This window comes from Pleurodeles waltl, chromosome 7 (assembly GCF_031143425.1).
Source record: "Pleurodeles waltl isolate 20211129_DDA chromosome 7, aPleWal1.hap1.20221129, whole genome shotgun sequence".
NCBI classification, from domain to species: Eukaryota; Metazoa; Chordata; class Amphibia; order Caudata; family Salamandridae; genus Pleurodeles; species Pleurodeles waltl.
The window spans coordinates 1,512,293,647-1,512,437,825 of NC_090446.1; the positions used below are offsets into that span (position 1 = coordinate 1,512,293,647).

Genomic DNA, 144,179 nt, shown 5'->3' on the forward strand with positions numbered 1-144,179 from the left:
AAAAAACACATGTTCCTCACATTTCTGTGGCAGAAAGTTCTGGAATCTGAGAGGAGCCACAAATTTCCTTCCACCCAGTGTTCCCCCAAGTCTCCCGATAAAAATGATACCTCACTTGTGTGGGTAGGCCTAGCGCCCGCGACAGGAAACGCCTTTTGGCCTCTAGCTCAGCCGGCACTTAGGGAAACCTACCAAACCTTTGCATTTCTGAAAACTAGAGACCTAGGGGAATCCAAGGAGGGGTGACTTGCGGGGCTCGGACCAGGTTCTGTTACCCAGAATCCTTTGCAAACCTCAAAATTTGGCTAAAAAAACACATGTTCCTCACATTTCTGTGGCAGAAAGTTCTGGAATCTGAGAGGAGCCACAAATTTCCTTCCACCCAGTGTTCCCCCAAGTCTCCCGATAAAAATGATACCTCACCTGTGTGGGTAGGCCTAGCGCCCGCGACAGGAAACGCCCCAAAGCGCAACGTGGACACATCCAAAATTTTGGAAGAAAACAGAGGTGTTTTTTGCGAAGTGCCTACCTGTAGATTTTGGCCGCTAGCTCAGCCGGCACCTAGGGAAACCTACCAAACCTGTGCATTTCTGAAAACTAGAGACCTAGGGGAATCCAACGAATGGTGACTTGCGGGGCTCGGACCAGGTTCTGTTACCCAGAGTCCTTTGCAAACCTCAAAATTTGGCTAAAAAAACACATGTTCCTCACATTTCTGTGGCAGAAAGTTCTGGAATCTGAGAGGAGCCACAAATTTCCTTCCACCCAGCGTTCCCCCAAGTCTCCCGATAAAAATGATACCTCACTTGTGTGGGTAGGCCTAGCGCCCGCGACAAGAAACACCCCAAAGCGCAACGTGGACACATCCAAAATTTTGGAAGAAAACAGAGGTGTTTTTTGCGAAGTGCCTACCTGTAGATTTTGGCCTCTAGCTCAGCCGGCACCTAGGGAAACCTACCAAACCTGTGCATTTCTGAAAACTAGAGACCTAGGGGAATCCAAGGAGGGGTGACTTGCAGGGCTCGGACCAGGTTCTGTTACCCAGAGTCCTTTGCAAACCTCAAAATTTGGCTAAAAAAACACATGTTCCTCACATTTCTGTGGCAGAAAGTTCTGGAATCTGAGAGGAGCCACAAATTTCCTTCCACCCAGCGTTCCCCCAAGTCTCCCGATAAAAATGATGCCTCACTTGTGTGGGTAGGCCTAGGCCCGCGACAGGAAATGCCCCAATACGCACCGTGGACACATCCCATTTTTCGAAAGAAAACTGTGCCGACCTGTGGATTTTGGCCTGTAGCTCAGCCGGCACCTAGGGAAACCTACCAACCCTGTGCATTTTTTAAAACTAAAGACCTTGGGAAATCCAAGATGGGGTGACTTGTGGGGCTCGGACCAGGTTCTGTTACCCAGAATCCTTTGCAAACCTCAAACTTTGGCTAAAAAAACACATTTTCCTCACATTTCTGTGGCAGAAAGTTCTGGAATCTGAGAGGAGCCACAAATTTCCTTCCACCCAGCATTCCCCCAAGTCTCCCGATAAAAATGATACCTCACTTGTGTGGGTGGGCAAGGTGCCTGCAACAGAATAAGGCCCAAAACTTGAAGAGATAGAAGGGATAGCACAGCGAGTTTATAAGGGCATATTCTTTTATACATCTTTAGACGGACTCTGCTTTGGGGACCCACATAAGTGAGGTGTCATTTTACTTGGGAGACTGAGGGGAAAACTGGGGAGTAGGAATTTTCTGCTGGAGCGGTGATCCTACTAAGAAAAGTCAGGAAAATATGCTTTTTTATGCAAATTTTGAGGTTTACAGAGGAGTCTGGGTAAGAAAATGTTGGGGGAGCCACGCAAGCCACACCTCCCTGGACTCCTTGGGGTGTCTAGTTTTAAAAAAAATCTGGGTTTTGTAGGTTTCCCTAGATGAAGGCCGCACCCAGGACCAAAAACATAGGTGGGCCCTCCCCCCCAAAAACAGGTATTTTTGTAATATATCATATTGATGTGTGCACATACGTCCGTGATGTGCCAAACACTAAAATTGTGAAAAGAAACACACTTAGGTTATGTGAAGAAGACCCCTCACCCACCAACCAAGTTGGTGGCATGCTTCATCATCGGGGTCCCACCCGAGGCACCTAGCGTGTCACAGGTGTGCTGCGACGCCTGATTACAGCGGAGCAGGTTTTGTCATTTTTACCACACATACTGGTTGGATTTGGCACGAGGGTGAGTGATGGTTCAGTGGATCAAATTTTATTAACAAAAGATTTCACAAAAATGAAATGCACTGCTAATAACTGAAAGGCAAAAAACTGAACAAATGACTCACAGTTCGTGAGCTGTAAAGCCGCGACAAGGCAGTCCATTCACACACCTTTCATACATGACACGCACAAGACCATTCACACCGCCAGCCACGGGCCCAGCACATTACAACACTCACATCGACAGACCGCGCCACTCAAGGGCCCATCACTTACATACGCCCACATGCCTGATATAAGAATCACACCAGCTGATGGGAGTGTGGACTGGCGTTTGGCTGGCACAGCCAGCCAAGCGCCACCCCACGCACACCGCCAGCCAAGCGCCACCCCACGCACACCGCCAGCCAAGCGCCACCCCACGCACACCGCCAGCCAAGCGTCACCCCAAGCACACCGCCAGCCAAGCGCCACCCCAAGCACACCGCCAGCCAAGCGCCACCCCACGCACACCGCCAACCAAGCGCCACCCCACGCACACCGCCAGCCAAGCGCCACCCCAAGCACACCACCATCACTTTTTTTGTTTATAAACAACAAAGAAACCACTAATTATAAAATAAGCACAAAACTACAAACACAAAAGCTCTAACTAAATACATGACAGAGATGCCAACCGTGAAACATATGAAAATATAAAACAGACAGCTTACGCTCAAGGTATTTCCCAGAATTTTTTTTGGGTATGGTAACTTCTGTAACACCCGGGAACACACAGCCCAGGCTTTGAAGGGCATTCGGGGCAGTACATCCGGCTCTCCCTCCGGATTAATCTCCGGGCACATACTCTACATTTCTTTGTGGGCATGTCTTTTTTGGCAGTGGGAGGAATGTGATCTGGAAAGTGCCGATCTTTCAATCTAGCCACATCCTCCACCACTTCTACTCTAAGAACTCTTGCCGGTTCCACCACAATAAGGCTTTCTATCACCGACTCCTGAAATTTAACAAATGTCATCCTTGACTCAGGTGAACAATCCTTGTATACAATAAAGGCATTAAAAGTTGCCAAATTAAATAAATGTAGGGCCAACTTTTTATACCACACATAAGACTTACGAAGAGCAGTGTAAGGTTCTAACCTCTGATCTACTCTATGAACACCACCCATGTGCCTATTGTAGTCCAAAATGCACGCAGGTTTGCGCACTTCCGCAACCTGACCCCAAACAGCCACAGGGGAAGTACTCTCATCATGGATGGTCGATAGCATGTACACATCCCTCCTGTCTGAAAATTTCAGAGCTAGCAGCTCATTATTCCGCAAGGCACTGCACTGTCCCCTCTCAAGTTTTTTACAGACAAGCTCCCTTGGATAGCCTTTCCGGTTAGAACGGATTGTGCCACAAGCAACAGTGTCCACCCTAAACAACTCCTTGAACAACTGCACTCCAGTGTAGAAATTATCTACTTACAAATGGTGACCTTTGTTAAACAGCCGTCTAGCAAGTTCCCACACAATTTTTTCGCTAACTCCAAAAGTGGCCGGACAACCAGGAGGGTCAATACTGGAATCCCTACCAGTGTAGACCCGGAAATTATACACATATCCTGTACTGCTTTCTGACAGCAGATACAATTTAATCCCATACCGTGCCCTCTTACTAGGAATGTACTGCTTAAAAACTAAACGCCCCTTGAAAAGGACCAAAGACTCGTCCACACTTATCTCTTTGCCTGGAACATAGACCTCTGAAAACCGATCCACAAAATGATCAAGGACAGGCCTAATCTTAAAAAGGCGGTCACAAGCAGGGTGATCTCGTGGCAAGGCTAAAGCATTGTCTACAAAATGCAGCATACGAAGAAGAAGCAAATACCGATTACGTGTCATAGTTGCAGGAAATATAGCAGTTGCCATCAAGGGACTAGTAGACCAATAAGAAGCCAGTGACGGCTTCCTGATCAACCCCATCAAAAAAGACAAACCTAAAAACCTTTTAATCTCTTCCAGATATGTGGGAACCCAATGAGTAGCTCTAGACTGAGGCTTAAGTCTGGCAGCGTTGTCCCGCAAATATTGCTCTGCATACACATTTGTCTGCTCCACAATCTCTTCCAAAAATACATCGTCCATAAACAAGTGAAAGAATTGGACAGGCAGAAAGTTTTCCGTATTAACTCTACACCCTGGGAGACCAGTAAATGCAGGTAACTGTGGCTGCTCCATGTTTGGGGCAATCCAGGTGTTAGGTCTTCCAATGGGAAACCCTTCAGCCCCAGGCTGCTGCACTCTCGGCACATCAATGTCCTCCTCTAACACAGGCCCTTCATCTGCACTGAGAGTAGCTTCCTCATCAGAAGAATACTCTCGGACAGAAAACTCACTTCCAGAATCTCCTGCTTCCTCCTCTGCCTCAGATGCAGAGTCAGTGTCGTAATCATGGTCTGAAGACGACTCAAAGAGCATGCGAACAACCTGCTGAGCGGTCACTTTGCGGCTAGCCATGATCCTAACAACAAATGGATTGCCATCAACAACTAGCACTAAAATAAGTAATAAACAAAGTGTAGCTTTATCACAAAGAGTTATGTACTACAAAAAACTATACCACTCAGTTGCCTGAAAGAGCTACTCACCAAGCAACTACTCTGCACAGACACAGCAATCACCAATGATATCCCACTAAAAAGAAAAAAGAAAAAAGCAAATTAGCCATATGACAACACAAACATCACTGTGCTCAAATCTAAGGACAATGTCAAACACACAATACTGCATTTAGTACACCACCTACAAACATGTGATTCATGCATGTCAACAATACTCCTTTTGAGTAAATTGCTTTCACTTACCTAAAACATGCAACTATGCAAACCACAGGACAACTACTGCCAAAACCGCAAAGATCCACAGCAAAGGAAGCAAAAGCGTTGAACTAGAAGAAAAAGAAGAAATAAATTGTTATAATCACAAATACAAATACTTTGCCAGTTGACAAACACCCCACCACCAAGAACTTAGAAGTTGTCCCTGGTACCTAAGTGGATCCTGCCCCCCTCGGGAGTAGATGGGCGTAAATAAATTGGTCAATCTGCCCCCAAGGGGGGCAGAAATGGGCAACACCTCTGTGCCCCCTTTCAGGGGGCGACCCTTCCCAAAGGGGGCACCCCCAGCACAACACAAAACAAAACCAAAAAATCCCTGCCGTATTGGTGGTTTCTGCCCTCCTTGGGGGCAGATGGGCCTACAAAATTAGGGGCAGAGATGGCCAATACAAATTTTCCCCACCTTAGGGGGGCGACCGTTGCCCAAGGGGTGCCCCCAAACACACACCACACACACACACACACAACACAATCCCTGGCGCCTAGTGTGCTTCCACCCCCCCCCCGGGCCACATCGAGCGACGCTTGCCCAAGGAGTTGCCCCCAAAATAAACAATAAAAACAAAATCCCTGGTGTCTAGTGGATTTCGCCCCCTCCCCCCCCCACTGGCGGCAGATCAGCCCAAAAATTGGCAATCTGCCCCCGGGGGGGGGGCGAAATACTAAAAAAAATAGCCCCCCAGTGGGGCGCCCCTTGCCCAAGGGGTCACCCCCAAAATACACATAAAACATAACATCCCTGGTGTCTAGTGGTTTTCGCCCCCCCCTAGGGGCAGATCCGCCGAAAAATTGGCGGATCTGCCCCCAGGGGGAGGCGAAATACAAAAGAAAATTGCCCCCGGGGGGGGCGACCCTTTCCCAAGGGGTCGCCCCCAAAATACACATAAATAAAAATATCCCTGGTGTCTAGTGGTTTTCGCCCCCCCCTGGGGGCAGATCCGCCGAAAAATCGGCGGATCTGCCCCCAGTGGGGGGCGAAATACAAAATAAAATGGCCCCCGTGGGGGGGGGCGACCCTTTCCCAAGGGGTCGCCCCCAAAATACACATAAATAACAATATCCCTGGTGTCTAGTGGTTTTCGCCCCCCCCTGGGGGCAGATCCGCCGAAAAATCGGGGGGCAGAAATACAAATAAAAATTGCCCCTGGGGGGGGCGACCCTTGCCCAAGGGGTCGCCCCCAAAATAACCAACAAAGAAAATCCCTGGTGGCTAGTGGAGATTCCTGCTCCACGATCGCGGGCCCTGCCCGCGATCGTGGAGCAGGAATCTTGTGAAAACAGGCACAGGGGGAAAGGAAAAACCCTTTCCTTTCCCCCCGTGTCTGTTTTCACCACCCCCCGCCCCCCAAAAACGGAGAGGACTCACCTTTGATGTCCTCCTCCGAAGACGCGCTGGAAGCAAATGGCTTCCAGCGCGCCCGGCAACACTAGATGGTTGCGCGCGCTGACGTCATCGGATTCCCGTGGGGGGGGGGCGGGGGTGGAAGGGGAAGGTCTTCCCCTTCCATCCCCGCATGGGGGGGGGAGGGGGGTGCTCGGGGGGCACGCTATCGCTCCCCCAAGTTCCCCTGTGTATAGGACGAGATGATCTCGTCCAAGGCACAGGGGAACTGTAGCCTTGGACGAGATCATCTCGTCCAAGGCACAGAACCGGTTAAGGCTTTCTTTCAAACGTAGGTTTAATTCATCATTATCACATGCATATAGGTAACAGCTTCAGAAACCATTAAGTTACAGTTTTTCAAATTTCCCATTATTGCTCCCATGTTTATGATCATTTTTCCTAACCTTTTTCAACTTTCGCCATGAATTGTTTAACACCTCTGAATGCGTCAGATTGGTTGATTTCAATAGTGAGCCTATGTCACAAAAATAAATATCAAGCTAAGAAAATGTGTTCATTATACAGTGTCAATCTGAAAAAGTCCCTTTAACTAATCTCTTTTTCCTCAATATTGATTCATTCTCTGGACATAAAAAAGGACTTTTTTTTTTTTTTTTGGTACGTGTTTCTCTATCACCCATGTCTATATGTTCCTGTCTGTTGTTTTAAAAAATGTATGCCTATCAAATTAACTTTTCAAAAACAGACTGGCATACCTGCACATTTGTGAAGGAGCAGGTCAGCATGAAAATCTTTCACTTTGTAAATAAAATAAATACATTTGTTAGTAAAAGCATATTTGTAACAAATTTATAATATGTCTTTTGCTAAAAAAAATCTTACCATTTATTCTTATGTTTCTATTCTTTTCGCTCACATGCTCATTTGGCACCTGTAATAGAGCCAACATAACCTCCTTCACAATTGTGATGGAGCGTCACACCCGACACAATTATACATTGTGGCCTGTTTGGTACAACTGTCCCTTATAACATCAAACAAACTCATATGTATTTTATTTGAAGTGAGGCAAGTGTCTGCTCAAAACAATTCTTTGAAAGTGATCAGAAATATAGTGGCGTCATTTTCCAAAAATAAATATATGAAAAACATCACTGTACACCTTGTTCAAAATTTACACCCAAAGAACTCTTCTTGTGCATTGGAAATGTGTCAAACTATTTTTTCTTTTTTTTTGTCCTCATTCGCCACCCTCGCTTTGCTAAGAGAAAAAAAAGCAAAGGCCGAGGCCTTTAAAGTATGTTTCCAAGTGCACGGTCCACAGCACTGCTGGGCCACCCCACCTGTTCTACATACTGCAATTTTCCCCACCGATTGCCATCAACCACGTCTTACTATTTTCTTCAAGACATGATCATAACCTAAGCGATACCCGATTAGGTGAGGGGAGTTTTAATCATTGGACTTAATTTTCGGGAGGAGGAAACCAAAAAAGAAAACAGCAAAACAAAAATTACACATCTAAACATACTCCAAACTTATATTCTACTGGTAAGCATTTTCCCAATCCACCCAAAAATTGTCTCTTCTAGTATGAGGACCACATTGTTCCATTTTACACAATCGATTTACTGATAATTGACAGTCCTGAACAAGGGGGGGAGATGGATCCACCCATTTACAACATATTTCCCGTCTAGCCAAAAGTATTAGTACAAACAACAAATGCTCTTGCTGCACAGACATTTTCTGACACTTTATATCCGGTTCGCAAACCCCAAACACCACCATAAGAAGATTTATTCTTAAATTATCGGCAAAAATTACCCTAAGAATACTTCCTGTATCTTCCCAGTACTTACTCAAAATTGAGCATTGCCAAAACATATGAACATCATCTGCATTGGTTTCCCCACACCGTGGACAGCTTTTATTGAATTTCCCAATAGCCGTTAATCTAGCTGGTGACCAATATACCCTGTGTAGTGTAAACAAATGATTTTTCTTCAACCCCGCAGGTTTAATAGTAAACCACAACTCTGAACATGACTTTTGCCACAAAGATGTGACTTCTAGGGTTGGAAAAATCCTCCCCCATTTCAACAAAGGGAGGGAAGAAACGTCTTCTGTTGCTTCCAACTGTACATGATACCAAAAGGCAATCTCTTTTTTAATACATGTCTGATTTAATTTCCCCTCCCATGAGCTCCTCCCTATTTCTCCTACTTGACGAGACTTAACCCAACTAGATAACTGAAGATACTTAAACCTAGAAATTGTCCCACTTGTACACTCCTGCAATGCAGACCAAGATATTAATTCAGAACCTTCCATAGTCTGCCCCCATCTTACCATCCCGCTGATTCTCAAAGGAGTTGATAATTTATCCATAAGACAATCAGGAGTACCAGGTGAATCCCAGATGGGAGCAGAACTACAATAATAAGCTATACCTAGCACCTTCCGAAATTGTATCCAAACCTTACAGGCATGTCTGGGGATCCTCAAGCGCACCTTCTTAAAGTACTTTGGATGTCCAAATTTATATAAAAAATTATCAGCTCCTTCCTCAAGATGCGACGTCAAAGCTTTCCAGACCAATGAGTACTCTGACTTCTTATTCAATAACATTCTAATATTATTTAGTTGAAAAGCCAGGTAGGACCTATAAAAATCTGGAGATGCTATGGCCCCCCACTCCTTCTTTCTACTCAACTTTTTCCTTGATATCCTTACTCCCTTGAAGGCCCAAACAAATGAGGATAGTTCACCCTGTAGTTTTTGAAACCAACCCTCCTTAAACTCTAAAGGAATAGTATTAAATAAGAAAGTAAACTTTGGAAGAATACACATCTTTAATATATTGGATCTTCCAATTATGGAAAGTGGAAGAGCAGCCCACGCCTTTAACAACTTTTTAGTTTCCATATAAGCTCTATCAAAATTTACCTTAGCTACATCATTAAGATCAGTTGTAAACTGAATCCCCAAATATTTAGGCCCTCATTCTGACCTTGGCGGGCGGCGGAGGCCGCCCGCCAAAGTCCCGCCGTCAGGTTACCGTTCCGCGGTCGAAAGACCGCGGCGGTAATTCTGACTTTCCCGCTGGGCTGGCGGGCGGTCTCCTTCAGACCGCCAGCCAGCCCAGCGGGAAAGAGGCTTCCACGATGAAGCCGGCTCGGAATCGAGCCGGCGGAGTGGAAGCTGTGCGACGGGTGCAGTTGCACCCGTCGCGTATTTCACTGTCTGCGCAGCAGACAGTGAAATACATTTAGGGGCCCTCTTACGGGGGCCCCTGCAATGCCCATGCCAGTGGCATGGGCACTGCAGGGGCCCCCAGGGGCCCCGCGACCCCCCCCTACCGCCATCCGGATCTCGGCGGTCCGACCGCCGGGATCCGGATGGCGGTAGGGGGGGTCAGAATCCCCGCGGCGGTGCAGCAAGCTGCGCCGCCGCGGAGGATTCAATGGGGCCGCGGTACACTGGCGGGACCCCGCCAGTGGTGCCGGTCCGACCGCGGCTTTACCGCCGTGGTCGGAATCCCCATTGAAGCACCGCCGGCTTGTCGCCGGTGCTCCCGCGGTCCTCCGCCCTGGCGGTCAAAGACCGCCAGGGTCAGAATGAGGGCCTTAATCTCCTGTTTAACTAAGGGATAAACATAGGCCATATTCCAACACATAATTTCCGTCTTTTCTGTATTTATGCTGTAACCTGAAAATCCACCAAATTGCTCCATCAATGTATTAATAATGGGTAAAGTAGTCGCCACATCACTAGTATATAGTATAAGGTCATCCGCTTATAATGCTACTTTCTTTTCCCAACCCCCACTCCGAAACGGGGGAATGTCCCTGCAATCCCGTAATGAGATTGCCAAAGGTTCGATATATAAATTAAAGCGCAAGGGAGACAAAGGACAACCCTGTCGAGTACCCCGACTAATCCTAAATTCCTGAGATAGCAGACCATTAACCAAAATTCTCGCAGATGGGCATCTATACAGTTCCCTAACAGCCCTAATAAAAGGTATTCCCAAACCACCTATTTCCATCACAACCTCCAAAAAAGACCAGTTGACACGATCAAAAGCTTTGGCTGCATCGAAAGTCAAAACCGCTAATGGAGCCTTTTCTTGTACCGCTAAATCTACTGCAGCAAATAACTCTTGAGTTAACTCATAAAGTTGTCTACCCTTCATAAAGTCCTTCTGATCTGAATGAACCAAATTACCTATAACTTTCCCCAATCTCCTAGATAAAATCCATGTATACAATTTATAATCCGAATTCATCAATGAAATAGGTACGATGAGCAAGACATTGAATCCTTGCCTGGTTTTAACAATAAACAAATTATGGCTTCATTCCATGATTTAGGTACCTGTGCCCCTTCTAAAAGCATACAATTGAATAATTCCAATAAAATCGGAGTGAGTTCCTCCCCCAGTACCTTATATAACTTATTTGGTAGACTATCTGGCCCAACTGCCTTCCCTTTCTTCAAGGCTTTTATAACTTCAGCAAGCTCTCCCCCACTTATCTCACAACCCAGTGACTGCCTTGCTAATTCATCCAAAACTGGGAGATGCGCTTTTTTCAAAAATGCTCTAATTGACTCCTCTGAATTTACCAGGTTCTCTGAATATATTTCTTGAAAAAAAGATACAAATGCTCCCTCAATCTCAGATTGCTCAACACAAGTCTGATTCGTAGAGTCTAATATAACCGATAAAATATACCTTTTAGAAAAATCTGACTTAACCTTCCAAGCTAACAGTTTGCTACAACCTTCTCCGTATTCGTAATGCGCATATCGACTGCTTTCCCACTTTAACCTATTACGATTCTCCAAAAAGAATTCTAAGTCCATCCGAACCTTTTTCTCTTGACGTGGCAATTCCTCTAGTTGCTCTTCCTTCCCTTCTCTTCGTGCATTATGCATTAAAACCTGAAAGGTATTTAAAGATGATTCCATACCCCCAAACTTCTCCTTTTCTTCGCGACGCCTATAGATTGCCAGGCTCACAAGCCTCCTTCTAATATAGGCCTTATAGGCATCCCAAACACACCATAAACTTGCTGTTCCTCGATTCAAGTCAAAATAATCTCTTGTATCTTTCTTTAACATCTCTACTATTGAGTCATCTAAAAGTAAAGAGCGATTTATTGTGCTCCTAGTACCCTGATTCTCCACTTTAATACCCAGATGTAGTTTTACAGCTGAGTGATCCGAAAGGTGTGCTGGGTTGTGGGCTGCCTTTATCACATCTGGACACAAACTCTTATGTATTAAAAAGAAATCTATTCTAGATTTATGTCCACATTTTTTATTGTGGAATGTATATCTATCTACTTCACCCCCTTTCCAGTGCCAAATATCTATCAGACCTAAATCTCGCATGGCTTGCTTCACCTGTGCCCTAGTTTTAGGTGAGTTAACCGTACCCCGGGGGGTCGATTTATCAAGAAAAGGATCCAACAATATATTAACGTCCCCTCCTAACACCACTGGATACCTAGCTAGAAGTAAAATATTAAATAATTCTTGAAATGGCGTCGGGTCATCTAAATTTGGACCGTAATAACCTTCCACTGTAACCTAGTAGCCATATACACACACTTCCACCACTACCCATCTACCCCTGGAGTCTACTTGCACCTCTCCTACCTTAAACCTTATAGGGTTTTTAATCAAAATTGCCACACCTTTGATCGCACCAGATTGAGTAGAGCATGCACTAAATAATACCCATTTCATTCGTTTAAGCCAATTTTCCCACTCTTCTCGTTGTAGATGAGTTTCCTGCAGTATAATGATCTCCTCCTCAACCAATCATAAGTACTCAAAAATTTTCCTCCTCCTATGTATCACCCTTAGGCCATTAACATTCCATGAGAGAAACTTTAATCGTAAACTACCATGCTTAGTCATTTAAAAAAAAAAAAAAAGTCTTGGTCACAATCTTCCCCCCTCCTATCTAAGCAAGTTATGAGGACTCTCCTATTTTTATCTTTTTGTACCCACCTACCCCTACACCCAGTGCCAAACCACCCCTCCACCCACCAAACCAACACACAACCGAAACACCCCCCCCCCCAGGGAAACCCTCCCTGTTTCTTTTAGGATAACCATCCTGCTATAAAAGCGCTAACCTCCCCCGGATCTCTCATATTGTACATTTTATTTTTCCACATAATACGTAGAGCAGCCGGAAACCTTAACTGTACCGTGGCCCCAAGAGAGCGGAGCTCCTGCATAAAATTCCCCAATTCCCACTGCCTATCTAACGTTGCTTTAGACACATCCGATCTCACACGAAAAGACCAATCTCCTTTGGAAAAAGCTCCAACTTTAAGGGCTTCGGATAGAATTCTCTCCTCAATTGTATATGTGGTGAAGTTTATCAAAATCCTCCTGGGACTTTTCCTTCCGGGGTTCTTCATGAACAGATCCCGATGAACTCTTTGGATATCCTCCTCTAAGTTCAACGACGCTAAGCTCGGAATAGCTTCCTTGATTAAAGAGATCACATAACCTTTAATATCCTCCCCTTCCAATCCCTCAGGAACTCCCAACAGCCTAATATTGTTTTTCCTCATATTGTTTTCCAACGACTCCAGCTTATCCTGCAACATCTTTTCTCCCAGTTTTAGCTGTGAAATATCCTTAGAATGTACCATCAACCGCTCCTCCTGAGCCTCCACCACAGCCTCCAGCTTACCCAACCGATCCGATAACAGATTAATTTTGCTCTCCAAAACTTCACAGGCTTCCCGGATTCTAGCTTGATTATTTTTTGAAATCTCAAATTTATCCCTAATCTCTTTAGTAAGAGAAATTAACAAATCCTGCACATCTGTGCTGTGAGTCGCTGAAACGGCTGGGGGGGTACCCTCTACTTCCGGCAAGGTTAATGTAACGGGAGAGGCCTCCATTTGCCCTACTAGATCCTTTGCTAACTGATCTGACATATTATTATCCAAGCTCGCAGATTGTTTTGATGACCCCAAACCACCTAAAGGAGGTTGAACGTTTACCATACTCTGCGGGGGAAGGGTTGTATTCCGAAAATACCTTGTAATCAAAGACTCACTTTTCCCCGCAGGCTCAGCCCGACCTTCCTCAGGGGAAAGTTGGGGCACTTCCAAGTGTGATACTGTGTGCTCAATCCCCCTCCTCACTGGGCCTTTACTGCAAGCCTCTAAACCCCTATTTCTTACTATAGCCGTTGCTATAGTTACTGGTAAATGGGGATTAATACTCGCCCCCAGGGGGCCAGGCTTACCTTCCTTCGCACCCTCCAACTCACCGACCTCTGCCCGGACACCCCTGGGGCGACGCTTGACTGGCAACATACACTGTGATGCTCCTACGCCGTCCCCTACTCCTCTTCTCAAACTTCCACTTAGGTTTCTCCTAATTGAAAACCCCGGAGTCTCTGGTAGTCCTCCACGAAGAGAGCAGCGAGAGGTGTAGCGTCTCCCGCGGCGCACACCCCTCACCGCCTCTGCCCAAATGCTGGAGTCTGATGTGCTCTTCCAGCACAACACCTCACCACCTTTCGCCGGAGCGCGTGTCTCCCCTCTCCTATCTGCCGTTTTTCTTAGTGACCCGTCCAGAGCCGAAAAAACAATGTGGCAGGGGAAAAATAAATAAATAAATACGTGGCCGCAAAACAACATGCGATTTTGGAGCTCCCCGTCTGCCGTTATACTCCCCAGCCCATCTGGGCGGCAAAACAAAAAAGGAAAAAAAAAATCCACAAAAAAAAACAGCCTGAGACCTACAAACGCTCCGCTCCACTCCGCTTCCTTGATCCAGGTAGATCGTACCGTTCTGACGGAGAAGAAAAACACTAAGAGCCCCAAAAGCACAGACGTGCACGGCTTGGGAGCTCCAACGCTCTGCTTCCGTACTCCGGGCGCAGCGTAACTCTCTGACGCCTTCCTTCCTCACCGACGGAGAGCTCGCGGTCCAGCTCTCTAACTGGCCGCCATGTTCCCCACCGAGCGCTCAATTCGTGTCAGACTTTATATTGATGCCATTATGTGTTGCTTTAACTATAAATAGTTATTTAACAAGAAAAAAAAGAACTTGCCCTCTGCATGCTGCTTTTGGGCTCCCAACTGATCATCGATAGGCCACCACAAGTGTGCAGGACATTGAGGGGTGAGTATGTGGCGCACATGAGTCCTATGTTGCTAGGGCTGGCCGACCTGGAATTTAGCTGACATTTTGGTCCAGTGTCATAGGCTTCTCCTATGTTTTGCTGCAATAAATGCTACGCCGATTATAGACCTCCAGGGTGCACACCTTCTTCACAATGGCCTCCCAGATGGTTTTCTTCTAATGGGCGTTGACCTGTATGGATTTGAAAAAAAAAAGAAAAAATATTGAGATTTTGTTTGTTTGTATTGATGTAAAACAAATTTGAGAAATCAATCACAAGCTTTTCTAAAAGGTTGGAAAAGTATTTTTTTTTTTTACATGCAACTAAAAAATGTGTAGTGACATGTTAAGTATCCTTATCCTTTTTCATGTCCTTATTTTACTAATCCAGGCCAGTAACATCATCTAGGCCAGGGACTTCAACATTTTCAGTAGCAAGAGCTACTTCTGATCAGTGTAAATCATTGTGAGCTACTTGTGCAATGTTACCAGACACCCCCATGCCCAGCTTCATTGGATTCATGCCTAATGTCCATAGAAGCAGATATTATGGCTTGAACCATATACTTTTACTAAGGGCACTATGAAAGGGCTGCCATGTCAGTCAGTGAGAGTGTGATCTTTGGTGAAGTATAAATATGTGTGCATAGGAATGGGATACATTTGTATGGGTGACTAAGAGCCTGTTTAGAATGTATTTGCAGTCCAGGACATACCTTTCACCATATGCAGCCCTGTTACATGTATAACACAAACATACATTCATTATTTTTAAAATGTGACAAAATTAAAGTGCAGAAAAAAGGTCTGCAGACATGTTTGTAAGACAAGTCATTTTTTTGCACTTTTCATTTCTCTCATTTGAAAAAATTGTTGTATTCTTCACCAATACTTATGACACAGGGCCTGATTCCGAGGCCGGCGGGCGGCGGTCGCTGCCCGCCTGGCGGGAACCGCCATATGGCCGCTCCGCGGTCGAAAGACCGCGGAGGCCATTCAGGCTTTCCCGCTGGGCTGGCGGGCGACCGCCAGGAGGCCGCCCGCCAGCCCAGCGGGAAACCCCTCCCCACGAGGAAGCCGGCTCCGAATGGAGCCGGCGGAGTGGGTATGTGCGACGGGTGCAGTTTGCACCCGTCGCGTATTTCAGTGTCTGCATTGCAGACACTGAAATACTTTGTGGGGCCCTCTTACAGGGGCCACTGCAGTGCCCATGCCATGGGCATGGGCACTGCAGGGGCCCCCAGGGGCCCCGCGGCACCCCCTACCACCATCCTGTTCCTGGCGGGAGACCCGCCAGGAACAGGATGGCGGTAGGGGGTGTCAGAATCCCCATGGCGGCGGAGCGCGGGAGGATTCTGTAGGGCAGTGGTAAACCGGCGGGAGACCGCCGGTTTACCCTTTCTGGCCACGGCTGAACCGCCGCGGTCAGAATGCCCTTGGGAGCACCGCCAGCCTGTTGGCGGTGCTCCCGTGGTCGGTGACCCTGGCGGTCACCGGCCGCCAGGGTCAGAATCACCCCCACAGTGTCTACTGACCACTGGGAGTAAGGGATCTGCATTTTTTAATGCAACACTTTGAAATGTGAGTAAACTGAAATGAAGAGGTAACTTACGGGCTGAATGTGATCTTGGCGGTTCACTCACTCTATTCACTCTGCTGGCAGCTCAATGGACAAAAGAACGTCGTAGTGCAGCCGACTTCATCAGGTATTCTCACCCACGCCGATGGCACCATAGGCTCACCATTTTTCACTTTCCCACTTCCTTTTCTGCCATGGACCCGACCTTCCAGTACTGTCTCTGCTGCTACTGCTTGATGACAAACATAATCAACAACGTTTGGGCCGGAATCAACAGTAAGCTCCACTTTTTACCTGTTACCTCTTGACTTGTCTGTTAAAAATTGCAATGGACTTGTGCATTTTAACAGCTTTCTCACAGGCAATAGCATAACAATGTGCAATTCATATGTGTGTTATTTAATGAAACACACCTGTGTGATTACTTTGAATTTCCAAATTTGGTGCAATCTACCTTAAAAAATGTATGCTCAAAAAACCATATCAATCAAAAAAATCAAAAAGTCACTATACAGCTATGTTTAAATACATTTGAAAAATTGTCAAATTAAAAAAATATGCATTACACATCATTAGGATAAGTGCAAGTAAAATGATGAAGAAATTGCTCTAGACAACGTGTGATATTTACCTCATGAATTACCTGTTAAATAAATGTCAGTCCAAAATTTGAAACATTCAACACATTCAAATCCATTGTCTGGTGCAAGTACTGTATTGTATCCAAATGCAATAGTCTCATTATTTTTGAAGGTTTAATGGATATTTGCTTATTCTAATCAGTTATCAAGGTGAAATAAATACACCTGAAGTAAAACTTCAAAAATAATTTCAAACATATATTTTCTGCCGAAAGTACCCATTATCATGATGAATGGCTGCACCTGAATACAAATGACCATTACATACTATTTTAACTCGTGTATGCACTTAACAAAGTAAACATTAAAAAAATACCATAATGGTAAATAGAAATATGTTCTACACATTTTAGTCAGACACATTTGTTAGGAATCAAAAAATTGCCAATGAAAATGAATGTCAGGACAAACTTGGTGAAATCAAACTAGTGGTTTATTTAACCAATGGGATATGTCTCTGAAATTAAGAATATAAATAAATTGCACTCAAGTTGGAATTAATGTTCAGTGCACTGTTGTGCATTAGCACTAAGCTTGCCTCCTAAACAACTGCCAAGGGGATCATCCTCAGTAAGGGGCATCTAGTGGGTACAGAGCAGACACCTCAATGATCTTTCTTGGGGGAGTTCAGCTTGAGAGGCGTGGTCTTGGTTTTGGGAGGGCTGGTTTCTGGCTTGGGAGGGGACATTTTGGCTTTTGGAGGGGAGGCATGGGGGTTGGAAACAGGGACTTTGCATTTAGGAGGGGTGTTTGGGATTTGGAAGGTTTCAAGGAAAGGGCAAATAAAACAAGCTTTGTCTGAGAGTAGCAGAAGCTCTGAACCTTATTTGAGACATACTAGCCAAGGTCATGCTCCCAGGCTGACCGCCCACCATTCCGGCCCATCAGCTTCGGTGTGAGGCAGGAATAAGCCAACTCGATCAGCTGGGTCGGGGGGGAAAAGTTGCCTGGCTCCTTAGGGTATGAGGGCAGTCGGTCCCACAGTGTGCCCTTGAGGTGTCTTAGGATGAACTGGTCCATTCGGGTGGGAGCTGCTGTTTGTGTAAGGATATAATGAGTAATAAACTGCCCATCAGGAAAAAAAGGTTTCCTAGTGTGTCTAGGTGGTATGTCTTGAGTGTGCGCTGTGCAAGCCATTCCTGCATTAAAGGTAACCATAGGTTATTCTTAAGTGGCATGGCAGTGGAATACAATATGTCTGCTCCCAGAAATCTCTGCAGTCTTGACCACGCCCAGCTAGTGGTGGCTAACGTGTTAATGTCCTTGGCACAATCTAGATGGGTAGTGTGGCTCTGAATATGCTCTCCCAGCCAATCAAGGTGGCTGGTCAGTGTGTCCAAATCGGGTGTCGATGAACTTGAAACCTGCCCGCAGCTCGGCCATTATGGCAGCTGTGACCCAGAAGGAGTTGGTGGTACACTATCCTCTGTATCAGACAGAGAATGTTGTTGCTGCCTTCCTCCTCTGGGTGGGTCAAAGGTAAGTTTCTCCTTTGAGGATGATCTCCCCACCCCATGTTGGTGGTAGTCACAGCAAGGCCTCAGTGGTGTATAAGTAGAAGGAGGTAATCACAAGTCAGCGAGTGGCCAGGTCCAGGGACTTCAGCAATAGCAAGGAGTTCCCACAATGTGTAAGGCCTCAACATGACCATGATCCAGGGGGAAGCACACCCAACTATGCACTTTTGAGGATACTATGTGGAGGCCTGTTGAGAAGGTGAGCCCTAAGACACAGTGGACTCCAAAAGTCCAGACTGTAGGAGAGGATTAATTAGGGGGAAGTAATATTGAGATAGGGGCACCCAAGCCGGCCTTGAGCAGGACAAGATAGTTGTATGCTGTGTCAGCAAGGGCGACCCAGGTGTAGCTTCACATTCAGTGCTGCAGCTGCGGCTTTCCAGAATCAGCAGGGAAGAATAGCCTGAGGGTGCTGCTGGCGATACCAGGCAAGGATGGCCCCAGGGGGAGCATGTGTAGGAGCGCTGGCCAGCAGCAAGAGTCTGATGGCCTCAACACATGCTGTTGTACCTAAACAGTCAGGCACACTGCTCCAAGCCTCAAGCTCAATGACCTGCCTCACAGCTCGGCGCTTCGCAGGAAAGTAGGTCTGATTCCAGACAGTAAGTCACTGCAGGAAGCCCCTCGCCTCAGCATCGGCAGTGTCAATGGGCACTCTACACAGCAGTAGGGAAATGCACCTCAGGCCAGCCTCTCAGATTGAGGCATGCCGTCAACCCACATGGCTCAGCAGTGATAGCAGCAGTAAAGGCTACATTGGAGTGCTTAGCCTGCCCAGCTCCACTCACATTGCGCGGCATGTATGGGAGTTGAGGAGTGCCGACCCAGATCAGAATCATTTAGGGCACAGTCGACCCCAGCCTCAGGCTAACCCACAGCTCCTGTCATCGCAGGGCCTTGTAGGATGGTGTCAGGTTGCAAGTACCACGCTCAGTTAATCTGCCTCATCCAGGTTACAGCTGTACAGGAGAGAGGATCTCCTCACACGGGAGGCCTTGGTGCATTACATCTCAGCAGGACCCATACTGAAGTGTCAGAGAAATATGTGGTGTGACTGTTTTTGGAGCTGTCAGCGTTGGAGCTTCACTGTTGTGTTCTCATCTTAGTCAATGACTTAGCCTCACCCGCTAAGACATTAAAAAAATTGGTAAACATCATTATGCTCCTGCCAAATTATTGAGTTGGCTACAGTCCATTCACAACAATTCAGTCAGGAACTAAAAGGGACAAATTAGCCTGTGTATTTAAAATGATAGTGTTACTTAAAAATGCATTTTCCATTCAAATATGTACCTGTTCCTGCGGATTCCCATTCAGCTGGCTGTATAAGGACAGGACCTCAGTGGTGAGGTCCATCTCCTCAGGTAAGAATTTAGAGGCCCCGTTGCTTCCAATGTCCGCATCCTGCCTTCCAGAGGTTTATACCAGCAGCAAAAGTGAGGAGATGTTGTCGACTGCAGTCTTGGGAGGCAACTGAGCTTTTTTCCTAATGCCGCACACATGTACACAATATATGCAATCCTCAATGCAGACGGACGCAGCCATTGGCTTTTGTACGTTGCTGTTACACACATTAGCCTCTGTTGTCGGATTGATAATGTTGCGATGGCAAGGTAAGTCTGCCACCATTTTAGGATGTGAACTAGTGTATTTTTAAATGTGAAGGGCGTTACTACAATTCAAAATGGTGGCTAGTTTGTTTGCCAATGTAAAATACATAAAACACTGGTTTTAAAAAATCTAACACATTAAATGTAATGCATTACTGTTGTTAAAATCAATAGTGACACATTGTATGCTATACTTTCATTGACGGAAGTTCCGTTTTTTTTTTTTTTTAAGTGTACATAATAAATTTCAAATCTATTATTTACACATCATTTGTTTTAAATATCAGACATGTAAAAATGTGTAATTCTAATTTGCAACATCAATAAAACAATTATGGGTAAAGGCCGTGATGTGTGTTTTGATTATCAACAATTGTCTGACCATTTAAAGTGATAATTTATTTTCTTATATGCAGATATACAAACTCAGGGAAAGGTGGAAGATGACAGCCTGAAGTTTCCAGAGGTTTCCAGACCTTGCCACCTTGGAAGAATGGGACATTATAAAAAAAATCTGATTGAATAGGCAAACAATCCTGGATTTATTTCATCAACAGGAGCTAGATTTCCTTCCTCACAATAGGAATCCTACAGTAATAACACCAATTGTGAAACTCATAGCAGTACTCCCTCTTACGGCTACACAATCCTTCCAATACACTGTGGCAGTATCTGCAGGCATTTCAGTACCGTCTTTCAGTGGTGTATAACAAGAAGTCCATTATTCAATGATAAGACACATCAACAGCTGCATACAGTTTCCACGAAATGAGGATTTTGCCAAAGTAGAGGAAGAGTTTCATGCTTTGGGTTGCCTACCACACGTGATTGCAGCAATTGATGGCACACATATTGCCTTGCTGCCACCACACTGCAAGCAATAGGTCAACCACAATCGAAAGAACGTCCATTCAATCAAAGAACAAATTGATTTATATATCACAAGAGTGTGCGCACACATGATTCCTTTGTACTACGGAACAGCAACATACCCCAGTTTTCCTAAAGGAGGAGCCTACCGGCTTCTCAAGTGGTTAGACTCCATTACACAACTGGAATTAGAATTTACTTTACTATCATCAAACTCAATGAGATACAACCAAAGTTCTAACCTATGACATACCTTTCTTGAATACAGTGCTGCCAATGTTAATAAATGTTGCAGCTACACTTAAACCTTAGACTTATGTATTGTTACAGCATATGCTAGAGATAGTGCTTTCTACGGACATACAAGACTTTTAGTAGCAAGAAAGACACAACAGACCTTGCTGTCTGTTTTACACCTTCAAGATCATCACATTCAATTGCTAAGTATTCAACCTCACTTCTCTTGGATACAAAAAGAAATACATTATTTTACCCATGGCTCCAATTAACGAATCCTTCCTCAACATTTAAATTATGCCGCAAAATAACCCTACAGTTCTTACAAACAAGTAAACACTTTTCTAGTCCTGCAGTTTGGGAAGCAATCTTCTCCAAAGAATTCAGTTTTGATTGTAGTTTTTCAGTCAATGGTATTTTAACTCCTTGGACTTCCATTTTATCAATTGATATAATTTGCAATATTTGTTCTTTCTTTAGTTGTAGTTATTGTTCTTTGAAAGAGGTACATTCTTGAAAGTAAGCATTAGACACACAATGGATTTTTGATGTTGAATGAATTCAAACATTAGCTGAGCTGCAGAATTATGTTTCTTTATAGGTTTGGTTGGAAAGCAATGCTTTCCTTGTTTTTACAGTATTCCTACTCTAATATCCTTCGAAATATTTCCATATTGCATATCAGATACTTGACAGATGTTTCTAATTATTTCTTTATATTGGAAATTCAACCACATATTTACATTTCTAATGCCCCCTAACGAATTATGAGTTTGTTCATGTACGGGTGCCTTAAACACAGGTTGTCCTTTCACAAGGGTAAATTGCAAAAACCCACCAAAAACAATTACATGCTTTCCCACAAAATATCTGTTGGATTCTTAAATGCACAAAAGCGAGCATTACGTTTGAGACCATGACCACCGCATTGATGCTTAAAAGTTTTATTTTCTTCAAGACTCTTGAAACTTCATGACAAGCTTTACCAGATAACTTTTGGTATTCCTGTTTATTATTGTGTTCCACAGGTAGCATAAATAGATGATGAAAGATAATTCCTTTGATGCTGCGTGCAGTTACTTCAGTAGGGGCTTTTACTACACACAACAAAATGGGGTCTGTAGTCATCTGTCGATGAGTAGTTAGAACTTGTATTAAAAAGCTTTTTCAGAGCCAGCTTGGCCACTGACTTACAAAAGAAATGGCTTAAAACTTGAACATTTACATTGATTGTTTTCATGAAGGAATCCATGCTCCATTTTGTTCATTCTGCTCACCATTTCTACTGACTGTTGCAAGTCAACATTTTCTTCTCTTGCTTGTTACATTGCTGTCTCTACCTCATTCATCACTATGGTGGCTTAATTTTCGATTATTGGCTGTCCAAGAGGATCTTGACTGGAACTCTGGCTGCTTTGTGTGCTATCCTTTGCTATCTCAGTAGCAAATGTTTCCTCTTGTTCAATTTCTTCATTTAACATTTTCAGGTAGTTGGGAAATTTTAGACAGTTAATGCTGTTTTTACAGCATTGAAAGAGTCTTCGCAACAGTCGTATTATCTAAGTATCTCTGTTTCAGAACACCAAGGTCTGAGTAGCTGAAGAAGTGATAAGTAGATTTTTTTTTCTCAGTCGTTTGACAAGTACGTTTTCTATGGTTTATTAGGTTACCTTTTGCATGCCAAACCAAACACCTGTCACAACCAATTACAGCACATTTGTCTTCATTAATGTTTCCTGACACATTGTTTCTGTACCTATAGTGTTTCAGAATTTTGTAAAGATACATATTTCTGAGGTGTGGACTTCTCCTTGGCTAGTAGGTGTCCAACATATTTGTTTTCACATTATCTATACTCTCTGGACTAAACTTAGCTAGGTATTGAATTTCTAGGAAAAACTTCAAGACTCTGTTGTTTTATGTGTCGGCAAGGCCTAGACTAACCCAAACAATTCCTCTAGACTTTGAGTACAAGCTAGCTGAACTCAACCTGTCACAGTACTCAAAGGAACTGATCTCCCTATGTGAAACCATTTTCAAACTGAAACTATATAATTTATTATAAAGAGAGTTTTCTGCAGGAATCTCTTCCCACATTTCCTTTATCTCTGCTTCTTCTGGTTTTGTGATGTATGAAGTGACATAGCGAGCAATAGCAATTGAATTGTTTGCAACAAACTGTATGTCCATATTTGCATTTCATAATTTCAGAATGACAATTATAATCATTAATATATTTGGAGGCCTCTGATTTTTTCAGACTTTATATATTTTTGGTGATTTACTTGTCAGTGTATGCCTCCCTGCAGATAAAAAGCTGTTCATTCTCCCATTGGAAATGATAGGCCTTGGGAATCCAAAATGACAACTTATATAAAACTTTCCTTTAAATCTGTATCTTTAACAGCAATGCTTGCTATATCTATGTTTTTCGAAGCCTAGAACCGTTGTAGGGTTTTGTTGATATTCTCATCTGGGATAGAGCATGTAACATATTGTTATATGAAAGAAAGTACACATTCATCAGTTTCAGTTCTAAATATTGATGGATCCTTTATCCATAAGAGCATGAGTATATGAGGAGCACTTCTTTCCTGCTATTCTTTTTACTAAAACAAATCTGTAACTTCTCCAAGAGGAGGATTTGATTTATTGCATATACAACCTAGAATCGCTTGAAACTTGTGACTGAAATGCCTACATACATTAGCAGGATCCAAAGAGCAACATTCTCCTGCTGTCTTCAAATGGACTTCCTTAATGTTTGAGTTTGCTTATCTTAGAAATTCTAGTAAATCATCCAATGGATACTTTATGCTACTAAGTGTTACAAACCAAGCAAACTAAGTAAACTATGTTTTGGAGCATACAGTGAAGTTCTTCATGACAACGGTACCAATATTTATTAGTCCCACGCTGGTATGCCATCAAATTAATTAAGTTGCACTCCAGATTTTAATCCTTACCTTGTATTTTAACAACAAACTCCCTTGCAGAAAGATTTTTCAGATTAACTCCTGTCGTAGTTTGACTCTTGCTCTAAGCAAGACTGCTAGTATAAGAATGACAGTACTTATGTTTATAGGCAACTATGCCAGTCCTACAACAACTCGCAACTGTTGTCCCAGCCCTCCCGGCACACAAGAAACACCTCACCAAAAACCTGAAACAGTAAAAGGTGATTTTGGCAGTCTTTATGCTTGGACTCAAGAGTGTGACATCTCAAGGAGTGTTGTGGCTAAAAGGAGATAACCCCTTTCTCACATTAACAACATGTCTCAATCAAACACAGGCAATGAAGTTTTCAATAGGTTTAATTAACAAAACTGCAATCTACGATAAGTTGCATGGGCTGCAATGATTAGGATAATGAATAATGCAAGAAACAGGATTGTGAATGCGAGAGTCATTAGTGCAAAGACCCCAACCATCTTGCAATGGCATAAGATGACATGAGATATTAAACATGTCCTAATACCCTAGCATGATGAACCTAATCTCTAACCTAAAGAGAGCTAAATGTGTGAAACCTAATCTACCAATGCCATGTGCATGAGAGGAGCCCCCCCACCCCTTGTTACCTTGGAATTGGGTATCTAGCTCAGACTCCGTAGGGACAGGAAGACTGGGTCAGCTTCAAGGGGACGTGCAGCATTGATAGCAGCAATGTCATCTGGTCGGAATCCCTCTGATTATCTATCTAAGTGAGGTGCATTTATACAGATCTGCTCGGACCCCTGATGTAGGTCTGTTCCCAAACAATAGATAACAAGACATGCTTGGGGCGGCAATTTATGTAAACAATTCCCTTGAAGACGTGAAGAGGGAGAGTATCTAATGTGAATACCTACAGTTTGTTTATCTTTGTCACTTGATGTTGATGCCTTAGCGCAGTGGCACTGATAACGTGAAACTAAAACAATGGCCTAACTAGAAACAATGCAGCCATCTTGGAAACATATAATTAAATTATTGCGCTAAAACAGAGTAATCTAAGTAGGGTAAAAGTCACAAGGAGGCGGGACACAGGTCCACAAGCCAGAAGGCTAAGCTAACTCCTGTGCCCCATTAAAACAAGCTACACCCTCCCCATTGCCATAACAAGTATGACACATGAATCCAAGCTAAAAATGCTCTGGACTAAAAAGGCTAAAATCATAAAAACTAGCTAAAATAGTATCTTAAAAACATGTTAAAAACCAATTAAAAACAGACATAGCGATATAATATCGACCATGACAAGCACAGCAGGCCAAATTAAGGGCAATAAATGCAAACTTTGAATTTGGTAAGATAAACCAATCATCAAACCCATTTAACAGAAGCTATGATCTTGAAGAGCATCTTCAAAGCCATTTAATGGAAAGAACCTCAGGAAAGAGGACACATCGTCAGATGTTAGATTGATGACAGGATAGGCAGACAGATCCATGGAGCAGTAGTGCAGAGTAGTCTCTTGTGCAGGTCCACCTGCTGGAGTGGCACTCTCCACAGTACCAAAAAGAGCCATATCATTCACCAAGGGTGGCTTATAAGTGGCCTCACGAATCAGCCTTTTTCTGAAGGGGCATGACCGTGAATGAACCCTCATTGGGGACATCAGCAGTGCTTGGTCCACAGGAGGCACTGGCGTAACAGCAAGACTCACTGTAGGCAAATGTTCAAAGTGACACCATACGCAGCGAAAGACTGACTGCACACACCATAGGAGTGGTCAGAATGACAATGACCAATCACGGTCCAATTCTTCCAGCAGCAGAAAATTAAAGACCTGAACCATGCGTTCACAGCACAGTTGAGCTGATGGCAGTTGCTCCATTGCTTCGCGTAGCTGGAAAGACACAACCACTGCAAATCAGAAGTAGTAGCAGTAGTACTCCACCTATTAATGCCAATATTATAGGAAATCTACCAAACACACTTGAAAAGAGTGAATGGATGCCGGATGGAATGACTCAGAAGACAGTCTGGAAGATGGACACAAATCCAGACCCAACAGCCTTTAAGAAATGGACAATCCCTGTAGTGCTCGAAATGTTTAAAATTCTGGATATCAGCTCTCCAAAATGCTTGGGGAAGTTGGTATTTAATAGGGATTGTATCTCAGCTGATGATCTTGCTTTCTGGAGAGCATACGTCTCTCTAGCTGATGTTATCGGAACTTGTTTTTGGAACAGTAGCGCCTTTAGTCTGTTCAGCTTGTCAGAATTTACATTAGCAGTATCAATGTGAGGTCACATTTCTGATACTTTTATCTCTTGTGTGGGTGGAATAAAACTTGTCCACAACATGTAACGACTTTAGAGAGTGAAATTGCGTAGGCAATTCCTGGTCGCATACCGCTACAGCTTTGGTTGCTCATTCGAAAGTACATGAAATGCTGGTTGAATCAAAGGGACAGGAGTACCCTTCAGAAAACAGGCCAAGTTCGCAACCCCTGCCTTGCAAAGGCCGTGAAGGGACACCTGCTTCCAGATCATTGAATGACTAACAGTAGTCTCACACGCGCTTCTGCTGACATAGACCTCTGTCTTGCCATTCAAACATTTGTATTCAAAGGGCAACTCCCACTCTTCTTAGATATAGCTATCGCCTATCAGCTCGTACCTGCCCACAGCAAGATGTTTCAGGCATTTCGAAAAACGAAAAACAAAAAGTGGAAATGACCAGATTAATAATGCCATGTAAGAGTCATACTGTTGATGGACTTTCTGCAACTGTGAAAGGCAACTTTTCTGACTTTTCTATATGAAGCATGGTGAAACTTGCTTCCCTTTTGGCCATTGTCTGTTGTTCCTTGGATAAATTAAAAACAGCAAACAAGTCACTACCGTTAATGTACTTCCATGGAACGTGGCCATTTTTCTAAGTCTGTAATGTCCAACCTAACTGCATGATGGAACGCAGCTGACTTTGCCCATGATATAAAAGGGACATGTCTGTCTGAATGATATCTACCGCAGGCGATACTATGTTTGCCAGAGAATACGTCCTGTTGAACAGAGTGTTCATGCCATTGTCGACAACAGCTAAATCCTTTTCTAAATTTCCCTTATCTATCTTCCTTAAACGTGCAGCAGCTTATATCTGAGAAAGCTTCCAGAACTCATTATATATGGCATAGATGAATCTTTTAGAGCGTGGCTTTCTAGGACCTAACAGGAAGTCCTGCAAGTCTATGTCTTCAGAAAGAGTGTCAAGATGTTCCTTAACTGTGGCTAACATGTTAGTCTGTACCCATTGTTGGCACAAGTTACCCACACTGTATGTTGTAACTACACCCGTGTGTTAGCCCGAGACAAAGGAGGGTCTAGCCGGCTAACCTTGAAACCCCCTGAGGATTTCACAAAACATGCCTGATACCCATTTTTGTCTATTGGCCAAATCAACAACCCGCCGGGACTGGAAAATGAATAGTTATAGGTACCAGCCTTAACCTGCATCTATTTCTTCCTCAGTGACATTCAGGAAGGATTGCCAATTATTAAACTTTGCCGGTGTGGGGATACTGGACGTGTTCATTTCCTTTATTTTCACTTACCCCAGATGCAATGTCTATTGAATGGTATAATTTAAAAAGATCATTTGCACAGGAATCAGGCACACTCTAAATAAAGCTTCCCAACTCTGTATTTGCCAATCCTGTGTTCCCCATACACTCTTTAAATCAATAGTGTTCCTCCAGTATTCGTAACCTTCAACTACAAGACGGGAAACAAAGGAATCTGAATAAATCAGTTTTGTGTCAGTTAGCAAAATGTTCCTAATTTTTGAAGGAGGTAACTTGAAGTAATGTGACTCAGGATGATTTGTGTCATGCCCAGAAAAATAAGGAAATGTATCTGAATAACGTTTTGGGCTCCCCACAGGTGATGTTTATCAGTGTTCCCACTGTGTTTAGTTAAGTACTGGTATATGTCTAGTTGCACAGTGCAGGTAGTAATGTCCCCAGTTGTTATAGCAGAAGATTTACCCATAATTATTTTTACTTGTGTATACATCATCACTTTCAAATACTGAATAGACCTTCAATTTAGTTAATATAGAATCAACTGTCTGAACATCCCAATCATCAAATACAACACCAGGTGTAATTACCTCAGACAAAGACATTCTGAAGACATATGGAATTTAAATTACCTCAGTAGGCCCGTATATATCGTGGAACATTGTCCCACGCAATCCCATCAGGAATAGGTACAGCTGAAATGTTCACTGAGGACAAGTCTCTTCGGACCTTATGCGAGGAATGATATGGAGTTAAGACTCAACAGAGTTGCTTCATTAAAACCTTATTGAAACAGTGGTATACTGATAACCCAAGTGGTAATGACGTTTGGTTTGTTTATGCACTGCAAGAAAAACTGGTTACTTTCTGCTGTCTCAAATTTTAAAACTTCACTTTTCCCCCTACTTTTCCTCCTAACTTTTTAATGAAGCAATGCGCATCTTAGATAATACAGCATGTACTGCAATAACCAGAGCGATAAAGCTTAACAGGATTAAAATTGTGACAAGGAGAGTAAAGCAAAGAAGGATGTCTGTGGTGGGCATTTGATATTGGAGCCCTTAATCTGCTGGCAAATGTCACAACAAAGGACGTATTGTTTTGTCTGTTTGTATAGACCTGGCCACCAGAAGCGTTTCCGTAAGAGTGCTACTGTGGCAGAAATACCAGCATAATTAGAAGTGATACCCTCATGTGCTGCTTTGATGAGTTCTAATCTCTGGTCTTGGTTTTGGATCACTCGATCCCCAACCCCAGGAAGTGCTGTGTAGGCAACATTCTGTGCACTAATGTGGTAAGAGTATTTTGTAGGGTATGCTTTTGGAAGAGGCATGCCTTCAGCTGAAGCTTTCGCGGCAGTCAGACTTTCATTGTCCAATCTCGTCTGAGAACGAGTCACTGCAGCCACAGACGCCGTAGCTCTGCAGAATTGGTTGCTTCGATAGCCAAAGTGTTGCCAATAATGTGTACACCTACACATTGGTGGCCAAATGTATGTACTACATGGACACAAGGTAGCTTATCCCTAAGATTCCCTAAGATTCGCCACCCTCCCACACAGACTTCTGTGTTTCATGGTGTTCCCTTTGGAATCTCTAAACCCGTTCAATCGCCAAAGATTAAGATAATCATTGTAGAACTGGACGCAGTAGTATGAGTCACAAACAATCAAAGTTGGCTCTGTGTGTTCTAGCACTAAAATAAGGGCTTTAAGTTCAGCCAGCTGAGCTGTGCAGTCCCCTAAGGTCTGCGTGTAGGTATTGTGAGGGTGGAAGACTCCATCCTTAATTACTCCGCTCACAGCTGCGCAAGTGGCTGAGTACTGGTGCTTAGCACCTATGGCTGGTTGTGCTCAATAGTCAGTGTAAATGACAGCAGGGTATCTCTCAAGTGGCAAAATTTCTAGAGGAGCAGGATACTTCTGTTCGTATTGGAGAAATTCTTGTGTCTGAAGTTTTGGATCAAAGATGTAATCTACAATGATGGCAGTCAGGGACGTTGACCACATAATCCAGCGTGGATGTAATGCTTTAGCGGTAGGAACGCTTGCTTTGGTGTCAGCCTCTAAGGCTGGCACCGGGGTAGTGACAATAATGGGTTTCTCTTGGGCAAGTGGTTTCTCCTTGATGACAGCCATTTGAACTGCACTTAGAATTTTTTCTGTGGGTGCAAAACGTTGTTCTAGGTGGAGTATCAAAGTGATTTAAATGCTAGGGCACCGTGTCGCCTTCGTTAAAGGTGACATAAGTAAACCCAATGGCACCAGCAATTATTTTGATGACCAAATTTGTTTTGTTGTCACATTTGGGCAAGTGTTTTGCTTCTAGCATGTCCTGTTGCAATTCCCTAAAGATGCGTGTGTGTTCAATTGTCCAGTGTCTGCTTGAAAAATCAGGGTGTATTAAATCAAAACGTGGCTTGATACATTGTGCATAGTCAGGAATGTAAGTTCTGCTGAAGTTACAGAAACCAAGTAAAGACTAGTTTCTTGATTGTATTTGGTGGTTGGAGTTGAGCACATTTTTCTAGAAAGTGCTGGGCCAGGCTCTTGACCTTGTTTATTAGCTCGTATCCCAGGAACAATACGCTGAAAAAGGCTATTTTCATTTTCCTAAAATTAAATTTGTAAACAAGGCCTGCGAATCCTAAAACGATCCCATCGACCCTGGCAAGATGAATGCTGAAGTCGTCATCTGTGAGATAGATATCATCCACTTAAGACAATGCCTCGGAATCAGTATCATGTAATATTAATGTCACACAAGCTGAAAACAGCCCTGGGCTGTTCTTGTAGCCTTGGGGCAAACGACAAAAGCAGTTTTGTTTGCCAAATGAGAATGCACTCAGATCCTGACTATTGTGTGCTAAGTTTTGGCAGAAAAAACCATTGGAGATATCCAAGGTTGTTTTGTATATTTTTGCGCACCATATTATTAATTAGTGCCATGCTATGTGGATTTTGTATAGCATATGTTTGTGTATGACTGTTTAAGGGTCGGTAATCTACGACTATCCTGTAAGAATGGTCTGGTTTTGCAACAGAGAATAACGGGTTATTCTTTGCAGAGAAACAGGGCTCATTACTCCCTGGTATTCGAGCTGAGTGAGGACCTCCCTTGCTGGAGCTTTTGCTTTATGTTTAACAGGATATTGTGGCTGGGGTGGAGATCTGATAGGTATTACATAAAAAGGCGAATCCCTGCCCCAGCCTACATGATTGCGGTACAACACAGGCGCCTGCGCTACAGCCCAATTGACAGCGTAGGCTTGTTTTACCTCTTGGGGAACAAGATCAGAGAAAGAAGGCAAAATGACATCTTCCGCATGTGGCAGCTTATGGACGTGCTCAAGTGGCCAGTCCCTTTCGGCCAGTAGGATATCACAACTAAGTTCATCCCAGAATATCACATCAATGGTGCGCTCCACGTCTCCCTCTGTTTGAATATTTAAATCATAAACCCTATCGGATGGGAGAACGTGCCTGTTCGCAGTCTCAACTGCAATGCAATTGCTAGTTGCTGTTGAATCCAGATGATCGTTCAGACTCTGGCGACATATTGTGACCTCTGCTTCACTGTCTAACAGTCTCAATGTCCACATCTTGTTCTTCAGCTTTGTTCTCAAGTGTACTTCCATTTTTAATAGACAGTGCTGCCACCTTTTTCTTTTTAAAGTGTGGCTTTTGTTGTTGAGACGTATCTTCTTTTTTGTCTGAAGACTGTGGTGAGTCTTTCTTCTGTTTCACATATTCAGGACGTCGATCAGGATGGCCCCCTTTCTCTCTACTTCTATCCAGTGCATCCTAAATGAGAGGGACGTGAATCAGTATGTCTGTCAGGAGCTTTTATATTTTCCCTATTTCTGAGAGTATATCTGCTGTCGGAGTTTTCCAGGTTTGGAGAATCTGCTCTCTGACTTAATTTATTTTTAAATTGTTTTTGTTTATCCCAGCGCTTCTTAGAACCCTCCTGTGCTTGTTAAGTACCTTTCTTAGGGGTGGTACTGTGTATTTCAAGCTTCTTCGGCTTGGCTCCCAAACTATCCCGTCCTATATTTATATAGGTATCGAAATAATTTTCAGTAGCTGTTTCTCCTGGTCCAAGTGTGGAATCTCTCAGAGGCTTTGACGTATAGCTAGTGCTACCGCCTCCCCTTTAATGTTACTAAGTATTTTTGAGGAGACTACGTTGAACTTGTGCATTCATTTCATCCCCAAATCTAGGGCTGGTGCCGCCCCATGCTCATTCTGAATCTGTTTTAACACTTCCGGTAAATTGGCAAGTGTCGGGGTACCATGTGTGGAAGTATAAATTGCAGCGAAGACTGTACCCCATGTGGCGTAGTCATCCACAGAGGGAACCTTCCCGAAAGGCTAGCACATTGTGAGAATTATATGGTTCTCCTGTGGTCCCGTATGGGGAAACACAGCTTCCAGCTGATTTGTTTTCTGGGCTATCCAGAAATGAATTTTCTCTTGTTCTGTGGGTGTTTTACCCATGATAGTATGTACTGTTTGTGGATTAATCTTAGCAGTAGCCAATTGGTATCCATCAGGTGCTGGTGGTGCTGGACGCGCTAGTGTAGTGCTCAGAGTTCGCATTACGAGCTGAACAAGTCATCTATATAGTGTTACAATCTCAGTGTATAAATTGTGCAGATCAGCTGCCTGCATATTTTGGATACCTGGGTGCGGTGTATATGTGACAAACATAGGCCACGTTGGTCCATCATTACCTAAGGGACCTAGTCTAATGGGTTGTATTACATGTGGTAGGGCGCCATTAAACCAGTTGTGATGCTTCTTATAAGTGAGCGGTATTTCATGATACTGGTATGCTTGGTACCATTGAGGTACGTTTGCACTTCTGTATGTGTGGAATGTGAATGATTTTTGCTCTTCCTCAGGAAAGGTGACCCAGAGTAGAATGTTTCTGTTTGGTAAGCTTCACTAGCTTCTAGTATGAATGTGACATCCCCGCCCTCGTCTGTTAAGCCATGCGCTACTAGAGGATATGTTAATGCTTGTCTAGTATTCTCAGGAATGTCCATGGCGTTAGCCATATTATGAATTGAGTAAAGAGATGGAAGACCAAGTGGGGAGAAAAGTCCATCTAAAGTTTCGAGCTCGAACAGCCTACCTCCTAATTAGGTGCTCCCTGTTCAGCTGAGGAGGATCTTCCCCAAGACCACGGACATCTCCGTATTATAGTATTTAGGATACCTGTTGTATGTGAGACAGTAATAATCAGGGTATTCGTAAATTAGTGCCTAAAGCCCCATGTTAGGTGCCATGTCGTAGTTTGATTCTTGCTCTAGACAAGACTGCTAGTTTAAGGATGACAGTATTTATGTTTGTAGGCGACTATGCCAGTCCTACAACAAGTCACAACTGTTGTCCCAACCCTACTGGCTCACAAGCAGCTACTCACCAAAAACCCCAAACAGTAAAAGGTGATTTGTGGCAGCCTTTACGCATGTGACATCTCAGGGTGTGTTGTGGTTAAACAGAGTTTACCCCTTTCTCACATTAACAACATGTCTCAGTCAAACACAGGTAATGAAGGAGAAGCAGTAAAGTTTTCAATAGTTTTTTTTAACAAAACTGCAATCTACGATAAGTTGCATGGGCTGCAAATATTAGGATAATGAATAATGCAAGAAACTGAATTGTGAAAACAAGAGTCATTAGTACAAAGACCCCCACCATCTTGCAATTACATAAGATGATATAAGAAATGAAATGTGTCCTAATACCCTAGCATGATGAACCCAATATCTAACCTAAAGAGAGCTAGGTGTGCAAAACCTAAGCTGCCAATGCCATGTCCATGAGAGAAGCCTCCCCAACCCTCATTATCTTGGAATGAGGTCTCCAGCTCAGACTCCGTAGGGGCAAAAAGACTGGGTCAGCGTCAAGGCGACGTGCAGGATCAATAGCAGCTGTCGGAATCCCTCTGACTATCTGTCTAAGTGAGGTGCATTGAAACAGATCTGCTCGGACCCCTGATGTAGGTTTGTTTGCAAACAATAGATAACAAGACATGCTTGGGATGCCAAATTATGTACACAATTCCCTTGAAGGCGTGAAGAGGGAAAGTACCTAATGTGAATACCTACAGTTTGTTTTGTTGCTTGAAATTGACGCCTTAGAGCAGTGGCACTGATAATGTGAAACTGACACATTGGCCTAACTAGAAAGAATGCCGCCATCTTGTTAACATATAATTAAATAATTGCGCTAAAACAGAGCAAGCTAAGTGGGGTAAAAGTCAATAGGTGACGGGGGCACAGGTCCGCAAGCCAGAAGGCTAAGCTAACTCCTGTGTCCCATTAAAACAAGAGAGGATTTGCTACACTCCTGCCTTAAGAATATAGTTCACAGCATAAGAGAGTAATTCTCAAATTACAGATGGGAAATATAAGGATTACATTGTCAACCTAGGGTCCTATGAATATAGTCTTTTTGACCTGAATTCAGCTGCTGGTATGCTAATCATAGTGGCCCCCTACACCTATGGAAAATAACTATGGAAAGCAGTAAGACTCTGAAGTTTTTTTTCCCCACACACTCATTGGAGCTGCTCTAGCTTGTTTAATTTGAAACAGATCAATAGTGTTAGAAATCGTTTCTTTGGTTGGCAGTCAGGTTACCCCCTGTCCAAGCAAGGACCCTCACTCTAGTCAGGGTAAAGGAGAATCACCCTCAGTTAACCCCCACTCACCCTCTTGGTAGCTTGGCACGAGCAGGCAGGCTTAACTTCCGAAGCAAGGTGTAAAGTATTTGTACCAACACACACAGTAACTGAGTGAAAACACTACAAAATGACACAACACAGGTTTAGAAAAATAGATAATATTTATCTAAACAAAACAATACCAAAACGACAAAACATCCAACATACACAAGTCAAGATATGAATTTTAAAAATAATATGAGTCTTAATTCTTAGAAAACAGTGAGAATGTTGTTAGCGCCCATAAGTTCCTGGATAGCATCAAAATAAAGCTGCACGGGCAAGGGTGCATCGGAAAAGGCCAGCGATGCGTTGAATTCTCACTCGCAAGTGAGAACGTGCGTCGTTCCTCCTCTGGTCGGGTCAGCGTGCATCATTTCTTCTCTCCCGCAAGAGAGTGATGTGTCGATCTGGACGTGGCACCTCAGGTCTGGGCAGGCTTTGTGTTGATTTTCCACAACCAACGATTTTGCGTTCAAATCCGGTTGCACGGTGTCAAGAAACCCTGCTGCATGGGGGCTTGTGTCGTTACCAGCAGCTGCAGGTGTCGCACTTTTTTTCTCCAGCCGCATTGTATTGATCTCCTAGCAGCGATGCAGGTGGAGCGTCAGTTTTAACCACGAGGCCGGCTGCGTGTCGTTTTTCAGCCACAAGGTGGGTGGTCTGTTGAAAGTTTCCCCGCACGGTGGTCTTTTCATGGAGTTCTGTCCTTTTCCACTAGATGCACTTTTCATGGTCCCAGAGACAGGTTAGGGCACCACTTAGCAGACAGGACTCTCAGCAGAAAGCCCAATTGCTGTCAGAAAGAAGTTTTTGTTGTCCCTGAGACTTCAACAATAGGCAAGCTCAGTTCAAGCCCTTGGAGATTTTTTACCAGTGGGAAGTCACACAAAAGTCAGTCTTTGTCCTCTCTCAGGCAAAAGCAGCTATTGCCGGCCAACACAGCAATGCACAGTCACAGGCAGAGTGGAAGTACTCCTCCTCCAGCTTCTCCAGCTCTTCTCCTTGGCAGAGGTTCCTCTTGGTTCCATTAGTAATCTGATTTACAGGGGTCTAGGGTGCTCTTCTCATGCTCCTTTCTGCCTTTGAAGTAGGCCTACTTCAAAGAGAAGTCTCTGTTGTTTTCAAGATCCTACCTTGCCCAGGCCCGGCCCCAGAAACATACCAGGGGGTTGGAGAATGCATTGTGTGAGGGCAGGCACAGCCCCTTTAGGTATAAGTGATACTCCTCCCCTCCCCTCAGATGGCCCATCAGGATATGCAGGCTACACCCAAGCTCCTTTGTGTCACTGTCTAAAGGGGATTCACAAACAGCCCAACTGTCAGTCTGACCCAGACAGGGAATAGACAAGCAGGCAGAGTCACAGAATAGTTTAAGCAAGAAAATGCCCACTTTCTAAAAGTGGCATTTTCAAACTGACAATCTAAAAACCAATGTTACCCAAAGATGTATTTTTACATTTGTTCAGAGACCCTGAACTTCACATCTCGATCTGCTCCCAAAGGGAAACTGCACTTAGGAGTTATTAAAAGGCAACCTCCATGTGAACCTATGAGAGAGAACAGTGAAAATCAAATTTGGCAGTATTTCACTGTTGGGACATGTAAAACACATCAGTACATGCCCCACCTTCAACATACACTGCACCCTGCCAATGGAGCTATCTAGGGCCTACCTAAGGAGTGCCTTACATGTATAAAAGGGAAGGTTTGGGTCTGGCAAGGGGGTACACTTGCAAGGTCGAATTGGCAGTTTAAAACTGCACACACAGACACTGCAGTGGCAGGTCTGAGCCATGTTTACAGGGCTACTCACTTCAGTGGCACAATCAGTGCTGCAGGCCCAATAGTAACATTTGATTTACAGGCCCTGGGCACCTCTAGTGCACTTTACTAGGACCTTATTGGTAAATCAAATTTGTCAATTGGGGATAAACCAATCACCAATACAATTTACACAGAGAGCATATGCGCTTTAGCACTGGTTACTAAAGCCAGCAAAAACTGTTCAGAAAAAATAGTAGGAAGGAGGCAAAAAGTTTGGGGATGACCCTGCAAAAAGGGCCAGGCCCAACAGTTGGTCTCTGCGTGTTTGTTATTTTTTAGTAAACTACTCTTAGCCGTTCATATACCTCAATTCATTATTCCTCAGTTTGATTTTGATCTCTCTTTAACTCCCTCTTTGTTTTTCATTAATCTCTTATGAGCTCATATTTCCTGTTCACACATTTCCTCCAAGTTCATTCATGCATTGGTTTTCATGCCATCATCCTAAGCTCTTCTTTTCACTGAAAACATATCACTGCTGTGCTCAACTTTATTTTAATATATTTTTTAAATATATTGCTCATGATCCTTCTCCTTTGATTTTTAACTGTCTCTTCGGTGTGTTTCTCTTTGATTTTAATGTATGTAATGTATTTTAATGTATCTATCCTGAAGTATTCTCATTTTTGCACAGATAATAAATCCTATAATTTCCTCTCTATGCATAGATCTCACAAGCTGTTATCTGTTCATTTTCAATATCCCAGTGTACATGTAATTCAACTTAGATCCCCTCCATGCATTTCAATCATGATATATCACCTATACAGATCCACTAAGATTCCCTTGTTACATTCAAATTTACTAATATCCCTTCTGTACATATAGCTCCAACCAAGAGAAAGGTTCTAATTGATCAATAAATGCCAGCTAAAAAAGCAGCAAAGGAAACTTCACTATTATCAAGCCTTTCGCCACACACTTACAACTGCCACAACATCTGTTCATTATAAGATCTGTGAAATAACCTCTCAAATTTCTTTTGCAGCCATATACAACAACTGTGCTCCACAATGGTACCCCGTGACTCTCTTTAGAATGAAGAAAACACAATCACCTAATGAGACACTATCAGCATGGAGGAAACCACAACAACCATGGAAACCATGTACTCTGGTGGATCTCTACCCCTTCATGCCTTTGACAAACAAGTGATCACTATCAGTGTGGCTTCATCCCCATCATCAACACCTCCATCAGTACAGCCAAATTTCAAGAACCATGGTGTAGAAAAATTGGCTTTTTGCAGGTCCCCCCCACATTTCTGCCCATATTTGGACTTCTAGCTGCAGATTGCGACTCTGGCAGGGCACTGAAGCCTACTACCCAGACCCCAGTGCCAGTGCTCTCTCAAAAACTGATGTGTATGTATTGGTATCCCCAATTGGCAAGGACTTCAACTCCCTTATAAGTCCCTTTGTTGATGGTACTGAGTGACCCAAGTAAACAGCTGACGTCAAGCCTACCATTGCAAACTGCAGGAGCAGTGCAAGTTGCTCCAACTCAACTTTGCCCTCACCATGTGTGGCAAGGTCAAAGCACTACTTTTAATATATGCCAGTCACCAATATGATAAGCTTTATAAGCCCAGGAGGCTGCTCACATTATATAAGAGGTGTGGGCTGCAAACTTATATGTCCCTATAGTAGCCTCTTCCATTCGGGGCTACTACAAGTGCCCAGGGTGCCATGTATGTCATGTTTGGTGTCAAACAACTTATCTCATTAGACATGACTTTATTACAAAGTCAGACTTAATGTGACATGCACCCAGGTGGCTACATTAGAGGTTGCCCACAGGGTTGCACCAGCCTTTTCCGTGCCTGGGCTGACAGTCTATGAGCTGCTGCCACTGAGATAGGAATCTGACCCCCTGGCAGGAGTTACAAACACTACCAGGAGTCAGAAACTAAGGCCTGCCTGGACGAGAGATGTCACCTAACTCCCTGACAGGATGACTAGTGAAGTGGCACATCAAGGCTTTGAACTTCAAAGCCCACACCACCTTTAATATGCATGCATGCTGACTCCCAAAGGAGGGCAAAGTCATTTCCCTGCCCCCAGGCCATTTTGCACCCAAGCAGGTAGGAAAATTAGGTAGTGAGGAGGCATATACCCTCTGTAGGCATGCTTCGTCCTTGGGGTAGGCTACCTTGTCAGTACAGCAGAAAATGGGGTCTAATGTATAAAAAGTGGCAAAATAGAGGGTTCTATGTTGAAAAGGTGACACACACTGCCAGATTTGGTCCCCTTAGGGGCAGTTTAGCAGCTGGGACTAGAAGCACATTGGTCATTTGCACCAACATCCCTAATGCCCCTAAGTTTAGGATTTAAGGGACAACCCTGGCACCAGAACCTCAGCTCTGATTTGACTTGCAAGAAGGACAAAGAAGAGACCATAGTCTGTGACTTTAGGACCTGCTCAAAGAAAAGGCACAATACCCTGCACCTGTGGCAACCACGCTGCTACTGCTTGACTGTGACTCATCCTGGACCAGAGGCCAGTTCCACAGTCAAGAGGAACTTCTCTGAGCACCAAAGGCAACTCCAGAAGTCTCTTGGACTAAAGACAGTAGTCACTAGTCTCCTGTAGTCCGCTACTGTTTTCGCCCAGTCTCCATGACGGCTGAGTAACCACAAACTGTGTTTGCCGACACCAAGGCTTGTTGATGGCCAACCAGGTAATCACTACCTTTGCTCAATGCTAGACCTTGAGGGAACCCTGCAGCACAGTCAACCACCAATCTCAGTGGCTCTGTTGTCGAGTTATTGCATCCGTTTCCATATTGGAAAGTCTAAGTTGTAAAACTAGCACCTGCAGCTTCTGCTTAACCACCAGTGAGTTCCCCTGAACTCGACTTCCAAGTGAACGAGTGTTACAAGGGTGTTTTTTCAGCAACCCTGGCTCCCTCTTTCAGCACAGGTACTGCCAGGGCAACTCTGCACCCGGGGCCCATGAGCCAGGTTAAGTTGTACTGTCTGCTGAACTGTAGTCCTGGGAGTCACATTACCTTAACTCTCAGTGGTTTCCACTGGACTTGACCTGCAAGTGACCGATTGCACTAGCTGATTTCTCCTTTAACTGCAATATTAAAGTTTGACAGTATGGAACTTTACTCATTTGAGTTTCCTTCTGAAAATTCATAACTTTGGTTATACGTATCTGTTTGTGTTCATGTTGGTGTCTAAATTTATATAGAAAAATCTGCTCTAGTTTTATAAATTGGTGTCGGATTTCTTTTGAGTCATGTCATTTACTTATCGTCTATGTTGGTACTCTGAAATGCTTAACATGCTCCTCTAGCAAGGCCTGACTACTCGTTTTCACACTAATGTGACTGAGCTACAGGTTTAGAATCCAGAGGACCCAGTGTGGTGTATTGCATAGTGAGACCTCACCAGCTATGCAAAATACTTCACTTTCCTACACATTGGAAACACACACCAGTTCTTGTCCTTCTTAAGAAACCCTTGGCTGACCCAATCAAACTTGCAAACTACTGAAATGATATCTCTCCTCCCATACCCAGTCAAGGTCTTGGAAACAGCCAGGATCAAAGAGCTCACCAATCACCAGCTTCAAGATGCCACATAATCAGGACTTACACCCAACAACACAGCACAAAAACCATTGTCATTGCAAACTGCAACTCTCATCCTCCTAGACTTATCAGCTGTATACATCACTGTCTCCCATTGTATTCTAATCAGAAGTCTTCAGGAAGCATGTGTCCAGAGACATGCCCTTGGATGGATCTGCTCCTCCGTCACCCAAAGAACCCACACCGTTAACATGTCCCTTCACTCCTCTGAAGAACAAGAAATTATCTGTGGAGTCCTGCAGGGCTCCTTGCTCAGCTAGATGCTCTTCAACATCTAAATTTCTGCACTGGCTGATGCCATGCAAACATACAACATGAACACCATCACATATGCAGATAACACACAACTGATACTCATGCTTTCAGACAAAAGACCCGAAACCTGGTACAAGTTCTTCACATGCATGATGGAAGTGGCCAACTGGATACAATCAATCTGCCTCAAACTGACTTCGAACAAGACCAAAATGGTGGTCTTCAGGAAAAGCGCCTCACCCTAGGACCCCACATGGTGGCCCACAGACCTCAGGCTTATCCCCATGCCTGATTCACAAGTAAGAAACCTCAGAATCATCATAGGCAACAAACTGGATATGATCTCACAAGTCAACACAGTAGCATCGTCCTGCTTGAACACCCTAAGGTAACTGAAGAACATCTTAAATGTCTACCAAACAACACCAGGAAAATGATTACCCACGCCCTGATCACCAGCAGACTAGGCTATGGAACACCCTGTACAATGGGATAACCATCCAGCTCACAAGAAGGTTGCAAACTATCTAAAAAGGCAGCAGCAGCCAAACTAGTCCTCAACCTCCCACACCAGGCCCACTTCAACACAACCTAGGGAAGTTCCCTGGCTCTTAATACACGTAGGTGCACACTTCAAGGTCCTCATCCACCTTTATAAAGCACTAGATAACACAGTCTCTGCCTACCTGAATAGCCACCTTCACTTCCATCAACCTTCCAGACACCTTCGCTCTGCTGTTCTCTTAACAGCACACGCTACAGGCATTTGCGAATGCAGAGCAGGGGGCAGTGCCTTCTAGTGCCTGGAACAACATCCCACAACACATCTGAGCCTTCGCCTCTCTTCTCCACTTTTGCAAGAGGCTGGAGATCCGGCTATTTGAGTAAACCCTTCAGGGTTGACCATACAAACTAGCTACAGAACACCTGCATCATAAGGGTTAATAAGCACTCTATTAAATTCAAAATAATAGCATAACACAATATCCATTCAGATCACCCCAGTACATTTAGATTCACTGAGATCCTGAGGAACATGAAGATCCCCTGATATCACTCTATACATGTAGATCAACTAAGATCCGCCAGTACATCAAGATCTCCTTATGTACCCTGTGCACATGTCCATCCCCTACAATCTCCTTGCACTGAGATGCTTCTGTTTAGGTATATCAGAAAATATCTAAACTGTATATGTAGATCCACTAGAAACCCCTTACCAGATCTCTCAAAATTAATCTGCACATATAGATTACATTACATGCTTGTGTACCATGTAAATGCTCTGCCACCACATAGTTCTAAGGCAAATTAATGCTCAGTGCACCTTTCTGAAGTGAATAACTGGCTCACAACATTTGTTCACAAATATTTGTCCAATATATAACAGAAAACCATGGTCAACACTTGTGTAATTGTTTCAAATAAATTCTTGAATGCCTTTTTTATTAGCTGCAAAAAGTAAAGAGCATATAGAACCACCACTATCTCCCATAGCGAGACATTTTCTACTTTTATGAGGACTAGTTTTGATATGTTTCAAGGAGTAACGCCATAGAAGGTCCAACTTCAGTGGTGTGGCTGTCATCCTTTGGTGCAGGACACGTCTTCAATTTCCATGATTAGACCTCCTGGAAGCTCTGGGAATGGATCACAGTCCTTTAAATTAACACAATCAAGAGATAGCTTTTTAAGAGGCTGATCTGGGGAAAGACAAAAAAGGGGTATACATGTTTAGATAATTGGGCAAATGGTCAGACTGTAGTGTAAGATGTGGTGCAAATCTATATGTCATCCACCTCTAACAAGCAAATCACTATAACACTACATGAGTGTACGTTAACCTCTGTGCTCTACGTACTTCCAAAGGGATCCATTATTCCCTTAAAAGAAATACAGCTGGTCTCTGAGTCAGTGCACTGCAGCATCTTCACAGGTTCACACTCATAGCTGCCCACGTGGAAGCAGGATGGGCATGACACACTGTTGGGTTTGTCCTTTCTGGCTGGAACTGTAAAGTCAAAAAGAAACAATTAGCTTAGACAGCAGGTGAAACCATGAGTAGCTAGAGGACAGGGCAAAATGAGGGAGCTTTGAAAAAGTGGGTGACCTTACTTGGCTGGAGGAATTTGGACAGAGTGCTTCACTTTTCAAGCAGATATGCATGGACCTCACAGGGGGGTCAGCCGAGTTCGCACCTGAGACCCTGGTCTTGTCTCTTGTGACCCATAGAACTACCTTTGTGACCCCTGGGTTCAGTGGTTCTAAATGCAATGCTGAAAGCAGAAAGTAAACAATGCCTTGATGAGTACTGTTAACTTCCTGCAGCTCTCACTGTGATCTGGGATATTAAACTTTTAGGGCCATACTTATGGCAAAGTGGCACAGAGCTTGCACTGAGTAACTGAAAAAGGGCAGGAATGTATTGTATTTATAGCATACTGCACACTCTTGTACTTTTCCCCTGTGCTAGTGCACAATGGGCTGCCTAGCGCCAACGCATGTTCAGCAGTCCAAGCGTCACCGCAAGACAGGCAGTCCTTGGACCCCCGACTCATAATGAGGTCCTAAGTCTGAATGAAGAAAACTTCACTGCAGCTTCATGCAGCAGCTTCCCATGATGACACTCACTTCTCGGACACTGCCTGCAGCCTTGCCCCCCTGAATTTTACCTTCAGAGAACATTTGTTTCTAAATTTATTCTCAGGCCAAAGATAAGCGTCAATCGAGTTAAATCCACCTTCTTCAATCCAACCCACTTTTTTTTGCAGTCAGCTATATTTGTTTACTTTGACCCGGTCTCGACTAGATGTCCACAGTTGTAGCTTTGATATTTTAGGCACTAGTTTTTACCTAACTCTTTAAAATGTATAACTCTGGCTCTAATAATTGGATTTTTGTCAAATAATCTATTGAACTTTACTCTATTTGTCTAAATGAATGTAATATTTTTCTTGGTGTTCTATTTTCACTTCATTTCTGCTTGTGTGCTGCATAAATACTTTACACATTGCTTCAGCCTTACTGCTTTTGTGCCACAATACCAGAGGGTTAAGAACAGGTTAATTTAGGGACTTTTGTGGTTCTCCCTGACAGAGATTGTGGCCCCACTCATACAGCAACCCAATGTCTTACATGTGATATTTGACTTTTCCCCACCTTTTGGTCCCCCAGCACTCTCCTGGGTCACACACCTCTCATGGTGCTCCCCACTGCTGTTGAAATCTATTCTGATTTGTGATTTTCAAGATGGCAGAAAAAAAATCTATATAGTCCCTCTCCAACTAATCTAATTCAGCATGATTGTCAGGAGTTGCAAATCATTGAATTGGAATTTTAAGGGTGAGAGATATAGAAAGTGTTAACCCATCAAGCTCACCCAGCTCTTTCTTTAGATGCTCATATTTTAAAAACTACTACATGTATTTACAACAGACCAATGAAAGCATGCTTTCTGAGTAAGGTTTTACCGTCATGGCAAGTGTAATGTGTATCCATCCAGCTTACTTTGGCTGTAGGTGTGAGTGAAGTTTTCCATGGGAGCTAAAATAGCAAATCATATTTCTTCAGCTTTTTCTTTCCCCTTAACACTCTTTCACTGTCCAGAGCTGCATGAAACTTGGCATGCTTACAATTCAAAATGGAAGCTGGACTTGGTTTGCCAATGTCTGTTTTATTTGAATACCATGGCGGTCATTCTGACGGCGGCGGGCCTTGTTCCCTACAATTTCCAATGTCCTAGCGGGTTCCACCACCGCCTTAACATATATTATTGCCCCTTGTTCTCTATTTTTGTGCATTCCAGAGTACCTCTCCATCTATGTACAAATAAGGTAAAGCTCAGCAGCCCCTTTCTATGCTCTGAGATTCTCCACCTTTTCCTTCAAATATGTTTTGCTGCCTATATCAAATGACTTCTACTCCTACCTCTACCCTAGCTCCTTTCTATGCTCTGTTACCTATACTACTGCCTATAACCTACTACTCGTCTCCGAAGCATACCAGTTACCCTATCCCTGCCTTTAACATGGTACGTCTAGCCATATATATAGCACCTCTAACACCACTCTAAATTTACAGTTACCTATACCCTAGTACATCTTCCTCTTTCTATACCATCTTAACTCTACTACCACTTTTTCCATAATACATTCCTGGAACTACCAAACTATCACTATCCCATCTACAAAATTGAAACTCTATCCTTATCTATACCCAACACATCTACTTATATCTAAACCCTTGTACCTTTAGCCCTACCTACAAATTAAATCAGCTTTCCTATCTGTACCCTTAAAACGTGTATCATCATAGCAATACCTCTCCATCTTCATCTGTCTCTGTAACATAGAACCTCGATGCCTTTTTATGTACTACTATCACCTGCTTATGCTCCAGAGCTTCAACATGTAAAGTATAGCCTAGTACCTCTACCCATACCTAGAGTTTAGTATCTTTATACTACCTAGTTCTCATCTCTATACCCTGATAAAAAAGACAGCCCCTCTAATTTTTTTTAAAATTAATATGTGTTCTTTCCTCATTCAGTGATAATCCAGCCAATTTGTTTACTTATTTCCTTATACTATTTACTTGTTCTATTTTTTCTGTTGCTTTGATTTAATATTACTGTGTTGTTATTTTTCAGTGTCCTCAAGATATAGAAGGAGTTTGAACCCTCCTTTAAAATTTCTGTAAAACTTGAGGGCTTATTTACAAAGAGGTCACACAGTGTAGGAAGTAAACATACTGCGCTGCATTGTGTGAACGGGAGACAGCAAAACTGGGCTGTGTCTACTCAGAAGGGGGTGCAGTTCTGCTCTCTTCCTGCGCTGGTGGACTTGTGGCTGCCATGTGCCAACACAGACACTCTTGCTCCATACTGAAAGCAGAGAATTTGTGCAGAAACACGCTCCTTCCTGCAAAACAACTATTCTTTAGGGCATGTTCCTCTCTGTATGTGTGCTGCAGCACATATGCGTGAGGTGCAGCAATTTGATGCAAATCCTTGTCTACAATTCTTTGTAGATAGCGATTTAGATCAAGACACATGGGTGGTTGCATTGTGAATGCCCAGGCACCATTCATGAAATGCCTCCTTAATGCAAAGTAACGCATAGTGGAGCATAGCGCTGCCTTATGTTACTATAGCGTACACACCAATGAAAATTGTGACTTGCAGTGGTTTTTAAATCCAAGCTGACGACTTTGCATCTGGTTTCTTTAAAAAAGTAACTCAATCCTAATGCAAACTCATTGTAAATCATGACCTAAGTTTCTCAGCCTGGGGTCTTCAGTTTGGTTCACATCATTTTTTTTTTTTTTTGAGTTAACCAAGAGGTTCTGGCCATATCGGAGGCGTACTTTCTGATGGTATGTCAGTACTACCTCATTCACTGCTCATAACCTCTCCTCCATCCTCTTACAGGACTGTACTCTGGACTGAATTCTTGCAATCTAACCTCCCCCCTTGTCCATTGCTTTTTAGCTAGACTTGCTCTGAGGAAATCCTACACATATAGGCATACATGCAGTGGATTAGAACAGCTCACTCTACTGTCATATCCTTTTGTCCATCATACAAATCTGCCTTTCACCATCAGTATTATGAAAGCCCTGGCAATTTAATAGTTGTCCAATAATTAAGTTGTAACTTCCCCATGCACATTTTTGGTTTATGGTTTCAGTGTCAAAACAGTGTGAAGGCAGGTAAGCTCTTAAAAACACACTTAGAGTATTGTAGGCTTCGGTAGCTGACCATGAGTCATTGATTGGAAAATTGATAACTTGGTGCCAGATGTAGGAAGCCTTTTGCGCCTCGCAAACGGCGAAAAACGCAGTTTGCTAGGCGCAAAAGGCCTTACTCGATGCAGAGTCACATTTTGCGAGTCGGCACTGACACGCAAAATGTGATTCCGCATCGCGATGTAGAGTTGCTTTGTGACCGCTTGAAGTGGATGGTAACTCATTCCCAAAAGGGAAGGGGTCCCCATGAATGCCCACAAAAATATTTTTTCAGAGCAGGCAGTGGTCCTATGGACCACTGCCTTCTCTGAAAAAACCGAAACCAAAAGGTTTCAGGATTTTTTCTTTTTGCAGCTCGTTTTCCTTTAAGGAAAACGGGCTGCAAAGAGAAAAAAAAAACTGCTTTAGTAAAAAAGCAGTCACGGACATGGTGGTCTGCTGTCTCGAGCAGGCCACCATCCCCGTGAGTGCCCAGACTCGCTATGGGGTCGCAAACTGCAACCCACCTCATGAATATTCATGAGGTGGGTCTTTGCGACCCCATAGCGAGTCGCAGAAGGTGTCTGAGACACCTTTCTGCATCTCGGATTGCGAGTTGCAATTTGCGAGTCGCTATGACTCGCAAATTGCAAGTCGCAATCGGATACCTACCTACATCTGACCCTTGGATCCATACCTGCACTCAGTGCAAAAGTGCATTTTTCTGGATGGCTGAAGAGAACTCATTAATGCTCTAGTCCTTAGGAGGGAAACACAATTTCACCTTCATGAGGTAGGAACTGGGGTGATATCTCTTTGAGACTCCCTCAGATATGCAATGTCCAACCTACGTCTCAGGGGTGTGGCTGTTGGACTCTATTGAGCCCTTACAGCCGAAGCACAGAGCAAAGAGGTTTTGTTGCTAGGAGAAAACCTGAAAGTGTCTTATTGAAGAAATAGTGACATATTTAATAAGCTTCTGGGACAGAGACATTTTAAGTCATGGGCAAAGTGGGATCTGCCCCAGGGCCCCAGCCTTTCATGGGGCAACATGATAGAGCCAGCTCTGCTCTGCAGAGTGTCTTACCTTGATGACCATAAGTATTTCTTAAAGAGATTGTTTTAAATACTGTTTTCCTTCAATTTATTTTTTAACGAGGGTGATGTGAGAGAGTCTGTTCTCTTCCTGCGCTTGAGGACTTGTGGCTGCCATGCGCCAACACAGACACTCTTGCTCCATACTGCAAGGGTGTCTGCCCTCCCACCACAAATATTTTTTTTTGCCCAGGGACCCCAAAATCCACAACTGTCTTGGGAGTAGTTATTTTAGTACAAATCCCCAGATTGTGTAGTTCACTGGCTCACACCGTTAGGATCTTAACAAGGTGGCAACTTTCCCTTGGATTTGGGAGACAATGAAAAATCTGAAGGAAATACTAAGGCCCATCTTTATACTTTTTTAGCGCCGCATTTGCGTATTTTTTTGGTGCAAACTTACAAAATACACGGGCATATTTATACTTGTTTTGCCCCAAATTTGCATCATTGTTTTTTAACGCAAATTCTGTGCAAACTCCATATTTATACTTTGGCGCTACACCCATCTAGCACCATATTTATGGAGTTAAAGTCATTTTTTGGAAGTGGAAACCTACTTTGCGTCAATGAGATGCAAAGTATGTGTTCCCGTGCAAAAAATAACTCTATGGTCTTAACGACATATTTATCCCCCCTGCTAAAATCACGCATGGTGGAGGAGGGGTCAAATAATGGTACAAAGCATGCTTTGCACCATTATTTAACGCCTATGTCAGGGCAGGCATTAGGGGACCTGTGGGCTTATTTCCATGGTGGAACACCATGGAAAAAGCCCACAGGTGCCCTCCCCATGCCCTAGGAACACCCCTACCCACACCAGAGGGATAGTAGAGGATGGGGGATCCCATCCTAGGGAAGTATAGGTAAGTACAGGTAAGTATTTTTTTTTTTTTAACAGTGCCATTGGGGGCCCTGAAAAGGGCACCCCTACATGGCACTGGTTGCAATGGCCATGCCCAGGGGACCCCCGTCCCCTGTGCTGGCCATTGGGGTGGTGGGAATGACTCCTCTCTTTTCTAAGACAGGGGTCATGTGGTATGGATGGTTTTGTGTCAGAAAATGACTCTAGGCAGGTTGGAGTAATTTTTTTTACTCTAACCTGCCTAGCGTCATTTTTTGGTGCAAAACCCCCTTCTTCCATACTGCCAGCACCACCCGACTAACGTATTTTTTTTTACGCTAGCCTACCCTTTGCACCGGCTTGCACATTCCATAAATATGGTGCCTGGCTGGTGCACAAAAATGGTGCAATCCGGTGCAAAAATGTTTGGTGCAAAACTGCATTAGTGCAGTTTTACACCAACAAGTATAAATCAGGGCCATAATTGTATTTTGTAAGTTTGCGCCGCTTGTCCGTCAAATATTTACGCAAATGCAGAGCTAAAAAAGTTGAAATATGGGCCTAAATTCCAAGGAGTGATGGGATGGCGATGAGATGACAGATGAGAGATGGTGAAAGGAGCATAAAATGGGGGAGGGGGTAATACACATTGAGAAGAAAAAAATAAGAAAAAAGGGAGACATGCGAGATGAGGAATAAGTGAGCAAATGGGTAACATGATGTTGGAGGCTGCAGATTAGGAACAGCGAGAGACTGTAAAACAGGAGGTAATGGGAAAAGGAAAAGCTAAAAACAGGTGAGTGGGGAGAGAGAAAGAAAGCAGAGGAGAATGGATCGATAGCCACTCAGTCTCCATCTCGCCATCGTTGCAATAATCTGAATTGCAGCAGACTCGTTTGATCGTGTTTCGGCCAGTTGTGAAGCTCTCAGTAAAGTAAAGGTCCTTGCAGGCCTTGGCACAGCCCTTGAAGACCATGAACATTTGGCCATCTGCAAGAAATCACATAACATATAGTTAATAAGAATGATATTTAGTGGTAATAATATGGTATTTTTAATGTGTAGCTTCCCTTATGGGACAGAGGCAGAGTTATCCGCCTGTAATTCATATAAATAAAAATAACAAAGAATAGGGCATCAGGCAACAGCGGAGCACACCTAAGCACAGCCCATTCTTCCTGATCTCTCTTCCTTCTGATGTGTGATGTTGTGAGTCCAGAGGCCTTCAGCAGCCTCTAAGGTGCAAACTCACCTGGAAGAGGAACTTCACTGATGAAAAGACAGACACTGGAGAAACTTTGGCCCATATTTATGGGGAATTGGTGTAAGTTGCAAGTCTTCTTGCTGCGCTGCCCTACCCCAATGTGAAAAGGCAGGAATGCACAGTGTTTAAGAAATCCGTGCATGCCTGTCCTTTCCCCCTGCGCTGGCTCACAATTGGCTGCCTAGCACCAACACAGTTACCCTTGCACCATGGAGTTAGCGGACCTGCGATGCATGCAGGATTGTGTTTGTGCAGGAAGGGGCACCTTCCTGCACAAAAACATTCTTGAGAGGCATTTTTCTCTTTATATATGTGCCGCAGAATGCACCACACATCGAAAAGGGGAAAAAGTGAAGAGAAAGAAATAGTTTATGCGTGTTAGGCCTGCTCTGGAGAGGCGTAAGGTTTTGACACTGCCCCAGGCTTATGTGATGAAGTAAATCTGGGGCAGCATCAAAATCCATGGGTGGGAAAACCCACCACAATGCCCATGGTACACCTTCCTGGTGCAGAGTAAGGTAATGCATTTACTTGCTCTGCCTTGCCCTACTCTGTATCTCAGAGGCCATTTAAAGCCACGCAAAGTGGCTTGATTGGCCTCATAGATATGGTTGAAAGGCTAGCGCCACCGGAGTATCAAACAAAGTGATGCTCCCATGGCACAAACCTCTCATAATCATGGCGCTTTGTTCCTGTCCACTACAAGAAACAACTTCTCTGTTTCTGCACACCCTCAGTTTAATGGAAAGGTGGCCACGTGGTATTTGGTGTCCAAAAATGTGAATTATTTGGGGGGGCAGGAATGCAACCTGGGAGCATCACAAACAAATGGTAAGAAGAGAGGAGGCAGGTAAAATGAAGGATAATTTACCAATATTGAAGTGTCAATGGATCTACCTGGTGATGAACTCAAATCTCACTTTTGTCCACCCTTCACCCCTCCCTCTGACAACAGTATTTCCTCCACCATGTTCTCTGACTTGTTGCATGTCTTCAGTTCACGCACAAAAAATCCAATGTTAAGCATTTACCAGCAACCAATGGTTGTGTATTGAGTGCAAGGCATAGCACATTAACAAAAAGTAGTGTCCAAGATCCCTAGGTTGAACAGACACATGTATGTAGGAATTCCAAAATATCATTTCAAACATGTTTGCATGGCAGCATTGAAAGTAGCACCTGTATGTTATCTTTGGATTGCCACACCATACTAATCCTTGTTAGAAGATGATCTGCAATGACATTTGTGATTAGTGAGTATATGTATTTATCTGCTGCCACCCACAAATGGCATCCATGACCCATTGTTTGAAATCAGTAAGTGATATCCCTTATGTCACTGTACCTGCTACTGCCTCCAGTCAGATGGAACTGTGCCTCATGCTGCCCCATTGGCCCAGAAGCTGTCGCTCCATTGCTTGCAGAATTAATGTATGAAACCCTTCCTACTAATGTGTCCTGTGAACTGTGTATGTGACCCCATCATAGCTACAAAAATTCAACGCCCGCGTTTGTCATTTGTTCCATCTGTATGCTTAACTGTGATATTATCTGTGTGTTAGGTTAAACAAATGCCTTCCCCTTCACACTTATTGTCATCAATACAATCACAGTTGCCCGCAAGCATCGTTCTGTAGTACAGCAGATGCCCCTTAATTTTGAAGAGCTACCTGCAGGCAACATTGGACAACTTCTTGGTTGACAAGGTTAGTGTTAAACTCCATTTCTGCTGAACAACCTGTGCTGCATAAGCATAAAAACTTGCAGTATGAAGGAGGGCAAAGGGGACAGGACTCATCACTAAAAGGTCTCATGCCCAATTCGGATATACTTTTTGTCAGCATTGTCAGTCTTAGAGTGGTCTTTCCGCAGAATTATTGCCTTAAACCTCCTATTTTTCTGAATTTGTTTTCGTAAACTTTAGGACTCTGCACTTTACCACGTCTAACCAGTTCTGAAGGGCCTATGCTCACTCCTTAAAACATGGTAAAATTGGCTTACACCTGATTGTCATATTTGATTTACCAATAAGTCCCTAGTAAAGTGGTATACCGTAACCCAGAGCCTGTAAATTAAATGTTACTAGTGGGCCTGCAAAGTAAAACAATGGTCCCTAGACATATGAATGCAACAATGCTACCAACCAAAAGGCTATGTAGTCCATACAATAATCAAGAAAATGTTTCTTTCTTAAAGTATTGTATAATGGCACAATGGGTATGAGAGAAAAAACATGCTTGGTACTCTCTCATCGGTGATACACATGCAACAATAGTGATCAAAAGTATATATCTGAAAGCAAGAATAGCATTGCCAATTCTTGGCTAAATAACAATATAGATAAGGGTCTGCAATTTCAGTTAGCTTTTCGATCACTAAGGAGATAACAGGATCATCATCTGGACTGGAAATACAACCAAAGCTAAAGAATCATGGAGTAATTCATTAATTTCAAGTTCCTAGGGCATGATACCGGAGGATAATGGTCCACTCCCTGTTCACTTTGACGTCAGGACGTTGCTTTAATCGCACCATGCCCAAATATGTTTGTGTTCACTCCCTATTTGGCACCAATTTTGAATGGTAAAGCTCACTCTACACACCAGGCAGTTGGGCATAGACTCCCTTGACATGAGAATGTCTTCATTTGGTTCTGGAGTCCTCCTCCAGGATATTTGGACCATTACCTTCAGCTACCAACAATATTTTGTGATTAGGTGCACAGTGGTTGATACAGAAGCACAATTGGGAGTACGGGGTTCTTGTATCGGGGGCAGGTCAGTATTGTATCATTTGTAGCACTAGGCCCCTCGTGAGCGTCAACTAGAGGCGAGAAAAGGGTGGACTAAGGTGTATGTGGTGGGAGGGGAATTTCCTTTACGGACTAGGTGGTCTCACACACTCAATGGTGTCATGCTTCATCATATGACCACCTAGCCCCACCCAGGTAGGACAATGCCACCTGGGCGGACTCAACCTCACTGTTAAAGGAACAGGAGGGAGAGCGTAAATCAATTCTGGTTCTGGAACGGGATCCAGCTAGACTAAGAAATAAAAACACCTAAACAGATACCTATGTAAGTATTTTAATAGGAGGTTCTGTTTGATGTGATTAAAAAGAAGACTGGGGCGCCAAAGTGAGAGCAATGACTCACTGGGTCTCCAATCTAAAAGGAAAAAGACGACATGTTTCTGCCCTCAAAATTGAGCTATGGAAGGTCTCGGGCATTCATCAGGGCTCAGGATCCCTGCTGTACAAGTTTAGTAAGCGTTATATAGATGGTGATAATTAAGTAGAAACTAGTGACACCCGGAAGGGCGGAGGGCCTACCTTGCCGAGGGAATACCTGGGGAGTACCTAAAGGAAGTAAAACTATTCAGTCCGGTACTAGGGGTGACACAGCAATACACGGCAATCCACAACACACGTGAAAGGAAGCATGCACGGCGCAGCAATACTGGGTGCGTAAGGCATATTTCACATAAAAAAGATGATATAACACGTCTTGGTGTGACGGACAACAAGGAAGGGGAGAGTATCTTACCCTATCACAAGAGGCTATTAGCCTCCGGTGTCCAGGAGAGGGAGCGTCCCCTTATAGTCAGACTCTAAGGTAAGGGAAGAAGGAAAAGGGGGAGAAGCCACGTGAGAGGAAAATAGGGGCAGACCGGGGAGGAAGACCCCTAGGACAACGAGGGCAATGGCCTGGAAATATTGACACCTAATCGATATATAATATAGAGGTAGAGACATGGACAGGAAGAATTTGTAAAATGGGGGCTGATAGTAAATAGGGGGAAGGATAGAAAGGGGAGAACAAAGGAGGGAGTAGGGTAGCGGGGAAGGTTAATAATGATATAAGCAAGAGAAGATCAGGAACACCGCAACACAGGCTAAAAAGTGAAGCAGTGGAGAAGAAGTGGAGGAAAACAGGGGGAAGAGGGAAGAAGGGAGAAAATTCTTATCTGTATGTTCAATGGTGGCCAGCTCACTCACTGCATCAAAGGCGGGCGCTCTCTATGTGCCTATACCGACCTCTCACAGGACCGCTTGAGTAAAGTGGCCTGCGAGAGACGGGTTGATATAGTACCCTTGATTGCTGTAAATGAGATTCAGGTGCTGGTGCTCACCGTCGCGGCCCGTGGTCCAGACCCTGATTAGATATGTCGGGCAGAAGTGGGTATGTCCAGTGACAACGCGCTCCAACGTTGTGTGGGCGGATGCCCGGAAGAACATTGCCGGTGTAATCCGGAGGCTGTAGCGACCGGGGCGGCCGGAGAGACAGAGAAGCAGCGCCGTCGCGAGGGACAGCGTCATGGAGGGCGCGGTCCCCGTGGAGGCCGCTGGGAGATGTAGTTCTCCCGGCGGCCGAATGAGACAGAGAGTCAGCCCCCCTCGCGCGAGACCGCGTCACAGAGGGCGCGGTCCCCGCGGGGGCCGCCGGGAGAAGTAGTGCCCGGCTAGCGCAGCAAGGGAAAGTCCCCAGTAGTCTACCGCCTAAGGGGCAGGCGGGGGGTCAAGCAAGAAGGAGGGTGGGATGCTGGAAGAGAGGAAAAGGGGAGAGGATGCTGAAAGAGAGGAAGAGGGGAGGGAAAAAGGGAAAGAAAAGGTATGGAAAGGGGGTGAGAGGGAACAGAGATGGAGAGGTGAGAGAGAAAAAATGAAATCAAAGGAAGAGAAAAGAAGAGAAAAATGCGCAAGAAAAAAAGGAAGAACAAGAGATCTGGGATAGGAACAAGAAAGAAGGGGGGGTTGGGGGTGGGTGAAAGGGGGAAATAAAGGGAAGGGGGGGAGAAAAGGGGAAAAAGGAAAAAAAGCAGACAAGAGGCCAGACAAAAAAGGGGGGGGGGGGAAAGGAGGGAGAAAGAGAAGGAGAGAGAAGGAAAAGAGAGAGAAGGGGAAACAAAACAAGAGGGGGCGGAGGGGAGAGGGACAAAGAGGACCAAAGTTGGGGAAGGGGAGGGGGGAGCAAAAACTCAAGGTGGGGAAAAGGAATTAACGGTGCTAGGGAGGGGGGAAAAGGAAAAAGAAGAAGCAAGGGAAAAAAAGGGGGGAAAAAAGGAGTGGAGGGGAGTTAAGGTATGTGCAGAAGGGGGGCAGGGAAGGCAGAGGACTGAGAGAATATGTAAGTCAAGAAAACGGTCTAATGTGAGTGAGAAAACCAGGGTATCTCATCATTTAGACCCACCGTATCGGTGTGTAGCCTCCAAATCCAGCGTTGTTCAGCCCTAAACAGTTGATGCCTTAGTTAGGGCTGAATTTTTGGCTAAGTTGTTGGCAGCAGTATGGAGGATCCTCAGTATGGGAAAGTGTCCCTTTTTATAACCCCCCCTTCTTTGCACCCAATGCAGATGTGTACGACTCTGTTATCTAGGCCCCAGTGCCTGTGCTTTCTCCATAAATGGTTATGTTGATTTGGTGATTACCTGATTGGCAAGTTCAACTGTGCCCTCACCAAGAGTGTCACAGTCCCATGCACTGCCTTATATGTATGTCAGACACCCCTAAGGTAGGTCTCTGCAACCCAGAAGGCAGGATGCATTATATTTCAAGTGCAAGCATATACGCTTCTAGGTCTCTATAGCATCCTTTCCAAGAAGGCACAGTACAAGTGCTGGCTAGCCCATAGGATAACATGGGGTTGGCCAGATCAGCTAGCTCCATTATGGTACTGCCTAGTTATGTCAAGGTTGGTGTCAGACAATTTGCCTTCTCTCCCCCAACATGAATCTTATGTCAAGGGACATCTGGTATGAACCCAGGTGGCACACTAGAGGTTGCCCATCTGTTTTCAACCTTCATTTCTGCTCAGGCTAGGCAGCCCACACTATTTCCGGTGCTTCCACCAAGACAGAGTTCTGACCTCCTGTCAGGCAGTCTGGGTGATCTCATAGCCATCAGCTCTGTCCCCCAGCGAGGAAACAGCAGGAACATTTGCTCATGGACATTAAGAGTCTCAGTAAGAGGGCTTAATGTTACTCAGGTTACTGGTACTTAGTGGCATATTTATGGGATTGTCACTCAGTGCCGTGCAGCGTCACCTTGCTTTGCTACTCTGCATGATAGGGAATAGTTAATATGGTGCATTTCAGTCTTTTCCCCTGCACTGACGCCCTTTTGGCAGCATTTGCCAATGCAGACATTTTTGCCCCATGGTGCAAGGGTGCCTGCATTGAATGCAAGATTGTTTTTATGCAAGAAGGGGCACCTTCCTGCACAAAAATAATCCTCAGCGGCATATTCTTCTATCTATAAGTCCTACAGAATGCAGTACTTTTTTCTAGTCTCAGGTTTCTGGGCCTAAAATACTCTTTTTCGGGCCATCCCTCTCAAATTCAAGCTTCTCTGGTTGCTGGCTATGAACAGAGTGGTCACACAGTTTATATGGGCTTATTCCACGCCTAGGTAGGCACTCAAGTATTTAACTTCACCCAGGGAGAGCGAGGGCTGGGCCGTACCAGATTTTGAATTATATGACTGGGAAGCTGCTCTCAAAATATATGCGTCCGCTTTTTAGGGACCCGGAACAACAGTCTTACATACCGTCTATATAGGAGGTTTTGCTCGTGAAAGTGGCTAGAGGTAGTCCATTGTGACAAGTTGAAAAAGTTCTTTAAAAAAAGTCCGGCTTAAGACAGTAGGGCCCACAAGTTTTGGGCACCGATCTATAATAATCTTGGGCTGGGGCATTATCACTATTACATTTTGATAGAGAACAACCCAATACTACCAAAGATTTTCAGGGGTTACCCTGTTATGGCCTGGGTGGCCCACAGAATTGAGAGGCTGGGGTACTTCTTTTTTCCAAAAGAATTAGTTTCTTTCGAAATGCTGCAAGATACGTTTTGGATCCCTCAAAGGGACTTTTTAAAGTATTTGCAAATTAGGGATTTTCTGTACCGGAATGTGTGTGGGGGGGTGCCTGCGGTTTTCAGTAGTTGGAGGTGTTAGATCCCCTGGTTGGGAGGGAGTCTTGCTCCATTAGTCAACTTTATGCAGATTTGAATGCCCTCATCTTGAATGATTTAGGAAAATATATTGCAAAGTGACATGACATCCTGGGGGCGATGGAGAGGTCTTTTTGGAGTCATTGGAACTGGGGCATACTACCTTAATATTGCCAGCTGGGGCAGGACAGTTGGCATTTCCTGTCCTCGCACATGTTTGGTGGCTACTGAGGCCTTGACCACTATGGGGAAAGATCACAGAGTTCCTTCATGTATCTTTTGGTCTTAATATTGATCCGACCCAATTACTTATATTGCTGGAAATAGGCAATGACAGGGTTCCTTCGGCTGCTATAAGATTTGTATTTATTGCAACAGCTGTGGCACACCTGTGCATATCCTCTTTCAGCAGAGGCCTGCCTGACTTCTGGCTAACTTTAATTTCTAAAGGACTATTTATGAGAAGAGAGGCAGCAGAGCTCTTAAGAAGGTCAAAGCAGTTTGGTCACCATTTATCATCCTGATTTCTTTTGTCCATCTACATGTGTGGGGGTAATGTTTTATTAAGTGTGGGACGATTAGCTAAAATGATTGAAAATGGGATGTGGAAGCCATATGCCAAAAATTAGGCAATGGAGGCCTCGTCCTCCTTGAGGCAGTAATCTTGCAGTGCTTGGTTTATGTGTCGTCACTGACTGGCATATACGATGATATACGGTTGTATTGTTTCTGTTGTAAGAGCTTCTGCACTGTAGCTATTTTCTGTTTTAACAGTCTATTACTGTTTGTTGAGTTGTTATGGCCCTTCCAATGTGCTGCTTCTATTTTACAAAATTTATATAAAAAAATAAAAACAAAAAAATGCAGCACTAATAGAAAGAGGATGTTACACTGAGAAATAAAGATATTTCTCCTTGTTATGCCTCTTCTGGGAAGGCATATATTTTTGGCACATTCCCAGGGTCATCTGTCCTTTTCAATCTGAGATTGTGTAAGAAAACATAAGACTAGCATGGGCACATCCATGCAACACCCATTGAATGCCTCTCTTGTGCAGAGGAAGGCAACACATGGATTATATGTGATACATTGCTTTTCTCCAGATTTATTGACTCACGTCCCCCCTTCCCTCTCAACCCTTCCCATTCCAAGACCCAAACTACTCACAGACTCCCACAAAGTCCATTCTACACAAAGAAGCTAAAACACACATATATTTCACTACATATACTTTCCCCTTAATCCATTGGATGTGACTTCAGTTAATTTAAGCTGACTAACATTTGCAATCATTGCATTACTAACCCAAGCTTATTTTTAAACATTTTGCTAGAGCACATGGAGTATACTAGAATGCCATGTTCGCCAACAGTGCAAGTGCTTCATTATGATGGGAGATTTTGTGTTTTATAAAAAAGTGGTTTCAAATCCTGATTCACATCCTATAAAAATGTAAACAACCCAATAAAAAATGGATGTTAAAATGTTGCAGTCCTAACCCACACATACAGGTATTCTCGTCATCTAAAAGTGCATTAAGCTTCTCAGGCCTTAGAACATTCAAAGCCCCCTGAAATGTTAAAATAATTGGAGTAACTGGGCATTTGGCAAGGCAGCTATATACAGGACTCCCTCTTATTATCCAACATATATTTGCTGATGGTTTACTCTTTATATACCTCAGGTCAGACAGGCTTGATGTTCTTCTACATGCCTCTTTCAATTCACCTTTCAAGAGGTGAGAGGCCTCTGTCAACTTGAAGTTTACCATTTGTAAAGCCACAGCAGTTTTTCCTTTTCAATTCATGGCCTGCCTCGCACATCTGAAATATTACTAACAAGCAAGGGGGAATTTGTCACTTGTCGTAGCTTTTCCCACGAAATACTACGATCCACTAGATCAAAGGCTGAACTAAAGTCAACAATAAAACAAAGCATATTTTCTGTCATTTCCATTGTTTTTGCCACAGAGCCTACAAGCTAAAACTATGATCAACTGTTGCATGCCCTTGCTTGGAGCCTCCTTGTTCCATAGGGTAAATATCATTACCCTTGATCCAGTTCTTGAGAAAGATAAGAGTTACCCATGAGTACAATTTTGCACCAAGTCAAGGAGGCTTATCAGGCGAAAATTGCTTGTGTCATTTGTCTCCCTTTTTTATGTATGGGTTTGATAATTGCACCTTTACAGCTTGGTGAAAAAATACATGTCCTTATTATAGATACAAAAACCTTTGAGAAAAATGTTGCTCACCACTTAGGATTAGGCTTAATTACAATTGCCTTATGTGGCCCAGCTGCCTTGGTTAGATTTAGGGAGGCTAACGATTCTACTAAAGATTGTACTGAGAAAGTATCCAGAGATTTTTCCCCTTTCTTGGGCCAAGTTCCACTTGCAGTTGCCTCTCTAGCTTTCTAAATATTAGTTATGTGAGAGACCCAAGCATTTTTTGGAACCTTGCTCCTTACCGGAGGATTTGACTTTGTACACCCTTTCTGAACTAGCTTCCAGAATCTTTTCATATCCTTGTCCCAGGCTGAATACATCTTTAGTAAGCTTGACCTGTTCAATGGCTTCCATTTACTTGTTTTTTTGCCTTGTCCTGTAACATCCAAATACAGATATTTTGATCTATGATCCCTATGGAGCCCCCATGTCGGCCCATTCATGGCTGAACTAGTCTAGTTGTTTTATTATCTTGACTCTTCCCAAACGTAAGGCTCCTTTCTATGTTCAGGAAGGCATTTCTCCCAGATTCCTGAGCTACATTGCCTTGTACTATGTACCCTCAATTCCTTTCTTATTAAGTGGGTTACGAGTGCCTCTCCTTAGGGCCCTGGGATCCGACTGCAGTATACAAGGGGACTCCTTTTCCAAACCCTTGGCTCTTTCAACACAGCTTTCTTCCCTTGACTTACTCTTCTATTTTTCCCTTGGCTCTTTTTAGGTTGAAATGATTTGTCTGTGCCTCCCACTAGACTAGATTTCTGAGTGATATTTCTTACATTTGTCCCCATCCTAATAAGTTCCCTTCCATTTCAGCGCTACAAGCACACATTTCCAGCCCACCCATGATATCACCTTCTCATCGACATTGGCCTTCTTCTTGACACAGACATGGTTCCCTGACCTCTGCCCTTGAGCCATAGCCTCCTCATCATTCTGCAGAGATTAGGAGGCTAGCAGCCATATGAGTGTAGGCTTGCAAGAATTGATTGCCTTTAACTCACCAAAAATGTCTTTAAGTATAACAGCCTCCATTCGCAGGGACTCATTTGGAGCGCGGGATGATTCCAACATCCTATTCAATGTTTTCTGTATTTAAAGGAGTACATCCAGCATCGGAGATGGACCAGTCAATACAGACTCAATATTTGCTACAGAAGCTGCCAAAGTCTCTTGGTCTGCCCCATGATGGAACACATCTGCCAAAGCAGATGTAGCAGCCGCTATATTCCTGGGAAGCCCGTTACCAGGTATTTCTGTATTGCTTTTATTCCCCTGTATGCCGCCTGTTACCTCAGACCCTTCTTCTGAACTCACAAAGCTCTGAAGGGTGGAACATTCAGGGAGAAGAGGAAAGATGGGGGTGCATCATTTCAGGATTATTAATCTAGTCCAGAACCTCTTTTTTCTGAATATAAAGTCTCTCCAGGTGACCACCTAAGGGGAACGTCACTTGCCACTTTTACGGTATAATGAACTGCTGTGGTCCAGAAGTGTGTCTACATGAAGTCCTTAACCAACACTTCCAAGGACTTTGCTGGAGTGGATTGCACGTTTCTAAGTATTGGAGATGTGTTGGTGAGATAAACTCATGGGCAAGAGTGTCTCTGACTTCAGATGTATTAGCTATCGTGCCATCATACTTCAATTTATCAGGGGCTTGTTGCATCTTTTCCTTTGTGGAACCATCCTGGTCAATCTCATCAGAAATTTCAAATGTGCGTCCTTTTATTTGTAAGAGGAAAAAATGACAAAAAAGAATGAATGTGTTTTTTTTTTAGAAGGTTGCTTACCTTTTTGTTAGAAATTGAGTTTCTGGTTTGCTAGGGTATGCACCTAAGCCAGGCAGAACCCACCCACTATAGTCAGGGTGAGGGAGTTACACACCCAAGATAACCGCTACTCACGATCTTGGTAGCTTGGCACGAGAAGTCAGGCCTATCCCAGAGGCAATGTGTAAAGCGATTGCACAACACACACATTACACATGATGCACTGTCCCCACCCCAAAGGAAACACAACAACAAGTTATATACAAATATATTGTATGGTACACAACATCATTAAACCAAACACAACATGTCGGTAATACCCTGCTACCCAAGCAGTTGCCAGAACGTTACACAATACTGTTACTCTGCAGAAATCAGCAATAGCAATAGTCACACATAACACACAGGTTACTCATTATTCTGCAACATGAGCAGTAGTCAGAAATGCATCTGTCATAAAAGTATCATAAATGCCCATAACAGGAACATATGATAAGTCATGAAAACATATTTACGTGGCATGCCCATAAAAGAACATTGGCAAATCTATGACACATAAAAGAAACAAGTTAGCATACTGTGCTGATAATGCTCATTCAAAGTACCTGTTTTATATGTGAGAAGCACCTCCAGTGCCACAAGGCAAATAGGGCTCCCTGAGCTCCTTGTGCCAAACAGGGGCCGTTTTATAGTTGGTAGCGGGGTGGCATGCACCCCCTCCGTTTTGATGCACCAAAACAAGGTTATCCACGGACTCTGTGGGCCCCTTGACACAAGAGGGGAAGGGGCCTGGCAGTACAGGGAGCCTCTGTTGAGGCTTTTCCTCCCAGCCGTGGGCCTCAACAAACAAAATAATTGCAGCTTCACACTCCTCTGGCAACAACCGTGGAGAGAGGGAACTTACCCTCACCTCCCCTGCGTCCTGCTCTCCGGGTGGCCCTGGGATCTGGAGGGGACCTCCGATGAGGTGTTCCTCCCTCCAGGGGCCATTGATGTGCACTCGCCCGCACCCGATCTGGTGCGTAAGTGTCTCCTCAATCTCCCGAGCCGCAGCAGTGATTAGGCTGGGGTTGGAGCCTGCTGGTGCCCTGGGTGTGCTCCTAGGAGCGTGCTTCGCCCTAGAGGCACAGTCAGGAGCGTGCTCGCTCCTCTCTTTGCCTTGCAGTGTCCCAGCTTCAGCCACGCTCCTGGATTTGATCCTGATAAGCCGCCCGGGTCATGGTGGTGATTCTTTTTCCAGCTGCAACCCGAAAAAGCGTTTTCAAGGTGATTCGGAAGACGAGCCAATGTGCACCCAAGGCGCTACATAAGTAAAAAGAAGCACTCCTCATGTGCAATGCAGGCAGGTGCAGGGGTCAGGGGCCATAGCACCCAGCCCCTGGGGGACACAAAAAAGGGGGAGCACAGGATGGTATGGCCCAGCAGCAGGCCAGCACAAAGGGGATGCAGTCAGTGTCAGTTCCTCAATGTGACCCAGCAGGTCACAGGTCATCACAGCAGCAGCAGTCCAAGGCTGTTCTTGGTGAGCCCCTCCAGCATCATTCTGTGTCCAGTTACAAGCATGTTAAAATCCAGAGTGTCCCCAATTGTACTTAAATTCAGTTTTGCAAGGGTTTAACAAAGAGGGGAGAGGAGGTTCCAACTAGTTACAACTGGTTCTGGGAGTGCCCCCTCTCTCCTCCAGCACAGGCTCCAAACATCAGTTGGGGTAAACAAGACCTTTGTGTGAGTCCAGGGCACAGCCTTTACAGATGCAACTGTGCCCGCTTCCCCTTCTCTCAGCCCAGAAAGACCATTCAAAATGCAAATTCACCTCTGTGATACCTATACCCTCCCTGTGTACAGGCTGTCTGAAAAGTATGCACAAAACCCAACTGTCACTCTGCCCAGAGGTGGATTGGAGTCAAGCTGCAAAACACCAGAGTCATAAGCACAGAGAAATGCTCCCTTTCTAGAAGTGGCATTTCTATAATGGTGACAAAAAATCCACCTACACCAGTGAGCAGCATTTCCCATCATCATTACAACCATACCAAACATGCCTACGCTACCCCTCATAAATTAGGCAGTACCTCCAGACATAAGACAGGGCATTTCCAATGCAATCCTATGAGAAGGCAGCACTCACAGCAGTGAGAAATGAAATAGGCTGTTTGTCACTACCAGGACAGGCCAGGTAACTAGTCACATGTCCCACCTTCTACATACATAGCACCCTGCCCATAGGGCAAGCTAGGGTCTACCTTGGGGATGACTTACATGTATTAAAAGAGGAGATCTGGACCTGGCAAATAAGTTTAGATGCTGGGCCCTGGAGCAGCAAACTGTGCACCCAGGCCCTGCGCTAGCAGGCCTGAGACAGGTTTGAAAGGCTACTTCAGTGAGTGGTGTAAGCAGCACTGCAGGCCCAATAGTAGGATTTAATTGAGATAAGCAAAAAGGGGTTGGAGGGACCGGGAGATTATGTGGTCCAGTGTACAGTCTCCCAACTATAATACTATAAATAAAGGTACACTGTTCCAAAAATACTCTGACTTCCTAGGAGACCTGAACTATCAGGAGCAAGAGCCCTCATGCATCACAATGGATGACAAGCATCATCATCGGGAAATGCTCCTCACCAGGCCGGCTCTGAAGATAAACTTTTTTTTAAAGTTTGCTGCATGGCTCCATCCACTGTTGCCAGAGCAGTGCCTCAAACTTTCAATGCATTTACAGAAACTGTCATGACAGTGCTTCCCATAAATGAAAGAGAAGTCTGCTGGGCCTTAGGAGATCTCAAAATTTGTCTTTTAAAATTTTAGAAGTGGGCTCTTGTGAACTTGTGCTTGCTCTATGTTTTACTTTTATCTCTCTTACATTTGGGGTGGTTGTGTTCCCTAGCATTAATGACTATATTGTTTTTGATACTTTCCCTCCCATAACAAGAATTTTAGTAAAATAAAGTAGATTCCCAATTCATGTTTTCAGTGCCTGTGCTATCCTGGCTGTATGTGTATCCCACGTGTGAAAACAATTGTTTGCCTTTCTGTGATATATTTTGCTCTTTCTATAATTCTGTTTGAAATTAACATATTTTTTTAATTATGTTGAAAACATTACTTTTGTTTGATTCTTTGTGTTAAACATGCTTTTAAACCTATACATTTTAAATGTGTTATTCTTTGAAGTTGCACATGTGTTTCTATCCTTGATATTTGATAACTTTGAGATTTAGTTCAGGTGGCTTTTTCTTGTGTGTAGGTGAAACATTGTTTGTTTTTTATGTTAGTAGTTCAAAAAACAAGTTTGGTTTCTTTTGGGAGATGGTGGGTTTGTAGTATTAAGTTTGACAGATAGAGGTTCCTTCATTGTTATAAATGGGTTTATTTTACATACTTTGAAAGTGACTTTGCTAGGTTCTTTGAGTCTTTTATTGGAATTTTCAGCTTTTTGTGCTTCCTTTTGGTTGAAGTTCTTTTAATATCTAAAGAGTAATATATTTAATAAAGTAGAGGGTTTAGTTATATATTTGTATTTGTATTTGTAGATACACATTTTGAAAATGTGTCATGTTAAATTGCACTTGTTTTAATTGTGAAGGTGGCTTCTTATTTTCTAAAGTCTTCCCTCTGGCCTTTCTTTGTGGAGTCTGGCAGAATGTTGTTTTCTCCTAGTTGTTAAGGTTGTTCCATAAAAAATAGAGAGGTTTTGTGTTTCTTGTATTGTTTCATTGATTATGTTTGTAGTTAGTTACATTTTATTGGCTGCTTTGTGTTTAGTTTTAATTGTTTTCAACTATGACCCTATGTGGTGCATACTGATTAGTATTTTATTTTGAGCTGTCTACTTGTTATATTTTTTTATTAATATGTGTTTAATATTCAATTTGTTAGATGTATTTTAAAGTGTGTTATAATATTTATTTTTATAGTAATGTGTTTTTTTTTCATTCATAAGAAATGTATGGCCGTGTACTAGGGCATGAAGGGTCTTCTTTACCCATCAGGCACAGAATTCTTGCAAAGCAGAACAGGGTGCTTCAGGAGCAAAGGTTAGTGCATTTCTTCAACCATCTTGCCAGGCCAGGCATCTCAGGCTGCAGTAGTTAGTGCTCACTTAAGCAATTTCCATATCCAAGTCTTTATAAAGCTTCTCACACAAAACTGTAAAACAAAAGTTGCATACAATCACGTACCCATACCTTTTTGTGTCATGGACATATTTATATTATTTTTCTTCTTTGCATTTGATACTGGTATTGTTCTTGGAAACCAAGAGATAAAAGGATGGGTGGAGCTAATTGCATCTGACCCAACACTGTATTTAACTGTTCATTGCACAATCGCTGTAAATGGCATGTAAGAGCTAATTGTTTTTTATGTGCATTATGCCACTTTAGTTCTACTGCTAAAATGCTTGCTAAAAAATGAAAGTGAAAGACAATAAGTGAACAGGGTGGGTAAACTACTTACACATCATGGAGCCGAGGTAATATTGCTGTTGCTTGAACTGTATCTTCTATTTCTTTCAGTGCTGTCTACTGGATCCACCTTGTGGTTGCAGTTACTATTTGTCTAGTGCAGATGTTCAGTTTTATTGGCAGTTTTTTGCTATGTGGCTTCCTGTGCTGGAAGTGATTTATGTAATAAAAACCTTTGAAGTGATGTTATCTGGTATCTACTTTATCCTTATCAGTCTAATCGGTACAGGTGTGTACGTGTGCGTTCATACCACAGGTCCATTCAATTAGATGTCTATTTGCTGACAAGGCAAACTGCTGTCAGAATTGCACTAGTGCATAGTTCTGTAGTCCTGGTCTCAAGACTAGAATCCCTGCTGAGAGGTTATGTTACTGCACCATTAAACATATATCTTATGTTCTGTGAAATTCTAACCCTGCCATTCAAAAGTATAGCATCTTAAGCAGTCGGGTAATGCTGAATTAAAGGAACAACAGTCCAGCTATGAAAATCTGGTAGAACTTAATTGAGAAAACATGATCCATGCTGATTTATGTTGAGACGTTCTCACACTGTCAATTTAAAGTTATAACAGTCATGCCAAGACATAATTCAAGTTATACAATGGCTACTGTTGGGTGTTGGATGTGCTGTCCTGATAACACATTCAAAGAATGTCCATTAAAATGAGAAGTAATTATACTGTTCCAATTAAAGTACAAATGTCCAGTTAAGAGGCACAACTAGCGTGCCACGAAAACCTCCAGCTCTGCTTTATATAGTGTTCAATGAATATTCCTTTGCAGTTATAGCTGCCCTACTTATGTTGTCACATAATATAAGCCATTGAATCAATGGGTCTTAGTATGCTTTCACAAGATATGGGTATTTCTCTGAAATGACAATGTAAAATATTACAACTTAACAGTAAGTTTACAGCTGCAGAGACACTGCAGACATGGCAGAGAGCTCAGCGCATAAAAATATAGGACAGGGCAATAATTTTATGTGCAAAGTTTTTCGCCTCAACTACAGTTGTAGACTTATATTAACTCGTAGTTTGTGAATACCAAAAGAGACATAGGGCCTCATTATGAGTCTGGCGGTGACTAGGCCCCCAGACTCACGGATGTTTGTCGGACCACCGCCAATGCAGCAGTCTGAACGCCATATTACAACCCCTGCAGTCGGGCTGCCAGGGAACTGCCAGGATCAGAGATCCCAGCAGTCTGAAGGTGGTAGCGGACCAAATCCGCCAAGGTAGTGCTGCCCTGGGGATTACGACCCCCTTTGCCACCAGCGATTTCATGGTGGTACCACTGCTATGAAAATGCTGGCAGAGAACGGCCCCCTGGCCAACACCCTTGCTTTGCAGACAGCAACATTGCGAGGGTGCTGGTGCGCGCTGTGCCTTACAGCATTGCCGCTGGCTTGATTTGAGCTGGAGACCATCTGTAGGCTGTTTCCTGCTAGGCCAACGGGCGGATACTCAGGTTTCTGCCCACTGACCTAGCAGGAAACTCATAATGGGCTGGGTGGGAGGTAGCCTGTATGGTGGCAACCTCCACGTCAGACATTCGCCATATAAACCGTCTGCTGAACTCATAATCAGCCCCATAGTTTGTGAATACCAGAACAGTAGTAAAATTACCACAGCAAGATTCAGGCCTGTCATGTTAATTTTACAAGAGGATACAATCTCATTTGTTTTTGTGATTAGGATTTTGAATGAAATGTGCAAAATGCACTGAACAAATCCCCCTGTGGGCATGAGTGAATCATCCAACACATAGCTACTACTTCTCAGGGCAATGTTGCAAAAAGAAGAAAAAAATCAAGCATTGACAAAGCAAATAATTCTGGCCTTAATGTGCTGTGATACAGTGTTACCTGCTACATGACACTGCAAACTGTGGAAATATAAATCACAGCTACAGAAGTCAGGGAGAGAGGGCCAAACAATATTATGTGCATTTCAATGCATGCACGAGGTATCCCATTAAATATATTGAAAAGAGGGGGAAAGAAAGAGCCATTTCTTCAGTGGAGCAACTCTTGCTAACGTATCAGAACAAAAGGATCTCTGATGTCTGGCAAAATAATATTATGATCTCATTTGGTTATTTCCTCGATTTATAATTTATTTTGTTTTAATTAGTTTTTTATCCTCTACAGGTAAGGAGCACACTTTATTTTAATGTAAACCCTCATCCACCCGGATTACCTCTTGATCGAATGCCATACCGGAACTGGGAAGATGTTACCAGTAAGAGACATGTGGGCACCAGATGGTAATGCCAAAAAATGATTGGATTAGAGGTTTGGAGGGATATTTGTTGTAGAAGATTAAAAACACCGGCCTGGTAGGACACTAAGGGGCATACTTACAAGAAAGTGGCTCCTCAGATCTGAAGCGCCACTTTAATTGCATCGCACTGTTCCCCCCTAACGTCACCATGTCAGTGTTGTATTTGCTATACAGCACACCATGTCTCATGGTAGCACAACAGTGTCATAATTTATGATGCTATTGTGGTGCTTTGCTGGGTTGGTGCCATGAATTATGGCGCTAGTCCAGCAAAGCACAGGGAGGTCCATAGATTATTATGGGAGTGTCACTTAAATGCCTACCCTGAGCAGCCATAACAATTATAGCAGTGAAATCTTTTTTAGGCTTCCCAGCATGGGAATGCCCCTCTTGCATATATTATACCTGGCGCAGGTATAATGTGGTGCAAAGGTTTACAAAGTGGCATAACGCATGCATTGTGCCACTTTGTTAATATGGCGCATGGTGGGGGCCTCCTTAAAGCCTCCTTAGTGTAAAAAGAAATGACGCTACGACAGCACAAGGAGACCCTATTAGTTTTATTCAAGTCTTCAGATTCAAAAGTCAAAGTGGTTTCAATGGCCCCTATTTCTATTAGTCAACATGTTTCTGGCCACTCTCCCTGTGACTTTCATCATGACTGAGGAAAATAAATCCCTACTACCTGTCTGAAAACATGAAATTACTTCAATAGCAACATGTTGATGCTGCACACAATCTGCATGCTACAAAAAACACATCTCACACAATTGGTAGAGAAAAATTCTACAGAGTTGATAGAGAATTCTTTCATACATGTAAAGAAATATAGGCTTTGTCCCATGGATCCTCTAGTGGCAAAACAAACCTGTAGTCACACTAACATCAAGGTCTCGTCCAAGTGAATTCTACTATACCCAATTACCACGGCATCCCATTATCTCACTTGTCTCAATATCAATATCATAGGTTGTTAAAATGTATTTAAAAGAATATGACATCACAGGATGTATTAACATCATTCCTATATGAAGCAAAGTGGTATGTCCATTGCAAATTACTTACAGGCATTTGATCTTACTATAGAATGTTCACAAGTGTCCATATTAGCATCGCAGGTCATCATCTTGCCATTACACATGGTTGCATTCCTACTGGAACATACTTCACAAATCAGTGAATGTCCTAAAAATAGAGAAAAATCCAAATTATGAGTTAAACCAACCTTGATGGAATATTTTGGTGCCAAATTTCTTTGCAAAACTGCTTCACATCCAAGGATATGTGCACTGTTTATTTGACAGTTGAACTGGCAATATATTGGTTAAAAATCAGGACTCATCCTGTTATTATCAAATTTTAAGCAGAGCAATCTGATAACATTATTTCACAAAAGTGGGGCTCACTTACCTACGTACAAACCAAGCGTATGACTGGCAAGGTGCTAACAGTGCAGTGCTCTGTGTAAGGTCACAGGGATTAACTACAGAATGTATTTATAGGCACACATCTATGGAGGGACCAGACCATCAGACACGTAAATGGTTTTCCTGCAGACCTGTATAAATGTCTACGGGGATCAGTTCACTTGTAGGTAATAGGGAGAATTGTGTGCAGTGACAGAAATGACAGGATGCGGAACCTCCATATCTCATTTGTTGAGTGTGATGTTTTAGGTCATGGCCTTAAATATATATCCTACACTTGCTTTACCACTACTAAAGTTCTTCCTAGACATCTGAATTCCAGTGCTCAATCTTTTCAATAGGTTATACTACTGCCTCCCCATGCTTTTAACTTCACCAACGTAACCAAATTCTTCACATCTGCTCTGAGCCCTGTCACACACGTGGCAATGATCCCTTCTCTTGATGGCTGCTTCCTGGTAAAGCCATTGCTTAGTGAGAGCTCAATTCCACTCTCACTTATATAGTGCTGCAAAAGTTGCATCAGACCTAAAATGCACACAGTAGAAATATGCTTCTTGGACTATATGCTCCGAAGCCTAAAATGAAAGTTGCCAATAGATTCCTAGACTCGGTGTTGAGGATAGCCTCTACAGATAATGTCCATCACTCCTCTCACGTAGTAGTTGGCGAACTGGATGGAGAAATGTACATTTGCTGAGGGGGCGGCACTGCATACAGAGGAATTTAGAGGGTTGCAGAAAAAAAAACATTGTATAACTGTGGAGGTGGAGGTGGTTGGGACCATCAGGAAATGGAGGACCTGGTCACTATCTGCAGACACAGGTTGACTATACACCCCTGGAAGTTATACCTTGAAATGGGTGAGCAGAGGAACGAAAAAGGCAAGATCAGTAGCACCTATAGCACACACACTGGTGGGCTACAACGTACCTGAGGTAGTCCTAAATGGAACCCTGCAACCTCCTTCCACCGCCTACTTGTGCTATGGGAGGACTTTGATAGATCTTTATCATTGACAAGGTGGTAGCGTGGTAGCGACCCTTGACCCAAGGGTAGGTCGCTCCCCCTGCCGCTGCAGCTCCTCCAGGTTCCTGAGTTCCTGAGACCCACCTCACAGTAAGTACCCCCCACCTCCCAGCCCCTCGCTCTGCCCTGCGCTACTCACCCTCTCTCCTGCTCCTGCTTCTTTTCTTCTTTTCTTCTTCTCTGTTCTTCTGTTCTTCCTCCTCACTCCTCGTCTGTAATCTTCTTCTGTACTCTTCTTTCCCCCGTCTTCACTCTACTTCTCTTCTTCCTCATCTTCTTCTGTGGTCTTCTGCCCTCTGTTCTTCGTTTTCTGTATCTTCTTCTGTATCTTCTTCTGTATCTTCTTCTGTGTTCTTCTGTGTTCTTCTGTGTTCTTCCGGTCTTCCTTTCTTCTCTCCTTCCGGTCTTATGATCTTCCTTTCTTCTCTCCTTCCGGTCTTCTGTTCTTCTGTTCTTCTTGTCTTCTGTTCTTCTTGTCTTCTTGTCTTCTGTTCTTCTTGTCTTCTGACTTCGGCTCTTCTGCCTCCTCCGTCCTCTTCTCCCCGCCCTTCCCTCCTGCCTCATCCCCCTCCCCCACTCGCATCCCCCTCTCTATCTCCCCTATCTAACCCGTTCACTATCTACCTCCCCCACTCCTCCTATCTACCTATCTCTCTATCTCTCTATCCCACTAACTCCCTCACTCTCCACCTCCTCCTATCTTCCTATCTCTCTATCTATTTCCCTATCTATCGATTTCCCTATCTATTTTCTCTATCTATTTCTCTATCTCTCCCCCCTAACCCCCTCTATTACCTATCTTCCTATCCTCTCACTCTACCTCTCACCCTCACCCACCTCTACAACCCCCCCTCCCCTATCTTCTCAACCCTACTCCTATCTTTCTCCCCTATCTCCTAAACCTCCTAACACTCACCCCCCTCCACCCTTAAACCCCCCTCCCCCAGCTCTTCTCACTCTACCTGTCCCCCCCTCCCTCGCGCTTTCCCGCCGCGACCTCCTGCACGCCCCCGCCCCCCAGCTCCCATTCGCCCCCACCTGACCCCTCCCCCCCTCCTACCTCATATGGCTGCCGCTGCGCGACTGCGCCGCTGGCGCGCCAGAGGCGCGCCAGAGGCAAGCCCGTCTGCGCCCGTCCGTGCCTGTCCCGCGCCCAGCGCCACGACCCCTGGACCCCAGCTCTCCCAAGCCCCGCTGACCCGCTACGACCCCACCACCCTCCACGCCCTCAACCCAGGACGCTTCAACACTTGCTTCCAAGCTCACCCCAAACGCACCCATGGACCCTTCGCCTGCAACTCCTGCAAACGCACCTTCCACCACGCAACAACCATGACCACCAGCCCACGCGCCATCAACCACCTCAAGTGCATCCTAGTCAACGCTCGCTCCGTCCACAAACACGCCGTTGAACTCTGGGACCTCCTGGACTCCATAGCACCGGACGTCGCCTTCCTCACGGAGACCTGGATGAACGCCTCCTCGGCCCCTGACATCGCCACTGCCATCCCCGAAGGCTATAAGATCTCCAGAAAAGACCGCACCAACCAGGTAGGAGGAGGTATCGCCATCGTCTTCAAAGACTCCATCAGCGTCACCACCTCCACCGAAGACACCCCTCTCGCCGCTGAACACCTGCATTTTCAGATTCGCACCGATCCGAGGACCACCCTCAGAGGATCCCTCATCTACCGTCCTCCCAGGCCACGCGCCCCTTTCAGCGACGCCATCGCCGACTTCATCTCCCCGCACGCCCTCGCCTCGCCGGACTACATCCTCCTAGGTGACCTCAACTTCCATCTGGAACAAAACAACGACCCCAACACCACCACCCTGCTCGACAACCTCGCCAACCTCGGCCTCAAACAACTGGTGAACACTGCCACCCACATCGCCGGACACACGCTTGACCCCATCTTCTCCGCCAGCAAACACGTCTTCTTCAGCCACGCCTCCGCCCTACACTGGACCGACCACAGCTGCGTACACTTCACATTCCGACGCAAGACCTGCCACCTCCGCACCCAACCCATCCCTCGTCGACAGTGGAACAAGATCCCCGAAGAGCAACTCTTCTCCGCACTCGCCGCCAACCAACCCACCCTCACCACCGACCCCAACGACGCAGCCCTCAACCTCACAAACTGGATCTCCAACTGCGCAGACATCCTTGCTCCCCTCAAACGCACGCATCGACAGACCAACACCAAAAAACCTCTCTGGTTCTCTGACACCCTCAAAGAATCAAAGAAAACTTGTCGCGCCCTTGAGAAAGCCTGGCGCAAGGACCGCACCGCTGACAACATGACCGCCCTCAAGAACGCTACCCGCGAACACCACCACCTGATCCGCACCGCCAAAAGGAACTTTTTCACCGACAGACTGGACAAAAACAGACACAACAGCAGAGAACTCTTCAGCATGGTCAAGGAGTTCTCCAACCCCAGCGCCAACGCCAACGCCATCACACCCTCACAGGATCTGTGCGAATCCCTCGCCACTTTCTTCCATCGCAAGATTAGCGACCTCCACGACAGCTTCGGACACCAGACCCAACCAAACACCACCGAACCGGCATCAACGGCCATCACCCTCAACAACTGGTCCCACATCAACACGGAAGAAACCAAATCCATCATGAACTCTATCCACTCCGGCGCCCCTTCGGACCCCTGCCCGCACTTCATCTTTAACAAAGCCGACGACATCATCGCCCCGCACCTCCAGACCGTCATCAACTCTTCTTTTTCTTCTGCTACCTTCCCCGAATGCTGGAAACACGCCGAAGTCAACGCCCTACTAAAGAAACCTACGGCTGACCTGAGCGACCTGAAAAACTTCCGCCCCATCTCTCTTCTGCCTTTCCCAGCCAAATTAATAGAGAAGACCGTCAACAAACAGCTGACCACCTTCCTGGAAGACAACAACCTGCTCGACCCCTCACAAACCGGATTCCGAACCAACCACAGCACTGAAACCGCCCTCATCTCAGTCACTGACGACATCAGAACCCTGATGGACAACGGTGAAACAGTCGCCCTCATTCTGCTCGACCTCTCGGCTGCCTTTGACACCGTCTGTCACCGAACCCTAATCACCCGCCTCCGCTCCACCGGAATCCAAGGCCAGGCCCTGGACTGGATCGCCTCCTTCCTCTCAAACCGTTTCCAAAGAGTTTACCTCCCTCCGTTTCGCTCAGAACCCACTGAGATCATCTGCCCCAAGGCTCATCACTCAGCCCGACACTCTTCAATGTCTACATGAGCCCCCTCGCCAGCATCGTACGCAAGCACGACATCATCATCACCTCCTACGCCGACGACACGCAACTTATACTCTCCCTCCCCAAGGACCCCGCCAGCGCCAAGACCAACCTACAAGAGGGTTATGAAGGACGTCGCAGATTGGATGAGGCTCAGCCGCCTAAAGCTGAACTCTGAAAAAACGGAAGTCCTCATCCTCGGCAACACCCCGTCCGCCTGGGATGACTCCTGGTGGCCCACAGCCCTCGGCACCACACCGACCCCCTCAGACCACGCCCGCAACCTCGGCTTCATCTTAGACCCTCTTCTCACCATGACCAAGCAAGTCAAAGCCGTGTCCTCTGGCTGCTTCCTCACCCTACGCATGCTCCGCAAGATCCCCGCCGACACCAGAAAAACCGTGACCCACGCCCTCGTCACGAGCCGCCTGGACTACGGCAACACCCTCTACGCCGGGACCACAGCCAAACTCCAAAATCACCTGCAACGCATTCAAAACGCCTCGGCTCGCCTCATCCTCGACATACCCCGCAGCAGCCACATCTCCGCACACCTGAGACACCTGCACTGGCTCCCTGTCAGCAAAAGGATCACCTTCCGACTTCTCACCCACGCACACAAAGCCCTCCACGACAAGGGACCGGAATACCTCAACAAACGCCTCAGCTTCTACGTCCCCACCCGCCTCCTCCGCTCCTCTGGCCTCGCACTCGCTGCTGTCCCTCGCATCCGCCGCTCCACGGCGGGTGGGAGATCTTTTTCCTTCCTGGCGGCCAAAACCTGGAACTCCCTCCCCACCAGCCTCAGGACCACCCAGGACCACTCCGCTTTCCGGAGACTCCTAAAGACCTGGCTGTTTGAGCAGCGATAACCCCCCCTTTTTTCCTCTAGCGTCTTGAGACCCGCACGGGTGAGTAGCGCGCTTTATAAATGTAAATGATTTGATTTGATTTGATTTGATTTTATTTGATTTGACAAGGCAGTTATTATTGGGCACGATATTCTTCTTGTTATAGATCGTTGTTAATTCCTTCTTTTACAGCTTCGGTATATGGGAGAGATGGGTATGGTCCCGCAAGTAACTCTGAAGGTAACGTATCGACTATTGTTATTACTGATGCTCTAAAATTAATCCTACACAATTACAATGACGATGGTTACTAGTCTTGAAATATAATCCGTTGTGGCATGATGACTATTTACCAAATGTGCATTTCTTTGAAGCGCCCACTTGCACTGAAACATACAATTATAAACAACTGTATTGGAAAATGACCCTCTCTGAAGGGTCACCTCAAACCTTTTGCCTCCCTCCTCCTTTTTTCTGACCTCGTTTTTGTTGGCTTTAGGTCTCTGGGCACTTCACTACTGCTTACCAGTGTTAAAGTGCATGTGCTTTCTCCCTAAAACATGGTAACATTGGCTCATACCAAATTGTCATTTTTAATTTACCTATAATTCCCTAGTAAAGTGCACTAGATATGCCCAGGGCCAGTAAATTAAATGCTACTAGTGGGCCTGCAGCACCGATGGTGCCACCCACATAAGTAGCCCCTTAACCATGTCTCAGGTCTGCCATTGCCAGGCTTGTGTGCACAGTTTCACTGCTGATTTGACATGGCACTTGCCAAGCCTTAAATTCCCCTTATCTTACACTTAAGTCACCCATACACCCCTAAGGTAGGCCCTAGGTAACACATAATGCAGGGTTCTATGTAAGTAAAAGGCAGGACATGTACTTATACATTTTACTTCCCAAACTTGTTTTTCACTTCTTGAAGCCTGCTCCTCTCATAGGCGACCATTAGAGATGTCCTTTTATGCTTTTAAGTGGTAGTTTCTAATCTGGGAGGAATACACTCATCATATTTGGTATGTTTGAAATGGTAGTGAGAAATCCTACTTACTGCTGAAGTTGGATTTTAGATTACTATTTTAGAAATGGCACTTTTATAAAGCAGGCATTTCTCTGCCCTCACTGCCATCTGTGCCCTACAGCCTGTCTCCAATCCACGTTTGGTCTGGGCTGGTCACCAGCTCCCCTTGTGCATTCCACCCAGACAGCCATAAACTCAGGCCACACAGCTGCATCTGCATTCATCTGCATACAGATGGGTTTCCCTGGGCAGGAAAGGTGGAGGGGCTCTCACTTACACTAGAAAGGCCAGTGGCCTGGACTCACACAAGGGACTGATTACCTCAACCGGTGCTCCTGGCAGACAGACCTGGGTTCAAAGGGGAACTTGTGCACTTCAAAACCACTCTTTGAAGGTCCCTTAACTTCAAAGGTACTTTTGGGTATACATACTGGGTCCGTGGCCCCACCAAATCAGACACTTCGGGACCTACAACTAGGCTCCGTCAGAGTGACTGACTGGGTGCCCAAATGCTGCTTCGGGACTGCTTTGCTGGAAGGACTGCTTGCCTGCTTGTTACCCTGCTGCCTGCTGACTCTGCTTGAAGGACCCTGCCTTTCTCCTCAAGTTCTCCCCAAGGGTTTGGGATGCGCTTGCCTACTGTTCCGAGGTGTCAGGGCTATCAAGTACCTCGCCAAAGAAGAGAAAATCCAGTGCATTGTAAAACTGCTGCAACGCCTGCAAAATACGACACAACACCTGCCAGAATGATGTAGCACCCTTTGTCTCTGCTCAAGGCCTTCTGGGTCTTTCACACATCATCCCTAGGCATCAATATACTTCCACATTGCAGTGAGGAACCAAGGCTGCACTCCTGAAAACCGAAGCATCACCTTGCAGAGTGGAAAGAAACAACACATCACCATGGATGCACCAGAAAAATCAACGCACCGCTTTTCATTTCAACGCATCTCCTCCTCTGCAGCCTCTCTCCATTGTTATTTTTAATGCATCCCAAGTACTGTATGTTAAAAGGATACAATCACTGATTCTTAAGGATTGAGATTCAGTTAAACCTGTTAAAAATGATATCTTGACTTTTGCATTTTGGATTATTGTCATTTTGGTCTTATTTTATTCAGATAAATATTATCTATTTTCCTAAATTGGTGTGGAGTACTTTTTGTGGTGTTTTCATTGTGTTACTATATGAATTATTGCACAAATACTTTACACGTTGCCTTCTAAGTTAAGCCTGCCTGCTCTGTGCCAAGCTACTGGAGAGCGAGCACAGGATAATTTAGGTTGAGACCCAATTTCTAACATACTGCATATGTTATGTTTTGAAAACCAATAAACAAATTAAAAAAAAAATGCAAACAGGAGCAACAGCACAATCTGTGTATTCACCTTTCTCTATTGACATACTATAACGTTCTCCAGAGAGAAAGCCCATCAATATGGCCTAAAACAATTTGAACAGAACAGCGGCTTGTGAATTTGTCACCTTGTAAAGCAAAGCTCTAAATTTAAGAGACATACTTAGACCCCTTGGAGTCTATAAAAGCTTTCATGATAATATTACTGTTTGAGCCCTCTAGACTCAGCAGATTGATGAGTCTCAAGTATGTTTCTTATTGATCATTAGAACTCAGAGACAAAGTGTAGGAGGCTGGCCTCGTTTGTAGTGAGTAGCTAAGGTACTTAAACCTTATACCAGGCCCAGTTATCCCTTATAAGTGAGATGTAGTCAGTGTCTAGAAGCCAGGATCTCTAGGGGTAGCATGGATGAGCAGCCAAGGCCTAACTAGGAGACATAATAAGCTCATGCAGTACCACTGTAGTCACACTGTACTCACACACATGAAAGAAAATACTCAGTGTTACACAAATGCCAAAAATACCTTAGAGACTATACTCCCTTAGGAGGTAAGTAATATACACAGTGTATACACTAGAATGCAGAAATAGATGTAAAAACACTTAGAAAACAGTGCAAATAGTGAAAATTACAATAGTTAGAAATGGGCCTCGGAAAAACACATACCATACACTAAAATAGTGGAATGCGAAAGTCGGTTTCCCACCTGGGAAAGTGTAGTGTGTAGAGGGGTGCTAGGTGTGTAAGAAAATGCCAAAGGTAAGTAATACAACCCATCCCAGAGCCCAAGAAAGCAGAAGTAAATCACAATAACGTTCCTAGAACACACAAGAACGCATGATAGAAGATTTTGCAAGAACCAGAAGAGACTGCAAGACACCAACAATGGATTCCTTGATCTGAAGACCTGTGAAAGAAGGGGACCAAGTCCAAGAAGCACTGAAAAGTCCAGGAAGAAAGGATCCTCTGCTAACCCGGATGAAGGGGTAAAAGCAGAACCACCGGTGAAGAAGAGCAGTCAGTACTGCACCCAAGAAGATGGATGTGGGTTCCTGGTTGGTGCAGATGATGTCCCACGCCGGATGGATGATTGCAGTCTAGTTTATAATCGCTGGATTCCGCCAACAAGCTTTGCAATACGCAAAGCTTGCATTAGTGGAAAATGGCGCTGCCCAAAACCAGGAGGGAGCTGGTGGCTTCTACCCCAAAGGGGGAGACAGAGGGGATTATTTGCAATTCAGACAGCCCTCAGAAGACCAGGCAGCACACACAGGTGTCCCACAGCATGGGGAAAAAGAAGGTGCAAAAGGAGGCCCATGCAGTACCACACAGGAAGCTGTGCATCAGAGAAAGGAGTGCTGGGGGCTGAAGCTGCATGGTGCATGAAAACCTTCATGGACGGATGCTAACAAGCCTTGGCAAATGCAAAACACGCGTTGCACTGGGGTACTGTCTTGCATGGGGAGGCAAGCTCTTACCTCAACCAAAGATGGACAGCTGGACTTCAGGACCATCGGGAAAACCTAAATCTACCACCCATGTTGCTAGATCCATGCACGTCTTCAAGAGAGGGCACCTAAGCCACCTGTTGTGGCTTTAGAGGGGTGCCTGCTGAAGCAGGAAAGTGATTCCTTCACTTCAAGGGAGATTCCTTCATTCTTCTGGTGCAGGCTGAAGGCAGGCAGTCCTCAGAGGATACATGACCTGGAAATAGTTGCAGTTGCTGGCAGGAGCTTAAGATAAAATGTTGTAGATGTCATCTTAGCTTCTTTGTTGCAGTTTGTGGAGTTCCTGGAGGGTCCAGATGCAGTTTTGTCGGTAGAAGGTGAAGTAAAGGATGCAGAGAATTCCTGCTGGAGTTTTGCAATCCGAATCTGAGGAAACACCCAGGGGAGAGACCCTAAATAGCCCTGAAAGGGGGATTGGTCAGCTACATAGGTAAGCACCTATCAGGGGAGGGCTCTGACATCACCTGCTGGCACTGGCCACTCAGATTCTCCCAGAGTGCCCTGCCAACTTGGAATCCAAGATGGCAAAATCCAGGGACACTCTGGAGGAGCTCTGAGCAACACCCCTGGAGAGGTGATGGACAGGGGAGTGGTCACTCCCCTTTCCTTTTTCCAATTTCGCACCAGAGCAGGGACTAGGGGTCCCTGAACTGGTGTAGACTGGATTATGCGAGGAGGGCACCATCTGTGCACTTGAAAGCATTTCCAGAAGGTCTTGGAGGCTACCCCTCCCATGCCTGTAACACCTATTTCAAAAGGGACAGGGTGTAACACCCCTCTCCCAAATAAAATTATTTGTTCTGCCTTCCTGGGCTAGAGCTGCATGAGCAACAGGAGGGCAGAAACCTGTCTGTGAGGTGGCAGCAGCTGGGGCTGACTGGAAAACCTCAGAAGGCTGGTATGGCAGTACTGAGGGTCTACTGTGGAGCCCCCAGACTGCATGGAAATATACAACCAATGCTAGAATCAGCATTGGGGTATAATTCCAAGATGTTAGACTCCTTACATGGACATATTCAGAGTTGCCATTGTGAAGTTGGACATAGGTATTGACCTATGTCCAGTGCATGAGTAAAATGGCATCCCCGCACTCATGAAGTCCAAGAAAATGGTCCTGGATGACGTGGGGGCACCTCTGCTAGCGCAGGGGTGCCCTCACACACAGGTACTCTGCATCCATCCTTCAGGGTTGGAAGGCCTAGTATATGGGTGACTTACAAGTGACCGGGTGTAGTGTAAATAGCTGTGAAATGGTGCATGCACCATTTCACACAGGCTGCAATGGCATTACTTTAGAAACCTTTGCATTTGCTCCCAATGGGTGGCAAAAGTAATGCTGCAGCCCATACAGATCCCCTGGAACCCCAATTCCCTGGGTACCTAATTATCATATATACTAGGGACTTATAAGGGGTGAATAGTATGCCAATTTGGGATGGAATACTGGGTTACCAGTATGCAGTGACAGAATTTAGAGGAGAGAGAGCATAAGCACTGGGGTCCTGGTTAGCATGATCCCAGTGACACAGTCATACACACTGACATCAGGCATAAATTGGAGGTAACATGCCAGAAAGAGGGTATTTTCCTACACAAAGTTAGTACAACCACTCATGATCAAGCCCAAACTCTTGACTGGGGCTTGGACTCCAGTGCTATTGGGGTGATCTCACCTCAGTACTTCCTATTTCATGTTCAGATCTTTCTTTCTAACTGGGTATCCTTAAAAGACAGGGTAATAAATCCTGAATGTCAAAGTGGACAATTTATAAAGGGATTTTGGAAATTCCAGGCTCCCTTAGAAGCCAATATACTATCAGCATTGTTATTTACCACTACAGAATGGGTTTGCATGAGCGTGGCATATTTGACAAGAACTCTCTGGATAACATTGTTGAGAATGTATAACTGTCAAAGGCTGGAAGTAAGGATTTCTACTAATCCTGGACTTGGCTTCGTTGAGGTAAGGCTGATGCCTTCCTGGGGCCACAGTGCTTTCATATGATTACTAAAGAACATGTGAAGGGCCTTTGTCTTCAAAGAAACGTCTGAGTTTGGGAGGTAAAAGCCTCTCAGCTTAATGAACCTACAACTGATTGATGACTCTATTGCGTAGGCTTTCATTATTCAAATGAGACTACTGGATTTTGAGTGGCAGAATCACCCGCGGTGTGGGAGACTGAGTCCAATCCACTGCGGGTGACACCTGTTGCTCCAATCCGGGTTTTGCTCCGGCTAACTAGCAGTGCCTCATCTCTACCAAAGGATAGTGATGATTGGGCAGCCGAGCGCATGACATACGAGGCTTCTGAAGGAAGTCGTGGTTACTCAGGTCGCATCTGGTTCTCTCAGTTACAATTCAGTCTCATATATAAATGACAAGCAGAGGCAGTATATGTTTCAATAATGAGTTTAATAAAACAACTGCATCTTAGATAGCAAAGTGTGAGCTGCAATAACCAGGGTGACACAACATGACATGAAATTGTGACGAGAAGAGTGAAGCATAAAAACAACGCTATCATTATGTCACTATGATCGATGGACTATTTCCTATCCAAGTTGTAATTTGACCACAGCATGTTAAGTTCTAATTCTGCCTTTCAGGTTCCCCTGGGAAGACATCAATCCCCATACCTGAACAAAGGCCTTTCGTCTGCGTTAGCATTTGTAGGGAAGCATCCAGTAATCAGCATACAGTTGTGGTTCCCCGACTGGAATCTCCCTCTAACATGTAAGGGACAAGGAAGGTTTTATATAATAAAACAGAGATAATGTCCCTATGTTAGGATTTTCGGGTCCGCTGCAGTATCTCTGTCTCATTATATTTAATGGCTCCTCAATACCGTACACAGAGACGTCCGTGGTACTGAGGATTTCCACCCCAGCTGCATAGGCTATCCTATTTGTTGATGGAGGTTGTTCAAGCTTGAACTTTAAAAGGAAGGCCCTATTTGGTGTACCTTCTCTGAACTTATATTTTCACTACAATGGCGGATCCACAGCAGGTACAAATGGCGGTTAATATGAGACATCCTCTAACTGCACATTTATTAGCCAATGGCTTAACGCTCCAGGGCGGTCCAGTCACATTTGTGGTGGATGCCCATGCAGCTTATAGAACAGAACTTTTTTATTCTTGGGTCACATTTCCAGCAGTTGATGGGAATATGAATACATTTCATTATTATACACTTGCACATACACCTGGACAAAACAAAGCTTACGCATATTTAGAAATACCATTATCTTATCAAGAACATAATAATTGGCTTGATGGCGCCGTACCCCAGACAATTTTACCAGTAAGGATAGGTCATCTAAGTAATGATGGTCCTATCTGGCCTTTATTGGCCACCTATACACCACATCCTGCAGTTGCAAATTTAGCGGTAGATGAGGTTTGCGGTTTATATACTGAATTAACAGTGATATATAGACGATTAGTACAATTTGTAATGCAAACACTAAATACAAACCCAGCACGTGCTGCTCCAACACATCCACATGCAGCAACGCCAGGTATAAATCCAGTGACTGTACATTCGATTATGGCTGAAGTACCTGCCAAATGAGGGGAAACTCCGTTTTGGTTAGCACAAAAGATTAATGCGCTGGAGGCAGTATTTCCCCATATGGGACCTCAGGATAAACATAGAATATTAATGATGTGCTTGCCTTTTGGGATGGTCCCTACAGTAGATAACTGTAATACCTGGGGCACGGTATTTGCTGCACTCTATACAACCACACATGGTACACCAACACTTTCCAATTTACTGGAAGTGTTGAAAAAATTCAAGATGAGTATGGGGCTGCCCGGCCCTAGATTTGGGGATGCAATTGATGGGAAATTTTGCCACTGTATCCTCAATCATTTTAAGTAATCTTAAAGGGAAAGCGGTAGCACTTGCAGTGCGCATGCAGCTCCGTGACGTTCCTCAACAGAATCAGGAACGAGAGCTGCCCAAAATCATCGCAGAGACCTATTCTAGTATCGATCGAGATAGCTTAGGGTCCAGACCATCTAAACCACAATTTCAGGGAAAATCGAGTAAAGATTCCCCCAAGCAAGCACCTGGGGGTAATAAGAACAGTGGGATAAAAAGCAACAAACTCCTAAAAAAGAAAGGAGAGAATCTCTGCGTATTGAGACCCTACAGAATAGATATAATCTCAGAAATAGAGATAATATAAAAATGCCTGATAGATATCAATATACTGATACACTCCAATGTTGTTCCTTTCAGGACGTATCGGAAAAACGAAATTAAAGAGGTGGGCGATCAGAGTGAAGGACATAGTACATGAAACCGAGGGAGGAATCACAATGCTCTTCGGCGGTTTCTGTTAAAAAAGAAGAGAAACCCGCCCAACAAAAACCACAATTCAAAAAGAAAAAAGTGGCAGAAGTCACAGTCCGACATGCCACTCAAGAAGAGGGTCCTCTTGAAGAACAAGAAATGGGCTCTAGCACTGCTAGACAGCGCGGCAGAGGTCACAATAGTTCACCGGAATCTTCTAGAGCATCTGGAGGTGAAAGCAACTGATGACTTTATACAAGTAGAAACTGCGGACATGTGTGTCTCCATGCCTGATAGGGTATTTAAAGTAATGCTACAGTTAGAAGGAGACATTGAACGCGTAATAGACGCAATCTTTTGGGATTGCGTGGTAAACATATATGATGTTTTGTTGGCCGAACAAGATTGGCCACCTGAATTTGTCTGTACCTGCCCATATGGAGAAGATGTCATTAAGCCTTCCTTCTCGCCCCTTGTTCCAGAGGAACTCGCCAAATCCTATTCTATTGAATGGGTTTTGGCACAAGCACCCGCATTATACAGAAAGCACATAGGATGGGATAAAAAATCTCCCTGCCATGTAACAAAAATTGCCTTCCTCAGCGTCCTGTTCCTGGGAAATGAGCTGTCAAGTGAAGGAAAGAGCATAGCGCCACAATTCTTGGAGAAAAAGAGCACAGTTACAACCACGAAATTCAAATAAAAAACTCCAATCTCTATTGGGTTTCCTACATTTTGGCAGAACTTACATTCCAAATTATGCTACACGCACAAAATCTTTATTTGATCTAATACGTCCTGATTTTTCAAGTAAATTCTGGACAATTGAACATACACGCATGCTTCGAGATTTGCAAACAGACAAGCTTGCAGCACAGCACTTACACACGAGGGACAACAAAACACATTTGGTCATCAGAGTAATAGCTGGGGCCATCGGTTTAACCTATGTGACATTCAATGAATGTAAGACAGTCCTGATAGCATACAAATCATACTTATATTCAGCGGCAGAACAACGCTTTGCTCCCAGAGAGAAAATTCTCACTGCTGTGCAGATGGCTGTCATTAAAGAAAGACCTCTTGCCCAAGGAAAACACATTATTGTCGTTTCTCTGATCCCAGCCCTGGAGGCTGTTACAAAAGCCAGCTTTCCAAACGCAAAAGTATTACATCCACGTTGGATACAATGGGCTACGTCTCTGACAGCCACTGATGTAGACTACATTTTTGACCCAAAGTTACAAACTCAAGAATACCCAGTTCCAGCAAATACATTGCCCATTGAACAATACCATAGAGTCATGTACACCGATGGCTCAGCACAACCTGCAATTGGTACTAAACACCAATATTCTGCTACTTGCGCAGTCGTAAGTGGCTACATGGGGGTGATAAATTTTGTCCTCTACATACCTTTACGCAAACCCAAGGGGATTGCACAGCACAGTTGGCAGAACTAAAAAGCTCTGCTGATGGCACTGGAACACACGGATCCTGCACAGCCTATGCTGATTGTTTGTGATTCATATTATTGTGTCCAGTCCTTTAATTAAAATCTGCATTATTGGTGCCAGAATGGGTTCAGAGATTCCAAAGGCAACACCATCAAACACAGACTTCTGTGGGGGAAAGTAGAAGATCTGAAAGAGGCGCTACCAAATGTCCACGTTGTACATACACTTGGACACCAACACATTGCGATACACGTTGCTGGAAATACATTGGCTGGTGAAGCCGCAAAGTCAGCAGTTGCTGTGGCCACTGTAGCTTCAGTGACTCCTTTGAGTTCAAAACCGGACGCAGATATTTGGGCTGCCGTGACAGCTGCGACTGATGGTATGCCCTATCCTAAAGGATTTCCTAACAAGTATCATTACCGAATTGGAGGTATGCTGAACGCTGAGGTTAATATACCAGGAGTAGGTGTACGAGACATTCCAAATAGTGATATAAGATCACAATTGATTAAAGCAGCGCATGAGAGGGTGGCATCTGCCAATGCTGGTGTGGCGGCTACAATCTCGATCTTGCTGGCCAGTCATTGGTGGCCAGGTCTTTACAAAGAGACCAAGCAGTATGTCCTTTGTTGTGACATATGTCAACAAATTCAAGTATTCACTGCCAAGCTCCCACCGCCGACACCCCTCTTAATTTCAAACAAACTGTTACAATGTGTGTACTTGGACCACTGTGGTCCCTTAACACCAAATAGTGCATATAAATCTATTTTAGTCGCTGTTGATTCATGCTCCAGATTTTTGTGGGTGTGGCCACAATGCTCAGCTGACGCTTGGACTGTTATTCAAGATTTGCGAGTCTTTATCAGTACATATGCAGTTGCAGCTTTCCATTCGGACCAGGGCCCTGCTTTCCCCTAAAGGGCATTCAGGGACGCCATGGCTTCGTTGGGGGTCCAACTCCAGTACTTGTCTCCATTTCATCCTGAGTGAAATAGTGTCATGGAGCGACTAAACTGTGATTTAAAGCAATCCTTAACAGCCACAGTCTTAGGTACGGGTTGTAGTTGGCTTAACCACCTATATGGAGTCCAGAGAGCACTAAATAATCTGCCTTGAAGGTCCCTAGGGGGGTCGTACTTCATATGAGTGCCTATTCGGACATCGAATGTATGTTCCGGATCTTGATGGTCCTGGCGTGGAGGCGGCAGAAACACCCTTTGACATAAATGAACGTGTCACTGTCTTACAGGAATTGCAACAGTTCCGTGATGATAATTCTTCTATCAGTGCCACCTCAACAGGAATTAAGGATGTGACAGTAACATCTACCGGCTGGATTCCCAAAGTTGGTACATGAAAAAGTCACTGTGAAAAAGGAATTTGGCCCTTTTTATCGAGCACCAGTCCCAGTACTAGGGATACACGGTACCAGAACTATAATTCTACCACCGTTGGCAGGTGCCAAAGAAAATCATTTTGTCTCCATCGACAATGTCAAACTACACCATGTGGCTGATCCTACACAGCTGTCCAACAGGAATATCCAGTAGCTCCTGAATACCTCTCACTACTGGTGAAGAAGTTCCTCTACAAGTCATTTATACCAATACCTAATCCTCCCCAAGCTTGGGGAGGGTGGAAGATGATCTTGCATTGGTTCCACTAACATCAAACAATTTACAAATATTTGACCAAGTCGGCTCAACTCCAACACAGACGGATGGTGCTATCTATAGTGTGCCACCACAGGAAACACCAACTCCACCACTGACCACTGCTCCACCATTTGCAAGAACTGCCTCTATATATTTTGCCGACTTCAATGATGACTTCTCAGACTCATTTGCCTCTTCGACAGCTGACTTGCCAATTGCACGTAAGCTAAAAAACTGGCCTAAAGAAACATATTCTGTTTTTCCCTGGAACTATCTATGGCTCTCTTTGACTCTCCAAGCATTTTTTCTTTGGATCGGTTTTATCATTACCTTTTTCTTACTAATACATAGTCACTTTCTTCCTGAAAATCAACAGTTGAATTGGTGGAGGAGGTTTTAAAGCCACATTTCTCATCACATAAGGTCCGAAGAGACTTGTCATTTGTGAACATTTCCACAGTAGCAATTTCTGATGGGATTGTTTGGGACAGAGTAATGTTTGATATATGTGGTCCCATGGAAGGTATTCAAATACCGTATGTGTTCAAACTATCAATGAATTATATAGTAATACCAGGCATTGTTTCTGATGATTAGGATGTGAAAACAGTTGATTCCATGATGACTGAATTGCAATATTATACTGTCTTTGAAACGGAAGATGTTTATCAATTTGAAGAAAATTATGGTGATATGTTTTGCCATAATTATTATGGGCACCATTTCATACATAGAGCGAGCAGCCCCAAAACTGTTTTTAATTACACGCAATGGGAACATTGTCTGACTCCACCGCAGGGGAGTTCCAAAACGTACTCTGAAAAGTTTGCATATTTTTCTGGGCACAATGTGAAAAATGCTGAGGCATATTATTTTAAAGTACCACCTACTAAGGATATACATATATTAGGGACCAATACGAAATGTATATATTCGGAATTCTTTGATTCCCGGTTGTCTATAGAAGGCTATGAATATTGGCTGAAAACAATCGATCTGAAAAGTGTGTGGGGAACAAAAAATTGGCAAATTAAGGGAAAGGAGGCTTTGTTTAGAGCATGTCTTATTCCTGTGCAAATGATCTTTTTAAACAAAACAGTACAACAGACAAGTTGTTTAGGCGTAGCTAAAATTAAGGAATTAAACGCGCCCAGTATACCTGCCCCCGCAAAGTTTTATAAATGACAAAAATATACAAAGGCAACTGAAAATCAGCTCGATGAATGGGTCCTGAATGGTATGTTTAATGCTTCACTGACACATCCTGGCGGGTGGTTATTGTGGCCAATGGATACCAATGGGTGTCATCAACATTTTATTAACTCCTCGGGGGGTTTTAGAACTAGTAGGCCAGACCCTCACTATATTTCATCCGAACATGCGGGTATAGTCACGACATATAGTGTAGGAAAATTGTGCCAGCAATGGTTAAAATCATCCTCACTAGACGCGGTTAGAGAACACCTCAGTCTCCCGTCTAATACGACTTCCTGTTAGGGCCCAGAACACGACATAGGAAACATGTCTTATATGAAGTATATAATGACATTTGGAAGCTTTCCCAAGAGAAGCAGCTGCCGGTTAAGGCAAATAGACCAAGAAAATCTAAAAAAGGCATTAGCTGTTGTGGATAATGGGATTAACACCTTGTCTGACTGAATATATACACTAAATAATATTGTCTCTTCTGCTATAGAGATTATACAAACAGATATGCCTACATTACACCATGGGCCGAGTCAGCTAAGGTCCATTATGCAGTTGGGTTGGAAACTTCAAACATTGAAGGTGGGTCGTGTTCCATGGCAGCATGTCAGTGCAAGGGATATTTTTTCTTCCTTTAAGTTAACGTGACAACAACAACTAATGGCTAAAAAGGAAGAAACTTATGTCATGCTTAACATCGAGAAATTTGAAAAGTTGCCTTTTACTGTGGCTAATACATGGGGCCATTAATCTGCCTATTTCAGCACTTCAATTCACCTCCTGTTTAAAACACATTCCGGTAGGCAGATATGAGAAGTTGGGAGATAGTTACATTCATGAGGTGTGGGAGCTTCACTTCTCGTACAAATGCTTCAGTGGCATGAAAGAAGTCATTCTTAGCGGTAGTGAATGTGAGACTTCAGTCAGCAATTCTATGGTTTGTAAACAGCTGTCCTTGAATGGGGCGTGTAACGCGTCTGCTGCGAACTTGGCTTGTTATCTGAGGGGAGTTCCAGTCCCCTTGATTAGACCTGCGTTCCAGGTGCTTTCAAATGGCAGCTATGTCCTCCTCAATGGTGAAGACTGTTGTGGCATGCAGGCCGGAATAGTTTACGTTGTTTCTGTCTCTAAGGTCGTTACATGCTGCGGGAACGTACTTTTTCCCCCCACTAAAATTAAGGAGGTAGCTGATATTTGGCCTCAGATTGCTACTTCAAACGTGAATTTTAACAAGTTGAGCAGAATCAAGGCTTTTCTGTTTCAAAAGCATGTGGCCCTTACATCTGCGCGCGAGACCTACGCACTTCAGGTGGCAAGGTCGTCGGCGAAAATACAGTTCCTGTTAAACACAAACTTTCAGAGACGCTTTGGTGAACTCGTGGGACGAATATTTAATGTGTCCAGTACTACTAGAATCGCACATTTTTTCAAAGCTGTTGGTTCTGGATTTATTCACACCTACTCCTCCATATTCGGTTTGATACCATCAGCAATCTATTCAATTTTCTCTAGTATTTTCGGGGGATTTCCGATAACTTTGGGTTTATTAGCTGGCATCCTGCTGTTGCTGTTTTTTATGCGCAATGGCGCTCCTGCTGCAACAAGGAGAAATGACGGCGCTCCGATCAGCGCAGCTGTGTCGTGAACGTATGATGCAGTATTTTGGAGCAACACTCCTTGGGCAATTGGAGTGCGGCTGGTCTTTGTCATTTAGACCGGTTTTGCACTGTGTGCAGCCCGTGTTTCGGTGCCTCTGGTGCTCTTTTGAACATGCACTGTAAGTTTGCATTTCGAGGCAGTGCTTGCCTACACTGGACGCTGATCCGTTGATGTTCTCGCTGAGGGTCCATTACCGGACATGCGCATTGAGGTTGCGTTTGCTGCGTGAAGCTACTTATGAGTTGCCCTTCCTGGAGGAAGTTGTTCACGACTTATCACCCGGCACACCACGGGAAGCCGCCTTGGTTGAGACTGAGGCTATTGGACACATCTGCTCCTTGATCCTTCTTGGCGAGGACTTCCCGACTTTAACATCGTCCGAAGTGAAAGATCTCCTATTCTCCATGACTCAGAAGTAGATTGGAACTTTTCTAAATTGACATGCCCTTTGAATTAGGTTTTCTGCCACATGCTCATGTTTTAAATTGTCATGTAGGATGCTTATGTGTCCCTTCAACTTGTCCAAATTCACTTTCTTTTTTTATATATCTTGGGTTAAGCTTTTTTAGTAATAGAATTTTAGCTTTGACTTGAACTACTTTCAACCGACAAGGGGAGGGTGTTGTGTATCCATTTTATTTATAGCTCCCTGCACATTATTTTAACACACTAGGCCGCTGTGCACTCTAACCTAGATATATTTTATTCGGCTTCATCTTATTATTATTACAATAACCAGTTTTACAGTCTTGTTTTATTTTCATCTATCTAACTGTTTTTGCCTAAGCCAAAAAAGTTCTCAAACAAGACATTCTTAATCACTCTGTGCTTCCTTCAAGGCTGCAGCTCGGTACATTGCTGGTGAACGTGGTAGAAGTTTAGTCTCCAACATTCGTAGAAAATACACATCCTTACGTAGGGACATTTTCTCAGACTTTGTTACTGTATAAACACTTCCTTGTCCCTTACACGTTAGAGGGAGATTCCAGCCAGGGAACCACGACTGTATGCTGATTGCTGAATTCTTCGCTACAGATGCTAACGTAGACCACGTGCCTTTGCTCAGGTATAGGGGTTGATGTCTTCCCAGGGGAACCTGAAAGGCAGAATTAGAGCTTAACATGCTGTGGTCAAATTACAACTTGGATAGGAAATAGTCCATCGATCATAGTGACAATACGATAGCATTGTTTTTATGCTTCACTCTTCTCGTCACAAATGTAATACTGTCATGTTGTGTCGTCCTGGTTATTGCAGCTCACACTTTGCTATCTAAGATGCAGTTGTTTTATTAAACTCATTATTGAAACATATACTGCCTCTGCTTGTCATTTATATATGGGACTGAATTGTAACTGAGAGAACCGGATGCGACCTGAGTGACCACGACTTCCTTCAGAAGCCTAGTATGTCATGCGCTCGGCTGTCCAATCACCACTATCCTTTGGTAGAGATGAGGCACTGCTAGTTAGCCAGAGCAAAACCTGGATTGGAGCGACAGGTGTCACTCGCAGTGGGTTGGACTCAGTCTCCCACACCGCAGGTGATTCTGCCGCTCAAGATCCAGTAGTCTCATTAGAATAATGAGAGCCTATGCGACATGGCCAAACGTTGGCAGCAGATACAGTCAGAATTTTATCAATGGCCATGCCAGACCATAACACACCTGCTCATTCATCCACCTACCTACTGAATCATTATGGGTACACTATTAGTATGTCACTGTGTAGCCCTATGTCATTGTTACTATGGCATCTATAATGCTAGTATACATCATATATACAATGTACTTCATTCACAGAATCAGCCCGTTTGCGACTAGAAAAATGCTTTGTACATGTGGCCCTTTGTCTCTAATTTCTTTTTTAAATTTCTACCTTTTCAGCAGGGAGGGAAGTTGTTTGTTCATGCCCTGATCACATCAAGGCTTGACTACTGCCGTAGACTCTTCTTGGGTATGGCTAATAATCTGATCCAGAAGCTACAGGTGGTACAACATGCAACAGTGAGGCTGGTACTTCAACTTTTTCATCAACGCTCCATCACAGAGTGTCTGTGGGAGCTCCATTGGTTACCAGTTGGTAAACTGATTCTTTTCAAAGTTGTAACTATTGTGTAGAGGGCCTATTATCAAACTGGTTCCAAATTCCTTTCTGATAGTTTTGTTCCCTATCGTCCACCAAGAATGTTGAGATCTGTCTGTAATAATCTTCTAGCTCTCGAGAAGTAGGCATCTAATCCAAGAAAATAAACTTTGTCTCTTAGAAATGCTTTTGTTTTTACTATACCCATATGACTTTCATGAGCCATTTCTTTTTGTAGAGACCGTGGAATCACAATTCGAAGACCTCCTGGCAATAATCCACTTGCTGGTATTGAAAGTTAATTCTAGACTTTTTTAAACACAAATATGTCTTTGGTTACTATTCTATTAACAAGCTTACTACAACTATTCACATTTCCATTTGGTCTCTCTTGTTGTGCAGAATATTTCTTGAAGTATTGAATCTTCTTAAGTTCCTTTCACAAGATTTGATTCTAATATATTTTCAGGAGTTGATTGTTTAACTATGAAGTGGATATATTCTTCAGCCATTGTAATATTGTCTTTTTTTGTTGGACGTGGATGCTGAAAAATAGAATCAGCTCGATTGTACTTTTTGCGGAATCTGTGTATAGCTCTGTAATCAAACTACAAGAGATGAATACGCCATCCTTCTATTCTTGGAGGTATCTTTGCCTTCGGATTTCCAAATATAAAAGAGCTTGATATTCTGTAACTATGGTGAATGGTTTGCTATAGAGGAATAATTGATAATAATCATGATCCCAAACAACAGCAAAACTTTCTTTTTCACCTTGATAGTACACTTGCTCTTTTTCAATTAAGCTTCGACTGGCATATGACACTATTTGTCTTGGTGAATCTCTTTCCGGCTTATGCTCTGCTAAAATACTGGACTATCATCCACAGTTAATTCGGTACATAGACTGGGATCAAAATGTGCCATATTTTCTGCTGATGTAAACATTTAATTAATTTTTATCAAAGGATACAGTACATTTTTGAGTCCATTCAAAAACAATACCTTTCTCAGTTAGTTCTCTGAATGGCGCATTGATAGTTGAAAATTGTGGAATATGGTGTGAACAGTAACGTGCCATGCCTAGGAAAAATCTTACTTCTGATATATCAATTGGTATTGCTGTATGACATATGGAGTCATGTGGAGTCTACTTTTGATAAATCAGGATGAATTCCTTGACTAGAAACCATGTGACATAACAAATTGAGGTGCATATTTACAAAAAGGTGGCACAGCGCTACTATTGGCAGCGCCCCACTGCATCACTATAGAAACGCAGGGATGTGCCATATTAACAATAATACGGTGCACCCCTGTGTTTCCCCCTGTGCGGTGCTACATTTGCTTCGGAGTGCCATGGTGCAAGGATGGCTACGTTACAGGGGAGATTGTTTTTGTGCAGGAAGGGACACCTTCCTGCACAAAAACAATCTTCAATGGGAATTTGCAGTATGCTAATGCCAGCCCAGGGGTGGCGTTAGTTTTTTACGCTGCCACAGATTTACAAATTCTTGTAAATCTGAGGCAGCGTCAAAATGCAATGGGTGTTGCCATGGAACGCCCAGAGCAACTTCCATTGCACGCTTCTTTTATGCAAAGTGCTGCGTGTTAAGGCGCCGTATTTACAAGTGGCGTTAAGCCACAAAAAGTGGCTTAATGCAGCCTTGTAAATACGTCACAGTGCATAGCGCCACAAGAGTGTCACTAAAAGTGATGCTCCGCTGGCGCTAGTGGCTTGTAAATACGCCCCTGAGTTCTGTCTTATGGAATCCACATTTGGTTTTATTCAATTTAGACTGCTTTAATAAAAAATGTGCACACTTCTTCGAGTGCATGCTCATGTTATATTTGATCTCTTCCAAATACAAGAATGGTTCCACCATAATTGAAACAATTTTTCATTTTGTTCATTTTCCTTGCAATTTCTTGAACAATCTCTGTAACTGAATATTTGCCAACATTTTGTCTCTCGTATTGAAACAACCGGTTATGGATTGAAATGGTAGTAGTGTAATGTTGTAAACCCACTACACTCAATAATGCCTTGCTTTAGCAAACTTTGAATTTCTTCATCTACTTGAGTTTGAAAAGATATATGCATTCTGTGGTGATTCTGAGTACTGGTAGTATATTTATAGTAACTTGTGTATTTCGTAATTTGCTTAGATCTGCAAATTACTCTGGAAATCCCCTTCATAATCCGATGCTCAGTTGATATATTCCTCTTGACATGCCATGTTATATGTGTATTTCTCAAAGTCGGTATTCCTTTGTGGTACAAATCGTCCATTGAAGCATTTCACTACTCCTTTAGGCATCTCAATATGTTTGGGTAAGTATTTTGTTTGTATTTCTTCTACATCCCCCCCTGTTAGATTAACTAATAGATATCTTGCTTGCTCATCAGTGTGTTTCTTACATGTCGCTTTTAAATAAAGCTCAAATCGCCTATGCCATTTTCCCCATCTTAACCCTAAATGTTTTTATTTAGTCACATCAAAAAGTGTCGGTCTTCTGAATATTGTACTAGAAATAATGGTTGACATTGTTTTATTTGTTGTAGTTATTACTATGTTTATAATATGATAATATAATATATACTAATATTAATAATATTAATGTAGTTTTCAAACTTGTTTTATGCTTTCTTTGTTTCCTTACAGCTTGGTTTACTGAAGAATGCCTCCAATTGCTCTAACAATGAATAGGATCACGCAGTCAGTGCATATAACACAAGTATCCAGTAGATGGCAGTACATCCTATAATAAAGCGTAATTCCGAAGTGAGTGAAATTCAGAACCAGGAAGTCTGGAATTTATGAAGTGAAAGACGATCAAGAGTTGATGGCAAAATCAAATGTAAACATGAGATTTCTGTTATATAAACAGTATTTTAGAAGGTTTTATGGGCCTCATTTACGAGACCCTTGCGTCACTTACTGCGACGCTCTCGTGGCACAATGCCTTGTGCTATATTTACAAGGCAGCGGTAAGCCACTTTTTGTGAATTACCTCCGCCTTGTAAATCCGGCCCCTTTACATGCATCACTAAGCATGGAAAGGGTGTGCAATGAGTGTTGCTGTTGGCGTTCCACCGCAAAACTCATTGCATTTTGATGCTGCCCCAGACTTATGAGGAATGATTTATGAGGAATTGTGAACCTGAGGCAGTGGCAAAAATGAATGTCACCCCGGATGCATGGCCAATGAGGAGGAATACGTGTGTCTCCTTGTTTTTGCTTTTTCTATGTGTAGTGCATTCTGCAGCACTCATACAACTAGCAAATGGCCATTATGGAATGTTTATGTGCAGGAAGGGACCCCTTTTGTACCTCGAGCCATGGGCGTCATTTAGGGGTCGCCAGGAGTCGCAGCTGCGACCCTTGGCTTGCCCCTTGAGACCCCTGGCACTGCCTTTGCATCCCTGGCCTCAGAGGTGGCAAAATGAGTGCCTTGAACACAGGGGCAGCTCGTCCTAATGGAGGTTTTTAATGGTCCTACTTTCCTGGGTTTCTGTCAATTTTTGTAGGGCCCTTATTGTAAATAATATTATTCAATATTTCTAATAAAAATGGTGTACAATTAGCCAGAATATGACCCTATGTGGCAGCTACGATAAGTAAAAAATGCTTTTAAATATATGTTGTATGCATGCTTGCGGCTGAGAGTGTGTTTATGTGAAAGAGAGTGTGTGAGCATGTGTGTATGTGTAATTATGTGTTTGTGAGTAAAACTAAAGGTCAAATGGCGTGGCTTGTGATGTCACTTCCGCTGCCCCTAGCATTTTAGTGAATTGACCTCCATACCTCGCGCGTTAGTCGGTTTCCTGCGCATTCATTTATCTCGCTCTATGCTCTTCAGTTTTTTGGATTAATATGTGAACACTCCAACCTGCCTCAATATTATTCTACTTGCCTGTCTGCTCCCCACGTGTTGACAGCTGTGTAGTTTTCCTTTCTCTAGTTTGAGCGTTGTCTGCAGTTTGATGAATACACATTCGGCAGGGAAACTCTCTGTGACACTATCACGGGCACGACACAGGGCATTATTTAAATGTAAACAGCCTATATGTCCATATTCCACCCTGCCGCCCTGAACTGCCCGCTACCAGCCCATAACATTCTAGAATATAGCCTCTTATGTTAAAAGATTCATTCATAATACATTACTCTTGCTATCCCGAAATTCAGGTTACAACGGGGGGGGGAGGGGGCGGGGGGGGTCTATATCTGTTCTCAGCATGGAACAAACTTGGGCTCGCGATAAAGGAAGCTGCCACTTTCAGAATGCACCTGGAAACGTGGCTGTTCACTCAGTAAGTGTTTGTTCTTTCTTTTGTTTCAGTGTTGTTAGCGCTGAGATGCCTCATAAAGTGTCTGTTCCGCTTTACAAATGACAAGGTCATTCAATCATTCAAAAATGGCATTACTCACACTGCCAAGAGAGTCAGTGACTGTTACTGTTGCCATGGTGAGTGGAATAAAAATGTGCACAACAGTTTAAGAGTCAAGTGGATAAAGAGGGCTGACCTAAAGCATGTATATATGTATGCATCCTCTAATTATGAGTTGTTTTGTTTGATTACAAGATGCTGGTGTGGCAGGTAGGCTGTCTTTCTAAGGAACCTCTAAACATTGCATAACACATGAGGAGGCATAAAGATGATAGGAAAACAGAGATAAAATGAGGTATGTGCGGTTTCCCAGCACAAAAATTGTGATTCAATAATGTATTAATTTAAGTAAATTAATTTAATGTAATCTATCTATCTATCTATCTATCTATTCATGCATATGCAGGTATGGAGATTGCAACGAGGTAGCTATAGTTAGGTCAGAGTTTCCATAGAAAGACTGTTTTTTGTTTCACGTTGAGCTTTAGTTCGTTAAGTGGGGCCAAGAAAAAGTGGGATTTCCATTTTAATTCACACAGGAAGCTTTGCTCTCCAACACTGAAAAAATGGCTGAACGGACCTACACCAAGTTTTGCAAAAAGTTAGAGCTTTACTCAGAAAGCGTGCTTTGTGTAATTTGCCGTAAGTGGTCACCGCATCCTGAAAGTGAAACGTCCCATAACTGATCGCCGGGCCGCATCATGGACACCGTATTATAGCGTCCATTCCAGGACTTGGTGACAGGTTCTCAGTGAAATGCACAGCAGTGAAAGTCTTTCAGGGGCAATAAAATGACCCACATATAAAGAAACTTTACAGATTCTGATCACAATTTAAAATATTTGTTAGCAGTGGTATGCTAAATCTAGGAATTCTGGTGATTTTTTAGGTGCAACATACTGACTTACTGCTTACATTTGATGAGCTGTGTTTGAGGCAAGTTTTTTCTTTCATGACTTTCTCATCGTGGCTAAGGAAGGTGCTCGAGAAGCTAAAGAAGTTCACAGGCCCATATTTATACTTTTTGACGCAAAACTGTGCTAACGCAGTTTTGCGTCAAAAAAATTAGCGCCGGCTAACGCCATTCTGAAGCACCATGCGGGCACCGTATTTAATCAATGACGTTAGCCGGCGTTAGCCGCCGGCGCTGCCTGGTCTGCGTGGAAAAAAACGACGTACACCAGGCAGCGCCGGCGTAGGGGGATATGGAGCTTGGGCGCCAAAAAATGGGGCAAGTCAGGCTGCGGCAAATTTTTCGCCTCAACCCGATTTGCGCCATTTTTTTCGACTCCCAACCCCCATAGAAATGACTCCTGTCTTAGCAAAGACAGGAGTCATGCCCCCTTGCCCAATGGCCATGTCCAGGGGACTTCTGTCCCCTGGGCATGGTCATTGGGCATAGTGGCATGTAGGGGGGCACAAATCAGGCCCCCCTATGCCACAAAAAAAATATATATATACTTACCGGAACTTACCTTAATGTCCGTGGGATGGGTCCCTCCAGCCTTAGGTGTCCTCCTGGGGTGGGCAAGGGTGACAGGGGGTGTCCCTGGGGGCATGGGAGGGCACCTCTGGGCTCCTTCCGAGCCCACAGGTCCCTTAACGCCTGCCTTTTCCAGGCGCTAAAAAACGGCGCAAAATCGGCCGTACGTCATTTTTTTTGACCTGCCCACTCCCGGGCGTGAATTTTGCCCGGGAGTGTAAATACGGCGCACATGCCTCGGAGTCAATTTTTTAGACGGGAACGCCTACCTTGCATATAATTAACGCAAAGTAGGTGTCCACGCTAAAAAATGACGCAAACTCCATGGACTTTGGCGCTAGACGTGTTTAACGCCAAAGTATAAATATGGAGTTAGTTTTGTGTCGGAATTGTGTCAAAAAAAACAACGCAATTCCGGCGCAAACAGAGTATAAATATGCCCCAGAGTATCTTCTTCAGCTTGCATGTGGGAACAAACTTGAGTAAAACATGTACTTCCAACACCAGCAGCAGTCTGTCAGTTCATTCCCAGAAGTTCCACTGCATCTTCAGCACAGAGTCCAATCAGCAGCTAGGGCATTGACCTTTTGTGTTCATGACAAGACAATGCAGATACCACTGTCATTTTGTTGGAATAGAAGCTGTTCATTTTAATTCTTTTCCTGAGGAGCACGTGGGAGGAAATCAGCGATTAGCTATTAATGCAGGTATGAAACCAATGGTTTAAAACATGAGAGGCTTGGTATGATTTCTGTGTAATTTGGGGCATAATATATTTTAAATTAAAAGGGCTAACAAAAGTTCAGCAGAGAGAATAGCCATCATTCCATCCTCTCCTTTTCACATGCGTATACTCAGTCTACTCGCTTTCTCATTTGCTTACCAGGTCCCTATTTTTAAAATAGTAACATTTTTGGAGACACATATATATGTGTGTGTGTGTGTGTGTGTGTGTGTGTGAAAACAAAGGTTAAGGTGATGTTGTAGTCCAGTTAGGTACACTGCTAGGACCTTAAACTCTGCATAGGGTGAGGATTTAAACGTGAGTTGGCACACTGCACCAGTCCTTGTGTGTGGTTCTCTGTGCAGATATTAAAGGACTGACCCAAAGTCCCTGTATGTATATTGATAATTTATGATTTTTATTGCAATTATATGAGGCTGTCAGCCAAACCTTAACATGAAACAATAAGCTTAGGAAAGGCAGATCTCTACCAGAAGCTACCAATTTCAATGGTGCTAAAGTTATCAACATTTAAAAATGGAAATTTCATGTGGACTATTTAGTAATACTTAAATATTTAAAGTTATGGAGAACTGACTCACCTGCGGTTATGAAAGCCAAGAGGATGCAGGAGCGGATGAGGAAGGCACTCATGGTGAGGAAGAGGACGGAGCAGAAATGCAGACCTGAAGACCTGGTCTGTTTCTGCCTTCCTCATATGGTTTGAGGATTCTGCTGTAGCCTGAGGTAAAATTTAAATAAATAATGGAAAATGTTTTCCCAAGGGCGCCAGGCTCATCTGTTACACATCCTGGTTGACAAGGAAGTTTGCTTTATTGGGATAGTGCTCCACGTGTCAATAAATCGTCATCACATGTGTAAGCTCTGTACATAGCCTCACTGAATAACAATTATTGTGTGGAGAAGGTGGCGTGCTCTTCAATTGTGTCTACAAATAACACTCTTTTAGTGGGTCATGTCTGCCTCAGCAGACTGTGCATTGTTTTCATTGATTCATTACTTCTTCAGTTCCTTTCCTTTCTCTTTACTGTTTCTTTCACTCTCATCTTCTCTTCTTTTCTTGCTATATTTCTTTTCTCTTACCTCACTGCTCTTCGTCTTCTGCATTTTTATATATTTCTTCTGCCAACAAGGCTTCTCTGCATCCTGTGGTTTGACTGTATACATTTCTCTCTTACCTTAAATGTTACTATCCTTTTGCATTTTGTCTTCTGCTGATTTTTCCTGCTGCACTTTCTTACTCATCATCTTTTTCCTTTGTTGATTTCTACTTTCACTTTTTCTTTACTTCTTTATTCCTTTCATGTACATTTTTCCCTCAATGTCTTATTGATATTCCCGCTGTTTATCTCAGTATTCTGCTTTACTTTTGTTTTCTCTTTTTAATTTCCACTCTTTATGAACTTTTGTTTTTCAATGTTCATCCCTCCATTCAACCTCATCCTCTCTCTCTCTCAGTGTTTTTCCATTGGCTGTTCTTTCCACTTACTTCCATTACTTAATTTTCGTTACTGCTTTGGTTTTGAGTTTCCTTCTATACTTGTCACCTGTTTTCATTGTTATTGCTTTCCTTCACCTTCCCTTCCTACATTATTTCTTTAGTTTCTGCCTTTTTTCCTTCCTTCTTTTTTCCCTCAATATCTTCCCTTCTTCCTTCATACCTCTCTTACTCTCAATAATCCTTCTCACTCTTACTTCATACTCCATTTCTTCCTTTATCAGTCTTCTTGTAGTCTTGTCTTTCCTTCTCCCTTCTTCCTTCCTGTTTTCCATCATTTATTTTCTTTCTTACTTGATTCCTTTCTGGCTTTCTTCTTCTCCTTCTTTCCTTGTTGTCACCCCGCCTGATTTTTTTCATTCTTTCTTGTATTTTGTGTTCTTCCTTCCTTTCTTTCAGGATTGCTTCTATCATTTACAGGATCTGAGGATTTGGTGTAGATGGGTGAAAATAGAGGGAGGGTACAGCAGAGTCTCGTAAGTTGCAGTTTTAATTGATTGTAATTCGCTGGTTAATAATTGATACCCAAGAATGTAAAAACAGTTGTGTCCCAACTTTAAAGATTCCTATGGAACTGATAAAGTAGGCCACCGGCCCCGTCGAACTTGCACACCGAGGACCCAGTGGCATACTTACAATCTATTGGTGTAGGACAGTTCTGGAAGTCTTTGTGCTTGCTGCCCCACACCAATCCGAAAGGGTAGGAATGTGCTGTATTTACGAGATTCAGTTCACTCCTGTCCTTTCGGCCAGCACCGGTGCTAAATATTGTGCATATCGCTAACACAGGCACCCTTGCACCATTGTGCAAGCGTGTCTGCATTTTTGGCAGGATTGTATTTGTGCGGAAAGGAACATCTTCCTGAACAAAATCAACCCATGAATGCTTTTTCCTTTTTTATGTATGCTGCAGAATGCAGCACACAGAGACAGAGGAAAAACAAGGCAAAATAAAGATATTTCTCCTTCTTTCACCTTCCCTGGTAAGGTGTACATTTTGGACACATTCCAAGGTTTACAGATCCTTGTAAAATTGGGAATGCATCAATACCAATGGGTGTTGCATGGGGAAACTCTCCACAACGCACCTGGAAAGTCCCCTTACGCAGTGTAAGGCAACTCAGCAACTTGCACTGCGTTGCCTTATACCATATCTGAGAGGCTTTGAAAACCCACACAAAGTGGCTTTGCGTGGCCTCACAGATATGGGTCTGCATTCTGTGTCCCGACATAAGTGGCTTGTAAATAAGCCCCCCAGTGTTTTTTTACAGGAGATTTTGGCTGCTGACAGAGGTCAACGTCTCAGGTGAAATACCAGGTTTGAACATCTTGTTGATTTAGAATGCTGCATGTTTTATTACCTCTGAAGCTTTTTTGCCTCCATGTATCCCAATATACTGCCAAATGACTTCCCTAGGCTTCACTAGACTATATCAGAGTGGTGATTCTAGCACTATTAATGAAAGCCTTCCACTTAAGAAGAGTGGGATTTAATAAGAGCAGGACACATTTGTTGTATTTGGTCATAGGCATGACTGCTGGTTTAGGGAAGACAGCACTTTTGTTTGTAGGCAACTGAGCCACTCATACAACAAGTTGCGGTCCCAACCCTCCCAGCTCACAAGCAGTATCTCACCAAAAACTCAATCAGTAAAAGGTGATTTCTGGCAGCCTTAAGCATGGACTCTAGATTGTGATATCTCAGGGGAGTTGTGGTGAAAAGAAAATTATCCTTTTCTCACGTTAGCAAAAAGTCTCTTTCACTAACAGGAAAGTATTTAATATATTTTTTTAAGAGACTGCAATCTATGGTAAAATGCATGAGCTGCAATGATTAGGATAACAAACAATAGAGGAAGGATAATCATAAAGATGAGAATCGTGAATACAATGATCCCCACCATCTTGGAATAAACATGAAATGTAAAATCCCAGCAAGGAGAACCTAATCTCTAACCTAAGGAGAGCTAGTCATGATTAACATATTCTGCCAGTACCATGTCCCTGAGAAGTACCCCCCAACCCTCGTTACCTTGGAATGATGTCTCTAGGTCAGACTCTGTGGTGACACAAAGGCTGAGTTCTGCAACAAGGTGACGTGCAGCATAGATGGCATCTGGAAGGAGTGCCTCTGATAACCTTGTCCGTGTGAAATGTATTTATACAGATGAAGTACGACCCCTGGCACAGGTATGTTCCCAAACAATTGATAAAGAGGCATGCTTGTGGCTGCAATTATGTAATCAATCCCCAGCAAGTGTACATTATGTTCCAGTCACACGTAAGTGAGAAAGGGACATGATGTGAATAACTGCGTACATCTCACGATCATGACGCTGATTGTGACGCCTTCACATGATGGCGCTGATAATGCAAATCAAAACATTTTTATAACTATAAACAATGGCAGTCAAGAAATAATAAAATAAATGGGCTAAAACACAGTAAGCCAAGTAGTTTAAAAGTCAATAGGTGACGGGGGCACAGGCCTGCAAGCCAAAGGCTAAGCTAATCTCCTGAGTTGCAATAAAAGCTAATTTGGATTCACTACACATTCAGCATATAATGAACTGAGATGGGGGCAAAGAAAATTACTTCACACGTTTGCATTTTGAAGGCCCTTAAAAACTAGCAAACTCTTAATTTCAAGGTGGTTGGTAACAGCAGTTAACAACCTCATCAGAATAATGAGATCCACAGAAACAGCTACTGTCATCTCGAAATTTTGGTAGTTGAAACAAATACGCAATTACAGATGGAACAGGACCCACAATATGGATTCCACTGGTAACACATGATTTCTGAGTGAGCCTTCAGGTCTAACTTATAATGAGCCTGATTTTCCCTGAATCCAGAGTACCAGTATCCCCAGTATCAGTATCATTAACTTCAGAGGTGGAGAAAATCCATTCCATTTACTGAGCCACTCACCAGGAAGGGCCAGTGGGGCTCTGGAAATATCTCTCATAAATACCAATATCATTTCACAGGTTTTAGAAACACGGCATCTAGCAAACAATTGAAAGACATTTTCTCTTCTCTTGTGTAGGAATCAAACCTCTGCGGGTCCCTTTATACACTATGCTTATGTAAGACTGGGGAATCTTACGTCAATTATGTATTTTTTTTAAACTCTGTTTATCAGTTTTTCATAGAATTTAGTAATCATGAATACAACAATATGTTCTTCCCTACATGCCGTGTATTCAAACTTATTTTATGCATACTACAGGTACTGAGTGATTCTTTACAATATTCATGTGCAGAACATTGACACTTCTCACTTACTCTCGTTTTCAGTTTCCATCCACACATTCTATGTCCCTAAATAAGTTTTGAACTAAATCAACCATAAAAGGAGAATAAAGCGATTACTGAGAAACAAAAAATAAAAAAATAAAAAAAGAAACAAACTATGCACAGGTTTATACATTATGGCATATTGGGATTAGGTCTTGGCAGTGTATCTAAGTCATTCTGCTGGTAGGGTCATCCCAGATGTCTTCCCGCCTCTTTTTCGTTTGTAGGGTCTACCCCATTCCACTAGAGTCCCTCGGCCCCACAGGCATAGTCACAATTCTTTTCCATGGCCTCTCTCACCCTGCCCCGGAGACTGTCCACAACTATGGAGTGATGAAGTCCCTTTGTAGCATGCCCCAAGATCCCCCTGTCCTCTAGCCCTCCCCCCTCCCCCTCATCCATCCCCTCGGTCCCCTTCTACCAGCGTCACTGCTTCTCCACATTCTAATGCCCCCTCCGTTTTCCGCATCCGGTCTTCCCAAGCCTCCATTATTTCTGTCCAGAGTTGAGCTATAGGTCTCGCCTGTATCCTCTTTGCCTCTTCTCCCTGTAGTGCATGCTGTTCGGCCTGTGCCCACCTCGAGACATCATTCCTCCAGTGTTCCAGCCGCTGGCCCGTCTGAGACTTCCAGGCCATTGCAGTGCGGCGCCTGAACAGGACCAGAGCAAGATCCAGGAATTTGTTTCCCACCCTCTTGGATGCCAGTCTCCCATGTAAGCCCACCAGGCATAGTAGAGGGTCTGGGTCTAAGCGCGCCCCCAAAGTCCCCTTCAAGTCCTTCAACACACATATGACCAAAATCCGGGTCTGCCGTCTGACACCCAGGGCAATTCCTGGGCTCTCCCCTGTATATCACCCTAAGTCTATGTGGAGTGAGATACATTTTGTGAACAGAATTGTATTGTATATATCTGAACCGTGTGTTCCTGGAAACATACCGAGGATGTGCCAACACTTTCTGCCACTCTGCATCCGTCAATTCTCTACGCCCTTTCTCCTCCCATTTCGACCTCAGGATCTGTAAGGACTTTAATATAGTATTGTTAAAGGCCTTGTAGAGTTTGGTGACCAGGTGGCTGTCCTCTCCCCCCATTAATAGGGAATGTAGTATAGCATGTGTCTCTGGCTCTGCATTGACTGTGGGCCATAGTCGTCGTACTGCAAGGACCAGAGTCTGATATGTCAGAAACTGTCCCCTTGGGACTCCATCCTCTTCTACAAATCGCACAAAAGTGCACAGAACCCCCTCACAAAAGAAGTCTCCCAAAGTCAACACACCAGCCTGTGTCCAAGCCCCATCTGGTTTCCAGCTAAAATGCGGCCCGGTACTCTTAACGGAATACCAGTCAATGGCAGCTTAGGGGAGTAGGGTACCGCCACCCCGGTGCGCCTCAAGCAGTTTCTCCAGCAAGAGAGGGCCACCCTCAGTAATCCAGACCTCCCAGACAGAAGGTTCCCAGTCCCAACAAATCCCGCTATGAGGCGATCTGGCGTTATTACGTCACCATCTACACTCAATCCTGTTCGGTACCTCCCCGATACCCAGCGAGCCACCCACTAGAGTTGGCATGACAGGTAGTACAATTCAAAATCTGGGACTGCCAGCCCCCCTCCAGAGTAGGTCGGCATAGGGTGGAGAGAGACATCCGCTGACGCCCCCCAGGGGACCCTAGAGCAGTCCCGTAAGAAGCACGTTCAGTTCCCTGAACCAGCTCTTTGAGATAGTCACATGCAGATTGGTGAAGTACTAAAGAAGCCGTGGTAGCATGACCATTTTAGTCAGGGCCACCCGGGCCATCATTGGAAGTTTCAGCGAGCGCCAAAACATCACCGAAGATCGTAGAGAGCGGAGAGCTGCTCCAAGATTCCCGTCGCGTAAGTCACTTAACTCATGGTAAATCTGAATGCCCAGATACTTGAAGGAGCGAGGTGCCCATGGGAGATCATCCGGGCACGTGGGTGGGCATCCAGCGCCCTCGACCAGCAGGAAGGCGTACGTTTTTTTCCTGTTAACCCTAAGACTTGACCGGACACCGAACCCCATAAATAGCGCCAGTGCCCTGGGAATCCCGGTCACGCCACTTCGCAGGTAGATCAGTAGGTCATCTGCATATAGCGAAATAATGTGTTCCTCCTGACCCAATATCACCCCCCTACCCTGCACTTCCATCCGGAAGTGTGCTGCTAGGGGTTCTAGTGCCACGACATATGTGGTAGGATTCCGACACCACTCCCTCTGCACGCACCCGAGCCACTGGGTGACGGTACAGCAGCTCAACCCAAGGTACCCAATTCTCCCCAGTCCAATTCTGGTCATCACTACACTGAGATAGTCCCACCACACTGAGTCAAATGCCTTTTCTAGGTCTATAGATAGGAGCAAAACCTCCGGGCTCTGCTCCCTGAGTGGTCGATGCAATAACGTGAACAGCCGCCTTAGGTTCAAGGAGGTGCTGCGTTCGGGTACAAAACCATTCTGGTCCTCAAAAATGAGGTGAGGGATTTGTTGTAATAACCTATTAGCCAGTGCTTTACTTAAGATTTTAAAATCGCTATTCAGCATAGATAGGGGGCGAAAGTTTGTCACAGATGCCTCAGTTGACTTCGTCTTAGGTAGAGGGACCACCAATGCCTCCCACAGGGGCCCCGGAAGGGCACCTGTCTTGAAGGCCTCAGCACATAGATCAACCAACACCGGCGCCAGGATGCCCACATATGGTTTATAGAACTCCATAGGGAGCCCGTCTGTGCCCGGTTTTTTGCCCGCAGCCAATTGTGAAATAGCAGTTTTCACCTCCTCAAGTGAAATCGGTTCTCCCAAAGGCCCCCTGTCTTCTGCACCAAGGGTAACCAACGGGAGAGATTCCAAATAGCTTCCCAAAGACCGTGATAAATCATCTCCAGGGTGCTCATACAGGGATGTGTAGTAGGATTTAAAAGCTTTATTTATCTCAGACGGCGTGCCCGCTCTACCCTCCTCCGCCTACACAGAGGTGAAGTGCTTCCGGTAATCATGGCATCGCAGCCTCTCTAGTGTCTGGTTAAATGATTCTCTGACCCTGAGAAGCCTACGTTGTGCCCCTGGCTCTGCTCCCTGCTCAACCTCCCGATCATGAAGTTCCCTCTCTATCTGAGTCAGTTCATTAGTAAGAGTCCGCCTAATCCCCACCGATTGTCCCAGACAGTGACCCCTCATCACCACCTGAAGAGCCTCCCACTCCGAACTGCGTGACCCCGTGGTGCCCTTGTTAATCCTGATGTGTTCCAGAAGGTGGGACCGGAGCTCCTCTCTGTACACTGGGTCTTCCAGAGCTCTCGGCTGGAGCCTCCATGTCGGGATGGGCGAACTCTCCCCAGATCCCCGCCAGGTGAAGAGCAACAGGCTTTGGTCTGACAACGTACGGCCCAAGCACTCGGAGTGAACCATCTCGTGGGTGACAGATCCAGAACTCATCACGCGGTCTTTTCTTGTGTGTAAGTGGTGGAGTCCCAAATAAAAGGAGTGCCATACATCTTCCAAACCCCAGTGTCTCGACCAGTCCCTGAGGTTCTCTACCATTTTGTGTGCCACCGCCCCAGGCAAGGGAGGAAGGGAGCGGTCCAACCCAGTATCCAGCACGCAATTAAAGTTTCCCCCTTTTATGAGGCGACCACCTAAGTGCCTGGTTAAGCGCCCGGGGAGCGTCCGCCAAAAGGCAGTTTGTTCCTGGTTAGGTGCATACACACAACTCAGCACTATAGGCCTGCCTTGCAACCTGCCCTCCACAATAACGTATCTACCGTCTGGGTCCAAGTCAGTGGAAAGGGGTTCGAACAGGACCCCAGCTCTAACCCAAATCAGTGCCCCCCTCGCAAACGCGAGTGTGCGGTGGTGAAGAGCTGCCCCCCCACCTGCGTCTCAGTTTATCCACCTCCTGGGTGGCAAGGTGTGTTTCCTGGAGCATTGGTATGTGTACCCCCCTTCTCTTTAGGTAGGACAAGATCTTATGACGCTTAGCAGGTGAACCCATCCCCCGGATGTTCCAGGTTATCAGCTTACAGTCCGTCTTCATGTATAAGTTAGAGCTGTCAAAACCATCACCCTCTCCTGGTGATCATCAGTTCTTGTCCCACTCCCCCTTCTCATCTGTGTCTTTAGTGTGGATTCCACTACAACTAACCCCCTGCGCGTATGGTGTAACAAAAACATCAACTCCCAACTCCCTTTTCCCAGGGCAATACCGCACCAGGCGGTTGCCCAGCATACGCTCAACAAGCAAAACAATAGCGCTGAGTCAGATAGTGTTCTCAGCATTCAGTGGTTTGTGGTCGAGAATCTGGGCGTGGGAGCCATGGCCGCCTGCAGGCGCCTGTCCGAATCATGGTCTCAGAGGTAAACTGATCTCTCTTCCCCCCATGCTCACTACAAGTCGTCAGCCGTCCGGGGGGTCACTCTTGGAGCCTCGTCCGACTGGTGGGAGTCCGAGTCCGTGGAGTGAGTTTAGCGGTTCGAGTCCCCATCGCTGGCCTCCTCAGCCATGTTCCCCTGCCGCAGTGATGCCACAGCCTCTAGGATTAATCGTCTATCAAGATCCCTCTGTTCTGGTGTAGGTGTGGTTCTCGGGCGAAATCTGTTCCGGCGCTTTCTCTCTTCTCTGTGCATTTGTTTGCAATGTGCACCCAATGGGGCACTGGAACCTCCCTCCATGTTGTGCGCTTCCAGCCACTTTCAGGCCTCCTCCGGTGTTTGAAAGAATGTGCTGTGCCCATCTTGCATCACTCTCATCCGGGCTGGGAATAAGAGTGAGTATTGTACACCCGCATCTCTCATAGCTCTTTTCACTGTCATGTAGGACGCTTGCTTGGCCTACACCTCAGCAGTAAAGTCTGGAAAGAGAGTGACTGATCCATTGTCGACCCTGAAGGGCCCAGCCTCCCTGGCCCATTGCATCAGAATGTCTCTGTTCCTATAGTGCAGTAGTTTAGCTACCATAGTCAGCGGGGGTCGTCCAGGTGCAGCCGGCTTGGCCGGTACTCGGTGGGCTCTCTCCAAAGCAAAGGATGGGGTGAGGAGGCCAGGTGGGACTTCCTGCTGCATCCACCTTTCAAGGAAGGCTACAGCATCCATCCCTGCAGCCCCCTCCGGCAGTCCAATGATACACACGTTGTTTCTCTGATTTCAAGCTTCAGCGTCTTCGGCCTGGTGCTCCAGTCTTTCTACCAGGTCTGTTAGTTGCGTAATTGTGGCCTGTATCTCTTGCTGTGCTGGAGCCAATTCTGTGAGCGTTGTCTCCGTACTTTGGACTCTATCCACCAATTTCTGGTGGTCTGCCCGCAGTAGGCCCAGTTCCACTGATACCTGGACAATTTCTCATTAGAGAGTGGTTTTGGACTCTTCTATGGCCCCTAAAAGTTTGTCCAAAGTTACTTGTAGGGATTGTGGCACCAATTCAGCCATTTCTGAGGCACTCTGGTCGCCAGTGCGGTTTTTCCCTTGTATCCGTCCAATCTTGCGGTTCTTGGCAGACATGCAGCCACAGGGGCCAAGGTGCCCCCCCTCCAAGCCAACAGCGTTCACGCACCTATTCGCTTTTCCGACAGCTCGGGGTAAATGGGCTCTATGGGCATCTCTTCACCCGGTGGTTGTTGACTCCCAGCAGCACATCACCATTGAACGGGTAGTACTATCAGCCTGCCAAAAAGGGCCGGGTCACATCAGCGCGCCTGCTCCACTGTATAACAGTCCTGGCCAACTCATCAGCCTTCTAAATGGGCCCTGTTCTGCCGCTAAAGTCTGTGTTCCATCAGGCCACCGATTAGGTGACTTCGCCAGGTCCAGCCGGGTCGCTACGTCTGCCCCCCAGGTGCGCCGCCTCTTCCTGTCGGCAGGGTCCCTACCGCACCACCTCCTAGGGCCCCAGCGCTCACCTCGGCCTCCGCACTCCATTGTTCATGCCACCTCTTCCAGCGTGCTCTCTCCCTGCAGTCACGCTGCAGCCTCAGTGTCGTCTCCCAAGAGCTTGCCGTTACCAATCGGCCCCTGATCTGCACCGCCGGCCACACGACTCGCGCCTTCGCTGTCCCAGCACCCCATTCTTCAGGTCACCTCTTCCAGCGCACACTCTCCCTGAAGCACCGCCGAAGTCTCAGGGCCGTCTCACAGGAGCTTGCCGTTACCAATCGTCCTCCAGTCTGCACTGCCGGTTGCCGGCCATGTGACTCGCACCTTCACCGTTTCAGCACCCCATTCTTATGGCCACCTTTTCCAGCACACTCTCTCCTTGCATCACCGCCGCAACCTCAGGGCCGTCCCACAAGAGCTTGCCATTACCAATCGGCCTCTGATCTGCACCGCTGGCCGCGTGACCCGTGCTTTTACCATCTCAACGCCCCGCTCTTCAGGCCACCTCTTCCGGTGCATTCTCTCCCTGCAGCACCGCCGCAACCTCAGGGCCGTCCCACAAGAGCTTGCCATTACCAGTCGGCCGCCGATCTGCACCGCCGGCCGCGCGGCCTGTGCTTTCACCGTCTCAGCACCCCATCCTTCAGGCCACCTCTTACAGCATACTCTCTCCCTGCAGCGCGGCCCCAGCCTCAGGGCTGTCTCACAAAAGCTTGCCGTTACCAATCGGCCTTCGATCTGCACCACCAGCTGCCAGCCGCATGGCCCGTGCTTCCACCGTCTCAGCACCCTGTTCCACAGGCCACCTCTTTCAGTACACTCTCTCCCTGCAGCACTGCCACAGCCTCAGGGCCGTCTCCCAGGAACGTGCCGTTGCCAGTCGGCCTCCTGTCTGCACCGCTGGACGCCAGCCATGTATCCCGCAGCTTCACCGTCTCAGCGCCCCGTTCTTCAGGCCACCTCTTCCAGCGCACTCTCTCCCTGCAGCACCATCGCAGCCTCAGGGCCGTGTTCCAAGAGCTTGCCAAAACCAATTGACTTCCGATCTGCACCACTGGCCGCGCAGCCTGTACCTTCACTGTCTCAGCACCCCAGGCTTCAGGCCAGCCGCGGGTCGCATCCGCCCACCAGGCCGCAATCCGAACTAGGTTGGCGGCCCCCTTGCAGCTCTCAGTTCAGGGCCCCAGGCGGTCGCCCACGAGCCCCCGGGCTTCCGCTCACTGCTCCACCATCCCGACTCCATCTTGGGATCCCTCGGGGGCCATAAAAGAAAGGATATCTAGTAGGCCTCGGCAGAGCAGCGCGTTTATGCGTTCGCCATTGCTGTCGCTCAGGACACGCCCCAACGTCAATTATGTAAAACAGTACTGAGGCACCACCTTATATTAACATCACAAAACAGCTCACTGAGCTACATCCTCAATAAATAAAGTATAAAAAACCGTGTGTGATGTGTGAAAAATCAAGCCACACTACCATAGTTGAATAAATACAGTGAGGGATGTTAGGTGTCAAAGTAAATAGGTTGTGGTATACGTTTAGGATGATATTTCTTTGCTCTGAGGGATGTACTTGAGATTAAAACATTCACTATAGAAAACATTTGATGTGGCTGCATTTTTCCAATATGTTACTGTATGCTAGCTTTACATGTACACAAATAATCAAATCATAAGTAATGCCGATTCTTAGTAAGACAATGTCAAAATAACATTAACTTATGATGGCACAAAGGAACAGAAACCTGAGTGGATCTCAACACTTTTTTACTTAATATGATAGCATGTATTGTGTCATGTGTGCTGTGGCATGGCTGTGATTTTTAATAGTGCATTCATTATATATTACATATAAATGAAAATCATATGTCAGTTAATGCTAAAAAAGGTGCTCATTACGAGTCTGGAGGTCCAGGGACTGGCAGACTCGGGGTAGCGTTGGGACTGCTGCCAAAGCAGAAGTCCGGCCTCCACATTCTGACCCTGATGGAGCCACCACGGTCCAACCACTAGCACCGCCAGGTTGCCACCAGTCGACAGCCTGGCGGTGCCGGCGGTCTTAATCCTCCAGGGCAGCGCTGTGCTGGGGATTACGACTCCTCTTTCCACTGGTTTTGCATGGCGGTCCCACCGTCATGCAAAGGCTGGGGTAGACGGGGTGCCGGGGGCCCCATGGGGACTCCTGCACTGCCTACGCACTTTGCCCCCCTCGACAGCACCCTCACACTTTTCACTGCCCTAATTACGGGCAGTGAAAAGCACAACAGGTGCTGATGCACCGCAACATTGCTGTCGGCTCGATTACAAGCTGGTGTCAATGTTGTGGTGAGTTTCCCACTGCACCAGCGGGCAGAAATGCTGTTTCTACTCGCTGGCCCAGTGAGAAACTCATAATAGGGCCAGCGGGCAGAAATCCAGAGTGGTGGTTTTCCAACCCAAAGAGTTTGGTAGGTGGCCTCTGCCATCCGCCAAACTCATAATAAGTGCCTAAGTGTATATAACACACTAGTTATGGTGTGTGTTTGATGTGAAAAATATCACCTATAATAAATGTGATTTTTGCAATTATTAAGTTAGCCATATTGAAAAATAAGGGCATATGTCAAGAGTGAGGTGCATTTATTATCAAAGCTATACTATTAACGTAAAAACAAAATGTACCTACAGACTATGCAAATGCTATGAATCTAATTTTATATAAATAAATGTCTGTGTAAACTATATTCAGAAATAAAATGAATTCAAGATTAAATTGTAGGTGAAATTGTGAAATACTCACAATGCTGTGTGATGCGTCGTTTTTAGTTCTAGATTAATGCAAGATTTTGCTTGCACTTAAATCATTTTCAACATAGACTTGTAGTTGGGTCAGCCCTCTTTAGCCATTGGCTCATTGGGCTCATGACTCTTTAGCCATTGGGTTGGGACATTGACAATTACATAATAGTTCTGTCCATAGGAGTCTCTTAGACCCTGAATTACTAAGCTGTTGTATCATCCGTGAATTGCGTAAGTTGGCACAAAGCACCGCAGGAGCTTAAGTCATATTTACAAAGTGATAAAGTGGATGATTTTCATGACGTTTTGAGTCCTGTGTGGTAGATCATTGCTATTTACAAAGTGCATGCTGCATCATTGTAGGAAAGTACCCTCATTTTGCCATGGCTACTCCCATTTTCTGCCTGATGTCAGTGTGCTTGACTGTGTTCACTGGGATCCTGCTTACCAGGACCCCAGTGAGTATGCTCTCTCTCCCCTAAATTTGGTTGCTGCATACTGGTAACCTAGTAGTTCACCCACAATTGGCATACTGATGCCCCCTTATAAGTCACTACCTATGTCCAGCCACATAATGGTAACTTCAAACATAGGCATGTTTGGTTTCAAACTTTTTGGAATCATACCCCAAGGCTTTTTCAAGTATTGGTTGTATGATTCTATGCACTCTGGGTGCTCCTTAGAGGACCCCCAGTATTGCCATTCTAGCCTTCTGAGGTTTTCCAGGCAGCGCCAGCTGCTGCCACCTCTCAGACAGGTTTCTGCCCTCCTGTTGCTTGAGAAGCCCAAGCCCAGGAAGGCAGGACATATCATTTCCTTTGGGAGAGGGGTGTTATACCCTCTCCCTTTGGAAGTAGGTGTTACAGGCTTGGAGGAGGGAGCAGCCTCCCCAAGCCACAGAAAATGCTTTGAAGGGCACATTTGGTACCCTGCTTGCATAATCCAGTCTACACCGGCTCAGGGACCCCAAGCCCCCTGTCTGGCATGAAACTGGACAAAGGAAAGGGAAGTGAACACTCCCCCGTCCATCACCACCACAGGGGTGATGCTCAGAGCTCCTCCAGTGTGTCCCTCGGTTTTGCTGTTTTGGATTCCAAGTTGGCAGGGAACTCTGGGAGCATCTGAGTGGCTAGTGTCAGCAGGTGACGTCAGAGTCCTCCCTTAATAAATTCTTACCTGTTTAGGTGACCAATCCCCCTTTCAGGGGTATTTAGGAGCTCTTCTTTGGGTGGTTCTTCAGATTCAGATTGCAAGACTTCAGCAGGAATCCTCTGCATCCTCCAATTCACTTTGTGACCGAAGAAACTGCATCTGGACCCTCCAGGAACTCTACAAAACTGCAACAAAGAAGCAAAGAGGATTTCTGCAACTTTGTGCAACTGTTTCCCTGGCATGCATCATCAGAGGACAGCCTGTTTTCAGCCTGCACCAGAAGAGAGAAGGAATCTCCCTTGGGGTGAAGGAGTCACTTCCCTACTTCAGCAGGCACCTACTGGGATGACGACTGGCTGCGTGGAGCCCCGCTCCTGACGAGTTGCGTGGATCCTGCATCACTGGTGGCAGACTGAAGTGGTCACGATGGTCCTGCCGTCCTACTGTCCAACTTTGGTGGAGGTAAGAGCTTTCCTCCCAATGCAAGACAGTACCCTTTGCACCGCATGCTTTGCAGTTTCCAAGGCTTGTTGTCATCCTTCCATAAAGTTCTTCATGCACCATGCAGCTCCGGCCCGAGCACTCTATCCTGCAATGAACATCTTCCTGAGTGTTCTCCGGCGCCGTGGGATCCTTTGTTGTAGTTCTGTGTGGGCCTCCTTTTGCACCTTCTTTGTCCCTCTGCTGTGGGACTCCTGTGCATGCTTCCTGGTCTTCTGTGGGCTCTCTTTCTTGCTTAGAGCCCCTTCTGATTCCCTGTCCTGGGTAGCGTCTAATAAGTCCCTCCTGGTCCATGGCAGTGCCATTTTCCGCTAATCGCAAGTTTTGCATGTGCCAAGGTTTGTTGGCGGACAAACCAGAATGCAATCCTCCATCTGACATGGGATATCCTGTGAACCAACCAGAAATCCAAATCCATCTTCTTGGGTGCAGTACTGACTGTTGTTCTTCACTGGTGGTTCTTCTTTTGCACCTTCATCAGGGGTTAGCAGGGGCTCCTGATCTCCCTGGACTCTTCTGTGCTTCTTCGACTTGGTCCCCTTCTTCCACAGGTCTTCAAGTCCAGGAATCCACTGTTGGTATCGTGCAGTCTCTTCTGGTTTTTGCATAATCTTCTTTCTTATGTTTCTGTGTGTTCTGGGAAAGTTACTGTGTTTTACTCCTATTTTCCTGGGCTCTGGGGTGGGTTCTATTACTTACTTTTGGTGTTTTCTAATACTCCCAGCTTCCCTCTACACACTACAGTTGTCTAGGTGGGAAGGCGACATTCGCATTCCACTTTTTTAGTCCATGGTTTGTGCTTCCCCTAGGCCCCTTCCTTACTATTGTGATTTTCACTATTTGCACTGTTTTCTTACTGTTTTTATGCACATTTCTGCATACTAGTGTATACAATTTGAATGTTACTTACCTCCTACGGGAGTATAATTTCTATGGTATTTTTGGCATTTGTGTCACAAAAATAAAGTACCTTTATTTTTGTAACACTGAGGGGGTCATTCCTACTTTGGCGGGCGGCGGAGGCCGCCCGCCAAAGTACCCCAGCCAGAACACTGCTGCGTGGTCAAAAGACCGCTGCGGTGATTCTGGCTTTCCCGCTGGGCTGGCGGGCGACCGCCAGAAGGCCGCCCGCCAGCCCAGCGGGAAAGCGCCTTCAACGAGGAAGCCGGCTCCGACTGGAGCCGGCGGAGTTGAAGGCGTGCGACGGGTGCAGTAGCACCCGTCGCGATTTTCAGTGTCTGCATAGCAGACACTGAAAATCATGGTGGGGCCCTCTTACGGGGGCCCCTGCAGTGCCCATGCCATGGGCACTGCAGGGGCCCCCAGGGTCCCCACGACACCCCATACTGCCATCCTGTTCCTGGCGGCCAAAACCGCCAGGAACAGGATGGCGGTATGGGGGTCGGAATCCCCATGGCGGCGCAGCAAGCTGCACCGCCATGGAGGATTCCCCTGGGCAGCGGAAAACCGGCGGTACACCGCCGGTTTTCCGTTTCTGACCGCGGCTGTACCGCCGCGGTCAGAAATGCCCTGGATGCACCGCCAGCCTGTTGGCGGTGCATCCGCGGTACCCTACCCTGGCGGTCTCGGACCGCCAGGGTAGGAATGACCGCCTGAGTGTTTTCTTTAATGTGTGTGAGTACTGTGTGACTACAGTGGTATTGCATGAGCTTTGCATGTCTCCTAGATAAGCCTTGACTGCTCAGCTACAGCTACCTCTAAAGACCCTGGGTTCTAGACTATGCCTACATTTCACTTATAAGGATAACTGGATCTGTTATAAGGTGTAGGTACCATAGGTAGTCACTACAAACCAGGCCAGCCTCCTACAATCATGCAGTGTATTACAAACTTCAAAATGGTTCTAGCAGATGCTAAATGCTCTGCAATTACAGTATGATAAAAGTGGATTGGGCCTGACAATATTTCCCAATCATATCCTGCCTTGTAGGTTGTTATTCTGAGAGTGAACCAATATCTGCATCAGTACTAGCTATAGAGATGAAGGAAGGAGAGGATCGTTCCCCAAGGGATCAGGCTCATTGATCTAACAGAGTAGGAGGTGATCCAGATTTACTTTTTGAAGAAGCAGATCATTATGGATTTACTGTAGAAGATTGATATAAGTCTGCAATAATCAACTGGTCAGTCATTCACAAGCCACTTTGCCACATGTCAAACTAAGGGCAGTACTTCATATGCTGGCATATGTGTCTTTTCAGAGCACTGCTGACAGGTTGGCAGGAATTTCACAGAACTAATTTTTAAAAATTTCTAACCTTGTTCTGTATGTCGTCATCATCCTAACATGTCAGATTTTATGAGATTGTGCGGTCCCCTCATGTCTTGGGAGCTAATGACTGCACCCCATCTGCTATTGGTGCCACCTGCACAAATAGCTCACATCTGCTGTAATGGGAAACACACCTGTTCCTTTAATGTACAGGCTATTGTGGACTGTAAAAGATAGCTCAACAATGTTGTCATCAAGTATCCTGGAAGTGTGAATGATGCCTATATGTTCAGACAGTGCATGATAACCTAGTGCTTCCAGGATGGGCTCAATTAAAACTCACTCCTGCTAGGTATGTCTTCTTGTAGTGTCAGTGTTTTATTTGAATTGTTTTTTAAATAATGTAAAATTCTGTTGCAATAATGACTTACTTATCATGAACATATGTTTTGTAGCAAAGCTTTTAAATCTTTTATGTGTATTTTTTTATAAAGTTCATTACTCGATGTTTATTGCATCAATTTCTTACAATAAAAGACTCTCCTGTATACGGGAAGAATACTTTGGACTCATAGTTTAATGTGTGCGTTCTTCTTGTACTTATAAAAGTTATTCATTACATCATTAGCTAAAAAGTTTCACTTTCATCAAAATAATCAAAAATCTAAATGATCTTTCTAAAATTATTATTTTGGTCTGATTTAATAAGGTTTCATGCAAAGCAGTTGTGATGTGTTGAAAGCTCTTCTTAGGAATTAGTCACACTCTAATTTGGGATTACACTTTTCATATTTATTCTTCTCAAGATATTTCAACATAAATATCAGATGAAGATTAATGCTTGTTCTTTTTCTTCTCTCTTCTCGATTCCAAGTGGGTGGTCGGTCTGCCGTTCCCTTGGGAAAAGCACAGTAAATATTAATGAGTATTTGATTCTCCTTCTTAGCTTGATACAATCACCGTAAACGTCATGAATGTGCACTGAAATTCAGAGGGGTAGATTGGGGGGGAAGGGGGAAGAAAGACAGAACCCCGTTTAACCTTGTAGTTTCTCTTTGTTAGAACTACTGTAGTGTAGCCATTTTTAATATAGCTTCATGCACGTTAGCTTAACCTTTTAGGCCTTTGTGCACTTTGCCCTAGATACATTTTATTCAACCTCGCACTGTTATTTTACAATAACCAGTTTTACGGTCTTGTTTTTATTTCATTCTATCACACTGTTTAGCTTAGTTCAGCACTGTGTTCTCAAACAATGCATTCTTGCTCACTCTGTGCTTCAGTCAAGGCTACAGTCTGGTACATTGCCGGTAAACGTGGTAAAAGTTTAGTCTCTAGTGTTCGTAGAAAATACACATCCTTACGTAGGGACATTTTCTTCGAACATCTGCGTGTTAGTTATAAAAACACTTTCTAGTCTTAGTACAGGTCAGAGGGAGATTCCGACCAGTAACCTACAACTAGATGCTGACTGCCCCGTTGCAGATGCTGATGCAGAATACAGGCCTTTGCTCAGGTATGAGGGTTGATGTCCTCCTGGGGGAACCTGAAAGGCAGGCTTAGAGCTTTACATGCTGTGCTCAGACTATAACTTAGAGAAAACCTAATCTAGTTGCACTATGATAGCCTTATTCTTGTGCTTCACTCTCATCGTTACTATTTTAATCCTACTGTGTTGTATAGTTCTGGTTATTGCAGCTCACGCTTTGCTACCTAAAATGCAGTCGTTTTATTAAACCAATCTTTAAAACTTAAACTGCCTTTGTCATTTATATATGAGACCGCATTGGGTATGAGAGAACCGGTTGTGACCTGAGTGACCACAACTTCCCTGGGAAGACCTAATATGTCATGCGCTCTGCTGCCCAATTTTCTCTTCCATTTGGGAGAGATGAGGCACTGCTAGTTAGCCGGAGCAAAACCTGGATTTAGATTGACAAGGGTCCTTCACCGTGGGTCAGACTTAGTCCCCCACACTGTGGACGATCTTGCCGCTCAAAATGCAGTAGTCTCATTAGGATAATGAGAGCCTACGTGACACTACGGGGGGGGTCGGATAGGCACAACCGTCTTTCCCAGTCTCCACACCCGGTCACATACCTGACGGAGCCATGATCCTCCTGATACGCGGTGGGAAAATGCAGCTCCAGAGCAAATAGCCTCCTGAGTCACCTCTGCTTCAGGTTGCTTCCTTTTCATCATCTCCTCCTTTGGGTCACAGTGAAGGGGGCAGTTCCCACCATCTTCTTCAACTCCATTTGACACCCGAAGTTGTCCAAGTGTCCGTTCATCTTCCGGTCGGTAGCCACTGTTCTCTCCTGGCTCCGCCTCCGGTTGCCACTGTGAAGACACTGTCTCCAAGTCTGGCCCCTCTTTTCTTCCTGGTGCCAGGGTCAGTACCCAGAAGGTATCCTCTAGCTGCTCCTCCTCTTCGGAATCTAAACTTCCCTTAAAGCAATGGTATTCATCCTGCAGGGGAGAAAAGGGATGTGTTGAGCTCTCTTTCTCCTGGCGATTGGGCATTTGCTGGCAGCAGTGTAGAAAGTCAAGTTCATGTGCTGCGTTGTATGAAGGGAATAGAGCTGACATGATACATTTTGTAAAATATACTGCTCGTTCGGGACTGATCACAGGTTCCCTCATCCTGTTGCTACGGTGGTCCATGTGTTAGTGTGAGCCTGACATGTACAAAATCCTAAATCTTGTTTCACTAAGAAAGGTCCATGAACATTCTAAGTTCTGATGGAATATTTTATTGGCAACAACCACTCCTAACGTGTTCCAGAGACCAAGCTCTTCATGGTCATAGTTCAAGGAGCAACAACACGGATAATCCAATGTAAACAGTGCCCATAAGTACAATAACCTAGAAAGTGGACTGATATATCAAGAAGCAATGAAATATCCATTCAAAATGGGCACCATATTAATAGGTCAAATACACTCTGCTGGCATTACATTCATGACAATAACACAGCAAGCAAAACGTCACCCAAAATAAATGAATGTCCGACAGATATTCATATTCTTCTTCTAATGGTTAGAGCATTAGATAAATCAAGACCCCTCAGTGATGTTAACGGGCTTTCTCACTACTGGGTATCTCAGTCATGAAACGCTTTTTTGTTTAAATGTTCCAGCACTCTAATATGTAACAAGAGTACTGTTGTCAAAGCCCAAGTGGGTTGTGTCACTTATATTGGGGGTGCCAGTTATTGAAAGAACCTTGCACTCTTGGCATCCCAAATCAATATTTTTACTTTGTCTTTCAACCAATGTTGGAGTCTATACGTTCTGGTTGGTTGAGGCGAGGCCCTAGCCAGGCAGAACCTACCATTCCCGTCACTGCACTGTACCTTCTGGCATGGGGCCGAGTCTGCCAAGCACTGGGGGAGGGTCACTCTCCGATACACATTGTTCACAGTGGTAACCAGCCCAGCCAGGCACTTCAATATACAGATAGTTACCATTCTGCTCTTCCTTGGTAGGAGGCACAACTTCTGGGGTGTGATGGCTTTAATTATCCCGGACAGGCCTGGTTGCACACAAAGAGTTACCAAATCCATACCTCCCTGGAATGAGGCACAGCATCTGGTGTGCAATTACTTGAGTCGCACCAGACAAATCTGATCACACACGGCAAGTTACCAATGCCGTATCTTCCTGGAATAAATCACAGTGTCTGGAATGCAATGACTTCAGTCACACCAGACAAATCCTATGACACATGGAATATTACTAATGCCGGGCCTTCCTGGAATGAGCCACAGCAGCTGGTGCATGATGACATGAGTCACTCCAGACAAATCTGATCCAACACGGAAAGTTACGAATGCCAGGTTTCCCTGGAATAAGGTGTAACATCTGGCGTGTGATGACTTGAGGTGCACCTGAAATATTTGGTCACAAATCGAAAGTTACCAATGATGTACCTCCCTGGAATGAGGCACAATATCTGGTGCGCCATGACTTGGGTCACTCCAGACAAATCCAATCACATACGGAAAGTTACCAATGCTTTACCTCCCTGGAATGAGGTGCAACGTCAGGTGCTTGATGAATTGAGTCGCACCAGACAAATCCGGTCACACACACACAGATGCAAGTACAGCGGTGACACACAATGTAGAATGTGGCACTGCTCTGGGTACGTCCCACCTCCGAGAGTCACAACCAGTGAATCAGACACTGCACACAATGAGCATGCAGTTGGATGTTGCACGAGAGAAATGAAGCATGCTCGACAAAGATGGGCCATGTGGGGTCCCACAACCTGTGAATCTGCTCACTACCAACCAGACGCTTATGTGTGTCATGGCCCCATGATAAAGTGCCACACTCCTTGAATGCTGGCACTACTTTGAAGGCTCAGCACTAGGCAAATCCAGTCTCCAGGTGCAATATGTAGTTCCACGCTTGCAACGCTGCTGCCAGGTGATGTCCAGCAGATGATGTATAAGTAAGGAATTTCAAATTATTGCACTGTCCTGTAACCCAATGGGCAAATGCAACTAAAAAAAGAATTATTTACTAAACTTAAAACCACAAATTCAAAATGCATGCTCTTGATAAAAAAAATTGAAAAAAAACACAATTCTGCTTCCTCCCTCCAAAATGAACAATTTCTGCAATCCATGATAAATCCAAGTGGACAAATATACAGTAACTACAGACAGTGCTAAATGTGAGTGGAAAAAGGGGTACATTCAGACAGAACAGACATTATGCAACGTTGCATGACACAGTCTTAGTTCTCGTGCATCTTCAAGGTTGAAGCACCAGTATTCTATCTGTGTGACAAAATTACAAACAATAGGTTTAAAATCAAGAAGTGTCACTTCTCCTCACTAGTTCAGGTTCAAGTGTATTTGTTTGCATAATTACTTCAAACAATTGCAATGTGATACAACAGTCAATAAAGGAAGGTTAAACAACAGTTAAGATTTGTGCCTATTCCCTGAGTCATTGTAACTGTTCAACACCCTAAATCTATGTTGTCACATAGATGCATATAAAATGTGGAACTCAAGGCAATAAAAAGAGGGTGGCTGAGAGTGGAATGGGTTGGCAACATCTGCTTTCAGCTGTTTTGGACAATGAGTTGAAATAAGACATGTGCAAAAAACCAAATGTGAAGGAAATAAAATTGCAGAAGTGCCAGTGTACTGCCTGCTTACACATGTTCTGACAGCTAAGTGGATATGTCCATGAAGGCACAGCAAGAGGGTCAAAGTGCTTTGCTAGCATGTTCCGCTTCAAATAACAGTCCCCTCCCCCGGGTTTGGTTGCACCAGTTCTCTCAAGTAATTGTGACTGTGGACCAAGCTAATAGTAGGTCACCACTTAGAGCATATTAAGAGTGCAAGATGGTAAAGGAAGATTGGCTGGAATAAGAGAGTGTGACGGTATCTGCATCGTCTGTTCCTGTCTCCGTAATTTGACATGCAGAAAGTGCAATGTGCAGTGTGTGCAAACTAAAAAAAAAAAAGAGTTAAAATGCCAGCGAGTGGACGGCAGTATGAGTCTCACATAAGGGGCGTGGCAAGAAATGCTTATAAATGGATCTCAAGTTCGACTTTGGGACGCTGTTCCTCGCTGGAATAAAAGTCAACAGGCCACGTTGGGTGACTAAGCTTGGGTAGTAGCCTCTTGCTCGAGGGGTCGTCCCACACTAGAATATAAAACACCAGGTCATGTCTTTGGTCAAGCTGTGCATGGAGCCCTGCATCATCTGACAGCTTCCCTAAGGGTTGGTGGGGACTGTGGCAGTGGATACCAAACAAGCCAGTATTGACATTTTGTTTTCCACCTGTACCAGATACTTTACCAGTCCACAGTGCAGCTGCGGACCACCTGACATGAAGCAGGCCAGTCCAAAGAAGCTGGATTAATAACAAATGTATTTCTCTAAAGATCCTGAAACATAGATAAATAAATAGACACTTCAAAGTTCTAATCCACACACTTCTGTAGCTTAGCCTAAATACACAGATAAGTCTTCATGAAGGGTAAGACCTATAGGATGCAGGGCCAGATTTACAAGGCCCTTGCACCCTTTAGCACCACATTTGCGACAAAATTCTTGCTGGAAATGTGCCACTAATGGGCAACTACCATAGTGGAATATTTAGAAGGTGGCGCAAACTAGGTTTGTGCCATCTTGAAAACCCTTTGCGCCACATCATGCACAATATATGCATGCTGTATGCAAAGGGGATGTTCCTTCCTCAGAGGGTTGCTAAAAATGCACAATAGAATCTACACGATTCCGTTGTGCTATTTCTAGTGTCATTTTTAACACTTGCTTGAAGCAGGAGTTAAATTGAGGCTCCCATCGATTTCAATGGGCCTCTTAACACTATACTGGATGAGTGTCATTTTTTTACGCTAATCCAGTATAGCGTTACAATAGCGTCAAACAATGATGCAATTGCCCCTAAAATGCGCCATGGTGCACCGTATTGTAAATACAGTGCTACCATGGTGGTGTTAGAAGATGCAAGGGGTCCGCAAGAAGAGTAGCACCTCACTAGTGATGCACCACTTTCTTGTAAATATAGCTCATACTTTATTAAAGTTCATTATGAACTTACCCCAATCTTCACAATTCACTCCTCTGTTATTAGGTGCAATCATGTGACACAAAATGTTAGCTGATTAATATCAGTTGAATGAGAGGTCTTAAAATGTCTAGCCATCAGGTACTGTTTGTCCTCCTTAATAACAGGCCTCCTATGCCTCAAGAACCCTCTTTCTGGCCTTGTGGATTGTACTGCTTATACAGTAATTGTTGCATGTACATCTTAAACAGTAAACACAAAAAATCTGAGTTGCAAGATAAATGATTCCGGATTTAGAATCCCTTCCGTACAGTAGGAAATGTAATTTCCTTAGTATCTAAACTGTTTTTACATACCTTACCATTGACACATTTGAGGAACTCTAATGCTGAGCTCTTTGAGTATTTGTGAGCCTGTTGCCCCATAATGACTTACTTTTCTTACATGTTATGCTTGGATGACTGTCTAAGAGTTTGCTGGTTATTTCATCAGTGTGTAAAACAAGCCAGTATTTATGAAGAATCTGTTTTACACCCAATATTTTTTATTGTAAGTTGTTATAGACAGGATTGTCTTAGATTCATCTTCATTTTATTTGACAGTAGATCTTCACTTTTAACCTTTACCAGTCTTTCTAGAGCTTTTTTGTATGGTATACTTGATGTAACCTCTCTACTGAAATCTGTTCATCATTACTTTGGCCCTCATGCCGGGCAACGGAAGCACCGCCAACAGGCTGGCGGGCTTCAGTGCCCATTCGGAAAACCGGGTCCGGCGGTTTCCCGCCGGATTAGCCCCGGCTGGGAGAATCCTCCGACCCTCTTCCCGCCAGCCTGTTTCTGGCGGTTTTCACCACCAGAAACAGGATGGCGGGAACGGGTGTCCTGGGGCCCTTGGGGGCCCCTGCACTGCCCATGCCACTGGCATGGGCAGTGCAGGGGCCCCATAACAGGGCCCCAGTATGCTTTTCACTGTCTGCTTAGCAGACAGTGAAAAGCGCGACGGGTGCAACTGCACCCGTCGCACACCTGCAACACCGCCGGCTCCATTCGGAGCCGGCTTCTGTGTTGCAGGCCTTTTCCCGCTGGGCCGGCGGGCGCTCCCTTGGCGGGCGCCCGCCGGCCCAGCGGGAAAGTCAGAATGGCCTCTGTGGTCTTTTGACTGCGGAGCGGGCAATTGGCGGGTCCCGCTAGGCGGGCGGCAACCGCCGTCCGCCAAACTCGAAATGAGCCCCTTTGTTTTCCTCCCTGAAAGTCTCATGTGTTGCTACAGTTTTTTGCCTTTAATAATTCCCTAAAGGGAATACTGTGAATTAAGCTCTAGGGGGATTGTAAAATCTATAGGGCATTCATGTGCCTAGTGCCAATGCAAGCACCCTTGTAACATGGAAAAAAATGACCTGTGTTGATGTATGGATGTTGTACATGAATGTATAGCTTCCTGCACAAAAATATATCTTTGATGCATTGCAGAATACAGAACCCACACAAACAGGAATTCATGTAGAAATGCATCAAACATTCTCTTTGTTTTGGCTACCAAGGAAAGGGGCACCATCTTGGCATTTACTCATTTCTATAGTTTCTACAAACATAGAAGTGAGACTAAAGAAACTGGACGATACACATGAATGGACATGCTTCAAACATTTAACACCTACTTGTCGGAAGGTAACGCAAGGCTGTACAAAGTATTGTTTAGTTATATTTTTGTTTAACCACGTCATACATATTGATTTAGCTGTGTCCAATTGTATTACATTTGTTTATTTGAGTTGTTGGTGAGTCCAACAAAGGATACTTCCACAAGATGACCATTTTCTTAATCTGGCACAAATTTATGACTAGTTAAGTTTTTTTCACATATTTGGTTGCAATTAGGGGTGGGCGGGGTGCTCCTCTCTGCTGGCAGAGCTAACATAGCTTTAGGGACTCCATGCTATGCTTGGAGAGCAGAGTTGTCCAAAAAACACCATTAGCCCCACCAGTGGAGTGGAGCTCTCCCAGTGTGCGCTGCAGCCCAGTTGGGCTGTACAGTGCAAATGCAGACAGTCCGTGCTTGCGCTGTGCAGCCCATAACTGGGCTGCAGTGCGCACAGGAGCAGAGGCGGGATGCAGCTGCTGGAGAGGAGGACCCACTAGGAAGACGTAGTTAAGTCCTCTACTCTTCTTCTGGTGGTGCACAAACAAAGACTGAAACAATAACTTTCACTGGCTATGGCCCTGGCTGAATTCAGGCCAGGACCTTCGGCAGTGAAAGCTACTGTTTGAGGCCTCTTGTGCACCAGCCTGTCCCATGTGCAGTGCACATGTGGCAGGCCGGTGCACAGCAGGCCTGGCAGCTTTTGCTGCCTACGGCAATGGCCTTAATTCAGGCCAGGGTGGCAGACAGTGAAAGCTGCCATTTCAGGCCTCTTGTTCACTGGCCTGCCCCATGTGCAGTGCATATCTTTAGGCTGGTGCATTCCAAAAACATCATTAGAGCACTGCGGGCCAGTGGAAAATATGTATGTAGGTTTTGGCTTCTATCTGAAGAAAATTACTTGCTCTTATTGTACCCAGGAATCTATAAGTCATTTCAGTGGACACTTGGCTGACCTCCTCTTTGACCTACTGTGATATGAAAAATGTCATAAGACATTTGCTGCACCTGGTTTGGCCTTATGGCCTCTGCAAGAGTGAGTCCTGACTTCTGAATTGCTGGTCCCAAGATCCAGAACAGTTTGAGGGTATTAGAATGTTCTCCTCCCGTCCTAAAACAACATTTTTTTATCATATTAATTCAATCATTTTGCTAAGACAAACAGAAAGAAGATCAAGTTATGGTGCATTTTCACTGTGTTAGATGTTTTTACATTCTGGTACATTATTTTCAACAAAAACAAATTTGGTTTGTGTGACACCTGCCAACTGATATCTGTTCACCCATAAACCTATTATCTTACAGCCTGTAGTAATGTAATATTTATTTTAGGTAGTCAGAACTTTGATAACTATGTATACCAAACTGTAGGCACATACATATTTAAGCATGTAGCAATAACACAAATATTCTATTTACAAATTTCCAATTCATAAAAGTATAGAATATGTTAATAAATAAAAAGATACCAAAACAGCAAAAATCTAACAAAAGGATCCAACTGTGGGAATCTGGTTGTGCTAGACTGGGTCAAAGTCAAAAGCTGAGTCCATCCGCGATGAAGCACAGTTTATTACAGACAACTGGTTCAACCCAGCCCGTAGTTTTACCTTCTAACTTAGGGCCTGATTTAGATCTTGGTGGAATTGGTTCCTTCTGCCTACTAGGCGATCCAACTATTTAGATGCTGGTGGGCCCATAGATGATAGTCTATTCATGTCCCGCCATCACCACCGTAATTTTACACCTGTTTCAATGGTGCCATAAGCATAAGCCAGGTTTTCTGCTGGGTCAATCACCATGAGTATTCCCATTAATGTAACTGCGGCAGGGAAAGTTGTTTGATTGGTAAGGATATAGCTTAAAACTTACCTTTTTCTATCTTTTCACTTCCCTTTCCGTATGAACTCAATCGTCCACGTCCTTCCTTTGATGCTGCTTCTCGACTATGAAGTAAATCATCCCTGTCGTCACTGTAATTGAAGGTAAGTTTCTTTTTTTACCTATTACCTTTTGAATTGACTGTTTACATTAACTTTAAACTTCTACATATTGAAATCACACATATAAGCAATATTTTTACTAATGTGCAATGCACATGTGCGTAATGGGTTGGTTTAAGAAATTTAAAACATCTAAACTGTATAACTTAATTTGATTTAAAACACTGGTGCAAGCTGCCTACATGCTAATGGACATGCACATTAGTTTGAAATTAGAATTTTGCCCATACAGGTGTTTTCAGTAATTGTCCGTAAACTATCAAATCAAATACATATGAAGTATACATTTTTGGAATAGTGTAAAGTTAAGAAAATGTAGAAACTGCACTAGACATGGCAAAAAGCTTGTTTACACAAAATGTAAAATAAATGCTACTTATAAACCTAAAACATCTGATATATTGATGAATGTGACTTTTCTCCTTGCCTAGTTCATTTTCTGTATATTATTATATTGTAATTTACTCTTAATTTTTCAAATGTGCAATGCTTATGTGTTTATTTTTATCACTGATTAATTTAACATAAACACACCTGTATTAACACATAAAATAAATGTTCAATTTTGGTGTAAATGTCCATTATCATGTAAGCTTGCACCAAGAATTCTATGTTTGTTACATTTTTTATCACTGAGCTTTGCACTTTTTAAATATGTTACTTAATAAAGCTTTTATCTTTACTGTCATAAATGTAAGTATGTTTATGTATATCACATTTTCATCATTAACATTGCTACTAGTGAAGGACTTCTAAATGAACAATAATGTCAGAACAAGCTTTGTAAAAATAAAATATTTTTATTTACAAATTAGATACTTTTCTCACATGTTTATACAAACAAAAAACATAAGAGGAAAAACATACTGGCCAGCATCAGTCTGTGGGTTTTTCAGGCAGAACTTGCCTCCTAAATTGACTGCCAAGGGGTAACCTCCCCAGGAAGGGACATCTAGTGGGCAGAGAGTTGGCACCTCAAAGATTCTTCTTGTTAGGAGTGAGCTTGGGTTTCACATGGGTTAGGGACATGTAAGGAATTCATTTTGGTGAAGGAGTATGGGTAAGAGGGGTAGAAGAGGATTGAATTTGGGAAGCAGAGGGAGCTGGAGTGGTTGATGTGTATGTGTCTGTCTGTTTTGCAGTAGCAAGTGGGTCTGGTGTGTGTTGTGTATGTTTGGGTGTGTGTTTTTGAAAGGTGATTAGGTTTGGTTGCATTTGTGTTCTTTTGGTGTTGTGTGCCAGCTTTTGTGTGAGTATGTTTGTTTGGATGACTATGTTGTTGAGGTGGGTTTGTGTGGTTTTGGTGTGTGTGTCTGAATGTTTCGCAGCTCCATGTGTATCTGGTGTATGTTTTGATCTGTGTGGTTTAGCAAGTGTTTGTGTTTGTGTTTGTGTTTGGATTTGGTGGGTGCTGTTTTTACATGCAGGTGTAGTTTTGTACAAGTATGTTTGTTTGGATGAGTGTGCTGTTGAGGTGAATGGTATGGTTGTGGTGATTTTTGGTGTGGTTTTGGTTGTGGGTGCGCTGATGTTTGTGGTGTTTGTGGGTTTGGTGGTGCATGTGGGTGTGATGGTGGTTGTGGGTTTGCTGGTGGTAGTGGTGCTTGTGGGTGTAGTGGTGGTTGTGCTGTGGTTGTAGATGTGCTGGTGCTTATGGGTATGTTGGTGGTTGTGGGTGCGCTGGTGGTTGAGGTGCTTATGGGTGTGGTAGTAGTTGTGGAGCTTGTGCGTGTGGTGGTGGGTGGTACCTGTGGGTGTAGTGTCAGTAATGTGTGTATGTTGTTTTGGTGTCTACTTGTGTCTCTGTGTGTTTGTGTTTATGTTATGTCAGTGTGCTGCTTGTGTCTGCTGGAGTGGGTGCCTGCAAAGAAGTGAGTGTACCTGTGATAGGGATGGTACATGGGTTTTGGGATAAGGGGGGGACTTGAGTTAGGTTGGGCTGGTTGGGGGCCTGAGGTGAGTGCAGAGGCTAGTTTAGCAAGCGATCTCTGCATGCCAGACATTGAACTATGAATAGAATCCAGAAATTCAACCATTTGTTGCATTTGGCAACTAAGATCCTAGATCTCACTCAGGATCACAGTCTGGCCTTCGAAGATGCTCCATAAGAGGTCAATAGCCTCCTCACTCAGCCGAGCCATGGGGGAGAGTGGCTGGGGTTTAGGGGCCTGCAGCAAAGGAGACCCCAGCCCTTTTAGGGGGGATAGTTTATACAACTGAGCCAAGAGGGTTTGACCAACTGAGCAAGAGGGAGGGTGGAGATGGATCGCTGAGTGGCAGACAAGGATGCGGATGGGACAGTTCTTGTAAAGTCTGTGACCACTAAAGACTGGCCACTTGTGGAGACCACCGACGATGATGAAAAGCTGGTGGCCTCCGTTCTCTTGCCCTCCATGCCACTGTGTCCATTGGTGTTTGACGTTTCACTACCTGACACACTTTGGCCAGCTGCTTCCATGACCTTGTGGACAATGTTTCTTTAGTCTGCTCCTGAGGATGCTGAAAAGACATATACCTTGGTTGAATTGTATCTGTGTAAGTAGAACTGATCATAAGGTTTTCTTTATCAAAACATTTTCCAAAACGTTCATATTTCACCTGCTTCAAGGCTTTCAAACTTATGTTTACTTTATCATTATCACATGCATGTAGGGAACAGCTTCAGAAACCATTTGGTTACAGTTTTTTAAATTTCCCATTATTGCTCCCATGTTTATGATCATTTTTCCTAACCTTTTTCAACTTTCGCCAGGAATTGTTTAACACCTCTGAATGCTTCAGATTGGTTGATTTGAATAGTGAGCTAAAACATTTGTTCATTGTACATTCTCCATCTGCAAAAATCTCTTTAACTAATCTATTTTTCTTCAATATTGATTTATATTCTGGACATAAAAAAGGAAATGAATCTTTTTTTTTGGTACGTGTTTCTCTGTCACTCATGTCTATACCTTCATGTCTTTTGTTTTCAAAAATGTATTCCCATCAAATTCATTTTTCAAAAAACAGACAGGCTTACCTGCACATTTGTGAAGGAGCAGGTCAGCATGCAAATGTGTCACTTTCAATATAAACTAAATACATTTGTTAGTAAAAACATATTTGTAACATATTTGTAATATCTTTTTTGCTAAAAAAAAAAATACCATTTATTCGTATGTTTCTAGTCTTTTGGCTCACATGTTCATTTAGCACCTGTAATAGGGCCAACATAACCCTCTTCACAATTGTGATGGAGCGTCACACCTGACACAATTATAAATTGTGTCCTGTTTGGTACAACTTTCCCTTTTAACATCAAACAAACTCATATATATTTATTTTAAGTGAGACATGTGTCTGCTCAAAACAGTCCTTTGAAAGTGATTAGAAATATAGTGGCATCATTTCCCACAAATAAATATATGAAACACATCATTATATACCTTGTTCAAAGTTTACACCCGCAAAAACTCTTCTTGTGCATTGGAAATGTGTCAACCTTTCTATTGATGCCATCATTTGTTGCTTTAACTAAAAAAAGGTTATTTAACAAGTAAAAAAACAAAAAAGAACTTGCCCTCTGCATGTTACTGTTGGGCTCCCAAATGTCCATGGAGCTGTGGTTAAGCCACGGCAAGTATGCAGGACATTGAGGGGTCAGCATGTGGAGCACATTCTTCCTATGTTGGTAGGGTTGACCGAGCTGGTATTCACCTGACTTTTTGGTCCAGTGTCATAGGCTTCTCCCATCTTTTGCTGCATTAAATGCTGCACCGCTTATAGACCCCCAGGATGCACACCTTCTTCACAATGGTTTTCTTCTGATGGGTGTTGACATGTATGGATTTGAACAAAAAAAAAAAAGCATTTCTAAAAAGTTGGAAAATTATATTTGTTTATTTTTTTCTTACATGCAACTAAAACATGTGTAGTGACGTGTTAAGTACACTTATCCCTTTTCATGTCCTTATTTTACTAATCCAGGCCAGTTACATCATCTAGGCCAGGGTCTGCAACATTGTCTGTAGTGAGAGCTACTTCAGATCAGTGCAAATCATTGTGAGCTACTTGTGCATTGTTACCAGACACCCCCATGCCCAGCTTCATTGGATTCATGCCTAATGTCCATAGAAGCAGATATTATGGCTTGAACCATATACTTTTACTAAGGGCACTATGAAAGGGCTGCCATGTCAGTCAGTGAAAGTGTGATCTTTGGTGAAGTATAAATATGTGTGCATAGGAATGGGATACATTTGTATGGGTGACTAAGAGCCTGTTTAGAATGTATTTGCAGTTCAGGACATACCTTTCACCATCTGCAGCCCTGTTACATGTCTAACGCACACATACATTCATTATTTTTTAAATGTGACAAAATTAATGTGCAGAAAAAAGGTCTGCAGACAAGTTTGTAATACAAATCATCTGTCTGCACTTTTCATGTCTCTCATTTGAAAATAATCCTGTATTCTTCACCAATACTTATGACACAGTGTCTACTGACCACTAGGAGTAAGGGGTCTGCATTCTTTAATGCAACACTTCGAAATGTGAGGAAACTGAAATGAAGAGGTAACTTACAGGATGAATTTGATGTTGGTGGTTCACTCGCTCTATTCAGATCATGGCAGCTCAATGGACAAAGGAAGATCATAGTGCTGCAGAATCTATCAGGTATGCTCACCCACGCCGACTGCACTATAGGCTCACCCTTTCTCACTTTCCCACTTCCTTTTCTGCCATGGACCAGATCTTTCAAGTACTGCCTCTGCTGCTGCTGCTTGATGACAAACACAATCAGCACTGTTGGGTCCGGAATCGACAGTAAGCTCCACTTTTTACCTGTTGCCTCTTGGCTTGTCTGTTAACATTTGCACTGGACTCGTGCATTTTAACAGCTTTATCACAGGCAACAGCATAACAATGTGCAATTCATACATGTGGTATGTTTGGGTTTAAGATATTTAATGAAACACAACTGTATGATTACTTTGAATTTCTAAATTTGGTGCAAACTACCTTAAAAAAATGTATGCACAAAAGAGGATGTCAATAAAAAAATCAAAAAGTCACCATACAGCTATGTTTAAATACATTTGAAAAATTGTCAAATTAAAAAAAGATATGCATTACACATCATTAGGAGAAGTGCAAGTAATATGATGTAGAAATTGCTCTAGACAAAGTGTAATCTTTACCTCATGAATTACCTGTTAAATAAATGTCAGTCCAAAATTTGAAACATTCAACACATTCAACCCCTTGTCTGGTGCAGGTTCTGTATTGTATCCAAATGCAATAGTCTCATTATTTTTTAAGGTTTAATGGATATTTGTTTATTCTAGTCAGTAATCAAGGTGAAATAAATACACCTGAAGTAAAACTTCAAAAATAATTTCAAACATGTATTTTCTGCCACAAGTGCCCATTATCATGATGAATGGCTGCACCTGAGGACAAATGACCATTACATACTATTTTAATTGGTGTATGCACTTAACAAAGTAAACATTATTTAAAAAAAAAGAAATGTCCTACTATAATGGTAAACAAAAATATGTTCTACACATTTTAGTCAGACACATTGTTAGGAATCAAAAAATTGCCAATAAAAATGAATGTCAGGACAAACTTGGTGAAATCAAAATAGAGGTGTATTTATCCAATGGGATATGTCTCTCAAATTAAGAAGATAAATACATTGCACTGAGCTTGCCTCCTAAACAACTGCCAAGGGGAACCTCTTCAGTAAGGGGCATCTAGTGGGGACAGAGCAGACACCTTGATGACCTTTCTTGGGAGAGTTCAGTTTGAGAGGGGTGGTCATGGTTTTTGTAGGGCTGTTTTCTGGCTTGTGTCAGAGTCACCAGATCCTCGGGGTCTGCACACGTTCCCAACACGTCCACCACAGAACAGCTCCAAGACTCTGATAGATAAATCACAGCTGGGAAGGAGACCTGTAGTAAGAAAAAGGTTAGAACACACAATATGAAAATGATATCTCCTGAAATCAATACTAGACTATGATTCTAGGCATAGTCATTCTGAAAACATGAACAATCTAAGAATTAAGTTTAAAATGACTAAGTTTCAAGATGGCCGGATATCTGTAAGGGAATCAAGATGGATTAAATGAAAACTTTCTTATTCAAGTACTTTCCTTTACATGAGAATCAGAAAAACATTCTGACTAAATTTTAAACCAGTCATATAAATCCTTTTTTGAGAATGCATACTAGAATCATACAATATTGCATCTAGAAACTCTGATCTTCTGTGTACTTTAAAAATGTTTCAACACAAATTGCGCATATTGTAGATTTACATATATATATAGTAAACACCATAACAGGGTTGTGCACTATGAATAACACAATATGGATTCAGGAAAAACAAATCACATAACTTGTCAACTCGAATATTACATGATAAATATCTTAGAATAGTGGCATACAATAAACAACATGAATTAAACCTGAGGAGAGAATCGTGCGTCTTGCCGATTCGAGTGTCACCATGTAAAAAGCCAAGAAATGGTAGTATGCAATGAATATCAAAGTCAAATCATCATTAAACGAATCAAGCGTCTTGCCGATTCGTAAACCATGATGTAAATGCCAAGAAATAACAGTTCACAATGAATAACAAGATCAAAGTACAATGAAACGAATCGCACGTCTTTTGCCGATTCTTATGCCACCATGTAAATGTCAAGAAATGGTAGCGTGCAATGAACAACAAGGTTAAAGCACCATGAAACTAATTGTGCGTCTTGACGATTTTTAAGCCACCATGCAAATGTCAAGAAATGGTAGCGCGCAATGAACAACAAGGTTAAAGCATCATGAAATGAATCGAGCGTCTTGCCGATTTTTAAGCCACCATGCAAATGTCAAGAAATGGTAGCGTGCAATGAATAACAAGATTAAATCAGCATGAAATGAATCGCGCGTGCGTCATGCCGATTCGTAAGCCACCATACAAATTTCAAGAAATGGTAGCACGCAAAGTAATCTGTTAATCATTAAAGAATTAAGCCAAGAATACGAAAGTTCTCGATAAAGGCGTCGGGAGGCCAGCCCAACCACTGTCTTACCGCCCAGAACAAGAATCACCAATGAAGAATGAAGGGCAGAGGCCTGGAAGATCAAATAGGCCACTGGGACAGGAGCTCAGGAAGTAGCTGCTGCTCAGCACCGGGACCTCTGAATAGTGAACACTTGGAGCTGGGCTGGCTCCCTTTTATAGAGTCTTGGCCCAGCCCACTACCACACCCAGGCATGCTGCAGGGAAACTTTCTGGATGCCCTGGAAAGGGACCACACCCTAACACACTCTGAAAGCCTGCAGCAATACATTGCAAATGAACAGTATTTGTAAACACATTAAAAACAAGTCTTCAGGATTAAACTCTGCAATGCAAAAGCTTAAACAACAACATATCAGCACAATGCATAAATTACATTGTTTTGAGAGTGCTGGGTTTTTGCATACTAGTCGCCAATAGAGCGCTCTCTGCCCTGGTGTTGACAGCTTGGGAGGGGACATTTTTGCTTTTGAAAGGGAAGCTTGGGGTGTGAAAACAGGGGCTTTGCATTTAGGAGGGGTGTTTGGGATTTGGAAGGTTTCAAGGAAAGGGCAAATAAAACAATCTCTGTCTGAGAGTAGCAGAAGCTCTGAACCTTATTTGATAAATACTAGCCTAGGTCATGTTCCCAGACTGACCTCCCACCATTCCTGCCCATCAGCTTCAGTGTGAGGCAGGAATCAGCCAACTCGATTAGCTGGGTCAGGGGGGAAAAGTTGTCTGGCTTATTAGGGTATGAGGGCAGTCAGTCCCACAGTGTGCCCTAGAATTGTCTTAGGATGAAGTGGTCCATTCGTGTGGGAGCTGCTGTTAGTCTAAGGATATTATGAGTAATAGCCCGCCCATCAGGAAAAACGGGTTTCCTAGTGTGTCTCGGTGGTATGTCTTGAGTGTGAGCTGTACAAGCCATTCCTGCATTAAAGGTAACCATGGGTTATTCTTGAGTGGCATGCAGTGAAATACAACCTGTCTGCTCCCAGATATCTCTGCAGTCTTGACCAAGCCCAGCGAGTGGTGGCTAACGTGTTAATGTTTTTGGCACAATCTAGATGGGGAGTGTGCCTGTGAATACGCTTTTCCATCCAATCAAGGTGGATGGTCAGTGTGTCAAAATCGGGAGTCGATGAACTTGAAACCTGCCCGCAGATCGGCCATTATGGCAGCTGTGCACCCAGAAGGAGTTGCTGGTACATCATCCTCTCTATCAGACAGAGAATGTTGTTGCTGCCTTGCTCCCCTGGGTGGGCCAATGGTAAGTTTCTTTTGAGGATGATCTCCCCACCCCATGTTGGTGGTAGTCACAACAAGGCCTCAGTGATGTATAGGTAGAAGGAGGTAATCACAAGTCAGCGAGTGGCCAGGTCCAGGGACTCCAGTCCTCACAAGTAGTTCCCACAGTGTGTAAGGCCTCAACATGACCATGATCCAGGGGGAAGAACATCCAACCATGCACTTTTCAGGATACTATGTGTAGGGCAGTTGAGAAGTGAGCCCTAATGTCACGACTCACGTGCTGCTTGCGCCTGGAATTTGCAGATCTCGTGGCGTGGATCTTCAATGTTCGACTTTTGCCCAAAAAGGGGCGACTCTTTCTGGTAGCCACGGTGCTGTAGGCAATGGAGACGCCAAGAACAGACCGTGCCCTTCAGAAAATAGCGCCAGAGGAAAAAAACCCTTAGAAAAAGGGGAAAAAACCTCCAAACAGGAAGATACCTGGAAAAAACAAAAACAAACAAACAGGAATCCAAAAGGAGCAAAAGTCAGGAAACACAGAATGCTGAAATCCAGAACCAAAAGGTGAGGAAATCAGGAGCGAAGACACTAACTGAGCAGAAAGTGTTGCAGCGCAAAGAAAGAAGAAAACACAGCCCTTATATACTAAAAAACAGGAAGTGACCCACAGGAAGTAAAAGGACACCATCTTAGACAGGGAAACAACACATAGAACAGAATAGAACAGGAACCATAGAGAATAGGGAACAAGGAATGCTGGGAAAGAACAGGAATCTGGGAAGGGGGAAAAGACATAAAGAAAGGCACAACAAAAGACTGCAGAAAAGAAGAAAAAGAAGAAAAAAGGGAAAGAAACGAAAAAACAGGTAAGAGGGGTCATAGACCCCTAGTATAGTGGAAAGCAGAAGGTAGAACGAGGCCCCATGCAAGTCTGGGGCCTCGAAATGCGCAGGAGAGGCTGGGGGCGTGCCGCGTCCTAGCAACGCGGTGCGCGGCCTGAGCCGAACGCCCGGCTTGAGTCGAGCTCTCGGCTCGCGCCGCACCGCGCGGCGCGACACCTAAGGCCAAGTGGACTCCAAAAGTCCAGACTGCAGCAGAGGATTAAGCAGAAGGATGAGTTATATTGGGATGGGGCTCACCCACAGGCCTTGAGCAGGACAAGACAGTTGTAGGCCGCAGTCAGCAAGGGTGACCCAGGTGTAGCTTCACATTCAGTGCTGCAGCTGCGGCTTACCAGAATCAGCATGGGAGAATAGTCTGAGGGTGCTGCTGGCGATAGCGCAGCAATCCCCAGGCAAGGATGGCACCAGGGGGAGCATGTGTAGGAGTGCTGGCCAGCAGCTAGAGTCTGAGGACCTCAACACATGCGGTGGTACCTAAACAGTCAGGCACACTGCTCCGAGCCTCAAGCTCAATGCCCTGCCTCACAGCTCGGTGCTTTGCAGACAAGTAGGTCTGATTCCAGGCAGTAAGTCACTGCAGGCAGCCCCTCGCCTCAGCATCGGCAGTGTCAATGGGCACTCTACACAGCAGTAGGGAAATGCACCTCAGGCCAGCCTCTCAGATTGGGGCATGCCATCAGCCCACACGGCTCAGCAGTGATAGCAGCAGTAAAGGCTACAATGGAGTGCGCAGCCTGCCCCAGCTCCAATCACCTTGCGTAGCATGTATGGAAGTTGAGGAGCACCGACCCAGATCAGAATCAGTTGGGGCATGGCGACCCCAGCCTCAGGCTAAACAGCAGCTCCTGTCATCGTAGGGCCTTCTAGTATGATGTCCGGTTGCAGGCACCATGCTCAGTTAATCTGCCCCATCCAGGTTACAGCTGTACAGGAGGGAGAATCTCCCCACATGGGAGGCCTTGGTGCATTACATCTCAGCAGGAGCCACACTTAAGTGTCGGAGAAATATGTGGTCTGACTGTTTTTGGAGCTGTCAGCGTTAGAGCTTCCCTGCTGTGTATCCATCTTGGTCGATGGCTTGGCCACACCTCATAAGACATTTAAAAAATTGTTAAACATCATTATGCTCCTGCCAAATTATTGAGTTGACTACGATCCATTCACAACAATTCACTCAGGAACTAAAAGGGACAAATTAGCCTGTGCTTTTTTTAAATGAGAGTGTTACGCAGAAATACATTTTCCATTCAAATATGTACCTGTTCCTCTGGATTTCCATTCAGCTGGCTGTATAGGGAGAGGACCTCTGTGGTGAGAAGGTCCAGCTCCTTAGGGGAGAATTTAGAGGCCCTGTTGCTTCCTTTGCCCGCATCCTGCCTCCCAGAGGTTTATAACAGCAGCAAAAGGGAGGAGATGTTGTTGACTGCTTTTTTGGGAGGCAACTGAGCTTTTTTCCCAATGCCGCACACATATACATATTGTATGCAATCCTCAATGCAGATGGACACAGCCATTGGCTTTTGTACGTTGCTGTTATACACATTAGCCTATGTTGTCAGATTGACAATGCCGCGATGGCAAGGTAAGAATGCCGCCATTTTAGGATGTGAACCAGTGTTTTTTACAAATGTGAAGAGCGTTACTACGACTCAAAATGGTGGCTAGTTTGTTTGCCAATGTAAAATACATACAACACTGTTTTAAAAAAAAAATCTAACACATTAAATGTAATGCATTACTTTTTTTTAAATCAATAGTGATGCAGTGTATGCAATACTTCCGTTGACGGAATTTCAGAAATTTGTTAAAACATTTTTTTTGTAAATAATATATTTCAAATGTATTATTTAGACATAATTTTTTTAAAACATCAGCCATGTAAAAAAATGTAATTATAATTTGCAACCTCAACAATTATGGGTACAGGACGTGATGTGTGTTTTGATTATCGACAATAGTCTGACCATTTTAAGTGATCATTTATTTTCTTATATGCAGATATACAAATGCAGGGAAATGTGGAAGGTGACAGCCTGAAGTTTCCAGAGTTTTCCACACCTTGCCACCTTGGAAGAAAGGGACATTATAAAAAAAATCAGATTTCTCACAATAGGAATCCCACAGTAATAACACCAATTGTGAAACCCATAGCTATACTCCCTTTTACGGCCACACGATCCTTCCAATACACTGTGGGAGTATCTGCAGGCATTTTACTACCATCTTTCAGTGATGTATAACAAGAAGTCCATTCTTCAATGATAAGACGCATCAACAGCTGCATACAGTTTCCACAAAATGAGGATTTTGCGAAAGTGGACGAAGATTTTCACGCTTTGGGTTGCCTGCCACATGTGATTGGAGCAATTGATGGCACATGTATTGCCTTGCTGCCACCACACTACAGAGAATAGGTCTACAACAATCGAGAGAACATCCATTCAATCAAAGTACAAATTGTTTGCTTACCTGATTTATATATCACAAGTGTATGCGCACATTTTCCAGGATCAACACATGATTCCTTTGTAGCGCCGAACAGCTGCATACCCCAGCTTTCCTAAATGAGGAGCATACAGGGTTCTCAAATGGTTATACTCCATCACACAACTGGAATTAGAATTGACTTTACTATCATCAAACTCAATGAGATACAACCAAAGTTCTAACCCATGACAATGCTACACATGACATACCTTCCTTGAAAAAAGTGCTGCCAATGATAATAAATGTTGCAGCTACAAGTGAACCCTGAGACTTATGAATTGTTACAGCATATGCTAGAGATAGGCTTTCTATGGACATACAATACTTTTACAAGCAAGAAAGACACAACAGACTTTGCTATCTGTTTTACACCTTCAAAATCATCAAATTTAATTGCTAAGTATTCAACCACATTTCTCTTTGGATACAAAATGAAATAAATTATTTTACCTATGGCTCCAATTAACTAACCCTTCCTCAACATTTAAATTATGCTGCAAAATAACCCTAGAGTTCTTACAAACAAGTAAACACTTTTCTAATCCTGCAGTTTTGGAAGCAGTCTTCTCCAAAGAATTCAATTTTGATTGTAGTTTTTCAGTCAACGGTATTGTAACCCCTTGGAGTTCCATTTTATCAATTGATATCATTTCCAATATTTTTTCTTTCTCTAGTTGTAGTAATTGCTCTTTGAAAGAGGTACATTCTTGAAGAGTAGGCATTAGACACACAATGGATTTTTGATGTTGAATGAATTCAAACATTAACTGAGCTGCAGAATTATGTTGTTTATAAGTTTGGTTTGAAAGCAATGTTTTCCGTGTTTTTACTGTATTCCTACTCTAATATGCTTCAAAATATTTCCATATTGCATATCAGATGCTTGACAGGTGTTTCTAATTAGTTCTTTATATTGGAAATTCAATCACATGTTTACATGTCCAATGCCCCCTAAAGAATTATGAGTTTCTTCATGTACGGGTGTCTTAAACACAGGTTGTCCTTTCACAAGGGTGAATTGCAAAAAATCACCAAAAAGAATGACATGCTTTCCCACAAAAAGTTCATCATAATCTGTCTTTAATATCTGTTAGATTCTTAAATGCACAAAAGCAAGTATTACGTTTGAGACCATGACCACCTCATTGATGCTTAAAAGTTTTATTTTCTTCAAGACTCTAGAAACGTCATGACAAGCTTCACCAGATAACTTTTGGTATTCCAGTTTATTATTGTGTTCCACAGGTAGCATAAGTAGATAATGAAAGGTAATTCCTTTGATGCTGCTTGCAGTTACTTCAGTAGGGGCTGTTATTACACACAACAAAATGGTGTCTGTTGTCATCTGTCGACAAGTATTTAGAACTTGTATTAGAAAGCTTTTTCAGAGCCAGCTTGTCCACTGACGTACAAAAGAATTGGCTTAAAACTTGAACATTTACATTGATTATTTTCATGAAGGAACCAATGCTCAATTGTTTTCTTTCTGCTCATCATTCAACTTTTCTACTAGCTGTTGCAAGTCAGCATTTACTTCTTTTGCTTGTTACCTTGCTGTCTCTACCTCATTCATCACTTTTGTGGCTTAATTTTCGATTATTGGCTATCCAGGAGGATCTTGACTGGAACTCTGATTGCTTTGTGAACTATCCTTTGCTATCTCAGTAGCAAATGTTTCCTCTTGTTCAACTTCTTCATTTAACATTTTCAGGTAGTTGGGGAATATTAGACAGATAATGCTGTCTTTTACAGCATTGAAAGAGTCTTCGCAACAGTCATATTATCCAAGTAACTCTGTTTTAGAACGCCAAGGTTTGAATAGCTGAAGAAGTGCTAAAATAGAAAAAGTATTTTTTCTCAATAGTTTGACAACACCTGTCACAACCAACTATAGCACATTTGCCTTCATCAATGTTTTCTGACACATTGCTTCTGTACCCATAGTGTTTCAGAATTTCATAAAGACACATATTTTTGAGGTGTGGACTTTTTATTGGCTAGTAGGTTTCCAACATATTTTTTTTTACATTATCTATACTCTCCGTACTAAACTTTACGAGGTATTGAATTTCTAGGAAAGACTTCAAGACTCTGTTTTTTATGTGTTGGCAAGACCTAGACTAACCCCAACAATTCCTCTAGACTTTGAGTATAAGCTAGCTGAACTTAACCTGTCACAGTATTCAAAGAAACTGATCTCCCTATGTGAAAGCATTTTCAAGCTGAAACAGTACAATTTATTATATATAGAGTTTTCTGCAGGAATCTCTTCCCATATTTCCTTCATCTCTGCTTCTTCTGGTTTGTGATGTATGACGTGAAATAGCGAGCAATAGCAATTGAATTGTTTGCAACAAACTGTGGGCCTCATTATGACCCTGGCGGGCGGCGGAGGCCGCCCGCCAGGATCCCGCCCTCCAAATTACCGCGCCGCGGTCAAAAGACCGCGGCGGGTATTACGAGTTTTCCCCTGGGCTGGCGGGCGGTTCCAGTTAAACCGCCCGCCAGCCCAGGGGAAAACGACCTTCCCACGAGGATGCCGGCTCGTAATCGAGCCGGCGGAGTGGGAAGGTGCGACGGGTGCTACTGCACCCGTCGCGTATTTCACTGTCTGCAAGGCAGACAGTGAAATACATTTTGGGGCCCTCTTACGGGGGCCCCTGCGACCCCCCCTACCGCCATCCTGTTCATGGCGGCTTTCCCGCCATGAACTGGATGGCGGTAGGGGGGGTCAGAATCCTCATGGCTGCGGAGCGCGCTCCGCAGCCATGGAGGATTCCAATGAGCAGCGGAAAGTCAGCGGGAGACCGCTGACTTTCCGCTTCTGACCGCGGCTGAACCGCCGCGGTCAGAATGCTCATTGGAGCACCGCCAGCCTGTCGGCGGTGCTCCCGTGGTCGGTGGCCCTGGCGGCCACCGGCCGCCAGGGTCAGAATGACCCTCTGTATGTCCATATTTGCATTCCATAATTTCACAATGACGCGAGCAAGCAGGCTTAACTTTCGAAGCAAGCTGTAAAGTATTTGTACCAACACACACAGTAACTCAGTGAAAACACTACAAAATGACACAACACAGGTTCAGAAAAATAGATAATATTTATCTAAACGAAACAAGACCAAAATGACAAAAAATCCAACATACACAATTCAAGATATGTATTTTAAAAAGAATATGATTCTTAATCCTTGGAAAACAGTGAGAATGTTGTTAGCACACAAAAGTACCTGGGTAGCATCAAAATAAAGCAAGTGTGCGTCGGAAAAGGCCAGCGACGTGTCGAATTCTCACTCACAAGTGAGAACGTTCGTCGTTCCTCCTCTAGTCGGGTCAGCGTGAGTAGTTTCTTCTCTCTCGCAAAAGAGCGATGCGTCGATCTGGACGGGGCACCTCAGGTCCTGGCAGTCTTTGTGTTGATTTTCCGCGCCCATCATTGTTGCTTTGAAATCCCCTCGCAAGGTGTTGAGAAACCGCGTTGCGTGGGGGCTTGTGTCATTAACAGCCGCTGTGGGTGTTGCTCTTTGTTTCTCCAGCTGCATTGCATTGATCTCCCAGCCGCGATGCAGGTGGAGCGTTAGTTTTAGCCACAAGGCCGGCGGTGCGTAGTTTTTTAGCAGCGAGACGGGTGGTCTGTTGAAAGTTTCAGCACACGGCGGTCTTTGCATGGTTTCTGTCCTTTTCCACCAGATGCACCTTTCAAGGGCCCAGAGACAGGTTAGGGCACCACTTAGCAGGCAGGACTCTCAGCAGAAAGCCCATGTGCTGGCAAAAAGAAGTCTTTGTTGTCCCAGAGACTTCATCAACAGGAGGCATGCTCAGTTCAAGCCCTTGTAGGTTCTTCAACAGTGGGAAGTTACACAAAAGTCAGTCTTTGTCCTCTCTCAGTCAGAAGCAGACCAACACAGCAAAGCACACTCACATGCAAAGAGGCAGTACTCCTCCTCCAGCTTCTCCAGCTCTTCTCCTTGGCAGATGTTCCTCTGGGTTCCATTATTAATCTCATTTTCTGGGGTTGTGGGTGCTCTTCTTATACCCCTTTCTGTCTTTGAAATAGGCCTACTTAAAAGAGAAGTCTCTGTTGTTTTCAAGATCCTGCCTTGTCCAGGCCCGGCCCCAGACACACACCAGGGGGTTTGAGACTGCATTGTGTGAGGACAGGCACAGCACTTTCAGGTGTGTGTGACCACTCCTCCCCTCCCCTCAGCCTAGATGTCCCATCAGGAAATACAGGCTACACCCCAGCTCACTTTGTGTCACTGTCTAGAGGAGAGGTGCAAACTAGCCCATTAAAATAACCATACAACACTTACAGCCTATCTGAGTGCTCAGTTTTCTGTAGTAAAAAGACGGCCTAAAGATTGTCAGGCAGCCTATCTAACGGCAACTTGAGTTGACAGTAAAAGTACAGACTTAGGCCCTCATTATGACATTGGCAGTCTTCTTTGAAGACCGCCGTGGTGATGACCACCAACAGACCGCAGCGGAGGCAGTAATCCACCAGCCACATAATGACACACAAACACAAAACTGACAGAAACCAGCCACAACCACAATTCAGCCAGCCCAACGGACGTGAAAAACTGTCGGACCCACCACCCTCCCAACTACACCAGCAATACACCACCCTCCAAATCACAAATCATCACAGCTGACACTCAACGGCGGTCAGCCATTGGCAGTGCACACCGCTGCAGCAGAATTGGGTACCCAACACCACTAGAAGCCAACAATGGCCAGATTGAAAAAACTCACACCTGACACATATACACACACCATACACACCAACCAAAAGCACTATAAAACACCCCCCCCCACACACAACGCACAATCCTTTGCAAACATGAAAAGGCTGCTACATCCTGCCAGGTCAAACCTTTAGAGAACTGCACACACACACACACCACATCCACCTATACACCCGTCACACATCACACACCACACACCCTACCTCAGTTCCAAAAACCCTCTTTCCAACACACACTACACAATAGGCATGTCTCCACAAAAGAACCCCCATTTCACTGATGAGGAGTTGCAGGTGATGGTGGAAGAAATCGTCAGGGTAGAGCCACAGCTGTTTGGTGCACAGGTCCAGTAGAACGTCATTGCCAGGAAGATGGAGCTATGAAGGAGGATCATGGACAGGGTGAACTCCGTGGGAAAATATCAGCACACAAGGGATGACATTCGAAAGAGGTGGAACATCCTACGGGGGAAGGTGCTCTCCATTGCATCAAGGCACCAGGTTGCAATCATGAGGACTGGCAGTGGACGCCTACCTCCTACCCCACAATTTACAGCATGGGAGGAGCAAGTCTTAGCAATCCTGAGGGCCTAACTGGAGTCACTGGAGGGCTGGACACTTGTAAGTCACCATTACTACCTTACCTCCACTGATACCTGCATGGCATGCCACTCCCTCACCCTGACTCCATACACCCTAATCCATCCCATACAGTACATCACCCCAAAAACCACCCTCAAGTGTTTACCCCTGCATACTCTAACTACTGCAAGCACACCCCTCCTAGCTAGCTCTGCATGCACACACAACAGCAATGCATGGGCAGCATGTAGCACTACCAATCCCATAATCCATCACCATACACTAACCAAAGGTAGGACGAAAACACCAAACCCATAGGGAAAGCCAGAAATGTGGAATATGTGACAGGCAAAGGACTCTAACAAATCACTCACATCTTCACAGGTGCCCTAGCCAATGTCAGCAGCGAGCTGGTGCCACGGCAACCCAGGCCTCCACAGGAACATGCTCTCAGTGATGACAGCAACACTTGATGTCCCGAGCTGGATAAACTCCCTGGCCCATCTGGGACCACTGGTCAGTCGACTTCCACATCCCACAGCCAGTCCACCACAGCCCCCCGACTCCTACACCACAGCAGCCAGCCAACATCCCTAAACCTCTGTCCCCAGGACACGTCGATCAATATTGTGCCCACACAATATTGTGCCCACACAGGCAAGACAGTGAAGGTCCTGGTGTAAGTGGGAACACCATTCAGGGGAGACAGGCACAGGGGGCCAGGGATAGTGGGAGGTCAGCTGTGCACCAGGGGGAGGCCAGGCCCAGTGAACCTACTGCCTAGGAGGCACTCACACATGTCCTGGGAGCATACCAACAATCCCAGGACAGGATGGGGCAGTGATCACCACCATGCAGGAGAACCAGCGGTACATCACCAGGAGGTCTTGCAGCAGTTGCAGGGCATAAATGTCAACATAGCCTCCATTGTAGGGGTGCTGGGTGACTAGGCCAACACCATGTGGGAGAACAGTGCACAACAGCCACTCCACTCAGCAGCCATCAACATCTGCTGCAGGTAGTGGACAGGAGGACCTGCAACACCACCCACAGGCCACTAGCATCTCACTGCCTGCAGAAGGTGAACCACCCCGCAAATGTTCCCCGCTACCCAGACAGACACCAGAGACTGTTGCCAAGACCAAGACCACCACCAGGAAATGAGCCCCTCCAGAATGTCCCCCTTGTGTGCTACTGAGTCACCTTCTTCACTTTGGACTGCCATTGTTCCTTTTCCTATGGTCCCATGGGCACTGGACCTGTGCTGCAAACCAACTGGACCACAACACTGAAGTTTGCGTCCACCATCACCCCGCTTTATTGCACTGTCCCTTCCTTTTTGTCACTTAAATAAACACCCTTGAACACAACTCAAGTGTTTGTGGTTTATCATGCAACAATTTGCAATGTATTGAACTGCATTATCTGGTGCAAATGTCCTGTAATGTGTGAATCTATCCAACAAATGTGTTTAAGCAGTCTGTAGTCATCACATCAGTACACAGTTGTGACCACACCAACATCTGCAAAAGGGAAAGCATTAGTGACAGTCAATTGGAAAGTAAAGGTATTGCTTGGCACAGCACAGCAGGCACACATCACTTAACTGAAATGGAGATATGAACAGAAGTCTAGTCTTATCTGAGTGTCTGCTGCCACATGTGCATTGTCTCCCCCTCCTCTTGCAGGTAGGGCACATGGAATCTGAGGTCCAAATTGTGCAGCATGTAGCAAGCCACCACTATCTGGCAGACCTTCTTAGGGGCGTAGCATAGGAATCCACCTGTTAAATGGAGGCATCAGAACCTGGCTTTCAGTAGACCAAATGTGTGTTCAACAACCCGCCTGGTACAGCCATGTGCTTCATTGTACCGATTTTCTGGCCCTGTCCTCGGATTCCTCACTGGGGTCAACAGCCAGGACAGGTTTGGGTAGCTGGAGTCACCTGGAAGTAGTGAGGGACACACATTACGCATATACAATGGCATGCAGTACAACTCCAGTTGGCATACACTGATGTACATTGTGTGAAGACTCAAGCTCACCTATGAACCACACTCTGTGCCTTTGTAGTCATGCCATCACCTGTGGGACGCTGCTATTCCTCAATACATAGGCATCAAGCACAGATCCAGGAAACTTTGCAGTGATGTGGGAGATGTATTGCTCAGCAAGGCACACCATCTGGATATTTGTAGAGTGGTAACTCTTCCTATTCCTGTAGACCTGGTCATTTGCCCTGGGAGGGACCATGGCAATTTGGTACCCATCAATGGCCCCAATCACATGTGGTATGTGTCCCATGGCATAGAATCCAGCTTTCACATTGTGCAAATCTTCACTCTGGGAGAATGAGGTGTAGCTGCTCATGTGTTTGAGCAAGGCTGCAAAAACCCTTCCAAGCACAATAGAAAACATTGGCTGTGACATTCCTGCAACCAAGCCCACTGTCACCTGGAATGAACCACTTGCCAGGAAGTAGAGCATTGACAGTACCCATACTGCAGGGGGTATTGCTGTAGTGCTATGGATAGCAGGAATCAGATCTGGCTCCAATTGTTGACACAGCTCAGTAATTGTAGCCCTGTCCAGAGAATAGGTCAAAATTATGTGCCAGTCCTCCAGTGTAACTAAGTCCACTAAGGATCTGTACATGGGTGCTTGCCTCCTCCTCCACAGTGGTAGGGATCTAAGTAAACCAAACATGAGATGTTTGTGACTATGTGAATTATGGATACACAATACCACAGTACACAGAGCATGTATGTATGTAGCATACTAAAATTATCTTGGTGTGTACAATCAATACCTATGACGCACATTCAATTGTCCAACATAAGTACCAGCATTAGGAAATGGCAACCGCCTGCCTTGTATGCAGGGACAGGTGGAAGTGACCTCAGTCCGATGACGTTTGGCATCATGGCGGAAGGCAGTCTGCACCGCTGTGCAACTCCTCATTGGCTAACATGGAGCTCTATGAAGCAAAGTAACCAATGATGATCAACCCCGGTGGTGACGGTGTTCACCGCCGCAGACGTGACAGCCATTTTCTCTGTATCACTTCACTTGATTCCTGGCTCTCTATGGTTCAACACCTCCACTGCGTGTGCTAAAGTGTCCTGTGTCTGGAACCCGCAATGGCCCGTGCCACAGGGGAAAGGACCCCAGCCTTTATATTGAAAAAGTTGAAGAAGCTTTTGGATGGGGTCCTACCCCTGTATCGGCAGTTGTATGGGCCTCCAGATCAACAGGTGAGTACTTCCTGGGTACGTTGGATGCGACATGACTGCATGAAGATGTATGTGTGTGCTGCCAGTGTTTTATTTGGGGGGGTGTTTTGGCTGCATGCAATGTGTATGCAGAGGTACGGGTCATGCGTGTGCTTAATGTGGGATCTATGCAGCATGTAAGCCATTTCTGTTACTGAACGGAGTGTTGTGTTCATGGTTTCCTTCTGTCTGTGTTACCTATGCAGGTCAGCACCCATCAGAAGAAAGGGTTGTGGCGTGCCAATGCCAAGGACGTGCGGACCCTGGG

At 44.4% G+C, this 144,179-nt stretch overlaps 1 protein-coding gene across 2 annotated transcripts; it reads right to left on the bottom strand.

The window, feature by feature from the left end:
• Window positions 1-41,348: 41,348 nt before the first annotated feature.
• Window positions 41,349-96,740, bottom strand: LOC138246607 (phospholipase A2 inhibitor NAI-like). 2 transcript variants are annotated; one of them, XM_069201305.1, is made up of 4 exons: window positions 96,655-96,740; window positions 67,680-67,799; window positions 41,852-42,001; window positions 41,349-41,693 (listed from the first exon to the last, which is right to left on the bottom strand). In XM_069201305.1, the coding sequence occupies exons 1-4, from the start codon at window positions 96,704-96,706 to the stop codon at window positions 41,575-41,577; spliced, it is 441 nt and encodes a 146-aa protein (XP_069057406.1). In that variant the 5' UTR covers window positions 96,707-96,740; the 3' UTR covers window positions 41,349-41,574. The 2 variants fall into 2 exon arrangements, with proteins under 2 accessions (XP_069057406.1, XP_069057407.1); XM_069201306.1 differs by lacking the exons at window positions 41,349-41,693; window positions 41,852-42,001 and adding an exon at window positions 47,974-48,643.
• Window positions 96,741-144,179: the final 47,439 nt, after the last annotated feature.

Bases quoted from the DNA above. Each gene is read 5' to 3' on its own strand.
- LOC138246607 (XM_069201305.1), bottom strand. From the start codon at position 96,706: ATGAGTGCCTTCCTCATCCGCTCCTGCATCCTCTTGGCTTTCATAACC. The intron at 67,800-96,654 runs GTGAGTCAGTTC...CTCTATTTTTAG, and splicing joins CTTGGCTTTCATAACCGCAG to GACATTCACTGATTTGTGAA. The intron at 41,694-41,851 runs GTACGTAGAGCA...GTCTTTCCCCAG, and splicing joins AATAATGGATCCCTTTGGAA to ATCAGCCTCTTAAAAAGCTA.